Here is a 144,179-nt window from a genome sequence, read left to right on the forward strand (position 1 = left end):
AAAAGAAGCCAAGAAAAATCATCTCGATGCTTGCGTGGTATGGAAACCTGACCAAGCGACTAGGTTCAACGGCATTACAGTTGCTGGGGATGCTCAAAATACAACGGGATTTGTAGAACGACGAAAGAAAATGCATCTAAGTCGTAGTTTAGAACTAATGGATCGCTTGCATTTGGACATGTGGTTACAAGAAAAGTATTTGCTGAACGGGGTGGATATCCGCTTGAGACTGAATCTCAGCAGTGCCGCTTTCCATTTGATGGCTGCTGATGGTTCCACTTACAAAACCATCATCCAAGAAGCCAAACTCTACGTGCGTCATGTGGAAGTGTTACCTAAAGTGGGAAACGACATCAGTCAGACGTTGAGCAGAACGACCGCCAAGTATCCGATACGTCGCGTGGAAGTGAAAGCCTTCACAATTCCTACTAGACAGCGATCCATGATCGAAGATCATCTGTTCCAAGGACAGTTACCCAAGCGTTTGATTGTTGGTATCGTCAAGAATTCAGCCTTCAACGAAGCCTACAACGAAAATCCTTTTGAGTTTAAGCATTACAATGTGTCTAAGATCGAGGTCAGTCGTGATGGCAAGACCTTGTGTACCCGACCTTTCGAGCCTAACTTTGCCCAGAAGAATTACTTGAGATCGTACTTGTCCCTGTACGAAGCCACCAGACAGTTAGGAACCAACACCAGTCACGGTATTACGTACGATGATTATGAAGGAGGCTATGCTTTGTGGGCTTTCGATTTCACTCCTGACCAAGGCAGCGACGAGGGACATTTCCACCCTATAAAATCTGGCCAGATTCGTGTGGAAATTCAGTTTGCTAGTGCACTGCCCCCAGAGAACACAGTGAACGTCATCCTGTATGCAGAATTTGACAATACCATAGAAATCAACAGTTTGAGAGAAGTCATTCTAGACTATTAGAAGCCATGGAAGACTGTTATCCCTCTTTACCTAGTGGAGAAACTTTAAAGATGGATTGTGAGGAAACTGTGGAAGAAGAATTCCAAGACAAAGACGAAGAAGATATCATGATGAAGTCAAGATGGCCAGAACAAGAAGTCCATTTAGTCTGCTGTTTTGCCAAACACTTGGTCGAAAAAATGACGGAATTGATCAAGAAAAATTGCTATGGATGTCAAAACGATCATCCCAGTCAAATTCAACACGATAAATGCCTGATGTTGAGTCAAGAAGAAAAATTGGACGAGTATCTGGACGAAGCTTGGAGTCTCATCTCGGACGAAGACGTGTGGCACCAGTGGTATAAAGACTTGCGTGAACATTCTTGTCCACCATTAACCACTCAAGAGATCCATAGTATCGAAGCTCTCCTGAATCAGAGTGAGGAGACGAAACGAAAAAGCGGTTATTTGTCAGACATTTTCAAACAAAAAGTCAGGATCGAATTGATGACTTATTATTACCTGTGAAGAAGAAAAATAAAAACAACACACAAATGGATACCTGGGAACTTTATTACCTTTTGAACCACAGTTCGTATACGGCTTCTTAGAATCCTGTCGTCTGTGCTAAAGATGAACTCCCTCATCGCAAACCTCAAGACCATCAAGCTTATGTGATCAACACGGACGACAGTCATCTCCCAGGAACCCACTGGGTAGCCGTCTACTTTCCTCAAGAAGGATGTGAGGAATATTTCGATTCGTACGGATTGCCCCCTTTGGAAGACGATATCATTGACTTTATGGGAAGAAATGCTCAAACCACCCGATTCAATAATGTGAAATTACAAGGCACAGATTCCTTGGTGTGTGGACAATATTGTGTGTATTTTCTGCATCAACGCAGCCTGGGCTATTCCTTAGAACATTTAGTGACTCATTTTGATCCTCGTTCTTCTTCTAGAAACGATGTGAAAGTAGATCGATGGTTCTGTGACCATTATGCTTATCTTTTGTCTCAAGCTAGGAAACGTAGTGTCCATCAATGGCCTAATGACTTCCAACAGTGGAAATCACAATTTCATTCACAACGTTGTCAGCCCTGTTTAAAGTAGACTGTAAATTGAAAACAATGTTTGTCATTTGAAGAAAAATGTTTGATGTTATAATGTTGGATTATTGTTATAAATGTTAGAGTTGTTGTTGGTTAGTGTTAAGTGATTATTGAATAAAAAATGTTGTGTTTTGAAAAAAAATGCCTTTGTCTTTTGTTTAGCTATAAGAATGTTTGATTGATGCTCTTTAATTTCTTACTATCCCTCTCATGTCACTTATTGAACGTTGCGGCTCGAAAACCGTGTGGGGGATGTTTTCCTTCACGTCCGCGCTTTGACTTTAAGAACCGGGTTGTTTCCAGTCTAACCATCCATTGTCGACTCATCCTCCTACGAAGATGTGCTCCAAACTAGCTAAGCTAAACGAAGCCTACGTGAATTTGCATAGGGTCAGACACAGTCTGATACCGAAGCCAGAAGAAATAGAGAATGTGAGAATGTTAAAAGTCACTGAAGACCTGATAGAAGAGCTCTTCAGAGAAGAAGTGAACAGGGAGAAAGAAGAATGGACAGAGAAGTACAGACTTCAGAGACAGCAGCAACAGCAGCAACAACAACAACAGCAGCAGCAGCAGCAGCAGCAACCTGAACCTGACAGAGGCTTTGTCGATTGTCGTATCGACACCAAAGAGTTCTTCTTCTCTTTCCGAAGAAGCAGACCTATCGCCAGAAAGTCTATCCTCAGAGGACATCGCATTCTTAGAAACTAAAAGATTGCCATAGCAAACAAAAAAACAAAAAAAAAAACAGCCCTTTTCAGGGCTACCCAATACTCAAGAAAAGAAATATCCATCAATTTTCCAATGTGTGTAGGTAGAGTAGTGTGAATATAAACACTAACTCTTTTTTTTAATAGTGTGAGTGTATGTGTTTGTGTATAATATTGTGTGTTTGTAAGTGCTCACGTACGTTGGTATGGATAGTAGATTAAAATGATGGTTTGTTTTGCTGTTTGAGGTGTGGGGAGAGTAGATTTGGGGGTTTGATTGGATTGCTTTGCGTATGTGAATAGTCTATTGAAGTGATTAATGAAAAAATTTTTAGAATAGGAATGGGAATTGTAAAAAAAGTGAGTGAGTGTTTCTTTTAGGTCCGCACGTTGTTTTTTTTTTTTGGTCATGATCTAGGTAAGATCAATTTTATGTTTTTTTAGGGGGATGTTTTCCTTCACGTCCGCACTTTTAGTATAAATTGAAACTCGTTCGGCAGTCCAGCTACCCTTGTTGATTGATCAACACCAGAATGAACACGAGACTGGCGAAACTGTTGGAACTTCATGTGCATCTGGAATATGCCAGGCGCCTGTAGAACGAACTGGCCGCGGAGGCCATTGTGGAAGAGGGAAGGAGGAGAGAGGAGGAGGAGAGAAGAAACAAAGAAGAGGAGGAGAGAAGATACAAAGAAGAGGAGGAGGAGGAGAGAAGAAACAAAGAAGAGGAGGAAAAGGAGAGAAGAAGAAGAAATTTCAGAATCGCAGAGACCGAAAATTGGGATTCTGAAGCTATTTATCCTGCCTCTGCTCTCTCCCCCAAAAAAGTAAAAAGCAACTGGGGAACAAGATGTGTATGTGGCGCCAGACCTAGAAGGTGCCACCATTAACCAGGTATCCATGAAGTTCCAAAAAAACAGCCCTTTTCAGGGCTACCCAATACTCTAGAAAAGAAATAACCATCAATTTGCCAATGTGTGTGTAGGCAGAGTAGTGTGAATATAAACATTAACTCTTTATTCATAGTGCGAGTGTATGTGTTTGTGTGTTAGTGTTTGTGTTTGTAACCGTTCACGTAAGTTTGTGTGAATAGTAGATTATGGGTTTCTTTATTGTTTCTTAGCGTATGTGGAGAGTATAGTTTGGGTTATGTAAAAGCTCAAGTACGATTGTGTGGATAGTAGATTATGGATTTGGTTTTAATGATTTGCGTGTGTAAATAGTAGAATTGGGGATTGTTTATTGATGGTTCACGTATGTGGATAGTAGATCATATGAAATGAGAAAAGTAGGGGATATTTGCCTTCACGTCCGCGGGTTGTTTGGTCATGATCTAGGTAAGATCAATTTTATGATTTAGGGGGATGTTTTCCTTCACGTCCGCGCTTTCACTATAAGAACCCACAGTATTCGTCGTTCAAACCATTCTACAAAGAATAAAAAAAGATGGAAGTGTCCGAACTGTTCAATGATTTAAGGCATGTTTATTTTTGGATGGTGGATGGTGAATATGGAGTTGAAAGGATTGAAAGAGATTGGAGGTTCAGAACCAGTGTGCACTACGTGAACGAACTAAAATTAGCCAGGGAGATGATAGAAGGATTAATTGAAGAAGAAGTGAAGAGACTGAGAGGGCTAATAAATCCCCCTTATGTCAGAGTGGGAACATTAAAAGAGGCCCTGGAGAAGGTAGAAGAAGTAAGAAGGTTTATAGAAGAGATAGAAAAAAGGTTAGAGTGGCCCTTTGTCAAAAGGACTGTTGAAAGATTGAAAAAAGGGGAAGAAAAGATGAGAAAGGTGATAGATGAAGAAGTGGAGAAAATAAAGGACAGGTGGGCAAAAGATAGAAAAGAAGAAGAAAATAGAAAGAAAAAGGAAGAACTAGAGAAACTGAATGCTAACTGGATAAAAATCCAAGAGAAGTTCCGAGCCATGGGTCACCCGGACTGGATACCGGAAACAGAAAAGAAGAAGAAGAAAGGAATGATGGAAAAAATAAGAGGATGGTGGAAGAAGTTAAGGAGTTAGAAGAAGAAGAAAAAACCCAAAGGCCCTTTTCAGGGCCACCCACATTTCTCTAAAAGAGAATGACTTTCCATTGCCTACCCCTTTTTTTTTTAAAAATATTTTTTTTTTAAAAAAATAAACAGAAATCCCATGTTCAATTCCCCTTGTCCCTAGACAAGCCCAAACTCTATTACTCATATTAATTTCCCTTGTCCCTAGACAGACCCACACTATAGTTCCATGTTAAATTCCCCTTCTCGCTAGAGTGACCCAACAATTTTCCCCATGTTAATTTCCCTTGTCGCTAGAGTGGCCCAGGGTTTTTCAGTAATGTTAAATTTCCCTTGTCGCTAGAGTGGTCCGGGGGTGGGGGTCTGTAATGCTAATTCTCATTGTCGCTAGGGTGGCCCACTTAGCTACTTATATATATATATATATATATATATATATATATATATATATATATATATATATATATATATGCATACTAGTTATGCCTGTATTTAAGAAAATAAATATCATCATGTTACAGTAATACCTGTAAATTAGATATACGATAATACTTGGTTGATAGCTTTCATCTGGTAAAGTTCATACATATTGCCAATTTTGAAGTTTTGTACGCGAGGTGAGCGATATCAAGCCTTACCCTTTAGAAACATAACCTCTATGAAAGTTATTGGACACGATGAACTGAACCTTCAGATTAGTTCTCCTTTTAGTATTCGTTGTAATAATCTTAATGACATGCTTACAGGTTACGGCATAAATATGGGAAAATATGAACGAGTTTTGTCTGAGTAAAACTTCTGCGCCATCGAGAGTGAATTATTACTTTTTTTAAAAACAACGAGTACATATTTTCCCATACAAATGCAGTAACTTTTTATTATATACTCATTTTGTTTTTCCACCTAAGGCTTAATAATAAAGGAATACACTACAACAAACAAAGCAAGTGAATTTATCCTGTATTTCAAACGAAATGCATAACCGTAGATTCGTGAATACACTGTAACAATATTAATGCGCACACAGCACCGCCCAGAGACCTTTTAACTTTTGCCTCGCACTCGACATTAGTTTTTAAAAGGTTATCGTATTGGTCAACCTAAACTTGCAATGTATAGTCCTATTTTGAATGGATGAGCATTGAAACAGCGTTTGCAGTTTGTTCTGGAATAGATGGATCTTGTTTCCCTGTCGATCCAACTCAAGTCTGCTATTTTTTCTTATGATGGACTGGATTTATTAGGTCAATTCAGTGCAATAAGGAGACTGATTTCAGTTGGAAATGTAGTAGAAATCACATTATAATTTCGACGTGTATCAAGTTTTCCACGACATCGGTGATATCATTCAGATTGCAGAACTAAGACAGTTTATTTTGAGGAAATTCAAATTGCATAAATATAAGTTTATTCGTTACCATTCTTATTACCAGCTAAAGAAAGCATATGCATGCCACTTGCAAGTTCACTGCAGGAGGGACCCTTGCTATGATCTGTATCATAACGTGTACATCTAACGAACTTAAAATTGTATCAAAATAGTTAAACCAGGAAAATTGCAAGGCAGCTGTTGTGCGACAGTCCAATTAGCAAGCCGAAAATATCAAGAAAATGTCATTTGTGAGTCAGTAAACTAATTCACATCGTTCACCTTATCATCTCTACTTTTAAAACGACGAAGCAGATTTATTTTCTCTACAAGCAAATCTACTAAAATTAAACATAAGGCATCTGCTACATGTGTTCATGGTTTGTTTACAAAGTAGTTCCTAACACTACGCTATTTTTAGATGCATGTGTCGTGAAGCATGGGTGTTCAGGATTGTAAAATACTTCAAGATTCTGACAATGTGAAGATAACACAAAATAATAAGTATATAATAATAACCATTAATTGACCCATGCTTATCAGGAAGGTTTTATACATAAAATAGATTGAAAGACAATAGTAAGCACTCGCTTGTGTGTGCACAGTTGATTTGTGTTAGTAAAGCTTTTACACCTGTACTGAATATATGCGTTTATTACCTCTGTATTACCTTTAAAGTCCCCAATTACAATAAAAAATGTCACCCGACTCACTCCCATGAAATGGCCAGTCCCAAATGTGCTGCAAATTTCACTTTCTGTAGAGTCAAGCATATATCATGATCCAAATGCATCAGATACAGTTCTGACAATGCTAACGTTAAATTCAATACCAACACGACTCTGACCAGGATTCATCCAGATAATCCAGTAGCGAAGTTTGAACACCAGTACCATCCAGTCTCTAGTGAAACGTTTGAACACCAGTACAATCCAGTCTCTAGTGAGAGCAACAATAAACACTAATGACACTTGCATTACCCTCAAACTCCCTACTGAATTATCGAAAGTAGCAAAGACTGCACCTAATTAAGCCTATATATTGCCATCCAATGGACATAAAGACAGAAACATAGTGTGTGTTTTTATTTAATGTCAGTGTGGTTGTGATTATGTGTTTGCACACATGTGTATGTGTATGGTGATGATATCTGACAGTACTAAGTCCACCAACTATTTTTTGTCAGTGGATTAAATGCTTTGAACAAGATAGACAAGTCATTTTCTTTTATTCCGATTTTAATTGCCAAGTAATTTATATTGGCTTAGATGAAAAATTAGCCTATTCTCAACCGGACAACATCGCATTGTTTAGTATCACCTCTCTCAATGCTGCTTGGGAATATGGCAAGCATGGAGAGTGGAAACGTGGAGTCCTGTCAGCGAGATTAAAAATATTCCTAAGAAACATGATCAAACCAGGGCTTGATCCCAGAACCTCCGTAACTCTAGACGGGTGTCCAACCATTTAATCAACCAGAGTTGACCTGCCCAGTTCTTCCCATTATACATCACATAGCACGGGAGGTGGCTTGTGGATGCGCTAGGGAATAAACTCACAAAGTACATTCTAGTTTATGACTGATTTATTCAGATGTTGCATAAACATAAACAAAATCAAAATACTGACTCTCTGTTTCAACAAAATGTATTGCATAGAAATTTGCTATGGCTATCTTTCCACATTTTCTATCATATTAAACAAATTGTGTTCCACAGAAATTCGCCATGGCTACCTTCTACATTTACTAATATATTAAACCCTTTCATATCCACTTTATACAAACAAAGACTTCATTCATGATCATCACTTAAACAATAGTCCAATCTAAGCTCACTCACTACTAATCCATGTACAGACCTAACAAGCCATTAGATTAACATCACTCTAACAAAACTCACTAAGTGCTTAATTAATTGGTCCGATATCACTTAGATCAAACTTTATATTCATGGTTACATAGTGACATTCACTGATTAACAGATTACACTTCTGGCTATAATTAAACATTTTATACCAGTCAACTCAACACATGTCAGGAGATGTTATGCTTCCTAATTATGAGTGCCATGTGTTCCATAACGTCTGTACACGATTCAGGTAGCTTGACTTCTAGGAGCTTTGTGATAATATGATTGGCCAAACTGCTTCTCCATTTAAACTGATCAACTTCCAGCCTAGTACAGGCCTATACAATGACAAATGGCAGAGGATATGGTATACATGTGACAACTTGTGATCTAACAGTTTCAGCAGATATATGCATTGTTATAAACAAATGTACATTCTTTACCATGATTCTTTAAAAATGTGGAAGAAAATCATCATTTCAAAGTTTACTGCCCACTTTAACTGCCTTATCTATTAAAGACTCATTTTTTGAAGTTATCACATGCTCACATGCATCAAAACAATATCAGGCAAAGTAATTAAACATTCCTATTGATTCAGCCTAACAAGGGGAATTATTTTGCATAATCAAATGTCAATCAGGACATTGAACACAATCACTGATATAGTGTACATACCAGTAACACACAACAGCACATAACAAGTTCAAGTCCCTCTCTTAAGCTTATCAAATTGGCTACTAATGATGGAATATTTAATAAAGTGGCTTTTGAAATAAAGCAGCTGAACTGGAGATCTTGCATTCTAAATCCAATTTTTTTCTCATGCCCACAAACAGTTCTTATAAATATACTGACCACATTTCCTTCTCCTAAACTGAACCTTTTCAACTGTAATTCCACTATGTGTTATTCACAATAACAACATTGTTTTCATAGCAATAACACGATTTATAAATTAGCAGATGAGACAACCATACTGAATATAACATTATACAAAGTTACATTTAGGACCAACAAGACATCACTGGAAGTCTTCTAGCTAAACCCAATATCAATATGGCTTTCCCAGGAAGAAGATAAGTGGCATTTTCAAATTTACAAGATGGCTGCTGTGGTGGCAATAGTGAATATCAGTACAATTTTCATGTAGGATCAACTAGACATCATTAGAAGTAATGACGATTTTCAAAATATCTGTTGTGGTGACCATAACGGATGTCACATTGGCAGAATTTTTATTCAGGAGAGCTAGACATCATAATAAGTCTCTCAGTGAAAACCCAATGTTACTATGACCATCCAGTCCTAAGTAGAGATTATCATAATCCCGTAGAGGTAAAACAAAGATTATATATCAATTTATAGCCACTCTTTCATTTTATTTTGGAAATACATGTACATGTAGCTCAGATTCACTCTTATTTTGATGGGGAGATTTTTTTCTGTACACCCTTGAACTGTGTTGACATGATAGCAGAAGGCTATTTGTAACTCATGAGACTCAAAGGGTGATCTGATGTCCTTCGACGATCAAATAAGCCACAACACAAGTACATAGGCCAAGTTACTGTTCTGATGATGTTTTTACTATCTACCCATATCAATGTTTTCATAAAAAATAACTTTTTTATATTGCTACTGGTCTTCTTTCACCCAGATTTAACCTTCCTACTCACATACAGCCATTTCCCATTACGATTTTTAGGCAATGTCATCTTTGACAGCATGAAAGGAATCTAAATTTGGATCAGATGCACATCTGATGGCTTCAAATCAGTCTTGGAGACAAAGGCTATGTAATGATGTGCATGTGATGCTTTCTAATCAGTCTTGGAGACAAAGGCCCTGTAATGATGTGCATATGATGCTTTCTAATCAGTCTTGGAGGCAAAGGCTATGAAATGATGTGCATGTGATGCTTTCTAATCAGTCTTGGAGACAAAGGCCATGAAATGGTTTCTAATCAGTCTTGGAGACAAAGGCCATGTAATGGTTTCTAATCAGTCTTGGAGACAAAGGCTATGTAATGATGTGCATGTGATGGCTTCCAATCAGTCTTGGAGACAAAAGCCATGCAATGATGTGCATGTGATCAGTCTTGGAGACAAAGGCTATGTAATGATGTACATCTGATGGTTTCTAATCAATCTTGTAGACAAAAGCCATGTAATGATGTGATGGGATGGTTTCTAATCAGTCTTGGAGACAAAGCCATGTAATGATGTGCATTTGATACTTTCTAATCAGTCTTGGAGACAAAGGCCATGTAGTGATGTACATTTGATGGCTTCTAATCAGTCTTGGAGACAAAAGCTATGTAATAATGTGCAAGTGATGGTTTCTAATCATTCTTGGAGACAAAGGCTATGTAATGGTGTGCAAGTGATGGCTTCTAATCAGTCTTGGAGACAAAGGCTATGTAATGGTGTGCATGTGATGGTTTCTAATCAGTCTTGGAGGCAAAGGCCATGTAATGATGTGCATGTGATGCTTTCTATTCAGTCTTGGAGCCAAAAGCTATGTAATGATGGTTATATAATAAGCAGTAATGTACCTAAGTAGAGTATACAGCAACATACCCATGTACAGTATACAGTAATATACTCAGACACATTATGCAGGCATAGGAGCCACCCATTTAGCATGTACGCAAAAATCTGGTAAAACTTGACCCCTCCTCCCATCCACAAGCATACTTTTTTATAACCCCCACCTGACTACGTACACTTGATGCACCCCGCCCCAATTCTAAAGAACGGCCTATATTTAATCCATACAGAAACGATCAAGCATTAATAATGTTAACGTGTTTAATTAAACAGATAGTCCATCAATGTTGAATGTCTGCCTGTATTAAAGAAATAAGCTGCGTAACTTTAAAATGTTTGTTTAGTGTCCGCTAAAATTTAAATTGCGACTATACCCATTCGAACAGGTTATGTATCAGAGAAACTATTATCCAGGTTTCACACCCCCATTTCCTATGCATATGTACATTATCAGTAGCACCCCCACCCCTTTCACAATCTTATGCATTTGGGTTACCCCTCCCCCTCCATGCATACGTACTAAATGGATGGCTCCATACCACGCAATTACAGTGTACAGTAATATGCACAGGTACACCATACAGCAATATACCCAAACAGAGTTTAAATGAATATCCCCATGTACAGTATATGGTAATATCCCAAATGCATTACACTGTAGCATCCTCAAGTACAATATACAACAATATCCACAGTTATGGTAAATAGTATCCTAAAGAACAAGAATATCTCCAATTACAGTATACAATAGTATCCTCTACTGCAGCATACTTTCATATCCCCAAGAATATAGTATACAGTAATATCCCCAAGCCCATAAGCACAACATACAGAAATAACCTCATATACTGTACAACAATTGTTTTATTTAAAGCAAACAGAGATATTGTTTTGCCTGATTCAAGTATGATACATTGTACTGGGTCAAACTAAAATGTAAAAATTAAAATTTACACCACGCATACATTCATAATGGGGTACATACCAGTATTCGGTTCCAAATGGTTTACATAAGTTATTGAAACTGACAACTGTAAATTGCAAGACATTGTAATCTTTAATGTCCGTTATTGTAGATAAATAAATTAATGCAAACAGCAGAATATACAGAAAACATTTCTGTACACAGACAATTCTGTAATGTAAAAGGATGTTCATGACACAATGTAGATGCAGTTTATCTACATGCAGTTCACAAACACAAGTTGAATAGCTATAATTTTACTCAGCGCTATACACTGAGCAAGCCCACTGACATTGCCCCACGTCAATGTACCCATGCTCCCATAAATGTAACAAATCCCATATCTTAACCATTATTAATTGAGACACATAATCTGTTAATGTATGCAATGGTACAAAAAGTTATACTGTCTTCATGCACAATTTTGTTAAAAATAACATTTAATGAATGTTTATGTAAGAATATGGGTAATAATAAATGTTTTCATGTTAAAAATATAATAAAAAACTCACAACTAATAATATTTTCTGCTAAAGATTAAAAAATGTCATGCATCTTTTTGTAATATACACAAGCAAAGACCATATCTAACCAAGTTGTGTTCACTAAAAATTGTGTTTCTATTACCACAAACATTTCTTATTTATATGACTGGTTTTATTATGCATCAGTTACTCAGAGTGGTGTACCAACCAACCAAGCATCGCCACCTGCTGGATGGTGGCCTAGTAGGGGCCCAAAATTCCCATAAAAAAGTTATTTTTTTGAGAGGGGCCACAAAATTATGTTATTTGGGGCCAAGAATTTTTTGCTACTCCACTTATAACTCATTAGCATATTATGCCACTAACATACAGAATTTACTGTATTTGTTAAAGTTTAATGATATCAAAATTATTATTTAAATTAAGTGAAGGCCTTGCACAGACATACAATACACTGGCAGCTGAGGCAATATAAGATAAGGCCTTGTATAGGCATACAATACAGTGGCTGCTAAGGCAATATGAGTTAAGGCCTTTCATAGACATACAATGAACAGGCAGCTGAGGCAATATAAGTTAAGGCCTTGTAAAGGCATACAATACAGTGGCTGCTAAGGAAATACGAGTTAAGGCCTTGCATAGACATACAATAAACAAGCAGCTGTCAAATACCATACAGGCTGACCTGGCAGAATTCAATCCACTACCAAATGGTTGTGAGTCTAAGCTTAGTCGTTAAGACACAAACACAGGAAATATATAAAATTGGGTTAAGGATACTGAGGTTGTAACAAAGAATAGTTAAAAATACGAATTAAGTACGATACTTATTCTCCTTTAAATGCATACAAATAATAATTGTCATGAATGCTGGAGAAATAATGTCCTGCATATTGAGGGTGTAATGAAAACATTGATGAAATATGTAAGTCAGTGAAGCCTAAAGATTGAGTGTCAGTGACCTAGAATGGTAACTGAAAAATCAGAAACAAAGAAGCATGAAAATGATGTCACACTGATCTGATTTTGTTATGGATGTATTTGGCGGCTAAAAATTCATTTACATGCCAACTTACTTGTGCAGGTAAAAATGTTAAAAACATGTTGTTCACAAGTATTCAGGTTTAAAAATTGGATCACAGTGACTTTAATCTTCTTGAGATTTATCCAGATATCACTTTTTAAAATTGTAGTTGAAAGACATTATTTAGCAATCATGATTTGTACAGTATGTAGTATTATGAATTAGGTGATAAAAAAAGTTTGGTCTTTACATTTATGTCACATTGGTTTAGTGGTTTCTGCTGCATCATGTTAAATCCTCTACTTAAAATGAAAAAGATTCTAAAGAAACTAACAGTAGATTGTTTTGAGAGGAGAGAAACAATATAACACTAGTTATGATAATGAAAACATGTTACAATCAAAGATTAATCATCAAGATAAACTACACAAATTTTAAGAGGAGTATTTTGGTCCTCCCCATTGTGGTCTTAAGGGGCAGCGCATTTTACACTCATAAAAACCTGCTCAAGGATTAATTTATGGTCATAAAATAAACCAAAATAATCATATGAAAAACTAAGAAACTACCCAAAAATGTTCAACTTGAGTTCAACTATTTCGCATTATTTATAGTCACATGAATTTGTTTTCCAATACTATTGATGCTGACATTATTTCATGTGCATGTCAGTGTTCACACTGTAATTAAGTCACAATAATTTCTCAGTTTTTGCATCAAATACAGTATACTTCTCTCTTTTCATAACAAATCTGTAAAATAAGCAACCATGTACATCAATTATATACAAATAATGCCATACATTCACTTGTCTTTTTCTCCAATGGGCTACTGATATGCCAGTTGAGCTCTTTTTGCAGCTTTAGCAAAGATTTCTTTAGCCTTCCTTTTTGTCACCAATGACATTTTTGGCTCAATGTGCAGTTGTTTCTTTTCCTTCTCAATGAGAGCCTCTTTCATTTCAAGCTGGTGCTTGGTGACACGCAGTGCGCATATTCTGACAGAGGGCTACATATATTCTTTCATACAAGAAATATTTTCTTCCTGTATAAATTAACTGCACTTTTTCCAGATGCCTTCTGAGCTTCAATATTTTCATATGCAGCTTCTTTTGTATATGCAGTTGCAAATTCTTCCAACCGCAATTACCGTAATTCAGATCTTTTTTGCAGAGATCACAAAATGCGTCCTCTATTGTTTAGTTTTCTTAAAAACTGACCCACTAAATTTTTACCAACGTTTTGCTGCAGCCATTCCCATTTCCTAACATATTTTAAAACTTATCTAAACTTTCCGTGTCATGGTCTCTCTCAACACCTCCGGATGACACGTTTTGCAAGCATGCGTCTTCTTTCCATTGTCATCAGTTTCCATTACACCAAGATTCTTTGGATGAATTAAAACCTTTGACCAATCAGATTACTCTTTACGAGAGTTGTGTGCTAACTAATAAATGGAATGGAAAATTTACAAGAGTCGTTGCCAAATGGGAGCAGACAGACCATTTTTTTAAAACTGGATCGGAGATGATACAAAAAACGTACTATATGAAGAAAAATCTGATTCAAGTCAAGAGAAAAGCAGAATTCCACTTTAAAACGGAGATAAATCATATCTGTATATAACCAGTGTCACTGTAAAACATATTGTGTGATGCAGGGTTTGTGAAAAAGACAACTAATTAGAAACACTAGTGGCTGAGTGGTCTAAAGCGCTCACCATTTCCGATCACTGCTATCTCACCTCTGTATACGTGGGTTTGAGTCTCGGGCTCGTCCAATGTGGATACATGAGAAAGCTTGCCAGTAGCTTCTCATGGGTCTGTGGTTCTTCCCAGGGTCATCCTCCACCATTTATACTGGCCGACATGTATTGCATATCGTATGCTGATAATGGTGTTAAACCCAATAGCAACAACAACAGCAGACAGATATAGATATTTAAGGAACTGTCATTAGAACAAGCCACTGAATTGTTTCTACGTTTCAAAACTTCAATAAAAACTGACAGTCCAAAAGAGTGATAATGATCTTTGAAGTCATGTGGATGTAAAGTTCAGGTTACTCACATGTAACTTTAAAGATCACTGGTTTGAATGGATGTACTCTGCAGTTTGAAGACACAACAATCTCTGCTCTGATGTATGTCCTATTGGGGTTCATTTAAAGTAGTATATAAACGTTTACAACTGCCATTTTTTAATGAAGGTTTTAGAAACTAAATTAAAAAATAAATGTCTTGTTTAAGTGGCAGTTGATTAAGTATTTTTACATGGTGGATATTTGTAATTACAATACTGTAATCAATGTACAAATAACAGTTAACATTAATTCCAATATCTAGTTTATGCTGTGCTCTTTTGAAGTCACATGACCAACATACATTGCATACTTCTTGCCATCCAAACATTCGTTCAAATACGGATACACTTTATATTAATACGATACACGTTTAGAAAAAGTGTAGGCGATTTGGATTTTTAACATAGCAATTTTTTTATCACATCGCTACAACATCTGTAGTGTAGCAGTTTATAGTGATGTCTAGCACTTGGGCGTCATGTCACAGACAAGGAGCATGATGTCCCACACAGTCATATTATCCTGACACCAGGCCGACCAGTCCTAACACTAACCTCTTAATACTGAGCGCCTAGTGAGGTCTTTACAAAATGTGTTTACAAAAATTTGCATACTACACTGAAACTTCTAATTAAAGAGAAAGTGTTGCTTGCAACCTCTGTTAAATGCTAATATGCATAGCAAGAAATACTTCAGAGGACATTTCATTATTATTGTTTTTTATGGGCTTTTGAATGTTAAACTGTTCAGTTAAAAATATTGCAATAATTTTAAATTGTGAATTTTCATACTATTTATATACAACATTGATCTTAATATTATGCCCCACTGCATTATGTTTACAGTATATATATTTCAAAAGATTCAAAATACGGTTATTTTCCTGAAACATGAAAATGATTCTCTTTCTGAAAACCATGATATCAAGAAAAAAATACTTTTCCTAAAGAAAAGAAAAAAAAAAGTTACAGAACTTGTAAAAAATCAAAATGCCTATTAAAATGAATTACTTTTGCAACAGAATTTGATCTTTCACAACTAAATATACCTAGTCCTTAGTTAACTCATTACCACCTGCACATATAAAACGGCAGACAAAAAAAAAATGCGTTCAGCAGGAAAATGTACACAGGAGTACCAAATTTCCTAGCAATAGCTTTAACAATAAAAACGTTAAAACATTCTGAAAGAAAAACCCAGTAAACTATTGGTTTTAGGTCTGTCATCAAGCAAAACAAACTGCATTATACAAGTCTACAAATTTTGAAAATGACTTTATTTTTGTCATCTTAAAGTTACTGTAACTTTCATTCAATTTAAGGAAATACTGATAATTTTAACAAAGAGCTGGAAAAAATTTCATTAATATGTAACATCTTTTACTGGTTTTGCTTATATATATATATATATATATATATATATATATATATATATATATATATATATATATATATATACTTTCTTTCCTCACTCCAACTTGCATTTATTCTGACCAAAAGGAAAAGTCACTTATCTATAAAATTCCAGTTGAGATTGAATCATAGACAAGAACATATTGATACATTAGTAGGTGATACGCCATTAAGGCTACCTTTGGGAGGCCTGTGATTTAAAAAAAATTGCACTATATAGGTAATGACAATTTTCCATTGGTATTCTCTGCATTTGAGTGTTATAAAAATAAGAAAGATGTTGTAGATATACATGTTTGTTCAACAGACAGCAAATGTTTCTTTATCTATAATACGCATAAATCATTCATAGATTCAAGTGTCTGCTACATGCTTAGATTATAGGAAATGTCTCAAAGTGCCAATAGCAACTGCAGTGTTTCCCTTTACACACATGTATGCATTAGGGACGCACGCTGGAGAAAACTGACACACACATTTTGTTGCCGTGCGTTTTTTTAAGCATAGGATTTACATAATGTGATCATTATTTAATATCAAATGCATTGGACGAGGGATGGCATCGTGTATACTTTGAGCATAGGCACTGACTTGTTCCCCGCTTTGTTTACTCCCTGTGTTGCGCTCCTCTATTCATATAGCGGAGTGCAACGTAAGGAACATACGAAATAAGGAAACAGACTACTAGCATAGGCAATGTTATGACGGAGTAGCTTTCCCTAATCTCGTGAGCCCTCACACGATTTCCATCAAGCTCAGCAAGCTGTCATCTTGATGTCTAGCCTCAACGCTTGTTGCATTAGAAAGTAATCTCCAGATTAAAATGTCGTGCACTAAGAATCATTAGCGAAGAAAGAGAAAGATTCAGAACACAAAAGAGTAACTGTGGATCTAACTTTAATGAAAAATGGAGAAAATAATTCCCTTGACAGGAATATGGCACATCCATTAGGATTACCGGTGTGACTTCTGATTGCGAAGACTGCAAAGGTGAATAATCCTTTCATAGCAGGGTTAAAGAATTTTTACAAATCTGTCCTCGCTTGCCACAAGATGTCTGGAGAAAACATTATAACCCAAGACATTCTTTCACAACAAAGAAGTCAGTAAACTTGCCGAGACAAATGCATTTATTTGGATGACACAGTCAGAGTGTCATTGCAGAAATGTGTTGTTTTTTTTAACTTTGCTGCAATAAAAGATCATCAAGTTCAAGTGCAACTTATTAGAAACAAGATGAATCATTAGCCTCCTTGATTTTTGGATAAATTTGTTCTAGGATGAAGTACAATGAAATCGATGATAGTACACATTTTTTTACAGGCAGGAAATTATCTGCCATTTGGTTAAAAATATTTATTATGCTTTTTGTATTGGCCTGTACGAATGTGTTGGTCTACAAAATTGCTTCAAAACAATTATAAGGAGAGTACGACTTGAAAAGAAAAATGAATAAAATTATTATTTGAATGGACAATGCATTTGCTTGTTAGTTTATTTGTATGTTTGGAGAGAGAGAGAGAGAGAGAGAGAGAGAGAGAGAGAGAGAGAGAGAATGTTGTGGAAGTTGCAATATCCCATTTCAATCTGAAAAAGTACAAGTCAGATGAAAATTTGTCAGTACATTTTTGATCCCCACATTATTTATTTGACCCCCAGTTCTGAGACACCAAGGCTTTTTTTTTACCCTCAGTTTTACACCCCTGGGGGTACACTGCGACTAAGTTTCTAAACTTCATTCAGTAATTTTTACAATGGCTTTTTCTATTAAGCATACATGGAACCCATGGAAGACGCAATATATACTGGGATACTCAGATTACTCAAAGAGTTCATATGAAAATTATATAAAATTCTAAATTCATCTACAGGCGATAAATCTACACTAAAACTGCTTTCCATGGTCCCCAGTATACTGGAACAGCCATTGAAATAAACATTATAAAAAAAATTTAATTTGCTTTTCTAGGAATTTTAATAGTCTATTTATAAATATGTGGCTCATCAAATCCCTCTTTTATAAGTAGGTCAAAGATATCCTTAAAACCCCAGAATTGCGTAAATGATAATAAATTTACTGCATCTTCAGACGATGGATCCCACTGATTTGTGTCCTTCAGATGTTGTATTGCTTTCCCAGCAAATTCCACTGATCCCATAAATAATGGACCAATAACACATTTCATTGTTAGTGAGACTCCCTCTTGGATCAGAAGGTCAATCACATCACACCTCTGAAGACAGTATGCTATTTCTAATGATTCACTTGCAGCATCACTCTTTGGATTCCAATTACCACTGTCTTTCAAATGTCGTATTGCTTCTACAGCAGAACCCATAGATCCCCTGAACAACATATGATGAAAAATATTCAGTGTTAATGACACTCCTTCTTGGATTAGAGTATCATACACATCACGCCTCCCAAAACGATAAGCTGTTTCTAATGCTTCACTTGCATGATGACACTTTGGATTCCAATTGCCAGAGTTTTTTAAATGTTGTATTGTTTTGTAATTGACTCTAGTGATCCCAGTGTCATACTACAAAGGCTCTCCATTGTTAGTAAGACTCCTTCCTGGATCAGTAGATCACACACATCGTACTTCTGTCTCCAGTAAGCTTCACCCAATGCTACTGATGCAACATTGCACTTTGGATTCCATTCACCAGTATTTTTCATATGCTGTATTGCTTTTATAACATACTCCAGTTTCCATAGTATAACATCATGCAGATTATTCATTGTTAATGAGATCTCCTCCTGTATCAGCAGATCAAGCACATCATACTTCTGAAGACGGTAAGCAATTTTAAATGCATCAAATGCATGCTCATACTTTGGATTCCAATTTCCAGTGTCTTTTAAATGTTGTATTGTTTTTTCAATTGACTCCAATGATCCCAGTGTCATCAGTGATGTACTACAAAGGCTCGCCATTGTTAGCGAGACTTCTTCCTGGATCAGCATATCACAAACATCAAACTTCTGTCTCCAATAAACTTCTTCCAATAATTCCAATGCTTCATCACACTTTGGATTCCAATTACCAGTGTCTTTCAAATGCTGTACTATTTTCGTAACAGGCACCAATGATCCCCACAATAACATACCATGAATATCCTACATTGTTAAAGACACTCCATCATGAATCAGTGCATCACATACATCATACTTCTGTACAATATATGCAGTTCCTAATGCTTCCGATGCATCAGTGCAATTAGCATCCCATGTATCAGTGTCTTTCAAATGCTTTATCACTATGGCAACAGCCTGCTGAGAAGTATGTGTGTATGCCAACACAGAGGCAAGCATGTACATTGATACTTTTACTCCATTCTTCATAAGATAATCAGCTATATCTAACTTTCCATTACAATAAGATAAATACAGAGCTATGGAAAATGGAATTTTGTCTTTTCCAATCAAATGATAATCAGAAGGATGTAGTTTCATTTCAAGCGAATGTGCACAAGGATGGTTGAAATATACATGTATATTTGTCCCATATTCTTTCAAATGGGAATCCCATTTACTATGGTCTATCAGATGTTCTACCACCTTAATTAAAGCATTTATACCTCCCTGCTGTACAACATCTACTACATGCCTGCTATAAAGTGTGATCCCTTCTTTCAATAAGAGCTCTATCAAGCTATGGTTTCCTGATATATAGGCTCTAAATAGTGCTTCTTTTGCCTCGTAACTGTCTGGATTGAAAACCTCACTCCTCTTTAAGGTCTCCATGATAGTCTAAACTCTTCTGAGGTCACCATGTCTGGCAGCATTACAAAGGCTTGCATGTGTATAACAGGCATTCTTGGCAATTACTTTGTCTGCAATCTGAAAATGTCCAAAGTAGACAGCTAATTCCAAGAGATTCTGCTTCTCTTCACATTTCCAACAGTCAGAACTTTTATTATTATGTGTGCATTCCAAGAATTCCAAGAAATGACCAAAAACTAATGTGACAACATCTTCATTATCTTGTAATATGTATTGCAAGAATGTGATACATTCTCCTTCTGATAAATCCTGGTGAATGAACACATGCCTTGAGTTTGAATAATAAAACGTCTGTGGAGGATATGGATTATCCATGAAAAAATCCTTGATCCTATTACCTTTGTACAACTCGTCTTTCAGTTTCATCAAAAACTGGTTGTGCTTGAAAGCGGAATGTTTCACAACATTCTTTGCAAGCTTTTTCTCTACAACATCATTAATGATCCTCTTTGCCAGAAGCCCATACACAGACACAGGTAAAGATACATTCTGACAAGTTTTGTCTCTGGCTTTTGCAATGAAGGTTCTCTGCAATAAATATTCGAGGTTGCAGTGTTTTACAACCAACTCTACACAACGATCCCCAAGGACTTGTCCAACAGCTTCATATACTGTAGCATGAGAGAATTCAAAACAGTGCTCTTTAATGGACTTCAAATGAGGGACTTCATCTGAAATGGACTTCACAACGTACAATCCCATAAAATTGTTAAAAGAGTCTCTCAGTAATGTAGCAGTTGCCATCTTCTTGGAAATGTGGAGATAGGAAGAAATTTCAATCAATAAACATTTGCTGTGCTCAGGCATAGTTTCAAGTGATAAATGTTCTTCAAGTATAGCACCACTGCAAAAAAGAAAAGCAAGAGAGAGAAATCTTGTCTTCTCTAAATTATTCATATTCAAAACGAATAATTTCTCAGGAGATTTGAAGAACTCTGGGCCACAATCAAACAAGGCACTATCACCTGCAAATAATGAACAGCACTGGGGAAAGCCAATCAAGCCACTAAAATTAGCTATGCATTTTTCTTTTTCTTCTTCGTTCATGTTTATTTTCTGCCTTTCAAGTTCTCTATTCAAAATACCCATCTTCCCAGAGTTGTTTAGATTTTCTGATGACAAAATTATTGACGAATCACCAGAAAAGAACTTCACTGCTCCTATCTTGGAAGAAGCCTTTGATAGTATATCGATTCTTGTGGTAATGATGGCCTGTAATTTTCCTGCATCAATGTGTTCCTGTATGGTAGGTAGATAAACCATCCATTCCTGCAGAAGGCTAGGATCAAGGTCAAACTGCCCAAATATGTCATCCAACACAACAATATCTATCCAGTCTGTGTCCACTGTCTCCCACTGTCTTGGACAATGAACCACCACACGTCTATCTCTATACATTTCATCATCTATCAGGTGAAGGGCTGTAATTGTCTTGCCTTCCCCTGGGTTACCTTTGATGAAAATATGTCTTTTCTTTTCTAAAAGTATCTTAGCTTTCTCTGCCTGTGTTCTTGGAATGCACTGTAGCTTTCTAATTGTATCAAGCCTGTCCTCTGTCTGACCTTGTAGAAGAAATAAATAACATTCAGTAAATGGCAAAATATCATGCTGAGGAAATGCAAGCCAAGTGCCATTTCCCAAAGCAGCTGACCGGGTAAGTGTTGAACCTGCAACTCTTGGAACATTTGTCTGTGACTAGAAAACATTCCATGGCTTTCCTTGGCAAAGCCCTATACTTTTATTATTATTGGCTTCCCTTCTCCCTTCCAAACCATTATCCTGAGGTGAAGTTGTAACCCAAAGTCTGTTAATATACTGCATTGTGTCATATAATTGCAGGTACAACGTTTGGTCAAAAAAGTTTTAAAAACGCTGGCCAATGCCTCTATGTTGAGTTTTTTTTTTCTTTAGAAAATTGGTGTTTTACACATCAAAATGTATCCATATACTAAGTAACATAACTCTGTGGTCCAACATAACTGGTAAACTGATTGCATTAAAAACTTTAGCACTTAGATTAATCCAGTATGTGGATGGATGTATGATGTATGTACACACTTGATTATGCATATGGACGTCAACACCAAAATTATCACTATGGCAAGTTTCAGCCAAGGCAATCAGGACTAAAATTGCCAAGGGAATTGCAATTCTGTGTATCAGAACTTTTACCCTCCTCCTCCTCCAAAAAGGACAAGTTCCAAAATCATATCCCTCTTACATATGGCCACCAATAGGATCTAAATAATTTATAGATTGCAGAGTCTTGTCTGGTAATTGTTAAAAATTATCATAAACTCAGATAACATTGACAGACAGGTTGACATGGGATCTAAATTAAACTGCCTATTAGCAAACATCCTGAGACATGTGACTTGACAATGAAGAAAACAAATCCAATTTGGTAGCAGACAATAACTGAAATTTACATGTCTAATTCTGAATTACATGAAAATTCACTGAAATGAAATCGAGGCTTAATAACTGAAGGTAATATAGGTACATTAATGTCTTTCAAATCATAAACCTACTATACACAAATGCTTACTGTCAACTGAGATTTTAATATAAGGTGATAAATGTAAAAAATACATTAGAGATATGCAGTATGACCGGTTTAATGGCTTACTATGGTATTCTTTCCAGTGGTATGTACTGTAACTTTTTCACTGTAACAGTACTATTGTAGTTTCCATCAGTAAAGACTGTATGGAAACTCACAAGTTCTGATTTCTTGAGTGTTTTGTTTACTGGGCCCTTCTGATATCTTACTCTGGTGTTGACATCCCACTCACAATGTCCCTTTTGATTATATGAATTACATAGCCAGTAAATTGTAGGCTTCATTATGTACATTTCCTGTTTTTATCAACAAACTCTCTAATGTCAGCACAATGTCTTACTGGTTATCACAGCTATTATATAAGCTCAATCAAGTCACTTTGGTTAATCAATCAGTTTATACTTCATCTTAAAGGAGAGTTCATTAAAAAATATTGAGAACAAGATAGAAAGAGAGCAGTTGAATAATTTCGCCCAAATGTATTCCATGGCTTTGGAAAAACGGTTTCAAATTGCAATTGTTGATAGACCACAAGCATAAAATGCATGACAGATGCAGCGCCATGACACAAGCTAATTTGGCTTTTTTTCCAGGCAAGCTAATAACAGTTAATTGTAACAATGCATAGTTCACAAGGAACAATCCCCTTTAGGCACCTTGATGACAGAAACAATCCAAATCATTGGTACAACTGCATAAGGCCAATACTAGTGTACTTCATAAGATTATTTAATAAGTATACTGCATGTAAATATATGTATGTATGCCATATTTACCTTTCAGCTGTCTCAGTGCATCACTCTCTGGTCTTTTTTGTGACTTTGCTGAAAATATAAATTTGCTACAATTAGAAATGTCATTCTTTAAATGTCTTGTTATGACTCTATGGTCTTAAAATAAGTAACTGAAAGAAACAAAAACTTTTTTGCCAAATTCAATAAATACTTTATTTCCAAGAATACTAAGTGAAAATTTAAAAAGAACTTACAATATTGTGACATAGATCCTAAACACCTCAAAAGGTCTTATGACAAGATCCAATGAGTAAAGTTCCAATTAAATTCAAGTGGTGTTCCAAATACAAACTTCATCTCTGAATGTGTTGATTGCATGTAGTGGCCATCAATGTTGTGAGGTGACATCAGTTTTTTTGTTGTATCATAACATTATAATCCAAGATGTCCTTGTCTGAATTCAATAGTTTAATGTTTGTCCAAGAAAATTACTGAACCCTTTATAGGTCCAACAAAATAATAATTATTACATCAATCCAAATTAAGCCTGATAACAATATAAATGATTCTGCTTTTAATGTTATAGCGTGAGTGAGTAATTTCTCAATAAACAAGATTATATATATTTAAAAAATAAGAAGCAAATGAGAAACAGAATGAAGGTCAAAAGTTAATTTCTAGAAAATTTAAATTTGTCAAAAGATGATAGAACTTGTTACTAAAATTATAATAAAAATGTGGTAAACATCAAGTACAACCGGTCCATCCATGTGAGAATACCAATGTTCTTAAGATAATGAATTAAGATAATTAAGATAATGATCCTAATGTATAACCTACAATCACAGAGAAGAATAAGCCATGTATTATGTCGTTTACATAATGTCAGGTACAAAATGAACTTGATTGTGAACAAACTCAGGTTACACATTACAATTATACACTTCATAAATATTCAAATTAAAATTAAAATTGTAAAAAGTAAACACAGGTGTACTGCCAATGTTACATGATATTCATATTCTTATAATATTTATGTTATCAAGGAGAAATTGGATTCCAGGTGTACACAGTGGACGTCCGGAATCCACGTGTATACAGAGAAGTCAAGACAACATTATTGATATCTGTAAGAATAAGGAATCCATCTGTACCAAGAGGAACTCATGACAACCTATGTTATCCTGGAGAACAGGGAGTCCAGATGTACACAGTGGAAGTCAAGATAATATTTCTGCTATACAGGAGAACAGGGAGTCCAGGTGTACACCGTGAAAGTCAAGATAATATTTTGTGGGAGAACATACAGCCGAAGTGCACCAGTACACAGTGCAAGCTAAAACAATATTTATATTATCCAAGTAACTGGAGTCGAAGTGTACACCGTGGAAGTCTAGTCCATATTTCTGTTATCTAGGATAACAGGGAATCCAGGTGTACGCAGTGAAAGTCAGTACAATATTAGTTATCCATGAGAATCAGGAATCCATGTGTATACAGAGGAAATCAAGACAATATTAGTGTTATGTCTGAAAATAAGGAATCCAGGTATACAAAGAGGAAGTCATGACACTATGTGTTTCCCATAGAATAAAGAACCCAGGTGTTCACAAAGTCAAAATAATTTTTATGATATCCACGAGAATAAGGAATTGAACTGTACACTGAGATAGTGGGGCCCCAAGTGGCCGAGTGGTCTAAAGCACTCTCCATTATGGATCACTGCCATCTCTGTTTGTGTGGGTTCGAGTCGAGGATTCGGCCAATGTGGATATGTGAGAAAGCTTGGTAGTAGCTTCTCGTGGGTTGGTGGTTCTTCATGGGGTCTTCCTCTACCATTGATACTGGCCGCCATGCATAGCCTATCATGAGCTGAAAAATGGCGTTAAACCCAACAACAACAACACTGAGGTAGTCTAGACTACATTACCGTTGTTCTTGAGAAGAAGTAATTCAAATTAACCCAAAATAATTCAAGGTATTAAATCAGACATTGAAGAATCTAGCTGTATCTGAAGGAAGTGAAGACAATACTATTGTGATCCAGAAGAATAAGTAATCCAGGTGCACACTGAGAAAGAATTTCGCCACTGCCAGTCCCAAGCCTGTGTGTAAAAGGAGGAGGGTTGGGTGTGGGACTAGCAACCCAACCATGTAAAACCCAACTTGCTACAAAAACACCAACATAAGAAAAACCAGAAACTGAAAGCCTGAGGGAGGAAGGGTCTTCTTCTGGAAGATTTATGATGCATGTGGTGAAAGCCGCGAGCCCGCGGAAACCATAAACAGACCACCCTTGTATCAAACAGAATTAACATTGCAAAATGGAATGTGAGGACAATGTATGTGGCAGGAAAAACAGCACAAGTATCAGCAGAGACCAGGAACTACAATCTATCCCTACTGGACATTAGTGAGACAAGATGGACTCAATCCGGACAAAGAAGACTGATGACAGGAGAGATGCTACTGTATTCAGGACATGAGGAAGAAAGGCGCCTCATACATTGGGGATGGGGCTCTTGCTGTCAAAGCAAGCATATAATGCACTGATAGGATGGGAACCACATGGGCCCAGAATCCTCACGGCAACGTTTAGAACCAAGAAGGAGAAAATAAAGATGATTGTCATATAGTGCTACGCTCCAACAAATGACGGTGAAGAAAAAGATAAGGACCAGTTTTACATCAGACTACATAATATAGTAGAGAACTCCCCAGGCAAAGACATCAACATCTTCATTGGTGACTTCAATGCCAAAGTTGGGTCAGACAACATAGGGTATGAACAAGCCATGGGGATCCACGGCCTGGGCGAGATGAACGAAAATGCAGAGAGATTCACATACCTTTGTGCACAGAACAACCTGTTCATCTGGGGCACCATCTTTCCCCACAAGAGAATCCACAAGACACATGGATATCACCAGACCATTTGACAGAAAATCAGACTGACCACATCTGCATAGCCAAGAAGTTCAGAAGATCCCTGCCAGATGTGAGGGTGAAGAGGGGAGCAGATGTGGCATCTGACAACCACGTAGTTGTTGCAAGGCTGAAACTTAAGCTGGAGAAGAAAAGAACGTATAACATCAGCCTGTTGAAAGATGCAAAAATTAAAGAATTCAGACTGACGCTTAACAACAAGTACAGAATACTACAAGGGCTTCTTGAAGATGAGGTAGACAATGCAAACAACAGATGGCAGAAAGTTAAAGAGGCAATAAAATCAACATGCCAAGAAGTACTAGGCCCCATGAAGCAACAGCAGAAAGAATGGATTTCAGCCGAAGCATTGCGCAAAATCCTGGAGCATAAACAGAAAAACGCAGCAGTAAATAGCAGTAGAACAAGAACTAAAAAGTAAAGGAACAAAACGAATACACCTATCAGTATCAGGGAAAGTGTTCAACCAGGTCCTGTTGGAGAGGATGAAGGAGGCCGTTGACCCACAGTTACGAGATGAGCAAGCTTGCTTCCGGCAGAACAGATCATGTACAGACCAAATAGCTACTCTTCACTCTACATCAACTTTGTCGATTATGAGAAGGCATTTGATAGCATGGACCGAGAGACACTGTGGAAACTTCTTTGCCACTACGGCATCCCAAAAAAGCTTGTGAACCTGATCTAGAATACTTACAATGGAATGTGATGCAGAGTCATTCATGCAGGATAGCACACAGACAGCTTCCTAGTGCAGACTTGCGTGAGGCAAGGCTGCTTGCTGTCGCCATTTCTCTTCCTTCTTGCCATCGATTGCATTATGATGACGTCCACCAATGGGCAGAGAAATGGGATCCAGTGGAAATTGTGGTGTCAACTTGAGGACCTTGACTTTGCCGATGACCTAGCACTCTTATATCATAGCCAGCAGCAAATGCAGGACAAGACCGACGTACTGGCAGCCACATCAGCACAGGTTGGTCTCAACATCCACAAAGACAAGACCAAGAACAAGAAACACCTGATGACACAACCCTGAAGCGGACATCACTAAGATGGGTCACACCTAGAGTCAGGTTGAGGGGATGGCCCAGGACAGAAGCCTATGTTGATCTTTTGTGGGCGGCCTATACCCCAGAAGGGATGACGGGCAAAATTGATTGACACTGAGAAAGTCAATAGATGGAATGTTTGACGGTGATAACCATATCATTAATACTCACTATGGTTGAATCGGATTCAGATGTGTCAGAAATAGCATTGCAGTTATGTGCACCAGTTCTTATTAAATTTTATTCAAATTTCCGAGTGAGACAGGCATGGCTTAAGCCAAAATAACAGTTAAATTAAACCTTCCAGTGATCTTGATTTTTATGTTAAGGATTTTGTATGGTATATACCATCTACATCTACAAACTTGTACAATACATTTTTTGTATTCATCCATAGTAAAGCTTTACTGTCATTTTCATTCAGACTTTAAATCAGTTTTTACATATATGTGCACTTAATATTTATAGTATTTCCCTACATGTACTTTCTTTACTTTCATAAATGTTGTGTTTTCCTCCACAATGTTATTTAAACATATATGCTTGAATTCAACATAGGCCTTCTTTGCAGTAGTGGTCAAATTACTTTCACTATAATTTTGGTTGAAACCAGTCTGGTCCATCTCTTTTAAATGCATATCAAAATCTCTGATTCCAAGAAAAGTGTTTATTTGATCCGTGTCAAAATGAATCTAAGATTACCGGCAAGTTTCATTTGAAAGGATGGTTTGTTTGGTGAGAATTTTTTTTATATTTTAGATAATCTTTTCCATGAGCAGAAATATAATCATCCTCTTCAACATCATGAACACAGCAATAGGAATAATTGATCAGAAAATTAACAAAGCTGGGGCAAGTAATCAGAAAATTAACAAAGCTGGGGCAAGTAATCAGACAATTAATAGCAACAGGGGCAAGTAATCAAATAGTTAACAGCAACAGGGGCAAGTCATCAGAAAATTAAAAAAATAGAGGCAACCAATCCGAAAATCAAGGGCAATAGGAACATATTATTCAGAAAGTTAACCATAGGGGAAACTGATCAGATAATTAACTTAGTCAAAGCAAATTTTCATACACAATTTCACCTTGTTGCTGTGTAAAATTTTGGGTTATAGTTTTCACTGGACACATTGAATCATACATCCTTAGCTTGATCTGAACGCCATCACAATGTTAGTGAAAATAGATAATATGTATTTAACCTGCTAACAGACTAGATGAAACAATGGCATGGGCGAAACCTGATCTGGTACTTGCCATTTGCATTACTAGTCACATGACTTCACAAATCTCAAACAACAAAATTTAAAGTCTAATAGTTATTTGATATCAACAACAAACTCGATACTTTTTGCAAAGAACCGCAATCTGGCCAGTCTGATTTATCAAGCAGAGAGCACATGTCAATGTGGTAGTCATGTGATACAACACAACTCGAGAAGTTATTATCGGATTATATAAATATGCAAAATGTTGTGTTCTTTCGTTTTTGTATTTTTATTACAACCAGCATAAAACTTTCATGTAATACTTTTTTATCTTTTTCTCTACAACATTTGAAAATGTGGGTTGTTAGATTTGTGTACTCGTGCAACTAGCAATGCAAATTGCGAGTACCAGGTCACATTTTACCACCGCCGATGTTTTATCTTGTCTTTCAGCAGATTAAAAACATAATGACTGTAATACTCACAAGTTCTGAGAAAATAAGCTATTTTCATATCAATTTCATGCATGTATCCCTCGATCTAGCAACCTTTAAAGTTTACTAAGCCATCCAGTAAGCAGACTAATTTTTTATACCTTCCATGAAAGGAAATATATGAATAATGAGCTGACGTTGAAAATATGTCTACTAGACGAATCTAATCCACTGAGCATTTGGATTTACTCAACATATAAATTTATCACTCACGATCAGTTTAATTACGACTCAGTTACGTACTTGTTTCAGGCGTCAGGTGGTGGCGGAAAATTTACAGGATTTTCCCGTCTTTCATCACTATTTGCAAATTTGTTTTTATCAATTCTCCCGAGTTTTTCCCGATAGCATGGGAACCCAATTTGGAGAACCAAACAGATGCCCGTTTCTTATTGTGGCGGCAACATCAAATAGTTGTATTGCGTGATTGAGGCTGATTTGTTCCCCTGTTTGCTTTGTATGTTTTCATAACAATGGGCGCTTCAAAGTTAATATTTCCTTTGAAATTTCAGTAAACTCTTTTATTTGGGTACATTTAAAACAAAGAAATTGGCTGTCATTGGTCAATGGAGATAGAGTTGCATGTATTTTGGTCTGATGGCAGAGATCACTACACAAAATGTGAGTGTTCTGAAGGATTTAATTCTGAGTGAAAAGAAATTTTACTTACCATCCACATACAAATGTCAATGTAAATATATTAATTATTGGCAAATTGCCAAAAATGGCTCATCCGATTGATCCCTGCTTCCAGAAAAGTGAACACAAAAAAGGAGATATCTCACAACATACAGTACTAAGTTTGCGACTTCTGAATTTCTCCACTCCAAACCTGTTTGGTTGTATATACATATCTAAACAGCCAATAAAAATAAAATATCACTAGATGGTATATTTTTCAGGCAATAAAGAAAAAGATTCCCAATTTGAAACACTGGTGAAGCCCTTCGTGATTTGTGAATAAATATTTTACACTTTATTTTTTGTACATGTAAGAATATATGCATATAAATCTCTTTACTAAAATAAATTTATTCCGAATTAGTTTTTTGGAGGCACATATGCTCTGTGATATGTTTCTTCATTCCTTCTTTTGGTTCTTTCCGGATTTTTCCCCGGGTTCTCCCTCCACCATTAATACTGGTCGACAGGTATAGCCTATCATGTGCTGAAAAATGACGTTAAATCCTACAACAACAACAACATTCCTTCTTTTAATTTAATGATGGTAATCAGTGCTTATATATACTGACAGGTCAAGTTGACTCGTGCAAGTTTCATTAGTGGGAATGGAGATCATAATTTGCTTGTCGAGAGAAAATATACTGCATTTAGTGATCATTCTTGGGATTTAGGAATCAATTCACTAACAAGCATGTAAAGCGTGGCAAAAATAAGTTGACGGAGATGTACTTTGTGAAGCTAGCCATGGGGGGGGGGGGGGGGGGGGCATTGAATTCCTGAATGCATGAAATTGACAGTCGCATTATACATCACTTATCTTACATTGCAAAATATGATCATAGGGTTTTAGTATTAAAATACCATTATCTAAATAAAGTTTCTTACAAAACTATTATTTGGAAAATAATATACATAATATAGATTTGCTTAATACCTGATGTTTCTATTAAAAGAGAGATTCTGTAGGAAAGTAGATATTTTACATTTGATAATGCATTTATTTCAGGTGAAAACAGTTAAACCTATACACTAACGGTGACGCACAATGGAAAGACCATGGAAGTAGTGGAAAACAGTCATGTAATTATTTATTTTGTAATATTATGGCTGCATTGCTTGTTGTCAATAAAGCCATAACCATCCTAACTTTTTTCAATTTTAATTGCCTATTACATTATTAGTCTTGGAAAAATATTCACTACTTATTTTGGCGACATTTTTTTGAAAATTGGCAACAAAATATTGACATTGGCATTTTCTTTTTTTGCGATAACTTTTTTAAAAGCCAGGACCATCCCTGTAATGTGTATGCCGGAAGTTCAACGGCCACATGAGGCCTCATTGGCTGGTTGGCTGCTGTGATTGGGATGAATGTATAAATGGTATTGATAATTTGTTGTGAGCAGACAATCAGTGGTAGTTTACAACAAGCGTGTCAAAAAGTATGTACGTTTAAGAATATACTGTCTTTCAATTAATCCATATCAAATGTTTATTCCTTAATTTCAACTATTTAATTCTGATTTAAAATTCAAGCCATGTCAAGATGAATGTCATGATTAAATTTATATTGAAATTTGTTTATATCGGCACCAATTATTTATGCCGATACCGGTTATTCCAATAATCAGCCCGATTATGAGTATGGCCTATTAATCAGTACAGCTTTATTTTCAAGTGTGTAAAATACTGTAGGTGTACGAAATGGCAGATAATGCAAGGTTGTTCATTGCCAAGGCAGCTGTAGTAAACTGCCCACCCTTTGGACACATCATGGTAGCCATCTCTGGCTGACCCAACGTTACATAATTTGAACCTGCATGTTTCATTTACAAGCCCATCAAGCCAATACTTAAGTCTCTGTAACTCCCTGAATGAAGATAAAACAATGTTAAAGGTATGAAGAGTAAATACATGAACTAAAAACAGAATAAGTCAATCAAGTGTGACAAATAACTTCAGGACCTACGTACCAATCTTCTCACAATTAGTGAAAATAATTGGTTTAGCAGTATCCAGTATCTGTACTTTACAGCTAATCTATCATATACCAACATTCCTTCTCCAGCTGTGTTACCTTTTCTACAATAAATGCTCTCCTCTGTCCTTTCTCTAATATCCTTCTGTAGTTTTGCAACATTTTCCTCAACTGCATCAAGCCTTAGTCCATATGTGGCTATACTTGCTGACATGGTTTTGTTCAACTCTGACAATTGTGAACCAAATGACTGCACAGTCCCTGCAAGTGTGTCACATTGTTCTTCATGTGAGGTTATACTTGCTGACAATTGATTTACAGTTTTATTCATCTCCTGGTGTTTCTTTTCCTGCTGGTGTAACTCGTTTTCAAAGGTGTCCATTCTGGTCTCATGTAACTTCAACTCCTTTTCAAAATCCTCTTGTCTTTTTATTAATTGTTCTCTAATTTGTTTATATTCTTCTTGTAAGGAAACAACAGAGTCTGTTGTTGTTGTCTGATGCAGACCAAGTTCCTTTCTGGTATCTTCTATGGCTGCCCTCAAAGCTGTCATCTCATGGTCCACATTGAAAAACACATCCACAGAGTCAGTATCAATCTGTAAAGAGATAGAGTATCTCAACACATGTAGTTCAATGCTCTTCCCCATTAAAAAGTCAATTATTTTAATTATAACAATGTAAGCTAATGTAAAAATAGATCAACCCATGTCAACTAAATCCATTTATGGTGTGTAATCTTCCTTTAAACTGACTTCAAAAAGGATTCACATGAGATGCAAATATTTATGATAGTGAAATCAGGGTTAGATCATTTTATCGAGGTATATACATGTTCACAATGGCTGATCTGGAGGAATAATATAAATTACCAATGATTTGGGAACGCAAATAACTCAATAAGCTTGTACGTGTCAAGATATTCCTTCCAATGAAATACGTATCTTGAAGACACAAGTAAAGAGCATCACTGTACAGGTCCTTCCAATGCGGCTTACAAAATACAATCCATTGGAAAGAGGCAGAGCTGACATTTTATTCATGACTATTTTAACATTTAAATATTAATCTGCTGTTTTTCATTCAAATATATTAAAAGAATTTTCCTGTAATTGAGACAACCTGCTTCCTTGTTTCGTATCTGTTATAATATCATTTAATTCACATCTAATATTGTGAACCCTCCATGAGACCGATGCTTAAGTTAAACTTCTAGTAATTCAAGAAAATAATCTATTTTGTCCCTTTATTATTTTTGACACCAAGTACTACTGATATACTCTGAAAAGTACCGTACCAAATTTGGAAACATAAATATTTTATTTCTTTGTTAACATGTTCGCAAGATACTTGTAAAGTATGTTTTACATCTATGTTGTGTTTTTAACATTTGATCCATGACTACAGATTGCACTGAGCTATATAAATAGCTTATTTGAGACTGTGTTCAATAAAATTAACTTGTTTGGGGTAATTTCCCATTGGATGATTAAGCTAGGCTGGTTATGCTGTGACATAAGTGGGTTTATGTTGTGACACAAGCCACAAGGGATGCATTGTGACAAAAATAGCATATGAAAATGGAGGTTCAGGACCACTTTATCACTACATGATAAATAGTGCTCAAGAGAGCCCCCACTGATGTATACTACTGTGGTGTGGGGGTCCTGGACCCCTTTAGAGAAATCGGGGTACTGGCCCACTTTTCTGTTAAGCTCACTCATGCTGGAACTGCTGGACCACTTGGGGTTGCCTCATGATGCGATGTTTGTGTGTGTTTGATACATAACTGTGATTATCAGGGAGTTTTGGATCGGTAGTGTCTGTGTGCAAGTGTGTGAATGCCATTGGTAGAGTAACACTTATCATCAAATGGGCATAGTCCTTTTTTTGTATATAATTTGTGCTGTTGTGATCGGGAAGTTTTCACAGAGTAGCAATTCATGTCTAAGTGCAGTGCATGTGTGCAATGCTGGAGGGTGGCTATCTCAGTGCTGACAGATTTTTGGTGATGCAGTACATTTTAGCTCGAAGTCCAATGAATTCTGTGATGGGTATCCCACGAGTTTCATCTTTGAACTTTCCAAGTGCCTTTTTATTATCATCGCAGTGGAATGGGTTGGACAATCATTGAGACCGAACAGTTCTCGGTGTTGATACAAATCCACATAGACATTGTCGGTGTGAATTGCATACAAGAGTTAGTCGATCGGTCATGATCTTGTCGTGACCTTGTCTCTGAACAGTAAAACACGTCACTGTCATGAGCGACCTCTGCTATGAGCGACCATTGTCATTTCCAACCACAATCGTAATGCACGGACCGATTTTACTATAGAAACGCTGTTATGAACAACCACCTGCTTAACGAGACCAGCGACCGCGATTTCTTGGCAAAATATGCATTTTGACACTGCTAAGAACGACCGTATCGCCAACAAAAAAACAACCACTGACTTTAACTTAATCCTTTGTAAACACTAGAGCTCAGGATAAATGTAGTATGCAAACAAAGTGCACATTAAATAACACTATAGTTGAACAACCATATATCGAGATAAACACCTCTAACCATCATTTAATCCTTTGTAACAAAGACTGCATAAATAGTAAAGATTGCTCTAATAAAGTATTAAAAAAAAACTCTGTCTTGCTACAGTACCAGTTTTGTGAAATTTACAACTCCAGCGTATGGTGTCATTTGTAAACTGCAGTAAACCAGACTAAAGTACATGTCACTAACCGCCATTGTAGTGCTAAAGTCATGTGAATAGCCAGTAAGAGTAACATCAAAGGGAGTAAAGATGGATATACGCAGTCAATTTAGAGGTTTGTATTTTTTCTTTATCTTTATGAAAACTCACAAAACGCCGGTAGTCCTTATGTCCCATTAAGAAATCGTATGAAAGGGCTTCAGTGTAGGTTTGAGTACATCGTTTGTCTTTCCAGTTAATCCATAATGCCTGGAGGGTGAATGAGCTCATTGTCTTTAATACTAGTAAGTGAGAATCATTTCCGGATTTTTTTTAAAATTATTTTTTTTTTCTTCTTTTGTTAGTGTTTCACCAAGCCAACATCTGTTTACCTGGGTGCAGATGGTCACAACCTTTGTTTATCGAGCTATAACCCTGTTGATTTAAACTTCGTCTCATAATAAATGTATTATTTCTTCATGAGTTAATTATGTCTTTTGGTTTCATTCATTGGTACATAATATATATTTCTTCCACATTTCCCCAAAAATTGATCAAAACCGATAGTCTTTATAACGTCAATGCTAATAACAATAGTCGAACAAAAAAAGAAAGATTTTAACACTGGAAGAAAGGATTAATGTCATTGAAAGAAATTAAAACGGGGAGACCGCTCAAAAATAGCAGTCATCTTAAGCGTCGGTAAAACCCAAGTTCAAAATGTAATCAAAGACAAGGAGCCCATTAGAAACAAATGGCGGAAAGGTGCACAAGCACAGGGGAAATATGCCACGGCACGACGGACAGTTTACGGAGATCTGAACGAGCGAGTATGGGAGTAGTTATGTGTTGCAAGGAGTAAAAACATACCAGTAAGTGGAAAGTTGATTCAGGAAAAGGCAATAACTGAGATACATGTTCAGACCAAACAGCTGAGTAAAACATGTCAACAAAGAAGTATAATGGATTTCTTAAAAAACAAGTGAATATGTGTAGATGTATATCTTTATTATATAAAGATATTTTGAGAGGAATGCATTCAATATTTAACAAGATTTATGAATAAAGGATATGATATATGTACAGCGAGTATGGGTGTTATTTATTTTTCAACAATGCTAACTATTGACCCTGAAAACCAGTCCATTTTCACACACCTCTTATGAGAGACCACCTGTCTTGAGAGACCGCTTTTGGTTGGAAGAAGGGGCAGTCTCTCATAACAGGTTTTACTGTATTTGTTTTTGACGAAGTTGTAGTGAAACTCGAGCATGAGCATCTTGGAGGGATCGAGAACAAGTGCACCGACATCGATGGGTTTATCAAACTTGAGACTGGTTTTTCTGAATTCGATCGTGACCAATTCTTTGTATAAAAAAATTAATTTGCAGAAAGGCATCGTTGGCAATAAGCTCATCTTGTCACTGAACATCATCGACAATTTTAATAATCTTTGTATGCCTAATATTTGATATGGTTTTTCAGAACATGCTATATTGTTCATGAGTTTGAAGAAGTCTTTGTCAAATACCATGGTGGCACCTGCTTGTTGTGTCGTGTTGAAGTTTATGTAGTGTTTCATCCAATGATTCACTAAAAATCTTCCACAGGAAGAGGTTTTGACATTACCCAACCGTAGAATTAGTCTGTGTCGAAGTAGATGTACATGGGCAGCTTTGTTGGGTCATAGTTTTCATGTATGTGTTGTTGGCAATGGCATGTTTTTAACTGATGAACATGTCTGGATAGGAAAAGAGTTATAAGATCACTCTGGATTGCTTGAGGAGGGCATCCCAGGAGAGTCCTGGCGTGGAAAAATACATGAGTGGATCGAGTTTGTAATGGTCCATGCATGCGTGTCTGAAAATGTCTGAGAGCAGGAGCACATCTGTTCGAGATAGACATTGTGACAATCGCCAAGGGGGGGGGGGGGCTTTACAATCAAACTCATCCCATATCTTGCTTGCATATTGATATTTATTGTCAGTGATTTCTGAGAGAAGGAAGGGGGAACATCATCTTTGGGTGGCAGCAAAGTCTCGTCAAATCGTGATGGGGCATCGATGCATTTGATATGTTTCCATTCAGCTGCAATTTGCTCAAAGAACCATGGTCTTCAAGCCTCGTCATGACGCTGAAGATACGGCAAATACAAATTTTCATTGGTGGAAGAGCATGTTTTATAGCTGATTGCGCACAGGGCGTGCATTTGTTCCACTAAGGGAAAAAATGGTCTCAATCAGGTGATGGTCCTTCCACTTTTCCAAGTCACACTTTCAATATGAAATGCCTGTATATAATTTTTTGTAGTGGTGGTTGAAATGTATTGTTCCACAGCGTGGCATCTGAATCATCTGTAGTTCGTGACAGTATCCAGATGTGACATGATAATGCAGTTTTTGCTGCTGATGGAAGCATTGTAAACAATGATAGCATAAATATCCATGATTCTTATGTTGTGTGTACTGAAAGTGACATGACCAACTGAGGTCTTTGATGTACACAAAATACTTTTGTGAATAAAGCAGATTGATGCTGTGTTGTCAGGCTGTTTTGATCAACATGGGATAGACAATGAACTGCTTATCTCCAGCTTTCATTTCAGCTAGCCCAAACATGTTGATGGGGAGTACATCTTTGAGTGCTTCCAGGTTGGTAACATCTTTGACCGCTGTGGGAAAGGTGATTCCGGTGATGTTGAGGGTATTCAAATATGGCTTGCAGTTGGAGATATGATCAACATGGTCTTCAGTGGGACGTTTCACAGACAGGATCGCCCATAATAGAAGTCATCGTTGTTTCTGACATTGATGCAAGCTTTTGTCTTAATGATTTACTTGGGAAGGGGTACGTGCTTACTTACTTAGAATACACTGCAGGAGTTATTTTAGTCTCCTTGCTGAAACACATGCTGGTGATCGTAAATAAATCCTTTGTTGGCGCCTACATATGCATTTTTGGTTTGTCATGGTAGATGCAGTACAATGGACAACTTTGTGGATGTCTGCATGATTTTATCATGTCTCTGAATGGCTTGTGGATCGATTTTGTGTATTCATTTGATTGATGTTGGCTCATCATGACTGACTCATAATCTCACGTTGAAATCAAAAGAGTTTTGAGAGATTATCTGTTTTTCTAGCGAGGACTTTGTACTAGTCTCAGAGCTTCTTCATGTACTACTGCGATGTGATGATTTCTTGTCAAGTCAGCGTTTTGTACTCGTCATTGAGCTTATGACGTGTAGCGCTTCTTTGCATCGCTTTTAGGGCTCACCTGACTTGTTTGGTCAACTCATGCAGAGAGGCATTCGATCTTGGATAGGGCAATTAAGTATTGCTCACGAGATGACGACCAATATCCTGGATCTGTCAGTAATTTGTGCATTATGTTATGCTCCATTTGTCTTGCTTACCTATCCTTGATCTAATAGGTATATATATATATATATATATATATATATATATAATGTCTTCAACTGTTTCTTTACTTGGTTATTTTTGCTTGTCAGAGACAAATTTATTTATATCATATTGTGTGGTTTATTGGGTTGCTCATGCTTCATGGAATTTTAAGACACTACCATAGGTAGTGTGGTTTATTGAGATACTCATACTACATGGGAATTTTAAGACAATAGTACAGGTAGTGGTAGTGTGGTTTACTGAGGTGCTCATACTACATGTAACTTAAAGAATGTATTACAGTCAGTGTGGTTTATTTGCTTACTCAAGTTACATGGAATTTTCAGATCCTATCACAGGTAGCATGGTTTATTGGGTTACTCATGTTACATGGAATTTTCAGACCTTACTATAAGTAGTGTAGTTTATTGCGTTATTCATGCTGCATGGAATTTTCAGGCCCTATTACAGGTAGTGTGGTTTACTGTGTTAATAATGTTACATTAAATTTGAAGACCCTACTAAAGGTGAGGTATTTTATTGGGTTACTCATGTTACATGGAATTTTAAGATCCTACTACAGGTAGTTTGGTTTATTGGGTTACATGTGTTACATTGAATTTTAAGACCACCCTAAAGATAATGTGGTTTATTGCATTACTCATGTTACACGGAGTTTTAAGACCCTGCTACAGATAGCGTTGCTTTTAGTGTTACTCATGTTATATGGAATTTTAACACCCTACTGCAGTTTATTGGGTGACTCATGTTACATGGAATTTAGAGACCCTAGTGCAGGTAGTGTGGTTTACCAAGGTACTGATACTACATGGAAATTTAGGACCCTACAAAAGGTAGTGTGGTTTATTGCATTACTCATGTTACATGGAATTTTGAGACCCTATTACAGGTAGTGTGGTTTATTGGGTTACTCATGTTACATGGAGTTTTAAGGCCATATTAGAGGTAGTGTGGTTCATTAAGGTACTCATACTACACAGTATTTTAAGATACCATAAAAGGTGGTGTGGTTTATTGGGTTACACAAGTTAAATGGAATTTTAAGACCACACAAAACGTAGTGTGGTTTATTATATTATCATGTTACATGGAAGTTAAAGACCCTATTACATGTAGTGTGGTTTACTGAGTTACTCATTTGACAGGGAGTTTTGAGACCCTATTACAGGTTACTCTGGTTACATGGAATTGCAAAACCATACCAAAGGTATTTTGGTTTACTGCATTACTCATCTTACATGGAGTTTTAAGACCCTATTAAAGGTAGTGTGGTTTATTGGGGTAATCTTGCTACATGGAATTTTAAGACCCTACTAAAGGTAGTGTGATTTATTGGGGTACTTATGTTACATGCTACATGGAATTTTAAGACCCCATTACAGGTAGTGTGGTATATTGAGGTACTCATGCTACATGGAATTTTAAAACAATAGTAAAAGTAGTGTGTTTTATTGGGTTACCCATGTTACATGAAATTACACATTTAAGATTCTATTACAGGTAGTGTGGGTTACTGAGGTACTCATACTACATGAAATTTTAAGACTGTATTACAGGTAGTGTGGTTCATTGGGTTACTGATGTTACATGGAACTTTAAGACCCTACTGCAGGTAGTCTGGTTTATTGGGTTGCAAATGTTACAAGGTATCTAAAGACACTACTAAAGGTAGTGTGGTTTATTGCATTACTCATGTTACATGGAATTTTAAGACCATGTTACAGGTAGTGTAGTTTATTTAGGTACTCATACTACATGGAATTTTAAGATCCCACAAAAGGTAGTGTGGTTTATTGGGTTACTAATGTTACATGGAATTGTATGACCCTCCTACATGTACTGTGGTTTATTGAGGTATTCATGCTACAAGGGATTTTAATACCCTATTACAGGTAGTGTGGTGTATTGAGGTACTAATGCTACATGGATAAAACGTGAACATCTATCGCTATTTCCTTACTACATGGATATGGCCATTATATTAATCATTATATACATGATCCATGCCTGCAATACAGACAAAGAAAACACAAAACACCACAATGAATGTAATGTACATGTAAAGTTTAATCAAAATATTATCAGAAATGAGTATGTGATCCTTACTGTGGAAACAAGTTCTGCCAATCAAATGCAAAATCACATACTTATTAAAATACATTTTGCCGGTGGACTGTTACTAATTCAATGTTGCTTGCTGGATAAGGATGATTTACGATATATGCAGGGACATACCTCAACCTTATTCACTTTGGCTATGTGAGCTAAACATGAAGAAAAGTGCAATAAGAAATAAATTGTAAGATTAAGGAAATATCTAAGAAAGAATCAAGTCAAAGTCTAATTAAAACCACTGGATTATGAATTTCTTGTGTTTCTATGATTTCTCTTGATCACATCCTATAAATCTGTCCTCTATGTGGTATTGCCACAATAAATCATATTTACATAGTTACACAGACCTCTCAAGCATACAACACATGTACCTTGCGGATTGTGTCAACAGCAGCTTTACAGTCCTTCATCGACATCAGACTGACAGGATCTTCTCACAACTGTATGATTTGTTGTATGAAACTCATTCTGTCTGCATCAGAAACTTTCATTTCACCATTATGAATGACCTCATTTCGTACAGTAGAAATCTGAAATTATCAATAAAATATAGAACAAAATATGTATTCATTACTTTGCTTATAATGTTTAGCAGCTAAGTGTGCCTCTTATAAAAAGACACAAATGGAAGTCTTAGTTTTCCTTTGTTCTGGAAATTCAGTATATTCTACAATGGATCTGTGAAAATGGTACAAGAGGTGGTTATATTGAAAACATGGGTGAATGTATACCTTTTGGTTTATTTACGCTTCTGATATGCATGATCTTGAACAAATTGGCTGGCAACATACGGCTTTAATGACAATACATTTTTCTATGGTAAGGAAATTAAAATCAATAATAAATTTTATTCTGATGAACAATATTTTAAATGTAATGCACATAAAGACGATAGCTCTTTAAAATGACTTTACATTAGACCTAATTATTTCAACATCACTGCAATGTTTGGTTATTCACTCAAAGAGTATTCTTCCCCGCTATAAAATCTGTGTCAACTTCAAAGATTATCTGGACATTAATCTGGTAGTTCGTTATAGCTGGACAGCATTATAGTATGTCACACGACCGTAACCAGGTACTTTTTTTATATATGTGAGAGAGTTATGTTACCTAGTGGTGGATGTAAACTAGATAGCTCTGTATGTGACCCAGTTATGTTATATCTTTGGACTGAACCATGTGAGCTTTTATTGGATGCTTAACTTACTGTACGTGTAAGTGTCTGGCCTGGTGAAGAAAGTTTATGATGAAAGTATGTACAGTTGGCTAACAATACTAATAATGCCTGGGCATCACACTCAGCAGGTCCTGCATTGGAAGGAGGCTGTCCCCTTGGCATGAAAATTTTGGCACATTCCCATGGCTTGAAAGGCTATGAAGGAACATGACTGTTATGCCAGTATATTTTCTCTGACGTAGCACAGGTGTGGAGTTTCAAAAGTTCATGAAGCCAAACATCACAGTATGAGCAGCATTGCTTTGGGAATGCCCAAACTCCAGTGTATTTGTTTCTTTTCACACGTTTAGCATCACATATAGTACAAGGTGGTAGTGGCACTGTTTGACCTCCATATATTTGTTGTACTAATGACTGATGTAGATGATCAATCTCACTCTGTATGAAGGTGTGCAGTCCCAATTTCATATAATATAGGGCCAAGGTCACCTTCAGCCAATTAGAGTATTCTTTGTCCTTGACCTTATCCATGGGGGATGATGCTGCCATTTCAACTCTGTTTTTTTTGGTGTATGGTCACGACATAAGCGCTAATCTATCAGCAAACCTATAACAGAAACAAAAGTTGAAGATATACATGCTAAGTATCGGGCATGTCCACATTTTAACTGATCACATATTAACTTGCAGCATATTGTAATAAGCCAATTTTCTTTAACTGTCTAACTATTACGGTATGAAGTACGATGGTTTAAATTTAAAAACAAATTATCCATGCCCTTTTAGAACTGATCCTGTAGACAATGTGGAATTGTACATTCTTTTCAATAATTATTTTTTTTATGACAACTGAGGTGGTTTCATAGTTTTCATCTCATTGTCTTCAGCAACCACATACATGCAAGGTAAATAAAAAACAGTATTCACATGCGATTGAAAACAGAATACAACAAAATACTTTGACTGGATTGAAGCACAATAGCTTCCGAGTCTTAAAATAAAATATACAAGCATTTTACAGGACTCATGGTACTAATTCAACTCCCATAGTAAACATATGGAAACACCATGATATTCAAAATTCAATAACTTAAAATTTCTGGGTGCTGATGATCAAGCCTATATTATCCATGCACAAGTCTCCTTGGTGCAAGCTTCTGTGTGGAGAACACCATACAAGCCAGAGCATTTTTTGATCTACATGTACATGAAGAACATGTTATCCATTCTGCACCAAATGAATCAGGTGCTAATTTCATTTCTGAGTACTCCTAAGTCAAGTCTGTAAAAATACTAAAATTGTATCAATATAACTGTCCATTTTTTAAACAATTATAAATCGGATAAGCTGCCAGAAGAGTTTTACTAAAATTTTACTTTTCATTATTAACCAATTATGGGGCACCAAACCCGTGTATACTCTATTTTATGTTCACCCATTTCTACACTGGTTCACATTTTTTCCATGTAATTGGTACTGTGTCCCATTACAAGATCTATTTTTTTATAGAAAAAACATTAATTTTACTCATTGATAATGCTGCATAATTTTGTAAGAATGAATTGTCCATGCTTGTGAAAAAATTAAAAAATAACAGTGTAATGGTGTTTTATGTGATACCACTGTATACACTAAATTGCATTCATGTTACTCATTACTGTATTGTACTGTACATATCAGAGGTTTACCCTTGCTATTAAAATAATTGCTTCCTGCATTTGTTTCTTCATGTTATTTTTCTATGGCACACATGCTACACAAAAGAAACACAAACATACTGACATCACAGGGTATCAAATTACATGACACCTCGTATTTTCATCTGTCACTGGCTATAAGACAAGTTTTAAAAGTTATAAATTTCAAAATTGCATTTTTTTCTTTCTGACTTGCACAGAAATAAGGTACAGTGCATCCCTATTCCCATCATTCAAACCGAACAAATAAGTGTGCTACGTGAGAGATGAAAATGATAGGAGGTCATTGTCCTTCTATGACTAAAACAAATACACACACCTATGAAGCATCAAGAGATGCTGACATTCCAAAATTATATAAAGTATCAACACATGTGATTCATCACATCCAAATCTTAATACAAAAGGAATGAAAGCCCTTAGAAGATCCATAAGTTTTATTCTAATGAAAACTTAAATAAATGCTACTTTTTACACAGCTGCCAACCTTCCAGGCTCACAATTAGTGAAAATAGGGATAAAAAGTCATGAATTTGGACATGAATTCGTGGAAAATACCATGACAATAACTCCATCCACTCTGACCACTCCGACCATCAATACTACACTATATCAAGTTCGCAAAATAAATATAGAACACTACCATATGCAGAAATATTTATTTATCAAGACATTATACTGTGGCAGACTTGAACTTCCTCAACTGTTTGATCGTAAATTTGTTTTCTAAACAGTTCCGACTTATTGCCTGCAGGTTGATCTTGGGGATTAAAATTGCTGACAAATTATCTGTAGCTAAGGAGGCCCTAAAGTCTGTCTTATTTTTCATCACTAAAGAAAATACTGTTACGCTGTCACTGTTGCTGTGAGTAATGCACAGGAACTGCAGCATTTTTGGTTCTTCCACGGAAAAAAGCGATTTTCGAGTCCGGGAACATTTGTCAGAACATATGTTTGGCATGGTCTCCAGCTGATAAAGGTAGATTGCATTCGACAAGAAAACTCACAAATAATGCTTCAGCGTTGGTAGCCTGCAGGTCTTCCGCAAATGGTTTAAAATATTCCAGAGATGAAATCTGCAAATTCTTAATTTTCCCAACTTCCACGTGTTTTTTTGCAACCGACATTCTTCCTCACATCGTCTCTGCGAGCGCAAAAAGCATGAATGAATATCAATGTTTAATGGCAGAATGCACGGCCAATTTTTGATATATTCCAAATTAAACTTCACTTTTTGAGTAATACATTTCTTTTTCCTTGGTGGTGAAGACATTTTCAAAATCTTACATGCGAGGCTGAACGGTAACTCAAATCAGTGTTTTGACGCATGCGCGGAGCAAATTTCCGGTTAAGCACCAGTTTCTCTCAAAAGCATTTGTAAAACTACTCTTATACATATAGATTAAAAGAGGCTAAAATACTTGCTACCGGGCCAACTGTACTAATCGGCTGTGGATCTACTAATATCGTGACCAGCAGTATCGGACCGTTTCGGCAACTGCGAATATCACGACTAGCGCTTAACAGGAAATCGGTTATTTTATTAAAGATTTAAAATAATTGAGGATTGGAAAATTCGTGAATTTTTGGCTTACGGCGTGAATTCGTGAATTGCTAAAAGAAGTTGTGAAAGAGGGTTGGCAGCTATGTTTTTAGTATAAAACAAGGAAAAAGGACAAGGAAGCGTGTGTGATTTGTGATGTGATTTGGATTTTTAACGTAGCTTTAACGATTTTTCAGTCATATCGCTACGATGTCTGCAATGTGGCAGTTTATAGTGATGTCTAGCACTGGGGCATCATGCCGCAGACATGTAGCATGATGTCCCACCCAGTCACATTATCCTGACACCGGGCTGACCAGTCCTAACACTAACCTCTTAATGCTGAGCACCAAGCGAGGCAGCTGTTAGTACTATTTTTTAAGTCTTTGGTATGACTCGGCCGGGGATCGAACCATGACCTACCGCATCCGAGGTGGACGCTCTAACCACTAGGCCACCGGAAGCAAAGAACAGAGTTTTTTCTTCAAACCTGGTAATGTTCCCCACAACCAGGGGAAAAAATGTGCATCAACTCAAAAGACAGCCACTTGATGTCTGTTACACAAGGATAACAAGAGTCCAATTTGAAAAAGCTATCCAAAGTCACTATAATGCTGACACTAATGTTGGAGACCAAAAGCCCATGTCCAAACTGCTGCGGCCCATGCCATGAAGAAAGCTGAAGGTGGATAAATATGTAGAAAATTTTACAATGGCAAGGCAAGTCCATGTCTCTATGCAATAATCATATACTTATATAATTTATCACTGCATAGACTAATTGGTAAATTTAAGTAATAGCAATGAATTGCATATTAATGTTGTCTAATACATAAATCTATACCTACATGAACCCAAAACTCATTTTTTTTATATAAAAAAAACAAAATCATTATTGGGGCAATTTTCCACTTCAAGCACTGTTAAATTACTTACTTTCAAAGATAAACCTGAATAAAATGCATACATTATTGAAAAATAGAGAAACAAAGCAAGACTTGTACTCACTCAATTACAGTCTAAGGGAGGTAATACACCTTGATTTTGCATACCATGTACCAAGCTCTAATTTACATCAAAATGAGTCTATACTACCATTTGAGAGTAAGCGCAGACAATGTTGCCTTTCTAAACAGCTATTGTTTCACATCTGAACACACATTTCTGACAAGGAGCATGTTTTCATCTATTCATATCAACAGATCTGGTGAAGACATAACATATCGCAGGAAAAATGCTGAGACGTGAAATACTGTGTTCTGAAAGCACCAGTTTTAATACCCCGGCTGTCAAGGTTTTCTATCATGGGGCTGAAAACATGAAGAGAAAAGAAGACTGTGTGGCGGGAGTGTGTTGTTGTTGTTGTTGTAGGATTTAACGCCATTTTTCAGTACACGATAGGCTAAACATGGCGGCCAGTATAAATGGTGTTGAAAGAACCCAGGAAAACCCCAGAAAGAACCACCGACCCACGAGAAGCTACTGGCAAGCCTTCTCACATACCCATGTTAGCCGAATCCGAGACTCGAACCAATGCTGACAGAGGTGAGATGGCAGTGTGGTGGGAGAGATCAATATGTTCGTCATGCAGTTAGAGATGTCAGATTTTCAGAAATTTCTACCAGGCACCCATCAATCATAACAATCAGTTACCTGGGTACCCAACCAAAGGGAAATTGGATTAAATGCACATCTGAACTGCTTTGTTGTAAGTTCAGACATGCCACCCCCAAGAGAGGTATAAGTATAATTTATAACTAATATAAGTGGCGAAAAAAGCGTAATCCGAGCATAAAAAAGCAATCTATATATTACATGCCATACTTACAGAAAACTATGAAAGACGTACATATTTATTTTATTTAATGTACATTTATTTTTGCTACTTATTGAATCTGCAGTTAAAATTTTTGTCACAACTCGGCTAAATCAATGTGGATTAGTATTTAATACAAGAATATAGACATAAAAGAAATGGATACATTATTTATGCATAGCACATTTTAACTATTCTACATGTCTACAGTGACGTTCACAAATAGTCATAAAGTCCACAAATGATGACTGTTGTAGTATCCTCAACCTGCCATGGTTTGTCCCATAACAATGGTCCGGTGCAACATGTTTTTAAGTTTAACAAATTCGCACTCATCTAACATTTTTCATTCATATGACATCCAACAGTCACATCAATACAACCCATTCTTTAATATCTGGCGACATTTTTTAAAAAATTATTTTGCTCTGCTACTTATGATGTATCAAAATAGAATGAATCTATAACAAGTACTTTCACATTCAAGAATCCCGTCTGTTTTCAAGCAAAATTAATGCAAAAGTTATCATATTTACACACGTGGTTAATTTGTATTAGACTTGTTTTTAGTGTTATTAAATAACAATGATTTCCCTTAATTAAATATTTCAGTGAAAATTTGTATTATCTATAGCTGTCCATTTGATTGATTTTTTCCTAATATGGTATAAGAAGTGCATCCTACGGTAACCAAGTTTATGTGTTGCTTTTGCCGTACCAAAAATATCTGCCTTGATTTTCACACTAATAAAAAAAAAAAAAAAAAAAAGTCCAGGAAACAAACATGTCAACATCGGCCCTGACTTGAACAGCTAATACTTGCTCCTCAGCCACAAATTTAGGCAAAAACAGCTTTAGTTAAACCAGACAATTATATTGTGCTTTTTTTACTTGAAATGCAGTACGTATTTAAATTTTATTTTGTAGAATATTTCAGTACTTACTGTCGCTGTTGATGAAAGGTACTGACTAAGTTAATATCAGGATCTCAAAACAAGTGCATTCAAGTCGCAAGGAAAATGACACAAGAACAGTGGACAGACACAAAGTTAGGTTGGGTTGGGTCGGCATGACGTCACAAGCTTAGCGACCTACTTTCCGCCATATTGCAGAGGTGAAAACAATTGCTTAGTAACAGTATGGTAGCATTAGTTATTTTGCAAACTGGTTTAGTTTACCTATATTTTGTTTAATATGTATGTGTTCTGTTCAGAAGTGCTGCATCGTCTTCCGTACAAGCAGGTTATATACCCACAAAAGTGTCTGTCGAATATTGTTATAGACGTAATATATTTTAAGTTGATAAGGGTGGCATTGGCGTGTATGTGTCATGTACATGTGTACACGACAATATACACCAATTAGTGTCAAGGCAGTTTCAAGGCTGTGCTTGTTATATAGGTTGTATACTGTACAATTTTCATTTATAAAATGACGAATATAAATGCAATGGTCATAAGATGGCCATTCTTGCAAAGTCTTGTGTTTACAGAGAGACGCTGGATAGCGATGCTAATGCACAATATTTACAGAAACTTAAAGTTGTGGAAATTAGTGATTGTCTTTATAAATTTCCAGCACATATTTGGGTAAATAACCCAACAAAATGGCCTGAAGCGACATGGCCTGATGTTTGCAACTATCTTACATATACACCTGGTAAGTTTGTTTTTCTTAACAAAATATTCTGTTGAAGTAGTTACACTTTTTTCTCAAACCCATTTTTTTTTAATTAACCCTTTACCTCATAGAGCATAGTTACAAAGTGCAGCGCACTATAAATAGGACACCTTTTACCTAGTCAACTCTATAAGCATACGGTTGCCTGTGAACTGTTAAGCAATGTAGTGTATGTTACGTTTAACAGCAATTTTAACCATTTTACATTTTCTGTTCACATATATTATATGTGGAAAAATTTAAGAGTAAAGTCCGATTGTTATAGCTGTGTAATTATTTATCATGGAAGAATTTTGTATGTGCTTTAAAATCTGGAGAGAATTCGTTTACCGTCATGTCAGTGAGGCCGTGTGACCAACCATTGCTGTCATTTCTCATACTCGAAATTTACAAGTTTTTCCTCTGCGTCTACATCATCTGAATTTAATAATTTATAAAAACTAATTGATGCCTACATCAATATCAGAGCCTTTACCTAGGTTATTGAATCTGTCATAGCTGTGATTCTAATCGTGAAAACTTCAAAGTACTGAATGAAATCCGCGACTGCCATATTGGAGAGTGGAGATTACGACCCAGTCACTTTAAATAGCAGATATCGACCAGTGCATAAACAGTGACCACGTGATCTGAAGTAATTGTCATTCGCAGAAATGAATGTAGTATCTAATAAGGGGTTTTCCCCGAAGGTGGCGCTATGAAAACCGGCTAAAAAGGGCTGATGTTTACAGCCGACGTCAAAAGGCGCTTTCATGCGACTTTTGTAGAGGCGTCAAAAAGGTGCTTCCATACGAATGGTGTAGAGGCGTCCAAAGACGGTTGCATGAGGTAAAGGGTTAAACTATATCAAAATCTGAAATTTTCAGTCGGTATTACCTGTGATCCTAATTATTTTTTTAAAGTTCTCATTAATTTATATTTTTCCATGATTATTATTCTTTAATTGTCCTATTAAACCTTGATTAATAAGGACAATAAGTTGTGTACTTTTCAACCTATGTACATTTATCCACACTGTGTTTTTAATAATAATTGCAAATCGTTGGCATATCTTAAAATATTGTATAAATGTCACCCAATTGTTATTGAAGTCACTAGAACAATAGCTGTCGTTTTCACCTTGGCGGTCGTAACTAGGTATGCACGGAAATTGCCCGGATACGAAAAAGTGCTCGGATTCCCGACCAACCAATGGTCTAGCTTTAAATATCAGCGTTGATTATTAAATAGGTCGTGCGAGAAAGGAGACAAGTATCCTCCCTTATATTAGTATATAGCACATTTATGACAAGTACATTGCAAGCAGCCTGAGTCATACGAGCCCCTGTGATAATGAAATATGCGCACATGTCATGAGCCTAGAACTGTAATCGTTATTCAGTGTCTCAATCTGGACTTGGACTACTTTTTTTAATGGGTACCCAGCTGCTCATTTTATTAAACGGATTCTCATTAATGGGCGGGTACCTATGTACCCAGGTACCCATTGGCATCTTTACATGCAGCTATATATCAAGAATGTTACACCTGTATGAAGAGATGCCAAAGATGGGGGTGGATGAAAAACTGTCTGTAAATAGCTCAATACAGGTAAGACTTTTGCAGATTTCTTTTGGAAACGAAGGGTTGAAAACTATTATCTTAAGTGTGAATGTCCCTGGTCCCTCAATGAAAGGGATGCAGAAAAGTTCCAATACTGTTTGCCAAAACATTGAACGTACCAACATGAGAGACATTGGCTGAAATCAGAAAAGGTGTCAAGGAGTGTAATATTTGACAGCAAATAAAACAGATATCATTGATATTCAATGTGACACAACACATAATAATGCGATTTATGGTGGCATAGGTAGGATATCCTTTCAACCAACAACCAAGTGCACACACATTCAAGCTGAACACAATACTCCTGAGAAAAAGGTCATACATATAACCACAAAGAATAAACTATGCACACTGGGTAAAGTGCACATATTAGATGACGAAGCCAAATTGTGTCACTGCTCAGCAAAAATAAGTTTGTAAACAAATATTGGAGATGAATTCTCATTTTGTGAGGAATGGCTTATACATTTTAAGAAAATAGATAATCTTGAGGTATGTAATATTACAATTGATCCAGACACTGCTACTTATCGGGCTTGCCTGGACCTTAGGAGGGAAGGAATACCATAAACTGTACCTGTAAATCATATTGACACATGCCATCTGGGTAAAAGTCATAGAAGGTTTATTAAAGGTCAGAGCAAATCATTTGATTTTATGCCAGAAAGAACTAAAAAACTGAGGGAAAAGATGGGGGAAAACTTTGCACTTGAATCGAATGAGAGGTGAAAGGCTGAGTTTGAAAAATCATTCCATAAATGTGATAAATGTAGACCAAAATTAATAAGTCATTTACCATATGCAGCAGATGCAATAGTTAAGTGTTATCAAGGTTATCACAGTCCATGTCATAAGCAGTCTAATGTGTGCTGAGTAGCTGGTACAAGCTGGACAGACAAAAGTACATTCTTGCCAAGTGATTTCAAACTGAAAATATCCTGTGCGAGTGAGGAGTATACCTTATGCATGAATGTTGAGTACTGGTTAGGTAAATCTAGTGCTAAAAGCAAAATTAAACAAGAACACTTAGAAAGTGGAATCGATGAATTAAAGGATAAAACACAGCTTACCAAAGAATATAAACTTTAAGAGTAACTTCCATGGTAGAGTTTTAAGTGCTGTCCATGGACCTGGATAATCTCTGGTGAAGCAGTGTCAATATATCAGTGGTCCGATTTCAGCTTGCAGTTCTGTGGCACAACATCTGAAAAACAAGATATACATAGATAAAATGTATAAAGCAAGTAGAGCAAATAAGAGAAAAAAATCTGAGAAAAGGGCATTTCCTTACAAACTCTATCTGAAATATCAAGAAGAAAAGAATTATAAATTTATAGCAAAGGCAAATTATTGTGTGCTATGGCTAAAACAATAAAAGGAAAATATGAATATTCTTGCCATAAGCCACCTCCAATTTAGTACATTTCTATGGGTTGAGGAAATGTGGCATGTGCAGTTATGTACAGTCTCGATTTTTACAATGCTCTCTAAAATCACATGCAAACGTTTGTAAAAAAGACTCCATTGTGATTGTCATATGCAAAAGCCACCAAAATGATACCCTGGATGCATGTGATAACCATGGAAACAACAGGCTCCGATTATGGTACAAGTCCCGTAAGTTCCAAAAAAGTTGAGCCTTTTGGCAACATGTCACATTAAGTTAATTTATATCTAGATCTTATTTTGTATTTTTTATGATTTTTTTTTAAATATATGGTACACATGGCTAAAAATGTATGTTCTGACTAGATAACTCTTAACCCCATCTAGTTCCAGGAGAGTTATCTCTCTTAAATGCAACGTAGTACCTGGTTTTCTTGTCAAATTGACAATCTAACATTGTTCTCTATGACAGGGTGCGACATGCATGCTGAGGTAAGATAGAAAGTATATTTATTTCAGAAAACTTTAGCATTGAGGTCTATGGAAAAACAATTGGTACTGTGATACATATAGGGAAGAACAGCCTCACATTGTATCCATAGAAATGCATACGTGTGGGTGGCATTTATGTACTCTACTAGTTTGATTTAGGAAAACACATGGATGCTGAACACTTCTGGTCAAATATTGACTGTCTTTTAAGTAAAAACTGTATAAAATCTTCAGAAAATAGCACATGTTGGCTTTGGATGGGGGCTTTTGTAACTATAACTATGACTGACATAGACTGATGTCTTTATATCTGGGTAGTCAGCTTCAAGATTGGCATACATGCAACAAAATAAGTTATGTAAAGATAATATAGTTGATTTGGGTCAAATATTGACTATTTTACCTGCAAAAGATGAAAAATCATGTATAAAAGAAACAACTATCTTGTTCTTGTAAGGCATATCTTTGGAATTTCCATATTAGATTCAACATTACTGAGTGACAACCATTTTAGTCACATATTGCCTATTCCTTGCACTCAATTCCACACTGTTCTTCAAACTTTGCATTCCATCGCAACAATCCATATTGGCATGGGATCATATCTGCATGGTTATGGAGGGCTGCACTCCAAGTCCTGGCATTGTAGAGAACATGAACTATGCGATAAAAAGAAACTGCACCTAATCTCAGAAAAACAAAATTTCATCACTCTTGAGGTCTCCACTACATATAGAAGTCTGAATGTTAGGTTCTCACCTTATCAATAATGTATTTTTGGATAATTTAATTGCATTGAAGTTAATATGTCATTCATGAACTCGTCTATATTACATGGATAATATATTAAAGGAAATAAAAATACCACACCTTCTGTATATCATTCATCTCCCTTACAATAGACATAATATTTCAAGAAATAAACACTTATTTTCTTTGATTGGTTATGGAAATAAAGAGGAGATTTGTGAAGTATTATATTAGCCCTTAATTTTGATGTAATGTAAGTAGAATCAATTTAATAATTTCTTATAGTAAAGTTTACAAGTTTAAAAACTGATAAAGTATGTTTTGTTTGGTTTAGGTATTTATCTCCCTAAATTAAGCTCATTATTGTTAATTTCTTATGTAGAAACAAATATACATTATATGTATCTATATTATCTAAATTATTCACCCTTTTATATTTGATGGAAATGAACACAACTTCACATGAAATCTGGGTGCCTGTAAGGGATGTTATAGCAAAGTTGCTTTCAGACTGTCCTTGGACCTATGAGGCCCTGCCCCATATATTTGTCTAAAGTAAAGTCAACAAACTTTCAGTTCACATTTTTCTTATTGTGCTTTTTGTCTCTTTTAATTCCTTTATCATAAGCTACATCTCCCTTTTAGATACACTTTCCTCCTGTTTTTAACTCCATTTGACACGCTATACTTATTGTTTAAATCTGGCATTTCTTTGTATTTTATTCCCCAAATTTCACCCCCAATCCAACACAAACACTAAGAAGCTGTGATCTACTATATCTGGTGCCTGACTGGCTTACTGCATCAATTTTATTCACAACACAAAGGAGGGAAGCTTTCTATTTGCTACAAAGAGGATGGTTACATAGACCTTTGTGTGAGGACTGGGGGTTAGTGACCTCATGAATCTGCAGACAGTGTAAAGTGTTCGAAGCTTATACTTTATAATAAGATTGGGTCATGTCCACCTGTCTCTGACGTTAAGCTCTGCATCTAACATACAAATATAAAGTCCATTATTTTAGGTGAATTATACATTTCGAAGTAGGAGAGGTACACAAACCTTTGACCTAGTTATTACATAATGATATAATGTGATTTATCCCATATCACCCATGTGAAGTTCAATAAGTGCTGTAATGAATAAAATACATTTCATTGTTAAAACGCTTCATTTTATTCCCAATATGTAGTTTGGTGGTAAATGCACAAATAAGAAAACAGCAGCTGATGTAGTTCAAGGACCATTACATAAACATTAATATAAGACACAGCTTGGTGCCTGATACAATTGTTTTTGACAAGTGAGACTAAGTAGACTTGTTACTTGTACAGTCCTCAACTATTTCACAGATCATTGGAAAAATTAAGGTTAGCTATAGGCATAATGTACCAATTGAACAAACCCATGCGGGCTGAGCTTAAGGTGTAGGGGAACACTGTATTCAGAAATAAACAACAACACTAGCTGTGATTGGTGCATTATATAAGAGTTGTCCTTTCTGTAAGACTTAGAAAAAAGTTGAGCCTCTTGGCAACATGTGAGATTATGTTAATTCCTATCTAGATAATATTTTTTTATTTTTCTATGATTTTTTTTAAAAGGTGGTACACATGGCTGAAAATGTATGTTGTGACTAGATAACTCTTAACCCTATCTCGTTCCAGCAGAGTTATCTCTCTTAAATGCAAAGGAGTACCTGGTTTTCTCCTTGTCAAATTCACAATCTAACTTTGTTCTTTAGAACAGTGTGTGACATGGATGCTGAGGTAAGATATAAAGTATATATATTTCACTAAACATTAGCATTGAGGTCTGTGGAGATAAAAACAATTGGTACCGTGATTCCTGTAGGAAAGAGTTACTTAACAGTAATTCAAATTATATAACAATACGTTTTCCTAAATCATTCTACAATTCAAATGACTAAACAAAATTCGTGTATATTCACATATTCTGCCTATGTTACCTAAATAAGTCCCTTACCGATTTAGGCAAATCCTCTATTTTTGGCGGCAAAATGATTTTAAACATGGGCGTGCTCGATTGGTCGGGTTCAATTAAAAAACGCAAAGACAGCGCAAAGACGCGGAAAGAAGGGCACACGCACAGCAAAGACGACCCATTTACATTTTAAACTGACAGTAATTGAAAATACTGAATATTGATTTAAATTTTATAAAAAGAGAAGTATCGATATTGTTCATATGATTTTCAGTTGGTTATTTATGCATATGTGCACTCAGAGCTCTACTGAATTTATTGTGAATATTAAAAAATTTCTTTTGTCAAAAATGGTACTCTTGTTATCATTATTTGTAGCATATTTTATCTCATTTAATAAGTAATTTAGTGCAACAAAGTCTGTTGGGTCATATGTTTTAATATACCTATGGTATGTACTGGGAAAAGAGAAGCTCGTCAAATTTAAAACATTACTCAACTGAAATTTTTCTTCTGTTGATATATGTTTCATATAAGGAAATATAATAAATATGTACATCATCCGCGTATTTAAAGACACGTCAAATACGTCACGCAGACGTTTTAAACTGATAATAATGGTAAATACTGAATGTTGATTCGAATGTAAAAAAAAAATTAAAAATGTTTATATTGTCCATATAAAGTTGTCTTTCAAATGTATGTTTATATTACGAGTTGTAGTGAATTATCGTAAATATTCAGACATGTAGTTTGTTAACAAAGACATAAATTTCTTATCTTTATTTGCAAACATTTCATATAATTTGATAATGATGCTGTAAATTCCGCGAGGGTATATATTTTTATATACATATATAAGAATTGAAGAGAAGAAAAGAACGAAAATACATTAAAAAATATACTTATACATTGCATATACGCGCAAAGACAGGCATTGACAGGACAAAAATGGGGCAAAGATATCCAAAGAGAAGAAGACACACAAATGCAGTTGAGAAACGTTCATGACACCTCTTGTTTTCGTATTATCACACGCAATCGTTGAAATATTCGTTTTTCTTACTTGAACATCGTTTTTTAAACATTTTTTCTCGATTTTCAACACGATGAAAACGTTTATCTTTTTCCCAGGATAGCTCCGGTTGGCCTAGTGGTTAGAGCGTCCGCTTCGGATGCGGTAGGTCTTGTGTTTGAACCTCGACTGAGTCATATAACTTCCTTATAAAAATGGTACTGACAGCTGCCTCGCTTGTCTCACAGTATTACGAGGTTAGTGTTAGGAATGGGCGGCCTGCTGTCATGATAATGTGAATGGGTGGGACATCATGCTTCATGTCCGTGGCATGATGTCCCAGTGCTAGACATCACTATAAACTGCCACATTGCAGACATCGTAGCGATATGACTACAGAATTGTTACAGCTATGTTAAAAATCCAAATCACACACACACACACACAAACACACACACACACACACAAACACACACACACCTTTCTCTCAGGAGGTACTGTTCCTAGAGGGGTATATTCTCCAGCCATAATATAATGTCCACTGGCAACGACGGATCACCACACCCAATCAAGCGTATTTTGATGTCATGCATGGTTTCTTCTTCACTGTTTTCCAGTTCTTAATTGACTGGCACATTCGAATTCACGGATAAGGAACATTCATTCAGTTGATACGATTCTGTATTTTTCGTGTTTTAAGCAAATGGTACTGCGGGAGTACATGTTGTTTGCTATAACCATTATTGATGATTTATTAGTGTATTTATCATTTCACTTTCCCGTCCATGGTTGTTCGTTTTATAGGTGTATTTGTTTCTGATTGTAAAAGAAGGGAATCTGTTTTGTGTTTTCATTTACTCCGATCAATGAAATAATATGATTTTGTATCAAATGTTTGTTGCAATGGATTCCATTTTGTCCACATGAGCGCGTTATATAGTCTTGTTATTTTGACTGACAAGGCATTTCGCACAGAAGATGCCGGGCTCTTTAATACAGGCGAACACGGTAGAAAGTCTTTTGAGTAGGTCTGTTTTGTGTAGCGGTCTTTATTCATAAGCATTTGCATGCACGTGCGGACTTTGAGTTCTTTAGCAATATGGCTGTCTCCACATAATACTACTGGCGACGCATTAAAGAGACTCTTTCCGTGACCTGTTATCACATTGGCCGAAAATCCAACTAAACATCGGTACTTTCCATGTACGTGCGAGAGATGAAGTCAATGCGTACGTTTGATCTGTTGAAAAAAGTTCCGTTCAAACTTTTACTTTCATTTTGCAAGAATCTCTCTCTCTCTCTCTCTCTCTCTCATGACCTCTACATATCGTTTTGTTAAGCCAATATAACCAAAGCGTAATCAGTAACTCAAATGAAGTTTAAGTATATATATCCACATTTATCATAACATTCATGCATGCATGCACGTATAAATATGCTTTAAGAGTAACAAGTCATTTAAAAAAGAGCATGGTCTGCTTTAATACACTTTAAATTTGACATTATAAAGCAAATAACTGATAACTGGGAATGCAGTAAAAAATAAAGGGGAAAATCCTAAAGAGACGAGGCAGCTCCTGGTACCATTTGTTATAAGTCTTTCGTATGACTCGACCGGGGTTCTAACTCGCGACCTCCCGCATTCTTTGCGGACGTTCTAACTACTTAGGAGCGGTCACATACACAGAGAGAGAGAGAGAGAGAGAGAGAGAGAGCAGAAGTAACAATTAATGATGAAGAACATTCGATTTCCATATGTAAAAGTATTTAATAGTATAAAATAAGAACGAGTAACACATATATAATGCAAATATTTCTTATTTCCATTATTGTAGCTTTTCTAATTCATATATATTTATCTATATTAATGTGGTATCGACCGTAACTTTTTCCAGTATTGAAAGTATATAACGTCTCTGCACTGTTTGTGCAGTTCCCTTTTTCCAGTAATATGTACATATAAGACACTCACGAGGAACATACTGCATCTGTTTTACTTAAGATAATATATTCTTCAATTAATGATGAGAAGATATATATATATATATATATATATATATATATATATATATATATATATATATATATATATATATATTATCAACAGTGTATAGTTTCCACTAATGTCACTTTACAATGTCTATGTGCTCTTTTTGCCATGTTTTGCCCGTGTTTGCAGTACTTAGTAGGACCGGATTATTTAGTGTCGAATACATTATTTACGTAATCCTACTTTTCCTTCCAATCGAATGGACGTAGCATTTTGTGCTAATTACATGACTTAGATCGCAATTATTTTCCTATATTGTATCAACATCTATTTCTTTGTACTGAACTGTATACTCTATTCAAACCTTAATACATCACATGTTAATCTAAAATACCTTCAACGATAAACTGGGGGTGGTGGTGGTGGTGGTGGGTTATTTTCAAGGTTATCCGTCATTTTATTTGAGATGCTGGACTGCAAACAAAGCACCGAGCAAAGGGTCACATATTTCACTTCCGGATCAGCATCATTTCCTTGTTTTCTCACTGTTCACTGTCGCCGAAATACACAGGCTGGAACGCAGAGAGAGAGAGAGAGAGAGAGAGAGAGAGAGAGATAGAGAGGAGAGAGAGAGAGAGATCTACTACAACGTCTTGAACTTTTATTTTAATATACTGCTTTTTACACAGAACTATAGATGCACGAATGTCACTTGCACATATTTATAAATGCCAGTCTGATCATACTCGTATATAAATAGATTAGGTATAAGTGACAGGGGCATTGAACAAAATATATTTTTATTGGGAATTACTTACAAATATATGTATTTTGCTACTTTCTTATTCGTTTTTCTCTGGATATATACGATGGATTGAAATTTATCTTCCACCACTTTTAAATGATGTTATAAATATATGAAGTATGTGTGAGCATTAATTTTAAAAAAATATCACCTAAGTAGCCATGACTAACTTTTACCGTGTGTGTGTGTGTGTGTGTGTGTGTGTGAGCGAGAACGTCAACTTTTAGAAAGAGAATTTTTTAATTTTTTGTAGGTTCATGGGAATGTACATAGCAAGTAAATTAATTTTATTTAATGATTTATTCATTTCTTTATCGATTAAATCATGATAATTGATATAGTTTTAATGACAAGAACAACCGTACCAAAATTGCTTTAAAAATAATATTGAAGTTCTGTAATACTTCATCAGTTCAATTTTCGAACCTAAACATATCTTATATCCCAATACCATTTTCAGAGTTTAAAAAGCGTTCGTAGAACCGCCTATGCCATCTGTAAATTATAACAGATAGCTGCTGCACCATTTGCAAATAGTTGAAAATTGCATTTTCTTGTACCTTCTACTTAATGCTTATTCAACGGTAAGCATGTATGGTATACGTTTTCTTTACAGTATTGTGAATCAGGCATCTTATTTTCTTATACAAAAATGTTATTGTTTTTATTTTAATAATTATCATCATTGTTTAATTTGTCAACATGAAAACAAATGTCACCCACCCATTCCTAACTCGGTCCTATGAATAACGGAGAACTCGCCCCATGTCATGGAGAACTCGCCCCATGAAAAACTCGCCCTGGGAGAACTCATTCCAGGTGTCAGAGGAGAAGTCGCCCCATGGTGGTCGGAGAAGTCGCCCCACTTTGCCTGAAGAAGCCGCCCAATGATCATGTATAGTAATTCTGAGATGTCGCAAAATGGTTAAGGCTTTATTTATTGTTGTTTTTCTTCAACTTAATAACATTAAATCTATAAAATTTGCAATTTTTCAACTTTTCCATTTGATCAACTCCGCTTCTGTACTTAACGAAAAATAAGTGTTGTCTGTCCCTTTTGCTCTGCTCTTCAAATCATTAGATGCATTTTATTTGGAAAAATAGAGAGGGTGTAAACATGATGTGATGCCAGTAGTTTTATATATGAAAGGGTTCCAACCTAATAACCTAAGTCATCCTGAGATGACTTTATTTTATGAGTTTTGGGTAATATGTAGAACTGAGGTGTACATATGTTAAGAGGGAAAGTATAAATTCTTCATATACGGAATTATTTTTAGCGATCTCATTAATGCATGTTGAAATTTTTTATTTAATTTCTCTTGATGGGTCTTTGATAATATGTTTGTAGTATTTTTAATCATTTAATTGATGTTAAACTTCTTTAACATAATCATCTTGATTCATAATAATAATAGTGTTTGACTTATCGTCCTTTTTAATCACTATACTGTCGTCATTCATTAGAGTATATACAGACTTAATTTCATCCTTAGAAATATTACTATGATATTGCTTTTTATGATTACCAGTTAATATCTCATTTGTGATTGCATATATATAAAAATCTAAATATGAATCACGTAATAGATGATTTAATTCTGTTATAAAAAGGTTGTCATATGTGACAAGTTTTGGGGTGACTTCTCCAACCACTCTGGGGCGAGTTCTCCAGATACGATGGAGCGAGTTCTCCCAGGGCGAGTTCTCCGCATACCGGTCCTATTACTGACATTACCTTTACACCATCTATCACACACACACACACACACACATGCACGCATGCGCGTGCACACACGTTTTGGATTATGTACAATAATATAGTGTGGAAGTGATTATCATTTTCCTTATGATATTAACACAATGTCAGATCTTCATTTAAAAATTAAAAATGGGAAAGGTCAAATTTTAAAATTGCGTTCTAGCAAGACGCTACTATAGCTAAGTTTGATTTGACACGTTGCTTACACCACAGGGGCTCATATTGTTGTTTACAGTTGACCTTTCATACATGTACTATATAATAACTATTATATAGTACGTGTATGACAGATCAATTGTAAATGACTATTATATAATGCATGTATGACAGGCCAGTTGTAAACAACGATACGAGCCCCTGTGTGGATGGTAAGTAAAATCCCTCTTCTTTGCACTTGTACCATTAAATCCTTCAGAACACTCACATTTTCTATATTAATCCCTGTTCAAACATAACACCTATACATCCATTGACAGTTCACCCTTTTCTCAAACTGTTGACACATGCCTAGAAGGCAGCATCAACTCATGGCAAGAGTTACACTTTTACTGTGTCTGGGGAGAACTATATCAGTAGGAATATATCAGTATTCATGTATAATAAAGCTATTAAGTCTTGACTCTAGATTTTTGTCAGTGCATCGTCTTAATTGTCAGACCACATATAAGCAGGGACTTCGGGGGTGGGGGGGATGCCCCCCCCCCCGAATTTGCATGTGCTGTAAAATTGCTGTAGCCTATATACAAAACTTAACAAACCCGTCAAGTTCCCCCCCAAAAAAAAAACATTGAAATGACATCAATGCATATTAGCTGTGTATCTTAGATGACCCAATAACGTATGCAATAATGTGCATATTTCTTTTTAAATATCTGCTTTGAGAAATACATGTACATGGATTGCCATTCCATCCAGACATTATGGATGAAGAAACTGAGACAGTTTCTTTGCAACAGGGGCATCTGTGAAGAAAATGGGAGAGGATAAGGATTGTCATTTTATATATCCTATCGTACATGATGGAGAAGAAAAATAATATGAAGAATTCATAGCAGCAACACATTTGATGCAGAGATTCTACAGATGTACCCCATTCTCATGAACAAAATTTTGCAGATTGTGTATATGTTTGGAGATGTCACAGTATACACACAGTTATATTCGTAAGGTGCTATGTGTTCACATAGATTTTCACCAGGGTATGCAAATTTAGTGAGGTTGGTACAAATCATTTTCTGTATTTTCTTTATGCCCCACTGATGACAGCAAGAGCATGTTAATTTTGTCATGTCCATTTGAATATCCGACTGTGCATCTGAATATCTGTCTACAGTTCTGTCTGTCCATCCTGAGGAGTTTGTCAGTAAGATTGTCCAAAAACGAAAACATAGTTTGATAATTTGTATCCATATGTAGATGAGCTCTTTAGATTTTCAGGCTGTCACTCTTTGTTTTGTTCTGTCATCACTACTTGCAATGGTGGCTTCTTTGTGTGTCCAGTCTGTTCGTGCTTTCATTTGTCTTCCGAAGAAGCTAAAATTTTAGTAAGGTTGTGTAAAAATCTTAGGCTATATCAAATTAAATCCAGCTAGCATATTTAATGATGTGATAAGATGTTGGGACTGTTACCAGTATGTGAATTATGTTCTCTTCTTTTTTGCAAAACTTTCAACTTTTAAGGAATTACAATTTTTTGCATTGTCAAAAACTTCATGAGGAAGATTAAGCAAAGGTCAAGCAAAGCCATTTGCGATCGGCAAACTAATTTTGGTTGGGTTATTTGTCATTGACTTATATGTAGATGATCGGATTATTTTGTCGGCTATTACTGGATTTTGCATTGTATGTCCCAGTGTTTTTAAGAATATGTCATTAAATTAGACCTGTCTTTTCCTTCCATCTTTGCATTGACCCATATTTTCATCTGTTCATCAGTCCCAGTTTCTAATTTAAATGCACTACTGGAAAAAATGTGTATATTTGTATTTAACAAAGATCATAATGATAACATTCAGCAAGCTCAGGGTTTGCCCACAGGGATAAATGTTGGATTTGCATTCAGTTTAATACAGTATATTTAATATTTCATGGAGCTAAACTGAAGGAGACAGTAATATCAGAGACATTTTTGGGCTAAAGATGAAAGTTGTATCAAGTGTCAGTGATCTTAAGTACTTAGAAAAAGACAGTAATAAACTTGCAGTTGATGGTGGTAGGTGTCTTTTTCACCTTTATTGTAATTTGATTATACTTCAAAATGTGTCCTTTCTGTTTTTAATTGCTTGAGACAATTGACTTTCTTTCGAAAATCTTTTACAATGAACAGTAAACGCTCTCTTATGTGCAGCAACATCTTTTATATTTATGGATTGTCTTGGAACAATCCAAACATGCAGCACACTGAGAACATTTTCAGCTAATAAAGAGGTTGGATGTTAAGGTAACGGGTATGAAATGTTTACACATAAATATGCTGTTGTTGTCAACACAGAGTTGTCTGACTTGAAGCAAAAGTTTGCATGGAAGACAGAACAAGCACAAATAGGCTGTAGGTAAATACTGTGGAAAGGGCCTATATATACAAGTTGGTACAAGTGAGGTTATCTTCTGTTTCCACACATTGGTTATACTAACTTATGAGTTTCTGGAAGTGAAGCTAACTTGCATTTCCTCAGATTATATTTGTATTATAATTGTATTTATGAGTTTTGAGAAGTTATGCTGTCTTGCATTTCCATACATAGGTTATTTTTAGACTTGTGATAAGTTATGTTATCTTGCATTTCCATTCATTGGTTACATTTATGAGGTTTGAGGAGTGAGGTTGTATTATGTTTACATACCAAAGTTACATTTTGGGTTTTGAGAAGCTATGTTAGTGTTAGGCTTTACACTCCAAAGTATATATACAATGTACCAATATATTACAGAACAAAACCAATATAGAACAGCTTTAATGATTTTGGATTTTTTAATTTTTTTCTTTATTGTGCATTATTTTCAAAGGTTTGTAGTTGGCTATATCTTCTGTTTCTATTCAGCATTTATCATGTTTTGGGGCATAAGTTTACCATGGGGATTAGGGATGAATGGGAATATGGACCTTACTGAGGTTCAGATTCAAAATATCAAATTCAAACAGATCTATATGAAAATCAGAACGATATATTAAACAATTTAAGAAGCCCATATTCATTGAAAATGGTATTCATCTTCTACACACTTACTACTTATTTTAAAGACATAGTTTGCAAACTCTGTTTTATTATGTCTTCCTCTTTCAGTGCTTAAGCTGTGCTTAGAACATTGAAAATAATGCAAGTATATCTTCTGAAAATGAAAGGCACTTTTGATTTGAAACAGTTTTGAATTTCCAGTAATGACTTGTCCTGTTTATAATATCTATCCATGCATAGCCATGCCATGAGAAAATAAGACATTTTTAACCTTATTGACTCCTGTGATTTTGCTGACATCATTCAAATTCTTTAACATAATGTAACTTTGGAAAGGATATCTACTTGTATACATATTTATAATTTTAGTCCAGTACTTTACATATTTGAACATATAAAGTGTACTCATTGGGTGTCGGCTACATTCACCAACACTGACATTATTCACAGAGATATCTTTTACAAAATCTTTCAAACTCATATATACTGTTCATTTTCTTATACTACTTTAAGTTGGAAATATCTTAATGAAATGTGTTAGATGAATCCTTCAGTGGATAAATGTACAAATCTAATGTCTAGTCAGAAGATAAGTCCTTATTACAAGTGTTTCAAAGTTTTTGTGTTTTGGTTCTAAATTGAGAAATCAGCTCTTGTAAAGTATTGATATCAACATATAGACAAGTATATTTTACACTACTGTTATGATGCACACTGTGTTTATTAAAATTGATTTATTTTGTATTATGGGATGGAGGACTTCTTTCTTTTCTTGTTGAAGTAAATACAATATTCAAAGCACCATTTTGCAAGTAATTTATACATGTGTAGTTATTGTAAAAATAGTCTGTATGTAAATGTTCCATTTTCTGGTGTGAATAAAATGATAACTTGGGTTCTTGGACTGGAACCTGTACACTTAAATTTGATAATGTTACATTATTTTAAATTCATAAATTTTAAAATATATTAAGGAATTATAGGGACTAACTTGCAGTGTAATTTTAATCAGAAGTAATTATCAGCCTTGTGAAATGTTAGTTCTTTAATGTAATCATGTTTAATTTCTTATCTTTGCTATATGTCACTATGATGTATATTTAGTTTAAATTGTGTGCTTGACCTTTGTCCTTGATTGAGAGTAGAGTAGGTTTTGCTTACCTGATTATCGTCTTATTTGTTTAAACGATTTTTACTTAAAATTGAATTTAAGGCTTAATCTCTTTTTACAAACTTAGAATACTCTGTAAGAGAACTTGTGAGCTTCATCCAGGTCATTTTATTGTGTCTTAGGTCAAGTGAAATTATATAAGTTTGTGGTAAACTAAATTGTTCATTCCTGTTTTAAGTTCCCATTGTGGAATCATTACATTTTGTGTTCAGTATAATTTGGAAGAATCATTTATTTAAATTATTCATTGGAATTACAATGTGTTCGATGACTTTGGGCTAAAACACTATATTGTGATTATTGTAAATTCTGTTACGACTCTGGTCTTAATTTAAGGAACAGAAAAGAGTGAGAAAAAAAAAACATTTTTTTGTGAAATTAAACAAATAGTTTATTTCCATTAAATACGAAGTAAAAATTTAAAAAGAACTTAGTTTTGTGAATTAATTCCCAAATAGTCCTGAAATTTTTTAACATAAGTCCAAAGGTATTGAGTATTCCAAAAAAATTCCAGTGGTGTTCTGAATGAATTCATTTTTAAAGTGCTGATATGCCAGTATCGAATGTGCTAATGTGCCAACAGTTCTGATGTATCATAACAATATAATCAAAATTGTCCTTGAATGAATTAACAGCAATTCCGAAACCGTGATTTAGTCCAAAAATCAAAGAGCACGTTGTAATTTCAGTGAATAATTTAAATGAATAAATCCTCTCAAATTAAAAACTGAACACAACAATAAGGCTGACTTCATTTTGGATGTTACGGTATGAATAAGTAATTTTGAAGAAAACAACATCATTAGCAAAAGCTATGACATGATAAACTTCGCAACAAATTCATAAATGACTTGCTTCTAGAACATTCTTCATTTCTATTTAAACTATTTGAAAAATAGACCTTAAACTCAATGTATGCAACAATGTTTACCTTCAATTAATAATGCTCTTAATGTATAATCTAAAATCATAGATAAATATTAACTGTGTAATATGTGGTATCCAGAATATCAAGACAACAAAACTCAATCCCTGATCAAGGTCAATCACACAAATGATGTACATAGCATGTAATCTTGGAGAAATGTTAGCATACAATACAAATTAAATATACATAACAATTCATTGAAATCCGTTCTGGATTATATCATTAAGACATAGTTCATAAACCTATTCAGCACTTTTGGTACATCAGCATATTCAGTATTCGATTTCATTCAGAACACTATATACTTTTGGACTTGTGTTAGAACTTTTAGAATTATTTGATATTTAATTCACAATACTATCAGTTCCTCTTGAATTTACACTTAGTAACTTATTGAAATAGATTCATCTGTTGGTAACTTAGAGAAATAAATTTATTTCTTGATTTTTATTTGTTGCTTCTTTCCATTAGTTTAAAACCATAGAGTTGTATCTTCACTTACAGAGCTTTTGTTTTTCAGCTTGACAGGTACGTTATTGAGGTTGCAGATGACACGACACTGACCAAATATCTGCCCCATATAGGTGACAGGTGACAGGGTTGCTGTTAAAGAATTTTGCAAATCTATCACAGCATCCAAAGGAGACTTGTTTGCTAAAGAAACAAGAAAAAACCAAATACTCAACTCCTTGAGGAAAAAAACTACTATTCAGGAGAGCAATCCATACTTAAGAAGGGTCAGATTCAGATGGGGAAAGTTCATTAATCACTAGAGTCAGGAGAGGTATTTTAACTGGTAATAAAAATGCACAAAAAGGAAGCAGGAGGTTAGAAATAGGATGGTTGCATTTTGATACCAGTACCCAGATGTACCGACAGGTGTGAAAGAAACGTGGGGGAAGCACCCGTAGAGTAGATATATGTAAAGGGTCCACTATTAAAGAAGTTGAAGAGGTGGCAAAGTCCTTATTTTTCCCTAACGGAACTTACCCAAATGGATCGATAGAGGACTTTGATTTTGAAATCAGAGATTTTTCTGAGGAAAAGACAGAATGCAAAGAAACTGTCAGCGAGATGTATGACAGGACAGGGATGAATATACTTAGGTTTTATCTTGCATCAAAGCAAAAGAATCCTCCACCACAATATAAAAGCATCAAACGGATGTGGCAAATACCTACTCTGGCTGAAACTGTAGATAAACCACACAGAGTTTGACAAAACACAAGGACTCAGAATGCAAGAAAAGAATGAGACTGAACCCTTGACAAATATTCAAGATGATGATTTTGGCCATTCTATATCTTCTTTTCTAGATGATTCAGAAACTGAGATTTTCTTTAAGAATACCAGTTCACCAAATATTGCTCATGATATCGATGATACTCGGCCATATATTCCTCCACTCATTCCTGCTGAACCCTTACAAATAGATATTCACAGAGGTGCCTTTGCATTTCAAGAACTGTGTAATTACTTTAAAGATCCCAGTATTTTAAATAGACATCTTATCATCACCTGCATTTTGGCAAATGGAGAGAAAGAAAGAGCAGAAGATACAGGGGGTGTTTTGAGGGATTTGTTTACTGAATTTTGGACAGAGTTTTATTGTAAGTGCACCGTTGGCAGAGATGTGAAGGTTCCAAGTCTGCGGCATGATTTTGGAATGGAAGAATGGAAGGCAATTGGGCATTTGCTTGCATATGGATAGCAAAATGTTGGATACTGGCCAATAAAACTTGCAAAGACATTCATGAAGCACTGTCTCTTTTTGGATACTGACGTTACCAATAATGAGTTTTTAGAGGATTTTTATCAGTTTATCTCACTGCCAGATAGAGATGTTTTCGAGAAGGGATTCGCTGACTTCTCTTCATTTGGTCTTGAAGACTTCTTGAATGCTCTGGATGCCCATGAATGCCGGATTAAGGTCAGTGGGGAAAATGTTAAGGCTATCCTTTTGGAAATAGCACATAAGGAGATGATTCAAATGCCTGTGTATGTATGTGACTGCTGGCGAGACATCCTGAAGGTACTCTGCATCAGCACTGATAATCTCAATGATGTATACTTGACCCTGATTCTGAGTAACAGAAAAGTTGTACAGATGCTTCAGATTCCAGAATCTCTGAATGCCCAAACTAATGAAGTTTCAAAATATCTGAAGAGATATGTCAGAGAACTTAATTTGAAGGCTTGGTGTCTTTTCCTTCGCTTCTGCACAGGGTCTGGCCTCATTACAGTGCCCAGAATAGCTGTAGAATTTGTCAATATGACTGGCATACTGGCAAGGGCATACTTGCGGTTGTGTCCTTCAAATTGTGATTATTATGATACTTTTATGGAATTTAGATCTGAATTTGACAGTGTCCTAGAAAGCAACATCTGGATCATGGAATAATTTAAGTTTTGTCACAATCATTGATCAGAATATTACGTTTGTCATTCTGACTAGTTTTGTCACACTAGGAGTGGGTTTCATTTGTCATTCTGACCAGTCTTATCACACTAGGAGTGGGTTTCATTTGTCATTCTGACTAGTCTTATCACACTAGGAGTGGGTTTCATTTGTCATTCTGACTAGTCTTATCACACAAGAAGTGGGTTTCATTTGTCATTCTGACCAGTCTTATCACACTAGGAGTGGGTTTCATTTGTCATTCTGACCAGTCTTATCACACTAGGAGTGCGTTTCATAGCCTTTGCCCCCATCGGGTGGTGTTATGGAAGCTACTTTCTACACACATGTATAATAATAGATGGACATTGTTTGTAAAGATTTTGCATGCAGTTCTGACAACATTTTTCGATATTGTTTATGGAGTCATGTAACTTGAAGAGTGTAAGAGTGGATCCATCTTGACAAGCACTACACACACCTTTCAAAATTAGGACACTGTGTGTCACACATAACATTTCACAGATTTTGGTCAAAGGTATTGTTGGAAGTTCATTTCTAAAGTTCAGCTAATGTTAGAATCATGAGACAATATGATAGTATGCATTTCTGATAGTACCAAACCCAAACTACTAAAGAAGGCCAATGTGTCCTTTATTTCACATGTTACTTGCATAGTTCAAGAATTTTGCATTTAAAGTCAACTCGTGACCACATAGCTTTTTACCTTCTGCATTCATACTGTCACACCTTTAAAAATGAAACATTCTGAGATGATGCATCTTGATGAGTATTACACCCTTATAACATAAGGTAGGTCACTGCAATCCATATTGAATGATTCACAGACTTTGGTTCAGTTTTCCCATTTAACTGGTTTAAAAATGAAATTTTATGGCGAGCTCATTATTGTATTGGGTTTTTCTGTTTTTTCATGCTACATGCATAGTGTTCTATTCAAATTCAATACAGTTGATGACTGGGTGCATCTTGTTAAATAAATAATACATACTTGTTGCAAACAGGTCTTCTGTAACAAATATTTCATGCTTTAGTGATGGTTTTGAAATTTTGTGTTTCAAGTTCATTTTGTGTTTCTAGTTCATTTTGTATTTCTAGTTCCTTTTGTGAAATTTGGTGCTTCAAGTTCATTTATTGGATGCTGTTTATGATAAGATCATGAAACATTATAATTGCATGCTTCTCTGTTAGAAGTTTACCTTTATCATCAAAGATCACTGTGACCTTCATTTTATGCTTTAATGATGTGTTAAATATTTATATCTTGGTTATGAATACATGAGCTTTTTCTATGCTATGTACATCTTAGCCTGCACAGAGGGCCCTTTCTGATCATCCTCTTTAAATTAGTGATAAATATGTTTATTCATTGGTAAACTATCCACATGCCTGATTAAAATTCATGTATTATGATGGGTTAGGCCCAACAGGTTAACTGTGTATTGCTTATGAATATAACAATTAGATTATTAGACTGCATGCAGGTAGCATGATTTCTATGTAAGGTCTCAACAGTAGTGGGTTTTTCAAGGTAATTGCAGATGCATGAATAATGTTTGTACTTTTAGCAGTAACCCAGAGCACCTGACTTTTACCCAGTAAAGTCTGAACTCTATGGGTGGGTAGTAAACAGTAATTGAAAAAACAGGCAAACAAAAGCACGGTGGCATTACTCTCAGGTTGTTATCTACTCATTATAGTACCTGTATTTTCATTTACCCATTTTTTTATTTTTTATATTTGTTTTTTTTTTTGGGTTCTTGTATGCCCAGTAGTTATGTAGGTAGATCTATGGTTTATGGGCATATCAGCACGATACTAAAGAGAAAAACAATAGAAAAGTAATCAACATTTTATTATCATGATTACTCTAGTTTTCCACCAGATAGTTAATGTTCATAGTGGAGATTATTAAACCTTGGTAGAGGCAATTGATGATCGAACTCAGGTTGATCCACTGCAATGATATCAGTACAGGTACTTTTAGAAAACTGGGTGATATCTTATTGGTTCATGAGCAATGAAAATTCTCCTTCCTTTTGGATTGCTATCTGTGATTATTCATGGGAACTTCCAACTTCACATTTAGGATGTTGTCAGGAAAGTAAAAGAAAATACTTGACCAAAATTTGAAACATAAATTGGATTAAATATGGGACACCTGGAAGGACTCTAGTTTCCTGGATTCCAGGGATGATCATTCTTATAGTGTTTTAAATTGACCTATACTTCAATACTTTAATTACCATATTACCATTGCATTAATGTTATTATTACCATTCGGCATGCACCAGACTCTTACAGTTTTCACTGCTAGAAATATCAAGACAGATATTATGTGTTTTAGTTGTTGGTATTGAATAATGTCAGTTGTTCAATTCAAGTGATTATTTTACCAATTCTTTTATTAAATCATCAGTGTCAACAAAGTATTGGGGTGACAGTAAGCTCAAAAGAGAGCTAATTCTTTATTTTGTTTAATATTTATTTTCATGTCAGTTCTTTATATCCCTCAAGCCTCTTGTCTACACCAAACTTGTCATGGACATTATGACATTTATGTGCAAGAGCATGAAGAAATACATTGGCAATGCATTTGTATCACTCACACATGTACTGTTGAGAACTAGTTTAAGAAATGGTTCTACAATAATCATGGATTCTGTCAGTGATCTAGAACATAAGATTTTGGTTGAAAGTTTAAAAGTTTTGATAACATGTAGTTGTGCTAGTTGTTGCAATGATGATGCACTGAGAATATTTCTTTGAGAGGACGAATAAGGGAATAAAAGATATTTAAATCATATTGTCATTTTGCTTTAATTCTTATCCATGGACATACATTGGGTACATGTTTTTTTGTTCAAAGTGTGCTTAAATGGTGATTGTAACTGTAACGTCGCCTTCTTAGTAAGAGGGGTGGTTAATTGGATTTGGCTGGCATTATCTAGAGAATGACGTCCCTCGATGTTATAGCCCGGTGGGAGTGAAAAAAGAATAGAATTTCAACAGAGAACTGAGCAAGAATACTGGGAGGAAATAAAGTGATACGAGCCCCCTTAGTCAAGAAAAATAACACATTTAATCAAAACAAATTATATGTGGCAATTCCAATTCAATCTAAATTATGTCAACATAATTTAATAGCAGTATCCAATTTGGATTTATTTCATCATAATAACGAGTGGTGAAAACAGCTCAATGCCCATGACCGATTTTCATAACCTTCCTCCCTTGACCGTGCGTGTATCAACGTCTTCCTATTTCCTGGACTTCCTATTCTTTACCTTTCATTCCTTCCTGGACTTCCTAGTCCTTTATGCTGACCTCGTCCTTTTTTCCTCGCGGACTTCAGACGTCGTACTGACCTGTATCTCTCCCAGAAAGCTGTTCCTTAAAGGAAAACAATACCCGTAAAATTCCCTCTCTTCATTACTCAGAAGCATACTAGCTATCCACACACTGCGTAAATTCTGACTTAGTACGGTAGAACATTACCCTCGCTTCACAGGACAGGAGAAAAGAAGAAAGGTCGAAGTGACCCTTCACAGATCCTTCATTTTAATGCTCAATGCATTCAACTTTAAGGTTCAATACAATTCAAAATTCGACACTAAACAGTAACACAAGTTTAAATACCATGGTTTTAAACTACTGTTGACAAGTCTTGAGGCTTGAAGTGTTCTACATTGTCATGTTAACAGGAAAATGTGGATCAGAAATCATGGTTAGGCCACTTTTGAGCATTTGGTTGTACCAACATGAACAATCCGGGACAAACTAATGCACGAAGTGATAGTTTTAAACACTTGATGCAAAAGAAAGCTGAGAATACATGCACACAGATCTCTCGGTTATTCGTTAAAGGCACAAAAATTCCACTTTTTCGAAAAAGTGCGAAGAGCATATACAGATTATCATGTATGTCTGTCCATCCATAGACAGTGTGTATCTACAACAATACTTGAGTTTACTGTTGTTTTTGTGTGTTTTGTTTAAACCTTAAACTTCCTTTACCCATGCATAAAGGCAAGAGCCCATTGATTTGATGGATGCTAGGTCGAAGGTCAAAGTTTGAATATAGGATATAAAGGGGCAGATCAAGTTTTATTGGCCCATCTTTGTCAACCTTCATATTTTATTTTCATTTATTTTTATGTCAAATAGAAAACTCGTTTAAAATTTCATTTGTTGAAAATAAAATTAAAAATAACTTGTATTTAGGTTATATATATATATATATATATATATATATATATATATGAGAGAGAGAGAGAGAGGCAGGCCAATAATATGTTTCAGTTGAATGATGTTCTTCTAAACTTACAGTGCGAAAACGAAATTTATTTTGCAATTGCAAACTTTTAAAGTCACAGAATAACAACTCAGTCGAATTTTGTGTCCCATTATATAATGAAAATTCTGCGGTTTTCGACATAGATTCCCAAAATTTTTTTGCTGCGAAAGCTTCAAAATGTCATTTATGACATTCGTTACCAAATTTTACTTCACGTTCTATTAAAAAGTTTGTAGCTGTCGTCCTAAACACACTTTGTCATTTTTCTCTCTGTTTGTATTAAGGGGAAACAAGAAACGAAAACTTAGACATTTTTTATTGGAATAAAGAAGTATATTAGCAAAGTATACTTGGATAAGTAGAGATATAGCGAAGTCTCATTTGAAGATCATTTAGTGTTAATCAGCTGAAGGAAATAATATTTCTCATCATAGAATCACAGCAATATTAAAGCCTTTATCGTAACAAATCCACAAGTAACATGTTTCGTACATTACAATACAATTGCAAAGCGTCGTCGATATTTTTAGGCGATGTCCATCCCTTTTCTTCCATGTAGAGAGAACAGATATTAAATACATCTCTGTCACGTGGATATTCATCTCAAAATACACATTATTCTCGACAGATTTCTATTTGGTCTTCGTCCACTGACTGGAGGTAGCTCCGGGTTCCATAAGTCATTGGTAATTTGTACATCACAACAGGTCGGCCATTTGGGCAAGTTTGGTTTTTGGTTGGTCTTATACGATGCACATTTCAGACCTGGAAAATGCTATCGATGTCATTCTGCAAAGAAATCGGTTGTTAATTTCATTTCTTTAGTGGAAAATACCCATTCCCATTTTAAGAAGAAAAAAGACTATTTCAAACATCATAATTTCTCTGGCTTGATATTTATTGTCAACTTTCCCGCTTGTTGCCTGGACTCTCTCGATCGATCGATCGATCGATCGATCGAAAACCTTTTCAACGTTTACATTCATTTGATTGCTTGTATCTGATAGATAATCATCAAATAAAACATGTTTTTACTTTTATAAATTAAAACAAAATAGAAGGACGATACGCTTTTTTCTGTTTGTGATCACCATTTTCTGACCGTATACTACACAAACATCATTTTTACTTTAAAATTAACGTGCAAGCTATATATTGGAATATTAGAGGCTTGCCGGAATGTTCGACTATAACGTCATACGCAACAGACGGTCGTTCGCATCTTCGAGGTAAATCCTACGGATTAGTCCTACAATGTAAGACATTGCACATGTTTTTGATTTTGTGATATGTGTTACTATCCAAATAACGGCCTTGTATAGCCTGTTCCTATGTCGGTAAATGCAGGCCAACGAAACTTGAAAACAGATCCATTTCTTTTGTGAGAATTTGAATTTATTAGAGTAAAGACATCTGGGTCAGTAAAGTCTGGCAAAAACATTATAACTTTACTTTGTAGAAAAGCATCGTTATTGATTGTGTCTGATACTCCTGAAAATTTGACTTTCGTTACACTGTTAGTCGACATAAAAACTCGCTACATAGCGCCGTTAGTTAGGCCGTAAGACCCATCACCCAAGAACAAAAAATTTGGGTGATGTGTCTTACGGTGTAGGACTGTCCTACCGATCACACCATGATTGTAGGTCGATAGCTACCATGCTTAAGTGGCAGAGGATAGTTTCGTAAAATGGCTCCAGTGAAATTTCTTAACATAAGGCTATGGTGTGACTTTTTCAGCTATCATTGTTTAATAATGAAAGACATGGATATACTTGTGAATTAGGCATTTGGTGCTGGTGTTGTTTTTGAAACTGATTTAAGGCATGTATGCCTCCCATAGTTACTCTGCAGCATGTAGATAGTGAAGTACCAAGAGTCGGCCGGGAAGAAGAGCTAGCCATATAGCAGTAGACATATTAGTTCAAGGCATGTAGAATATTTCAAAATCGGCATGGGTGGCAACTATTTTGCACCGTGAGAAATACATGGTGTCAAAAATGACTTTCGGACACTAAAAATGCAGGTATAAATTTGGGGTTGGAGCAGCAGAGAGGGTGAACAGACCACTTAATCCGTCACGTACGTATTTTAGACAAACAAAATAGTGACCCTTCATAGAGGTAACTACCATACCGCGTCATTGATTGACCCAGACAAACAAGGGATGCGGTCCACACCCTCTCTGCTGCTATTAATTAAAAAATTGTTATATTAAAAATAATGGTACATCCAGAATCTCATACTGCAAGAATAACACGAGAGAGACTAGAAGTAATTAAAAAATTTCTTCCCGTGCGAGATTCATTCAGAAAAAATCTACAAGCGCAGCAAGAAGCACAAGTTGAGCACGAAGAAGACACTAAAAAACTGTTTAAACCCGTCACTGCAGCTACTGAAAAAGTTACAACTGTCATCAAAGAAGATCTTCTTCCGGTATCAAAACAAACAGCAGACCAAACTGAAAAAATAGCAAAAGAACTAAACAAAGAAGATTTTACGAGATCTTCCAACTGATAAAGCTGCGGCCCAACCTCCACCTGTTGGTGAAGAAATACTTGAAAGTATTGAAAAACTTCGTACTGAAGTCGCCGACGTGAGAAAAGAACATACACCTGAACCTTAACCAGTAAGAGAACATATAAAATTAATTGCAAGATTTAAGGAAGGGTTTGCGGAAGATATTAGAAATACTCAAAGAGAAAAATTACCTGAAAAAATATTATATTGTATAATTAACAAATCTTATATTTTAAACCCCCCTCATGAAAGGACAAATGATAATAAACTTATTAAAAGGATATATCGCACATATGTAAACAAAAGACAGGTTAGAAGTAATGATTTAGAATATAGAAATCTATATGAAGAAGTAAAAGTACTTCATGGAGAGAGTGACAACTTTCCCAGTATCAACTTCCTTCAACTCTGCAACGAACAGAAAAAAACAACATTTTTCACCGCTGTCGAAAATTAAAAATATATTTGACATGACACCATCTAAGAAATCAGAAGAAGGAGCAACGGGAAGTGGTCTGGGAAATAATTTTGTTTGTCCTGATAATATTATTAATGATGTGTCACGGTTAGAAGTTCTCACAGGAGGAAAACGTGCCGGAAATAATTCACCAGAAATAATTAATGAAGCAGCTGATATTTGTCGGCGATTATTTCATGGTGGTATCATGGATATCGGAGTTTACCGAGAACTTATCGATGAACTTATTGATGATTATAGTGACTAATTGTTAGATAAATGGTAAATACAATAAGATGATAGTACACAATAATCATCGTAAATCCGCACATGTCAGAGCGGTAAACTCACGATTACCAATCTACAGAGCTATTTACGGAGATGGATTTGGTGATGTTATTCAGGGATTATTTACAAGGATGGCTCTAAAGGTAACACCTGTTGCAAAACAATTATCGATGAAAGATATTGATACTGTTCGTGAAAAAGCTCCTGGAGCAATTGTCAATGTTGCTGGTAAGGCGTTCTCGGCGATCAAAGATAGACTAGCACGATTAATGCGACGAAAACAACAACCACCAGTGAAACTGGCAAGTACTGAAGTGATGCCCGCAGACGTAAGTAAAATAATAAATCAGGATGCAAATCAAAAACTAGCGGAATTATCTGAAGAAGCAGAAAGAAATATAACATCAAATTTAATAGCAGGAAGCGGTCTTCGTCGACGTTGATTTAGATCACCATTTGGAAAAATGGTAACTGTAATAAAGTGTTTAAACGTATGTCCGACTCAACATTTCATATGGATGAACCGGTCATCAAAAATGAATCGGTACGTGATTATCAATTTTATTCCTATGACGCAAGACAACCAAATCAGCGGGGGAGAATCGAATTACAGGTTCATGATACAAGTAAATATTTCTTGCCCGCTGAGGCGTTTATTGAAGTAGAAGGTAGACTTGTAACGAATGTTTTAGCTAATACGCCATATGGTGCCAATTTGCGTGTTGGTTTTGTCAAGAATGGGATTATGGCACTGTTTAGTAGCGCCACATACATGATTGATGGAAAAAATATCGAATCGATTCAGAATGATGTTGATGTTGCTACAACAATAATTGGTCTAGCGAGATATTCTGATGATTACACAAGATCAGCCGGTCCAACAATGATGTTTGCCAAGGATACTACTGACAACGCTGATCATGTTCAATATACTAAATTAGGGACACCAAGAGATACTTCAGTTGTTAATCAACCAGATGATTTTGAGCATCAAGCTAGACCACCAGGTGAATTTGATATTATAAAAGGTGTTAATACGAGATACAACTTGGGATTTGCAACACGCCGAGCAGCGTTGTCAGGAAATGATAGAAATTTCTCACGTGCAATTCCATTATCTCACATCTTTGGATTTTGCAGAAATGTTAGAAAGGTCATCTTTGGAGCTAAACACACAGTTGTGCTCGTAAGAAAAGGTGATGATAATGATGCAATCTGGCAAGATGCTGGTGTTGCTGATGGTAAAGTAAATATATCAAAGCTTTCATTGTGGATGCCAGTAATGATTCCATCTATTACTGAAGAATAAAAATTACTCTCTTTTACGGATCAAGGCGGTACATCATTGCTATCATGGTTAACAGTAACCACAGATGCTACTTAAAGTTCTGTTAATGGTTTATTTACATGGCATATAATAATCGGACGAATAATCAACAACGTTCACATATGATATTTGACGACCTTGGAGTTAATGAAGTTTCCTTGCAGATAAATGGATATCAAGAACCAGCTGAAGATATATTGTTAAATTTTGATCAAAATCACGTAGGGCGTGCATATCATCGTTGAATGTCATTCATGGAACGTGATCAAAATGTGGATACCGGTTTGCAAATATCACATTTAGATTTTACAAATTTATATCCGATTTATTATTTTTCACTGGAACATCTTGATTTGTCCAAACAATCTGTCGATGATATACACTTTCGAGCTCGTGTTACTAACCCTCCTCCTGATATACCTGGTCTACCCCTTATTCACGGCACCTACAGAGCAATCGCGGTTATACTCAGCGATAAAGCCATGTTACTTGAAGGTGGTAGTGGTCGAATGAGAGTCGTTGATGCACCAGTAGAAAATCTTTGATCATGTTATTTAGAAAAATATATTTATATAAAAAATGTCGTATAGTTATGTTAATGTTACTCTGACCTCCGGTCAGGTCAAAAAGCTTCAATCAAAAAACGCCAACAAATGCGGAACTAAATTATCACTAAAACGAGATCAGATTGGTGGTGGTCCAAACAAATTATCGTTGACAAATTATCAGATTAAACATTTCAATAAAGCCATAGAATCAAAAACCAGAGTTCAATTCCATCTTTCTCCGAGCGCCATCAAGGACATGGTTAAAACAAGTGGTATATTTCCACTTCTCGCGGATATTCCAGCGTTAATAGCTGCTGCCGCTCCAGCCGTAGCAAAAGCAGCCGCATTAGGTGCTGTTGGAACAGCTGCCGGAATGGCTGTAAAGAAAGTAACAGGAAATGGATACAAAAAAGGGACGCGGCCTAAGATTACCGGGATCTCGTTGGGGAAGAGGTCTGAGGCTTCCACGTTAGATGTTCCAGCATCAAATTTTGATTTACTTGATGATGCTAAACGATTAAAAATAAAAAACTTTAGAGGTGTTTTTATGCGAGATCAATTACCAAAACAACCAAACAAACTCGAAACAGGTATTATTAATCTCGACTCGAATTCAGGACCTGGTACTCATTGGATATCATACACGGTTGATCCACGTGGAATCGTTTATTTTGATTCGTACGGGTTAGCTCCACCGCTTGAATTTATCAAGTATGTCGGACCACTTCACACATAAGTTTGGTATTCAACGCTACCCACACAAACAATGACAGATCCGCCAATATGCGGCCGTGAAGTAATTAATGTACTTAACGCTATATCAAAATCATCCAAACCGCCACATAAAGTCGTGCATGATTATACAGGCAACCGATTCGTTTTAAACAGATCTTAAAATATAATGGTTGATATTTACGGAAGAAGATCTTCTTCACGCGTTGAGAACAAGTCCGGCGACGTTGATCTGTCAAAATACGCGACAAAACATGAACTTGCTGATGTCATGAACCTGGCTGGAGTTGACCCAGATGAGGTTGTTTTTTTTCAAGATCGATACTGAAAACTAAAAGCTAGCAATATCAAATGGAATGATATAGTTCGACGAGTACTCGGTGCGGTCACGGATAATATCCCTGTGTTTACTGACAGCGGCAAAATCAGGGATTCAAGTATGTCACTTAAAACCATCAGAGATGAAATTGCAAAAAGTGTTGCTAATCGTGTGAAAAATACCGGTGACACAATGACAGGTGAACTAAGCATGAACGGGAATAAGATAGTAGTGTTAAGAGATCCAACATCCGACGAAGACACGGGAACAAAAAATACGTTGATGTCAACTACAACACCGTAGATGGTAAATTATCCACGTTGCGGGCCGAGTATGACATTCACGTGGGCGCTTTTGGAAGATTTCGAAGAAATTTTCAAAAAACCGATGAATCCATAGATAAATTCTTCGGCACTCCGCACTCCGTTGACATAAATCTCGTTGATATCAAGACGAACCTCGACACAATCAAACATACACAGCAAGACATCGTAGCGGGGATTCCTGAGATCGTTAATAAAACCAATTTGATTAAAATTCCAGCCGGAATAACTCGTGGGCATATCACAAACATCGTATGCACAGTATCATCGGGATTCGCAACATGGTCGCAGCAAAATAAAACTATCAAATATACTGCAACAGTCACTGGCGTGTACAGGCTGTCTGTGTTCAGTGCTGCAAAATTTGAAATATTTACAACGTATCCATGGCGTCATTCGACTGATAAGTTTTCCGGGGTTGTATCTGTTATATTAAATAGCGGAACCGAAGAAATTTTTATTCTGGAAGCAGCTGATAAGAAATTAACCGCAACATCTTACTGGTGGTGTTTGGAATTTGTAGCTGAAACACCTCAATTGGTTACTGCATAAAAATATATGGACGGTGCACAATACAGGTACAATCAAGCGCGTGAATGGCAGGCAACATTAAAAGATCGAGTCGAACAGTATACAGTAAAAGTAAAGAAATATCGATGACGATTAGTTATCGTTGATGTGATTGTTTATTCAGTATCCGCTGTTGTTGCTGGAACAGGTGTTATATTATTAGCGGTGACAATGATGGCACCAGTAGACGTAACTATTTGTATTTCAGCAGCAACAACGATTGCAGGTGTGCTCAATATCATTGCAAAAAAAAATATGTACTTGCACGAATGAAAAGTTACCCGATCACATGATAAGATTACATACAGCGACGGTAGCATACTCGAAGTTATCTTCCTTGTTATCAGCGACTCTCAGTGATGGAATTATATCTGATTTTGAGTTTTCAATGATGACTAAAATATATCACGAATGTATCGGTATTAAAGATACAAGTACTAATAATGACAGAATTACTCCAGCAGATCGTGACTAATACAACTCCACCAAAGATAAAGATGATCTCGGTAAGTTCAACTAATCCTGAATTTAGTATTAACTTTCCTACTGCAATTTCAGTAAAGGAAATAGCACTGGCTCAATTACGGGTATAATACAGCTGGCCAAATATCAGATCAAATTCATTTAATGGTACACCAGCAAATAATTCACTTGTATTTGCTGACAAGAACAAACCAGATGGTACTCCTGACTGGATTGTTGTCGGAATACTCACTGATAGTTATGAGATTAAGCAAATTAATGAGGAATTTCAATGTAGAATAAAATCAATAACCGGAAAAGAAGCGAAAATATCAATTAACGACAACGAACCGACGCTGTCCTCGACGGTTGAGATACATTCTCCTGATTATGCCGTTGATATTTATCAGTCCATGATAAGATCCGTACTAGGTTTTCCGGATGTTGCCCCAGTGTATGAAGGACCACCAGAACCAAAAAATCTGATTATGTCACAGATAGACAATGATATCATGAAATTAATCCATCATACAAAGATCATTTGCTAGAAATAGTAAGCGCAACATTAGGCAGTAGATTTACATTCAGTAATGAGGACCATATGCAGTGGGATTTTATTTATGAACAAAAAGACCGAGGAAGCACATAATCTTATGTCATTCACCTGATTGAACTAAAAAGATATTTTCAGATCATTAATCAAGAACATGGGATATATTTAGAAAAACTACAACAAGCTTTCCAGGAACATTTACTTAATCTGTCATCACCGGGAAATGGAACCCCCCATAAAAATAGATTATCAAACACCTAGAAATATTAAATCAGCTGGTAATCGATATGGAATATCTTCACCTGCGAGTAATTCAGGCAACAATTAATTATGTTGATGATGACATAAATCAACATAAACACAAATTTTTAACCACATACAATATAAAACAAGCTGACCTAGTGAATTTTAAATTTCCTGGTTATAATGTGCTCCAGCTAAAAGTATTCACCAATGATCTCATCGATAAATTCTTTCCTAAAATACTCGATGCCTGGAGAAAACTAGCCCCACCTCCAACTGTTCTCAGATACAATAACGATCTACACGGCGGCGGCAGACAAGTATCTCCGGGAATCGTTAATATAACCAGCACGATCGTGGTCAATTTGGTTTGTGACGTAATTGATGGTAGCTATCAAATAGATCTCGGAAAATCAAATCAGGCTGGCTCAACAAGGATATATTTTATACACATTTACACCACAAGTATCCCCTGGCAATTTAATCGTGCAAGAACCAACTATTCCTGTGTATTTGCGGTGTCACAATAATGAGTTAACACGAATAAATTTTAAGCTCACAGACCACCTTAATCGCTTAATTGATCTACGTGGAGAAGAGCTTGTAATAAATCTGTATGTGAAATCTTAATTAGTCAAGTAAATATTATATAATGTACCAGCACGTGTGGTTTTTATATATGACAAAGAAGTACTTGAAAACGCCATCAGAACAGCGTTTCACAACCTCCAACATAGAGCAATTTAACGTTAATTTAGTTATTGATGAATACGGAAACGAGGATTTCTTATTAACACAAGAGCAGTTCGATGAGCTCCGTCGAGAGCATATTATCGAGATCATTTGTAACAGAGATCAGAGTCTAAATTATGCACACTCCTGTATTAAACTCGATCAATTTAAAAAAATATTTCTAAATAAATAAATAAATAAAAATATTTTTTTCATTGTTTATGCAGATTAATCAGATTGTATGTCTGATGGGGTTAATTAGCACTGATGGGGTAAATTATACAAATCAATCAGTTTTTGTATAATCTGAAACAATTTATTATTATTCTGAAATATTTTATTTTTTATGAATTCGACTCTGATGGGCAAATTAATCAGCTTTGCAAAAAAAATTATTCTGAAGTATTTTATTTATTTATACAAATCAATCAGTTTGCTAATTCTGATGGGGTAATTGGTACTAAAAATTATACAAATCAATCAGTTTGCTAATTATGATGGGGTGATTGGTACTCAAAATTATGCAAATCAATCAGTTTTCCAAAAATACTACAAAAAATATCTTATTATTATTCTGAAATATGTTTTTATTCAGAAACATTTTATTTTTTGATACAAATCAATTCAATTTATTAATTCTGATGGGGTAATTCGTACTCAAAATTATGCCAATTAATCAGTTTTTTAATTCTGACGGGATGGTTGATACTCAAATTTGTGTAAATCGATCAATTTATTAATTCTGATATGGTGGTTGGTACTCAAATTTGTGTAAATTAATCAGTTTTCCAAAAAATACTACAACAAATATTTTATTATTATTCTGAAATATTTTTTTTTATACAAATCAATCAGATTTGTAATTCTGATTGGGGAATTGGTACTCAAATTTGTGTAAATCAATCAATTTGTTAATTCTGATGGGGTAATTGATATTCAAAATTATGCCAATTAATCAGTTTGCTAATTCTGACGGGGTGGTTAATACTGAAATTTGTATAAATCAATCAATTTATTAATTCTGATATGGTGGTTGGTACACAAATTTGTGTAAATCAATCAGTTTCCAAAAAATACTACAAAAAATATTTTATTATTATTCTGAAATATTTTATTATTATTCTGAAATATTTTTCTTTTTAATACAAATCAATCAGATTTGTAATTCTGATGGGGTAATTGGTACTCAAAATTATACAAATCAATCAATTTATTAATTCTGTTGGGGTAATTGGTACTCAAAATGATACAAATCAATCAATTTATTAATTCTGATATGGTGATTGGTACTTAAAATTATACAAATCAATCAATTTTTTAATTCTGATGGTATGATTGGTACTTAAAGGCATACAAATCAATCACTTTTCCAAAAAAATACTACAAAAAATATTGTATTATTATTCTGAAATATGTTTTTATTCAAAAATATATTTTTATATGCAAATCAATTCAATTAATTAATTCTGATGGGGTGGTTGGTACTTAAAATTATGCAAATGAATCAGTTTTATAATTCTAATAGGGTGGTTGGTACTTAAAACTATGCCAATCAATCAGTTTTCAAAAAAAAACTACAAAAAAATATTTTATTATTATTCTGAAATATTTTGTTATTATTCTGAAAGGGTGATTTGGTACCAATCGATCAGATTTGTAATTCTGATAGGGTGGTTGGTACTCAAATTTATGTAAATTAATCAGATTTCTAATTTCGATAGGGTGGTTGGTACTCAAATTTATGTAAATCAATCAGTTTTGTAATTCTGATATGGTGGTTGGTACTCAAATTTTTGTAAATCAATCAGTTTTGTAATTCTGATAGGGTGGTACCAATTAATCAGATTTTATATTTCAGAATATTACTACTCAGGGTTGCTTTGGTAACTTGTAACCTCGTTAGCCGCTGACATAATTGTTCTTAAGTATCTTATGCCGGTACTGATTGTTTTCTTCGTTTCGTACTCGTAGGATGATCCCGATCTGACCTTTTCTACTGCAACAGAAAGAGGAATAAATTCATTTACTTGATCATCGTTCACCATAGCTAGTGACTGGAACATAGCTGCCTGAATCCGCTTTATGATCTTATATTGAGATGATAGAACATACCTATTTTCATTTTTAACGTTTCAAAATCAGAAATTATTTTTTCAGGATTTAGTTGATCAGATATATTAATTCCGTTTTCTTCTAGTTTTTTAATAGCAGAAATAATGTCTTTAATATTTTCATGGTTCATTATATAATATATAACTATGTAAGATAAAAAATATATCCCTATGGAACCCCTATCGAGTGTTTTAACGAGTTCGGAGGGATGTTTCAAGGACGGCACAACATATATTATGAATGACGAGCCCCTAATCGAGTGTTTTAGCGAGCTCAGATTATATATGCAATGAATGACGAGCCCCTAATCGAGTGTTTTAGTGAGCTCAGATTATAATGAAGGACGGTACAAACATATAGCTTAATTAAGGACGGTACAAACATCCAATGAATGACGAGCCCCTAATCGAGTGTTTTAGCTAGCTCAGATTATATATACAATGAATGAGTATATACAATGAATGAATAAATGCAATGAAATGAATATATACAATGAATGATTATATGCAATGAATGAGTATATACAATGAATGAAGAACAGTAAAAACATACAATAAATGAAGGACAGTACAAACATACAATGAATGAATGACGATACAAACATATACGCTCAGCAGAACACCCCCCAATAATCAGCCCATGGGTGATACAAAACATGCATCAACCACCAGTTGATGTGTGGTTGGAGGGTTCTGCTGAGCAGGGGGGGTTTGGCATAGCCCCCCCCCAATTATTATATAATCGCAATTATGCGCACCACCGACAGTTGTCAGCCATGGGGATTCGATCCTGGACCGCGAGCGTCACAGTCCAATACGTTACCGACTGAGCTATCGAACCTTCTTACAAACATATGTTTTAGAAATTAATATATAGTTACGGTACATATTTCTACATTAAAACAACGGTTTCTACATTAAAATAGCAGTTTCTGTATTATTACAACTGTTTCTGTATTAAAACAGCGGTTTCTGTATTAAAACAGCGCATTCTGAATGGACTGTACATATATAAACAGCGTGTTTTTCGTAACAAATTGTAAATATCTCACTCAAACAGCGTGTTCTGTCTATATACAACCACTGCATTATTATTACCTACAGATCGATTTGTATTATAACAGAGGTCAATAAACAGATTGTAAATATCTGCATTAAAACTGCGTGTTCTGCCTCGATTTCTCGTAACAGATCTAAAAATAACTCCGCTATGTTGTATGATGGGAAATACGTTTATATATTTATTTTGTGAGCTAAAAACCATAAATAGAGTTCTAAGAGTAATTAATTACGACGTAAATGGTTAAAACTGACTAATTACGACCATAAAAATCAGAAATCTACGAATAAATATATACATACTGAAGTAATCTCCCTTTCGTATGAGTCAAAAAATAAGTAGTATATGGGAGAAATACTGTGACCCAAATTAAAAAAATAGTTGATAAATATAATTCGAGGTAGTGATGACAGTTTATCTCATTAACAATACTCGAAGGTGATTCTTTGTTTATTTTTTTTTTGAGAAAGCAGATATGGTTATATTTTCCGCCACAAAATATACAGAATGTGGATTAATGTCAAAATATTTCGCAGCCGCGTTCATTGATTGAAATATAATCTTTTCGCCAGTTTCCATGTTTATAGATTTTACCGCCCTCTTTCCGGTTGTTTTACATCTTCCAGTATTACCACGTGCAGAGTTTTCACTCTGTGTGACAACTCGAAGGTTGGATGAACTATTATTTTGAGGATTCCCGTCAGTATGATCGATTACAAGACCGTCTTTGATTAATCCCTTGTGACACTCGTATATGAAACGATGACAATGATAATGTTTCTTCTTAACAGCAAACGTTAGATAACCAGTATTAGTAACAAAACCAACTGGTACTTTTTTCAGACAATTTCTGATCACACCATCAATATTTGATTCGTAGTTTGTTATTGAAGGATGTGGGACAAATTTATTTTGCTCCATTATATAATAATATTATTTGTTTAAATCATTGTTTGTCTGAAATCTTGATATATAATCCTCCACGGATTTTATAGCGTTTTCACTGTTATTTATTTTTTGTCATAATATCTCTTAAGTTCTCTGAACCGTTTTGCATCGCAACTTGCACATAATCCTGTTTTTTCTCGCACTCCAACACCACATCGCAGACACGGTATTGGTCCTAGACTTCCACGCCGTATACTTTGTAAGTGCATCCAACAAAATTCACCTCTACAGGATTTGTTGCAGCGATTTACTGAGCCGATCATAAGCCAAATACACTGATTCATCATGTATATATAATATTCCTTATTTAAATACTTGTTCTAATTATGAACGAATTCGAGAAATTATCCCAAACTACGCCTTCTAAATATAAATTTAATCTCGACAGATTATCTCCTGACTTACTAGTACGAGATTCGGTTGATCCGAAAAATTAAAGTTTCATCTCGAAAATTCATGACGCCAAGAAAGAATTTTACACAGATGGTGCATCTCATGTATGGTCAACTTTCAAGATTATTCGCAATGCTGTCAAGGACAGGGTTGTTGATGCCACAATGAATGACAAACGAGCGGCAACTATTATTAACTACATCACTGAGTACGAGGGTGATCAAAATATTTCTTCAGAGTAAAATTTATTGTGTTGACAGAAACAGATAGTTGGATTATCCGTGACAAATATGATCCTGTCCTTGGTAATAATAAAACTGTCATATTAAGTAAAAAATCCAGACTGGGTCTATTGACTGGTATTGATAAACCGTATTATGAGCGAGCGTACCCTGTAACAGCAGTTATTTATGGAATCTATGAGATAAGTGAAAAACCTAGCGTTGATAAACTGGCACCAATGAAATTTTCAAGGTTAAATTGTGTAGCCGAACGAGTAATAGAACACTTTACAAAGGCGATGCGTGGAAACGGATTAACTGATTTAAGACGTGAAAAAATAAACTCGTGGGCTGATTCAGTTAAGGATACTGGTGCTACAATAAAAGATGTTGCTGAATTAGGAAAAATATTAAAATTTCCAATAATAGTATCAACGATAACCGGAGAAATATTATACGAATCAAAACATAAATCGAAAGGAGCTCCAATAAATATTATTGATCATAATGCGCATGCATGGACTAGCGCAGTAACAATATTTCCACGTGATCGAACTGTTAGATTTTACCCCTCAGATATTTCGGGGGGGGAGATGTTTGATTTTATTAATAAAATAAGTAAAAACGATTCTGTATCGGTATGGTTATTTAAAAGTGACGAGGAAGGTGAATTTGATCAGTTTGTTAAACCGAACTGTGAAATATATCGAACAGAATTTCTCCACGACGAGATGAAAAATCTCGCTGAGAAGTTTTTCAAGTACAAGCATGCGGAAAATACTAACAAATTACTAACTAATTGTTTCACCATTCCATCTGTTGCGGCTCATTTTGCTAGAGAAAAAAATTATGGAAACCAACACGATTTGATTTACTCGAGGATGTACGCGCAAGTTGCGTCGAATATGGACACGGTGGATTATGTAATACCAAGTATAATTAAAATGATGTTATTTCAGTTGACATGGTTGCATGCCATCCGGGAAGTTTTCTAGGATACGGAGATTGTTCTGTGTACTTTAAAAGATTTGATCACCCTACAAACGAGATGACGCGAGTGGCAATTAATGGACCATTACCTGATTTTGATCTGACTGGATTCGCTTGTGTTGAGTCATTTGAATTTAACGAAAATCTCCACCAAATTTGTTATGTTTGGTTTGGTAGACATTTTTGTGAAAAACGTTGGGCGCCTATAGTTTTATTACGATATATGCTAGATTGTGCGATACTGACATCTTTGGTTGAAAGTGAGGCAATTATATCATATCACGCGCAGACCGAAGTTTGGTTGCCCATGCCAGATTATATCAGTCTCGATAAAGTCATTAAGGAATTTAAGGAAAAATGTCCTGGTGTTTCCGAAGATGATATTATCAAAGAAGCTCCTTAAATTCTCGAAATTAAACTTAAAAATAACGAAAAAACCGCAAAAGATCTCGATAGAAGAATCATAGGTAAATTTACTCAGGGTGGTGCATATGATCATAAAAGACATTACGTACGATTAATTCTAGATGATGCCGAATACGATTTTATAATTGCTGATACAACAGCGAGATATATATTTGTAAATCGACAAAGTGTTTATTTATCCGACGGAACAAAATTGGGTACGATCGTTAGTTACATAAATGATGTCTCCCCACAATATACTCATCTAAGATCTTCTATGTTGGCTTATGTTTCTATAAATTTATTATCGATGATTGATAGATTTCCTGAGACCGCAGACAGAGTCGCAACAGATTCGTTTTATATTTCGAGTAGATATTTAGTGTCTATTATGAAATTTACAAGTAATGATGAACGATGGAGTTCATGGAGAATAAAAAAGGAAATGTTACACAATTATACAGAATCAGCAGATCTTCCGATGAGAGATTTTTATCGTAAGTGTAATACAATATCAGAAATGTCGAAAGCGCCGTCAGTGACTGATCCAATAACTAGATATAAGACAGTATATCTTAATGGACCTGGTGGATGCGGCAAGACGACTCAAGTATTTAATGTTTTTAGAAATTCAGATATGATCGTGCTGACACCCATACATAGACTTGCACGAGAGATGAAACAACGGCAAGTACAATCGTGCACTTATGATGGTTTCTTTCGGTGGCGCGGGGATACATGGATTCATGAACGAATGGGAGAAAAATATATACCTAAACTAATTATTTGGGACGAGATATGTACGGTGTCATTGGATACATTAAAAAAGTTTCTTGATTGGTTGTTGACGAAAAATACCGCTATAATAATGTGTGGCAATCATGGTCAACCACCGCCTTTTGTTGGACCATCTTCACATGATTGGTTAAAAAATTTCGTTGATTATTACGAAGAAATAGATTATGATCATAGAGCTCTCGATGCAAATTTAAAGGAATTTAAAAAATTAATCAGATTTCAATCAAACAAAATTCAGTATGAAATAATACGTGATCTCAGAGACCTCAATGAACGATTTTTTGAATTTATGGAGACCCAACGATTTAATAGTATCAAGCAGAAAAATAATCAGAGACGCTTTACAACAACAGTTATTTCAGCTGCATAAAGAAAAATACTCAGAATTGCCCGTACCGTTTTGTTATAAACGATCAGAAACACGAAAACAGAATATTAATGTTGATAGTCCAGGGCAGACTTAGAAACAAAATATCGTATTAAATGATATTGTCGCTGTTGATATCAGTGTTGTTGAAGATGCATTACGCGTTGACAAATCTCCGTGGGTGTTGGGATACGCTATAACGATCCACTCGTCTCAGGGATTAACTATTTCTGATACACAAGTTTGGATTTTAGACGATCGTATTGAGTGGTCAAATTAAGTTCATTTAGCGGTATCAAGGGTTAGAAAAATATCTCAGTTACGGAGAATTATAATTCCTGAAATCGTTAATAAAAACCTTATCATCATCGACAGTGATATAATAAGAAAAAAATTAACAGGATACAAGCAATCTGATAAAAAATAAATGCGACTTTGATCTTGATGTTGAATTTATTATTGAGTTAAAACAGCAGCAGAATAATAATTGCGCAAGTTGTAATTGTATAATGCTATGGTGGTACTCGAATAATGATTCAAGACAATTTACCGTAGACAGAAAAGATAATACTCGCGGTCATACACGAGAAAATGTGATGTTGACCTGTCTCGAGTGTAATCGGCGTCGCGGTGCTAGTTAAGTGATCGCGGTGGTAATTGTGTATCCTCGGGAATTACTTGTAATTGTTCACGTACAAATCCACGTTGAGGAGCAGTTGAATCTAGTCTGTAGATTGCGGGTCTACCTGAGGATCTTGTCACGGTGGATATTTTGTGTCTGGTAACACTCCAAATAGGATCAGTCGCTTTATTTTTTACCGCCTTAGAGTTCACGGGCTCGTATAAATACCTGACAGTGATATTACCTAGCACTGGCTGTGTTATATCACGTCGTTGCATTGTTATATTTTTTTTTTGTAATTGCATTAATGGGTTTCATGTTTGTCGTTCGAGTGATCTCGTTATTTAACGCTGCTATCACGCTTGGTAATCTTGCAACCCATTCACGAGATCTCGTATCCTGAATAAATTCCTTTGCGTATTGATATCCAAATAACCGCTCAGCGAGTGTTCGATTAAATCGTTCAACAATTGCCTGATCACGATGAATTGCAGTATGCCTTCGTCGTATTTTGGTATTATGTTGCTTCATCAACGATGATACTGGACCAAGAAATTCCTTGCCAGGATCAACTTGTAATAGATTTGGCCATCGTAATGGTCCTCGTTGATAAATTCGTTCAAACGCATCAGCTACTTCAGGTGTTTTCGTTAATAGCGGTTCTGCATCTTTATATCTACTTGGAACATCAAGAACAGTTAACACGTACTTGTACGTTTTTCTAAGTCCAGTATCATGTGATAAAAATAAAATATCTGCTTGATGAACTTCATTAGGAACATTAACATCGAAATACGCGTACTGAATTTTCTTAGGACGCGGTAGATAAATTTGCCATATTGCTTGTTTGGATAACCACGCTTTAGCAGTAGAATGTTTAACCGCTGCTGCATCAGCAAGTTTACTAATTGCTGCTTTACCTTTCCAGTATCCTTTTGGACTATAATAAATTGATTCCATTATATATTACCAGACCCTAATACGAGTTTACCTTTCGTCGCAGATCTTACTAACCAATTAGCTAATTTTTCTTTGATATTTTTACTTTTTATGGAATCTAGCGCGTGAATTAATTTCACATCTGCAATATGCCTGTCTTGTAGATTTTTACGCTTTTACGCAACACCATGAGCGTGACAAGCTTTATCAATAGTGTTTACTGGTTCCTCGCCTGGTTTTGGTTGATCCTCATTATCAAGTCTGATATCAATTCTGGTACCAGGACCGCAATAATTATATCCTGGTAGATGTTTTTCCCCTGGGTATTTAGCCCATGGAGCACCTGGAAACTTTGACATCAAATTAGCAATATCACCACCGCGCTTATTAGGTAAAAACGAAAATTTCTTTCTACCGCATACAGAATATTTTCCACCATATGCTATTTTTTATTTTTTGTTGTAACCGTAGCTAAATCAGTAGTTGGAGTTTTAGATCTACAACGTAAACAATATAGATTCATGATATAAAATATATGGATATAATTGATTTCTCGGCAACTCGGCGACGAGAGCCAGTTAAACACCACCCTGCGTTACCAAATTCCATCAGAATGATTATCATAGGACCATCTGGATCGGGTAAGACGCAATTACTACTTAATTTGATAATGAGATGGTTGAAATGGGACAAGTTATATTTGGTAGCACAATCCGTTGATGATCAGAGGTGTTATGAAGTATTAAAAGATTTTAACGAAAATGCAAGATTAATAAATGACGGAGAAAATATTATTAATTTTATAACAGATATCGAAGAAGCACCGTCCGTAGATGATCTTGATGGTTTTATTAATAATTTAGTTTTGTATCATGATGTGATGCTAGACAAACAATCCAATCCAGCCAGAATATTTTCTCGTGGAAGACATCAAAATACAGATGTCATTTATGTTACTCAACGATACACACAAATTCCAAAAGTGATCAGAGATAACTGTAATATTTTAGTTGTGTTTAATGGCATAGACACACAAACGCTGCGAAATATTCATCAAACTTAGTGTGGTGGTGACATGGATTATAATAAATTCAGAAATTTCTTTTCACGAGCTCAAGTTGCACATGGATTTATAACGATAAATTTACAGGATCCAAGAACAAGATATCGTGTGGGTCTTAATAAAATATTTGGATAAATTAATAAATTTAATTAAACAGATATCATTAATAAATGCACAATTGTAGGTGGTTGATTCAAGGAACAACATATAAATGCAACAAAAGGTGCCATGGAGAATATTGCAGGAGACACAATTATATTTTATCAAAATGCTATCATGCTGGTTCACGACATTGTGTTGAATGTAACAACGGCGTTAGCGGATTATATCAGATTTGCAAAAATTGCGGTGGAGATCGATACAGAAGTCTGATGGCGTATTACAGAAAAAGAAAAAGAATAAACCCAAAAGTAGAAAAACCACCAACAGAGATAGAGTATTATTTAAAATTTAAAGATCCTCAAGATTACTCTGATAATTTCCAGGATTATTCAGAATAATATAGCAGCAGAGAGGGTGTGGACCGCATCCCTTGTTTGTCTGGGTCAATCAATGACCTCTATGAAGGGTCACTATTTTTTTTTGTCTAAAAAACGTACGTGACGGATTAAGTGGTCTGTTCATCCTCTCTGCTGCTATTGGAGTGCATAAACTTCTTTTGCTATGAACTTCCACTGACTTCTCTGGTCAAGTGAATAATATTCATATGCTATGTTTTAATATAGCTATCCAAAAATATGGACCTTTTTGACGTCTCTTGTATAAATTTTTAAACATTTTTTTATATTAGGCAGGAAGATGCGACATTCAATTTATACATAAACACTGTCTCCTCTTGCACCCTTACCACTTCGAATGTATCATTTGTAACACCTCATACAGTCAGACCAGTAGCAAAAAGATCCGAGACCATCTGAATAGACTGGATTTCTTCTTTTGCGAAGAAATTTCAGGCGAATTTTTGGTAAATTACTTCGGCTACTTACACCCAAGGCATAATTTGTTTTGCAGAGATATTAGCGGTGGTTCTGAATGACAGGGGGGTGGGGGAAGGCAATACAGTCGGTAGTTGTGAGCTGTACCTTGTTATTAATTTTATGGCGAATTTCGTGAATTTTGGGCGCAGGAATGTTTACAGGAGAAATGGATTTTGAGTCTTACATAACTTTCTACAACAAAACTGAAATGTTTACATTTTTAAAATTTCCTCCATATTTAACCTTTAATTATTCATTGTATTTATTTGCTTAGATTAATTTTTCAGGAGCCGTTGTAATTAATTTACTTCAAATTTGCAATACCCATTCCTATAAATATGAATCAAATTCTTCACAACTGCCAGTACATGCATTCAAAAAACCATCACTATTTATTGTCACGCATAAAAAAGAATATAAAAGGGGCAACTCCATCTCTCTCTTTAACCCGTTCAAACGTTTGTGCGTCACTGTGATTGTAATATTTGTTGTTTAATTGTCAACGTGATACAATCCGAGATCTTCAAATTGTAATTTGACTTCTCTAATCCTTCCAAACCTCCACTCGGAGAAAAGAGACATGAAGAAAATTATTTTACTTCCTTTTCTTTTAAAATCAGTTTTAACGAGACAGAAAGAATGAAGTTTTAGATCATTTTCTTTAAGATTACATCAAAGGGACAAAATTGCAGTTGTTTAAAAAAAATTCTTTTTTTCCTAAAGGATGGGACTAAATTGATTCAACTTGTAGTTTGCACACTTTCTGCTGTTTAAAAAAGGAGAAATAATGCTTTTTCGAAAAGTGTCAAAATTATGTGGGTATGAAAATAATGATTCTATTCACTTTTCAGAGGAACATTGAGGCAAAACAAATTTATATTTAAATGTACCTGAAGCAGGCCCATAAAGCAAAACTGAATCAAGCTGATAGTTATGAAATCCCTTGTGAACTAGTCGATTTCCTTCAACATTCCCAATGTGTCAATCCAGAACTGGCAACATTGCCTCCGCAGAAAATTCCAAAACATTTCTATTCGTTGATTGGCTATGCCTCTTCCATAAATGAAACTTTCCTTTCCCGTCATAAAATCTTGCATCTGAGCAACATGGCCGTTTTCTGTGCCACGATCACCTCTCATTAAGGCCTGACATCCGTGACGCATCTGCACTGCTTCCACATAATAGCCGGCGATTACTTTTGGATTGCTGCTTGTTATGTAAACATTAATCCAAATAACCTGCCTTGAAAAACCATCAATGCATCCGTTTATACAGAGTCCATATTGTTTGAGTTTATCGTAAGAATCGACATGCCAAATGTAATCCGGTCCTTGTCCAAATTATTGTCGTCTCCTAAGACGTCTCCTTAGTCGCAGTTGTATACCAACAGGGTCGGTAATTGCATAAGTATCCCCACGGTATCCCTTGATACTATTATTCCGTATTGAAGACATCGTAAATGCATCCAACGATAGCCTTGTTGATTAGTGGAATTACTAATACTCTTTTCGATAAACTGGGCTACCTCTAATACATCAGAATGAAACCTTCTTCTAAAGAGACACAGCGTGCGCAGTATTCGTTTCAGAGTTCTCATACTAATGCATAATCCATTTATCTGGGCTAGAAAACTAAGAATGTCTGAGTAACTCAATCCCAAGAGAAAAAAAAACTGCATAACCTTGCACGACCCATTCAAAATGACATAAAGGTCCCGCAAGTCAAAGACACTGTAAGTCGTAATTACGAGATAGCTAACTCGTAATTACGAGATAGTAAGTCGTAATTACGAGATAGTCAGTCGTAATTACGAGACAGTTACTCGTAATTACGAGATAGCTAAGTCGTAATTACGAGATAGTTGTAATTACGAGACAGCTAACTCGTAATTACGAGATAGTAAGTCGTAATTACGAGATAAAAAATTGATTTCAACGTGGCACTAACCGGCTTCCGTAGTAGACTAATGTGTACACTCACCAATTATTAATTAATTAGTTTACCCCGGTATCAAGTGCCTGAGCAGGACTCACGGTACTAATTCACCTCCAATGGAAAACATATGGAAACACTATCATATTCAAAATTCAATAACTTAAAATTTCTGGGTGCTGATAATGACACCTATAATTCTTCATGCACATCTAACCTTGGTGCAAGCTTATGTGTGGAGAACACCATATGATCCGCGGCACTTTGTTTACATACATGTTCATGAAACACGTGTTATTGATTCTGCACGAACTGAATCAGGTGCTACTTTCAGTATTGAGTACTCCTGAGTCAAGCCTGTAAAAATGCTAAAATTGCATCAGTAGAAATTTGTCAATATTTTTTTTTTACATTACATATAGGATAAGCTCTCAAAAGATATTTTTCCTAAAATTTTAATTATGAACCAATTATGGACCACCAAACCTGTAAATACTCTATTATTTCTTCACCCATTTCTAGACTGGTTCACAGTTCTTCCGTATAATTAGTACCGTGTGTCCAGCAGCAGAGGGGGCGAACCCTACAAACTTTAGAAGGATCCAAATGCCGAAATAAGCCTTTAAAAAAAAAATGGGTTTTCAGCCAGAAATAACGTGGACGAACTTAAGAAAATCTCTTAGAGAGAGGGACTCTCGGGAATCCTCCTAAGTTAGACCACGTTATTTTTGGCTGAAAACTCATCAATGCAAAAAAACAAGCAACTTGTTGTCTCGCCTTCCCTGCTGCTATAAATTAAAAAATTATCAAGACCGACTCGGTATCCTGTTCTGGGATTGTGTAAATGTATTGTTTTAAATCCGTGTGGGGTTGACTGAACCTGACTAAATAAATTTCTAAACTTAATTATGTCCATATCACCGCTATACCAAGCCTGATGAATATTTCGCAACGTGTGAGCATCAACTCCGTTAAACACAGCAAAAAATAGTACAATATTCCCTGATCACTTTTGGTATTTGTTTATACCACTGGGTTACATAAATCACATCAGTGTTTTTGTGCCTGCCTCTGGAAGAAATCCTAGCATGATTGGACTGTCTATCAAGCATATCATCATCGTAAACAACTAAATTATTAATAAACCCATCAATATCTTCCAAAGATGGTTCCTCATCAATATCAGTGATGAATTCAACAACATCATCATCGCGCTCATTCAACGATTTTGCACTTTCATTAAAATCATTGATTACATCGTAGCATCACTGAGCGTCTACAGACGGAACAATCAGATATACTTTATCCCACTTCACCCATTTCATTATCAAATTAAGTAACAACTGCGTCTTACCACTTCCAGATGGACCTATAATAATCATACGAACAGAATTTGGTAGCGTTGCATGATGCTTAACTGGTTCTCGTTTCCTTGTTGCAGAAAAGTCAATGAGTTCCATTAGATATAATATAAAAAGAATATGGATCTATATTGAGCGAAATGAAGGACGCGTTCCCCAACAGGTGATCTAACAACTATCACAATGAAGAATAACAGATAAGCGCTTAAAGGTAATTGTGAACGATGCGGTACAAAAACAATTAAATATTTTCCCGCTGAAAAATCAGTGCAGTCGGATTTTAAAAAAGAAAACAAACGAGGGGGTGATATTGCAGCAAAATTAGGAATGTTACCCGGAACTCCGTGGGCTAAATATCCAGGAGAAAAACATCTTCCAGGATATAATTACTGCGGCCCTGGAACCCGACTTGATATCAGACTTGACAACCAAGACCAACCAAAACCAGGCGAGGTACCAATAAACGCTATTGATAAAGCGTGTCATGCTCATGATGTAGCTTATAAAAGTAAGGATCTGCAGCACAGGCACATAGCGATGTAAAATTAATTCATGCGCTAAATTCTATTACAAATAAATCTTTCAAGGAATCATTAGCTAATTGGTTAGTAAGATCTGTAATAAAAGGTAAATTAGCGCTAGGTGCTGGTAATTGCTTATAAATGGGATGGATTTATTATTTTTCAAGATGATATTGGAAAGGTAGCGCAGCGATTAGTAAACTCACCGGTACGGCAAGAGTTTCACGTGCCACTGCTAAAAAATGGTTATCCCGACAGGCAATATGGCAAATTTATCAACCACCGCCTAAACAAATTCATTTTGCACATTTTGATGTTAGTGTTCCTAATTAAGTTCATCAGGCTGATATTTTATTTTTACCACATGATACTGTACGTCAAATAACATACAAGTACGCGTTAACTGTAGTTGATGTTGAAAGTAGATACAAAGATGCAGAACTGTTGTTGACAAAGACAGCTGCTGAAGCTGCTTCTGCGTTTGAACGAATTTATCAACGAGGGCCTTTACGATGGCCACAGCTGTTACAAGTTGATCCTGGCAAGGAATTTTAGGGTATAGTATCATCGCTGATGAAGCAACATAAAGTCACCATGTGACGAGGATATACTGCAATTCACTGCGATCAGGCAATTGTTGAGCGATTTAATCGAACACTTGCTGAGCGGTTATTTGGATATCAATACACGAAGGAATTAATTCAGAACAAGAGATCCCGCGAATGGGTTCCAAGATTACCAAGCGTGATAACTGCATTAAATAATAAAATGACTCGAACAACCAACATGAAACCTATTAACATATACCACAACAACGTGATTTTTCAAAGCAGTCAGAGCTGGGTAATGACACTGTGAGATATTTATATGAACCAGGTGAACATGAAGGTGGTAAAAAAAGAGCAACTGATCCTATCTGGAGCATCAATACACACAAGATATCTAGTATAACTAGATCTACTGGTAGACCAGCAATCTACAGACTGGATTCAACTGCTCCTCAGGTTGGATTTACACGTGAGCAATTACAAGTAATTCACGAAGACACACAATTACCGCCAAGATCACTTAACTAGCACCCCGAACTCGATTACATTCAAGACAGGTCAGCATAACTTTTTCTCGTGTATGACCTAGACGGCTATATTTTCTGTACACGGTAAATTGTCTTGCATTATTACTCGACTACTGCCAGAACATTACACAATTACAGCTCGCACAGTGATTATTCTGCTGTTGTTTCAGCATATTAATAAATTCAACATCAAGATCAAAATCGGGATTATTTTTTATCAGTTTGTTTATAACCAGCTAATTTTTTTTCTTATTATGTCATCGTTAATATCACTATCATTGATTGCTGACTCGTCCAAGACAATCCTTCGCAGTTGCGATATGCTCCTGACTCTGGACACTGCAAGATAAACTAAGTTTGACCATTCGATACGATCATCAACAATCCAAACGACTGTATCAGTAATAGTCAGTCCTCGTGATGAGTGAATTGTCAGTGCGTATCCTAGCGTCCACGGGGATTTGTCAGGGAGTAGAGCATCTTCAACAACATTGACATCAACTGCGACAATATCATTTAATACTAAATTCTGTTTCTCGGTCTGTGCAGGTATATCAACGTCAATATTCTGTAACCGCGAATCAGCTGGTCTATAAGACAACGGTACACCTAACGCTGGAAATTTCTTTTTGTGTAACTGAAATAACTGCTGCTGAAGTGCGTCTCTGACTTTCTTTCTACTTGCCACTATCAAATCGTTTGGTTTCCACGTTTCCCAAAAGTAGTTCAAGGAAGTTTCTGAAATCACCTCCCGCATTATTTCACATTGAATATTATTCGGTTGTAACCTGATTAATTTTTTTAATTCCTTTAATTCTGCATCAAGAGATCTGTGATCATCAGTTATCTCCGAGTAATAATCAACACAATTCTTCAACCCATCGTGTGGAGATGGCCCAACAAACGGTGGTGGTTGACCGTGATCGCCTCACATTATCACCACAGTATTTTTTGTTAATAGCCAATCAAGAAATAATGTTTTTAATGTGCACACTTCATCCCAAATAATGATCTTTGGAATCTATTTCTCTCCCATTCGGTCAGGAGTCTACACACCGCCGCTGTATTTGAAAAAGCTGTGATAAGTACAAGAATTGGCTCCTCGTTGTTTCATCTCCCTGGCGATTCTGTGTGTTGGTGTTAGCACAATAATATCTGAATTCTGTCGAAATAATTCGATCACTCGAGTTGTCTTACCAGAACCCGGCCCGTTCAAATAAACGGTTTTGTGTCTGGATACTTGATAATACACAGAGGGCGCCAACGACAATTTTGATAATTCTGATTTGCAAAAATTATCTTTAAACCAAACATCAGCGGTTTCACAATAGCAATATAACATTTCTTGTTTGTGTGAGTTTTCTCATTTCTTCATGTAGAGATTCTTGACGGTACAAATTGCCGTTAGGTCGAACAAATTGATCATACTCGCCATCTTCGGAACTTTTAAACAACCACACTGACACGGGATCGTTTTTACTTATCTGGTTGATAGCATCTAACATTCCACCTCCAGTGTTCTCTGTGGAGTAAAATCTCACAACACGATCTCGTGGAAACATTGTTACTGCGCTGGTCCAAGCGTGAGCGTTATGATCAATGATATTCATTGGAGCTCCGTTCCGATTATATTTCCATTCGTACAGTACTTTTCCTGTTATCGTTGCTACGGTTATTGGAAATCTTAATATTTTTTCTAACTCAGCAACATCATTTATTGTAGCTCCGGTATCCTTGACCTGATCAGCCCACGTGGTTATTTTTTCACGTCGCAAATCAGTCAAACCATTTCCAACATTCTCGTTTTTAAAATGTTCCATTACTCACTCGGCTACACAATTCAGCTTTGAAAATCTCATTGGGGCATTGTTAGGTCTATAATTTAGTTGATAAATTCCATAAACAACCGCGGTCACAGGATACGCTCGAGCGTAATATGGTTTGTCAATCCCAGTTAACATTCCTGGTTTGGAATCTTCACTTAACACAGCAGTTTTTCCATTAGCAAGGATAGGATCACGTTTGTCACGGATAATCTACGTATCGGAATCTGTTTGCACAATAAACTTTATTCTGAAAAGATATTTCTCATCGGGGTAATCGAAAATCGCTTTCGCTCGTGTATCGTTCATTGTAACATCAGTGACAGAGTCGTCGCGTATAATTTTGAATGTAGACCACACATGAGATGGTCCATCATCACGAAATTCTTTTTTGGCATCTCTGATAATAATAATCAGATCAGTCAGAGCTCGTCTCAGCAAGTCAGGGGTTAGTCGGTCAAGATCGAATCTAGAAGCTTTCCAAAGCTTGATTGCAGATAAGCTCTGAAAGTCATCCATATATAATTAAGAAAAACATTTAAATAAAAAATATTATATATACAATGTCTCAAACAAGAAATAAGTGTAAATGGCTTATTGTAGGATCTGCATCCCATGTGGCAAATCCTGCGTAAACGAATTCTGCGGGCAGCATTCACAATTTGTTAGTAATGGTAGTTTAGGACCAATACCGTGTCTGCGATGTGGTGTCGGAGCATGGGGGAAGGCACAGTTATGTGCTCGTTGTGGTGGTAAGCGATACAGAGAACTTAAAAGATATTATGATAAAAAATAATGACCCTGACTCTGTCAGGGGCAGGGGCAGATTGATAAAGTGTGAAGAGGATTATCTAGTTTTCAGACAAATTATAAATTAGACAAAAACATTATTATGTAAATGAACCAATAATTTGTCAGACATCCTATCATTAAAAATTATGAAGCGTCTCGTGATGGTACAGTTATGCTTTGTAGATTAAAAAAACGGTGTTGTTGATAATGCTGGTTATCTTAGATTTACTGTTGGAGAAAAAAGGGGTATCTCTGTCATCGATTCGTATTCGGATGTTTCTTTGGAGAGATCAAAGACGGTATTGTGATCGATCATATTGACGAAAATCCTCGGAACAATTCTCTTCAAAATTTACAGACTATCACGCAGAGCGAAAATTCTGCACGAGGAAGAACTGGTCGGTTTAAGAGCATTGCGAAGAGAGCGTTTAAATATTTTAATGTCGATACCGGTGAAAAGAGAATTTTTCCGTCGATGAACGCGGCCGGCAAGTATTTTGGTATATGCATGCCTTCAGTACAAATAGTCGCAGATAAAGTGACCAACTCAGCTTTTTCATACCGGTTTGGATGTTGGATTTCGTTTTATTATGTAGATGCAGATAACGGAGTTAACTATGCAGCGATTGTGCAAAAGTTAATTATGGAATTCCCTCCCTTGAAATTGGGCAACCCACGTCATTACCTTTACAGGTAATAAATTGTCCAGAAAAAGTAAAACTAAATTCAGGTTCTATTGCAGTCTGTTCCGTGTGGCGAACCGTCTATTTCATATACACTACAGGTAAACAATTCTCCGTCCTACCTGTACGATTATAACACGGAAGTAAAACATCTCCAATTACTTTCCCGTAGATTTTATTAAGGATTGTCAGTACAAGAAGACGTTTACAATAAATATTCACAGACAATATATTTGTTTTTTTTTTGGGTATATATATTATCAAATCTGACTTAACGGGTACAAACTTGAATTTGTGTATTCAGAATTAAAATTCAGAATTAAAATGCAGCTGCAAATTGTTAACTGTCTGTAAACGGTTAACTACATAATAATTTGTGAAACTTATATCAGGAGATTAGAACAATGGCGCAGTGGTTGCGTTGCTGATTCTAGTTCCTTGACTCTGTCAAGGGGTCAGCGGTTCGATTCTCGTAACGGGCATATTGTCGACGGTACCGATTTATAGGATTTTCCGATATAATTGGGGGCGCTGCAGCAGCCCCATGTACACCTCCCTCAACACGTCATGAAAACATTTTACTCACCTCGGGGTTTGATCCTGGGGAGGGTGTACATGAAAAGTGCACAGGCAGCTTTCTGAATATTCTAACATTTCGTTTCGCTAGGGATATGTATTTAACGCCCCCAAAATAAACAGTAGCGTGGATGCATAAGCTCTGAATCACTTGGGTTCTCCACAGAAAAACATTTAGAAAGAATGTGGCCAAAAGAAACAGTCATGCCGAGAAGACCATAAGATAGGTCTCAATAAGACAAATTTCTCAGCAAAAGATCTCCATATATCATTAAGACAAACATTGATGACTCCATGAAAGACACACAGGCCAGTGGGAACCCATGACTGATAACCGCTCATGCTACTGTTTATTTTTGTTCTAAAATATTTTTCTTTCAAATATATAATATCGGTATATATTATATACTAAATAATGAATTACGAAAATATCAAGGATGTAATTGTTGCTATTAAAAAATTAGAACATAACGGTATAAATGTATCTGATGAATGAAATCCTGAAAAAAAATTTCTGATTTTGAAACACTGCAGGAAACAAAAGAATATGGATCATACACGCTGCCGGCTGAGTACATATTTATAAATAAAATTCAGACGGAGTTTTATCAATCACTGGCTGCAGTAGAAGAAACGCGATTAAAGGAGTTTGTCTTATTGTCTTGTGCAATCGAACAAATTAGATAGGGATAATCTCATGAATACGAAGCAAAAAAAGAAAGATTTATACTCGCGTAAGGCAACTAAGAAAAATTATGTCAGATCCGATCGAAAACGAAAGTTAGACTCCCTTGATGAAATCAAGGATTTAAGTACGTGGAAATGAAACCATGTACATGGAAATGAAATCGAAAGCAAAAAATGAATTTCTGATACTTACAGATTATATTTTGTTTTTGTTTTCACTGACAGATCTCAGTAAAATATTGTATTTTTGGGTTTTTTTTCATTGAAATGTTGCACGATTTTTGCTAGTAAACACCCTATCAGAATTAGCAAATCAGTCGATGTGCATGATTTTAACTACCTAAATACCCTTCAACGTTGAGAAATCAGTCGATTTACACGATTTTTAGCGGTAAATATCAGAATTAGCAAATCAGTCGATGTACACAAAATATATATAAGTAATTTTATTTTTACTGTTGCCCGTGCACAAAAATAAAATTATTATACTTGCTTGTGAAATCCGTCGATGCGCACGATTTTTGCTAGTAAATGTCTTATCAGAATTAGCAAATCAGTCGATGCGCACGATTTTGACTAGTAATTACCCTATCCGAATTAGCAAATCAGTCGATGCGCACGAATTTTACTAGTAATTACCACTTCAGAATTAACAAATCAGTCGATGCGCATGGTTTTGACGACCTATTACCCCTTCAGAATTAACAAATCAGTCGATGCTAAGTAAAAAAATTCTTATAATATTTTTGTGCACTTGCAGATTTCAATAAAATATTATATTTTTTATTTTCGTTGAAAATCAGTCGATGCGCACGATTCTGACTAGTAATTACCCTTTCAGAATTAAAAATCAGTCGAAGCGCATGGTTTTGACGACCTATTACCCCTTCACAATTAACAAGTTAGTCGATGCGCATGGTTTTGACGACCTATTACCCCATCAGAATTAACAAATCAGTCGATGCGCAGTGAAAAAGTAAATTTCTTATAATATTATTGTGCACTTGCAGATTTCAATAAAATATTATTTTTTAAAATATTTTTTGTTGCTTTCACTGAAAAACGTTGAATTTGCATGGTTTTGACGACTAATTACCCCTTCAGAATCAACAAAACAGTCAACGCGCATGGTTTTGACTAGTAATTACCCCTACATAATTAACAAATCAGTCGATGCACATGGTTTTGACGACATACTACTTCAGAATTGTGCAAAATATAACATCCGCCTGAGAAAATCTAAGATGAGATGTTAAGATTTCACAAGAAAATTAATATTAACTGTCTTATTCCTCAAATCCAGCAAGTGGCCGGACTGGTCTGTAAGTTTGAAATGTATTCTTGACAACAGCGGATTATGACATCGTAGATAGACCGGATTGATCGGCTCTTGCACAATCAGAAATCCTGGTGGTTCTTTTGGTGTGAATGAATAAAGAACAAATCCTTGCTAGGCTTGATTTGATACTGTCGTGTTCGTGCTAAAGCTGCCATCGATTACATCACACACAAGATTGACGGCGACCATCTGGGTTATATTCACGATTTCCGGAGATAAATGTCGCCCTTAACCTTGTGGGTCGTTGTTGTGTCTGAGGATAGCTGCCGGTGGTAGTGTTTTATTTTTTGTATTGCACAAGTATGTCAGGAAAGAACTGATCGATGAGGTCACTTACTGATTTTTTAGTTCATCTGCGATATACCAAGGAAATTTAAAATTCGGCAGTGTAGCTTCTGTTATCTTGTTTTTGTCTAAAAATCATTGTTTATAGCGATTAAACTCGTGGTCGGTGTGATCAGTTGTTGCCTGGACTACTCGCTGGTTAATATATTCCATGTAAGATACAAGCTGATTTAATATTTCTATGTGTTTTATGGTCTCTCTGCGTAAAGTTATATCAAAATGATGTTCTTGGAAGCGCTGCCGTAGTTGCTGTAGTTGTGTTTTATGTTCTTGAGTAATGATTTTAAAATGTTCAATAGTTTGATCTAGTCGTATACCTACACCTGCTAATCTGGCTCATGATTAAAATACCACAAAGAGTTATTAATATATAAAAAATCACTGCCTAACGTTGCATTTATTATATCAAGCAGATGTTGTTTGTATGATGATTCAATTTGGTGGTATGATTGTTTGTCCGTGACATAATCAGACATTTTAGGTTCTGGTGGTATCGGCGGTGTTGGTATTTGGATTTCAGGCCATCCTAAAACTGTTCTGATCGAACTATTAGATATGTCCACGGCGTGGTCAGGAGTACTTAGCTCAATTGCGGAAGACAGTGTTGGTTCATAAGCGGTTATTGCTATCTTGGATTCCTTTCCTGTGACATTTTTTATTCGACGCTGTAATTCCTCATTGATTTATTCGATATGATAGCTTCCAGTTGGTATCCCAATGACGTTCCAGTCGGGGTGCCATCTGGTTTATTTTTCCACGCTAACACAAATGAATTATTTGCCGTAATCCACCAAATGACTTTGATCTGATATTTGGCCAGCAATGGTATACTCGCAATTGTGCCAGCGCGATCTCACTTGCGGAAATCGATGTTGGAAAATTAATACTGAATTCAGGCTTGGTTGAGCTTACTGTTAAAATCGTGGTCCATGCCGGAGTCGTAATTTAGGCTATCTGCTGAAGTAACTTTGTCATTATTTAACTGTTGAAGTTCTAAATTGTTTGCGCGCTTACCAAGGACTTCATTGCATGTCTTAACCATTAGCGTGAATTCGGAATCTGATATGTTTTCATCGCTGAGGCTTGATGATATCTATGACGATAATATAGAATATGCTGCTGTGGCTGTGTTTAATTGTGTAACATAATCATGCAATTTTGTGCTCGTGCACTGGATATCTTTTTTGCTATGATATTAAAAACACCTGCGATTGCAGATGATGATGAAACACATATTGTTACTGTTGCTACTGATATTACTGGTGTCAGCACTGATAATACTTTCCCAGTGGACGCAACTACCGCAGATACCGAATAAACTATAGCATCCAGATTACACGCCGCTTGTATATTTTTTTTAATTTTAACGAATACTGGTTAATGATGGTTTTTAACTCTGATTGCCATTCACGTACCTGATCGTATATATATTGTTGTGCAGCTAATGTTGTTGTTGACGCTGTCATTGACTTAGACGTCAGTGACTTCGTCAAGAAGGCCATTATTGTTTTACGCAGTAACCAAATGAGGTGTTTCAGCTACAAATTCTATACACCACAAGTAAGATGTTGCGGTTAATTTCTTGTCGGCGGCTTCCAGTATAAATGTTTCTTCGGTTCCGCTAATTAAGATAACAGACACAAACCCGGAAAACCTATCGGTGGAGTGCTTGCAAGCATATGTTTTAAATATCTCAAATTTTGCAGCACTGAACACAGACAGTCTATACACACCAGTAACTGTTGCGGTATATTTGATAGTATCATTTTGTTTTGATCATGTTGCAAATCCGAATGATACGGTGTATACTGTGTTGGTAATATGCCCCGGAGTTACTTCGGCTGAAATTTTAATCAGATTAATTTTGTTAACGATATCAGGAATTCCACTTACGATGTCTTCTTGTGTTTTTTGATCGTGTCGATGTTCGTCTTGATATCAGATAGAGTTATATTGGGGGTAATCGGATCACTCAAAAATTAATCCGTAATTTCATTAAATTTTTGGAAGTTTCTACGAAGTTTTGTAAACGAGTTTACATGAACATCATACTCGGCCCGCAGCGTAGATAATTTACCGTCTATGGTGTTGTAGTTAACGTCAACATATCTTTTCGTCGCGGCATCTTCGTCGGATGTTGGATCTCTTAACACTGCTATTTTGTTTCCGTTCATGCTGAGTTCACCTGTCATTGTCCCACCGGTATTTTTAAGCGATCGGCAACACTTTTTCCGATTTCATTTCTGATGGTTATAAAAGATATATTTGAATCTCTGATTCTGCCGCTGTCAGTAAACACAGGAATATTGTCCGTGGTAGCTCCAAGAACCATGCCAATTATGTCATTGTACCTGATATTACTAGTTTTTAGTTTGCCATGTCGATCATGAAAAATAACAACCTCATCTGGGTCTATCCCGGACAGCGTTAAAAGATTATCGACGTCATCTTTGGTCGCGTATTTTGATAAATCAACAGCCTATTTTTTTTTTGTCTTCCGTAAATATCAACCATTATTCTTTAGGGATTGTTTAAAATGGTGGTATACTCATGCACGGTTTTGTGAGGTGGTTTGGTTGATTTTGATACTGCGTCAATAACATTTAATGCTAAACGTCCACATATTGGTGGATCGGAAAGTGTGTGATAGTAGCATTGAGTACCAAACTGGAGTGCTTTGCACTGGAGTACTTTGTACTCTACCGCCATATTTAAAAATTCAAATGGCGGTGCTAACCCGTACGAATCGAAATAAATATTTCCACGTGGGTCAATCACGTAAGCAACCCAGTGAGTTCCAGGACCGTTTTTGTCATCGAGATTGATAATTCCTGTTTCTTTGGTATTTGGTCGGCTCGGTAAAAACACCTCTGAAATTTTTTTTTATATTTAAGTCCTTAGCAGCATGGAATAAATCAAAATTTGACATCGGTGTGAGACGCGCTGCGTCTAAAACCGTTTTCGCTACCATGAGGGAGGAGTTCCTGGAGTCTTAGACCGTTTCCGTGAACGGATCGTCCTTTTTTTAATCCGCGTCAAGTTGCTTTCTTTAAGACCATTCCAGCAGCGGTTCTAATAGCTCCTAATGCAGCGGCTTTTGCGACAGACGGGGCAGTAGCGGCAATCAATGATGGTATTGCTGCCAGAAGTGGAAATATACCGCCTGTTTTAATCATGTATTTGATGACAGTTGGAGAGAGATCAAATTGAACTCCTGTTTTTGCTAGCTGAGCTTTATTGAAATGTTTTAGTTGAGTTTTCGTCAGCGATAACTTGTTTGGGCCACCACTTGCAATTTGATGATTTTTTAATGTTATTGTTGCCCCACATACGCTTGTGTCTTTTTTATTGTAATTTTGTTTATCTGACCGGGACTCAGAGTGATATTAACGTGAGTGTATGACATTTGTGTTAATTCACTTTTGATCTGAGTGTTACATGTTTTCCACCGGCGCATCAATAACTCTCATTCGCCTACCAACACCTTCAAGTAACATAGCTTTATCGATGAGGATAACTGCGATTGCTCTGTAATCTCTAGAAATAATTGGTGGACCAGCTGCATCAACAGGAGAAGCTGTTACATTAGCTCGAAAGTGTATATCAACGACATATTGTCTAACTAAATCAAGATGTTCCAGTGAAAAGTAATAGATCGGATAATATGTTTTAAAATCTAATTGTGATATTTGCACAGCAGTATCTATATTTAGATCACGTCCTAGATTTTCGTCAAACGATGATATACACGTGCAACATGATTAGTATTAAAATCTAACAGTATATTCTCAGATGGTTCTTGATGTCCGTTTATCAAATATCATATGACTCCGTGTTTGTGAGTTTAATCGCGCAATATCTTGAAAAGCAACAAAAATATGTCGTGGTGCAGAAACTCCCGGCTGCAATGCTATATGCCATGTGAATAAACCATTAATTCTACTTTGAACACTATCTATGGTTACTGTAAACCATGATAACAACGATTTAACCCCTTGATTCATAAAAGAAAGTAATCGCTGTTCTTCAGCAATTGCCGGAGTCATTACCGGCATCCACAACGAATGTTTTGTTATATTTACTATACCAGCATCAACAACACCAGCCCCTCGCTAGATTGCATTATTATCATCAACTTTTCTAAAAAGCACAACTATATGTCTTGCTCCAAAGATTACTTTTCTAACATCTCTACAAAATCCAAATATGTGTGACAGCGGAATTGCACATGAAAATCTTCTACGATCACCACTCAACATTAATGTAAGAGTTGTAAATCCTAAATTAAATTCTGCATTAGCACCGTGAACCACCGACGCCACATCAGCATCATCGTTGGGAGCACTATGCTTTTTGGGTGGTCTTATACTGTATTGATCATTGTTAGGAAAATCAGAAATGTCTTTAGCAAACATAATTGACGGACCAGCTGATCTTGTATAGTCATCAGAATATCTCGCTAGACCTATTATTGTTGTGGCTACATCAACATTACTTTATATTGATTCAATTTTTTCCGACAATCATACACGTAGCACTATAAAACAAGGCCATAATTCCATTATTAACAGAACCGACTTTAACATCACCTCCGTATTCTGTATCATCTCTTTTTATAATTTCACCTTTTACTTCAATAAATGATTCAGAAGGTAATAAATATCTACTTGTATCTTGAACCTGTAATTCAATTCATCCTTGCTGATTTGGATCTCGTGCGTCATAAGAATAATACTGAAAATCACGCACTGATTCAGTTTTAAGAACCGGTTCGTCTATGTCAAACGCATGGCTAGATTCACGCTTAAAGATTTTATTATAATTTGTTATCGTCTAAAACGAAGACTTAAATTTTTTTGTTCAGCTTGATTTATCAGCGCTGCTAGTTTTTGATTTGCTGCTTGATTTATTACTTTACTAACAATTGCAGTCATCACTTCAGTACTAGGTAATTTCACCGGTTGTGGTTGGACCACCTTTGGTCTGCCCATTAATCGTTCTAGTCTGTCATGAATGCCAAGAACGCTTTACTGGCAACGTTACCCATATCACCAGGAGTTTTATCACGAATAACATAAATAGCTTTCATCGATAATTGTTTTGCAATTGGTCCTGCTTTAGGAGCTATTCTTGTGAATAAACCCTTAACAACACAAACAAGTCCGTTTCCATAAGTCATCCTGTATACCGGTAATCGTGAATTTACCACCCTGACCATAATTGGTCTACGATGAGAATTGTGTACGATCATGTTTTTTTAATTATTTATTTATATAATCGCGATGACAATTAGTCACTATGATAATCATCAACGAGCTCATCAGAAAGATCTCGGTAAACACCAATATCCATGACGCGACATTGAAATAATTGCCGACAGATATCAGATGCTTCATTAATTATTTCTGGTGAGTTATTTCCGGCACGTTTTCCTCCTATGAGAACCTCTATTCGTTGAGGATATTATCAGGACAAATAATATTACTTCCCAAACCACTACCAGTAGCACCAGGAGCATCGTAAAATTCTTCTTTTGGAATATAAGTGTATTGTAAGGTATTTATCCTTCTTCTTCTGGATAATACATCTCTTTCTCCGTTTGATGCAATCAAGGAGGAATTGATAGGAAGGATCTTGCTGATGTTTTTGTTTTTGTTTCCCTTTCTTTTTTTTTTTTTTTTTTTTGTTGTTCTTTTTGTTTCTCTTTCTTTTTTTTGTTCCGTTTCTTTTTGTTTTTCTTCCCTTTCTTTTTGTTGCTGTTCTCGTTTTTGTTCTTGTTGTTCTAGCATCATTTCATCATATTTATTTATGCATGATAAACATGTCCTATATAATATTTCTCATTTGTATATTCGACCAATATTTCGGTTTATTTTAAACACCCAATCAATTCACTTATCACGACTTACACCTTTAACATGTTCGGGTTTTAACAAATTTGTCTTTGAGACATAGCTTTCAGCAGCAAACGCACCAAAAATGATTATTTCATTAGATTTTATTGGTTGAAATTTTTGAATTACTTCTATACCCTCCTTAGTAAATTTGTCCCTAAAATCAGTTCCTTTTTTGGGGTTTTCACCGTCATCTTCAGGTTGAGGCTGTGGTTGTATCTGAGCTGCATATATTTTTTTAAGTCTGTTTTAGTACATGAAGAAGACTCTTTTCATTTTCCCCTGGCTCTTTTTCAGGTCCCATACTAGCAGTTAGGACAATTCCAGTAACGCAGTGACTGGCTTAAATAACTGTTCCGTTTCCGCTGCGTACTCAACTTGTGTATCTTGTTGCGCTTGTAAGTTTGTTTCTCAATTCATCTCTAACAGGAACACATTTTTTGATTGCTTCTAGTCGCTCTCTATCTAATCTAGCTGTGTAAGATTACGGATGTACCATATTATGATATTAATATTGTTTAATTAATAGCAGCAGGGAGGGCGCGACAACAAGTTAGTTCATTTTTTGCATTGATTAGTTTTCAGCCAGAAATGAATTGGACTAACTTAGGAGGATTCCCGAGACCCGAGAGTCCCTCTCTCTAAGAGTTCTTCTTAAGCTAGTCCACGTTATTTCTGGCTGAAAACCCTATTTTTAGAAAGGCTTATTTCGGCATATGGAACCTTCTAAAGTTTGTAAGGTTGGCCCCCTCTACTGCTGCCTGTGAGAAATGGATCTTGTTAAAATTAAGTACACAATTGATACATTAAATGCGGAATATCAAGCGTATCTCTCACCACTAAGCATATGAGTATTTTTTTCTCATTAAATAGATTCCTCTTGAACCACGCAGTCATATGAACAACACTAACATGGAAGTATATATTCGCATGGCAGCCGTGTGGCTACTGTTGAAGGCTCTTCACACGGCCGCCTGCGACCATAACAAAAGAGACTGCACGGCGATAAGTAAATGCACTAGGGCCGAGGAATCCTAAAAATTGCGATTCCTATCGTATTGCTAGTCTGGTTCCAGGTCCCTGAATATATACTGCTCACTCTTATGTATACATAGGACAGGACAAAAAGCAATCTTCCGTATCAAAATCGATTGCCCGCCTGAAGTTGAGATGAACAAGAAAAGGAAAAAAATAATCCATACCCCACATCCCCAGCTAGCAGCAGAGAGGGTTAACAGACCTTTTGCTAGAGTGTCATTTTTGAAAAAATAAGGCCTCCTACGAAAACGAAAGAACAAAAACAAAGGTCATTAACGCCAAACTGAAGTCTCTAACTTACCGAGAGTTTTTCTAATTGTTTGTTTTTGTTTCTTTATCGTTGTCGTTTGTGTTTTTTCTAAATTTGTATGTGCGTTTTGTCTACCCGCCCGACGTTTCATTGAGCTCGCACCCTCTCTGCTGCTATAAATGTACGAGTAATTATATTAATCTCTCAACCAAATATTTCATCAACACCTATACGATATCGTGATCGAGGATCATGTAAATTTATTGTTATAAATCCGTGTGGAGCTGAGTTTGCTTCTGAAAAGAAGTTTTTGAACCTAATCATATCCATTTCCCCCTGTAACAAATTCTGATGAATGTTTCGCAGAGTATGTGTATCAACTCCATTAAACACAACTAAAATATTACAATTATCTCTGATCACTTTGGGTTTTGGTGTATATCGCTGAGTAACATAAATCACATTGTGTGTTTACGCCTGCTTCGAGAAAATATTCTAGCTAGATTTGATTGTTTGTCCAGCATTACATCATCATATACCAAGAGATTATTGATAAATCCATCGAGGTCATATACAGATGGGACTTCATCAATATTGGTGATAAAATCAGTCATATCAGTACCATCTTCGTCCAACAATTTTGCATTTTCATTAAAATCTTTGAGCACTTCGTAGCATCGCTGATCATCAACTGACGGAGCTACTACATACAAGTTATCCCATTTGAGCCATCTCATTATCAGATTAAGTAATAATTGCATCTTACCAGACCCAGATAGACCTATGATAATTGCTCTGATATAATTTTGTAGCGCTTGATGATGCTTGACTGGCTCTTGTTTTCGGGTTGCTGAGAAATTAATGACATCCATGTTGTACAAATATAATAAATAATATGAATGTATACTGTGTTAATGTAAAGCATCCACCCCCACAACAATAACAACACAAAAATGAAAAGCTTGCACTTACAGGCAAGCGTGTTAAATGTGGTACAAATAAATATGTTGTTGTTGTTGTTGTTGCTGTTGTTGTAGGGTTTAACGCCATTTTTCAGCACACGATAGGCTATGCATGGCGGCCAGTATTAATGGTGGAGGAAGAACCCGGGAAATCCACGAAAAGAACCATCGACCCTCGAGAAGCTACTGGCAAGCTTTCTCACATACCCAAAATTAGCCAAATCCGAGGCTAGAACCATCGCAGACAGAGATGAGATGGCAGTGATCCGTAACGGAGAGCAAATAATTATAAATGTATTTCTAATAATAAAATGGGCAGTTGAGAGTATCCAATAAATGCAATTGATCAAGCATATCATGTTCATGATGTACCTTATAAAAATCCACATCTGCAACAACGACATATTGCAGATGTGAAGTTGATTCATTCGCTAAATTCCATAAAAAATAATTTTTTTAGAGAATCATTAGTTAATTGGTTTGTAAGATTTGCTATGAAAAGTAAACTAGTATTAGAAGACAGTAATTAATCAACCGATTATTATACCATAATATAATCGATTTATTATTGCCCAAGAGGATATTAGAGGGGTATTACAGCAATTAGTAAACTCGCTGATGCAGCAAATTGTACACGTTCTGTTGCTGAAAAATGGAAAGTGAATATGGCAAATGTATCTTCCATCACCTAAAAACATTCAGCATGCACATTTTGATATCAGCACTTCTAATGACGTTCATCAACATATATTTTATTAGTACCACACGATACTATTAAAATTGGTAGACCTCAATCAAGTACATACAAATACGCGTAAACTGTCGTTGATGTTGCAAGTAGATATAAGGAGGCAGAGCCGTTATCAACTTGAACAACATTTGACGTTTCTTCTGCGTTTGAACGAATTTATCAGCGAGACCCTGTCGATGGTCACAGCTACTACGGGTTGATCCTGGTAAGGAATTTCTAGGCGCAGTATCATCTCTGATGAAAACACATAACGTCAAATCAGACGATGATATACCCCAATTCATTGTGATCAGGCAATTGTTGAATGATTTAATAAAACAATTGCTGAGCGGTTATTTGGATATCAATATGCGAAGGAAATAATTCAGAAAGATATAAGATCTCGCCAATGGGTTACAAGATTACCAAGTGTGATAGCTGTGTTAAAAAATTAAATTACTCGAACAACTGCCATGAAACCTATCAATGAAAGCATAAAAACCTACACCAATACAACGACACCAATTATCAAAACAACCACTATTAGGTAATGTGACAATAATATATTTATATGAACCCCGGTGAACTTGAAAGTGGTAAAAAGAGCGACTGATTCTATTTGGAGTATTACGACACATACAATTCCTCGCATGGTAATATCCATGGGAAGATCGGCAATATATATATTAGATTCAACTGCTCCTCAACGTGGAATTGTACGCGAGCAATTAGTTAGTAATACCTCACTTTTGTAAACTAGCACATCGACGTCGATTACATTTAAGCCAGGTCAGAATCACATTTTCGTGTGTATGACCAAACTTAATATTTATTCTGTCTACGGAGAATTGTTTTGGATTAGTTTTTGAATATTAAGACAACATTACTGTGTTACAGCTCGCACAATGATTATTCTGTCGTTGTTTCAGTGTCATGATACATTCTGCACCGAGATCAAGGTTGCGTTTATTTCTATTGTCATATTGTGTATAATTAATATTTTTCTTACTATATCATCGCCATTGCCAGCAATAGTTTCCTGGATTTTAGTTTTATTTTCTGTGATGTCCATGACAATTCTCCGGAGCTGATAGATTCTTCTGACTCGAGACACTTCGAGATAAACTAAATTTGACAATTCGATACGATCATCGACGATCCAGATATTTGTATCAGAGATGGTTAATCCTTGTGATGAATGAATTGTCATTGCTTATTCTAGCGTCCATGGATTTTTTTTCCATAGTTAACACGGTCTCAACATCACCGACAGGAACTAACGCAATATCATTTAATACATGCTTTCTTTTTTTTGTGACGATCCTGGTATATCAACTTCAATATTTTATCGTCGCGTATCTGCTGTTCGATAACATAATGGTACGGGTAGATTAAACAACGTTTCTTTGTGTAACATAAATAATTGTTATTGAAGTGTATCACGAACTATTCTTCTGCTTGTCACTATCAAATCATTTGGTCTCCATAAATTCCAAAAATTGTTAATAGGAGGTTCTGAAATTATTTCACGCATTATTTCACATTGAAGTTTATTCGGTTGTAGTCTGATTCATTTATTAACTCTCTTAATTCTGGATCAAGTGCTCTATGATGATCAGTTATTTCTTTATAACAATCTACAAAATTCCTCAGCCATTTATGTGGAGGCAATCCATCAAAAGACCATGGTTGACCATGATCTTCAAACATTCTTTTAGTAGTATTTTTTGGTCAATAACCAATCAAAAAATATTTTTAACGTCTCAAATGAAACAGTTCATATTTCATCCCAAACAATAATTCTTGGAATATATTTCTATCCCATTCGTTCAGGAGTCCATTTATCTCCCTTCCATCGAAAGAATTTGTGACAAGTGCATGATTTAATATTTCTCTCTTTCATTTCTCTTGCGAGTCTGTGTGTAGGTGCTAATACAACTATTTCTAAACAACTGTTCAAGAATACTTTAATCACATGAGATGTTTTACCACAAAGACCAAGCCCATTAAGATAAACTGTTTTATGTATAGCTACAGGATCTAATACAGATGGTCTTGATGACAATTGTGATATTTTACATTTTGGGGTAATACATATCCTCAATTTCAACGTCGGCGGATTCAGAATAATTATGTATATTTTATTCTCCTTTCACCCCATGATTAATAAGTGCCGATATGTTGTTGTTCTAGCAATCCTGTAGTTTTGCATTGATATAAAACGAATGCTTAGCAACTCTGACAGCAAAGACAGCAAACACAGAAACTCTAGTTATCATCGATAACATATTTATGGAAAAGTACGCAAGCATTGAAGATCTTAAATGAGTAAACTACGGTGACTCACCGTCACAATAACTCACAATTGCACCTAATTTAGTTCCGTCTGATAAATTAATATTACTTCGACTTATAAATGTGTTAATATTCGTTGTATCAGTAATCATAAAATCTAGTTCAGCATCATCTATAAATAATCTTGCACAGTGTCGTTTATGTAAATATCATCCTTGTTGGGTAAATGTATCAATTATTTTCCTGCCAAGATCTTATGCGATTTTATTCTCAAAATCAATTATACCAGTATTTTCATCCTCAGAATGTTTCTTTTGTTGAGATAACCACATTTCTTTCTGCTGACAGTATGATATAATTGCTTCATTTACTGTCAAGAATAATAGTAATTTTGCATAAACTTATATCGTAATAATAATGTTGGTGCCCACATCTTTTTCTGAAAAATGTTTGCCAAACCAGATACAACAAATCTCATGATGTTTTTCAGCAAACTTAAATGACTCGAAACAAACGAATCCAGTCAAGTCAAAATCAGGGAATGGTCTTTTTTTTTTTTTTTGATACGCTGGTCATTTCGTGTGTTGGATGTCCAAATCGCTCAAAATAATCAGAACACTTTCACATACCAAGAAACTTCCAGGATAACATGCAACCATATCATCCGAATAACATCCTTATAATCGTATTGACTATTCCATAATCCTGCGTGTCCGTTTTCGACAGAACTGCATTTTTTCTGCAAGAATATCCAATCGTTTTGCTTTCCAAGAATTTTTTCTCTCTAGCAAATACCATCGGTGTTGCGCATGATTTTGAACGTTGGCCACACATAAGATGCGCCATCTTTACTCAATTCTTTCTTGGCGCTATGAATAGCATTAATCAAAGTTTTATTCGTCGGATCAACTAGAGCTCACTTCGTAAGTCAGGGGATATTCTGTCAAGATTAAATCTATCTTTAGAATGTTTATTTTTAATCGTGGATAGTATCTCGTCCATAATTAGAACAAATACGTATTTAAATTGAATTATTATTATTGTTATTATATATATATATATATATATATATATATATATATATATATATATATATATATATATATATATATATATATATATATATATATATATATATATATAATGATTTAAACAATGAATAAATGAAAATGGTTTATGATAGGCTTTTCAACTCCTTGTGACTAAGCTTGTGTAAACGAATTCATCGGATATCATTTACAAAATGTACGGACAGGGAGTTTAGGACCTAACCTGTGTTTGATATGTGGTGTTTGGGTTAGCGGAAAACCATAGTTGTGTGTGCAATGTGGTGGTAAAATATAAAGAGAACAGAAAAGATATTATGATGAAAAAATTATTACCGATAACAATGACAAAGTTATCACAAATGCAGAAAATGGTCTAGTTAGATTTTCAAAATAGTTATTCAGAAAAATAATCCTCTAAACAAATAATATTATATATAAATGGAACAATATTAATTTGTGAGACATCCTATTATTAAGAATTTTTAAGCATCCCGTGATGGTGTAATCAGGCGCTGTCGACTAAAAAGACCCCAATCGGTGCTGTTACTAAAACTGGTAATGTCAGATTTTCTGCTGGAGGGAAGACATATTGTTTCCGTCATATGTTTGTCTGCGAATGTTTTCGGAAGGTACTCGAAGTCGGCCTTGTGATTGATCGTATTAATAACCAAAAACTCGATAAATACACAGCTAATATTCCCTCTCCAGAAGCCAGAAAACTTGTAAAGGACAAAACAGCCCATTCTGGCCATCCTTCTCCACTGTAGTGAAGAACAATCCTAAAACATACAAGGACGCCCAAACACAGACATATCTACCCGATTCAACACCAAGCTCTAATACCCCCTTTACCAAGCACAGAAAAATACGGCATCTACTCAAACTACTTTCAATAACACCCAACGACAAATCGGCTGGTCACGCTGAGCCCTATTAGGTCTTTATTTACTAACTCATTTTCTTTCTCTTTCTCTTTGTATTTCTGTTGATACCAGCATTGCCCGTACATTATATCCCTTTAAATTGTTCCTTCCCCAAGTCTTTGAAGACTTCCTAGAAGGCGGTGGCTTAATGGGTCAATCAGGAGGTAAATTTACCAACTGAGTATATCTTACAGGATGAATCAGGATGTGATTTTGCCTACTGAGCATAACATCTGTGTATCCATGGCACTTGAAAAGAGTCCCCTGTCTGAGCTCCTTGATATGCGTGGAGTACGGGCGCTGAGTTTTACCAGACAAACATGGAGAATTAAAACAAAAGAAATTAAAACAAACGAACGAAGACTGGATCTGACTCAGATGATGAACCATGTAGTGTAGAGTAATTCCCAAGCTTCATGGTTATACAATCTAAATATGCCTAAAACCGACTGCTGCACTCACTTCCTTTGTGACTGAAAAGCGAATAAGGGGATTAATCGGCAAACCAAAAAGTGTTAAAAAATTAAAATCGGTCTGCCATCTTATTGAGTGTGGGCGACGAGGTCAAACAGCAAATATCAAGAAATGAAAACTTTCTTTGATTTTCAATTTACCTCATTCACTCACACAACACTCAGTACGTCCAAAGGCGTGATCCTCTGTCTTGGCTGTAGTCAGCGACACATATATCATTGAAGGAATGAAAAACGTAGGTGTCACTGCAGTCCGTAGAATACGTATTAAACGTAAGAACAATCTGCAGGCACCAATGCCATTGAACTCACCTTCAGGTGGCGCTCTACAGTTCCGTATTTTGCATAGGGGTAGAATTTTAAAGAAAAAGATTTTCCCGGCTTACCTCACTGGTTATACTGGCTTTTTAAGAAAGACCTTGATATCTTAGGTATAGTTTAAATGACCTTTAATTCCCTTTATTTTGTTGTAGGTCTGACGGGTGTAATATGAGTTATAAAGTATACAGCTTGGCCTTACTCCAGATGTGCTAGCTCCACTTGGTCATTTTCACTTCCTGAAATTCAGAGGTTAATTGTATAAAAAAGCCGATAACTTTTTTTACATTTGATATATTTGCTAATTCATTCATTGCACTTTCAGAAGCTGATATTGTCTAGTCTGGCAAAATTAATTTTCCCTATTCTAATAGCTGCTATGGATAGTGTACTTTAGACTAATTCAGGCTGTTTTTTTAGCACAACGGAGCAGTCGTTTTGGTTATGTGCTTAAATCATGTACAGTTTCCAAACGTACAGTATCCGAAGAAATATTACCCACATTACATTAATGCAGCATAGAGGTATGCCAACATTTTTTTCATTGTGCATGTTTTAAATGCAAACAACTTCACCTTACATACGTCACTCTCTCAAACGTATATAATAACTGGTAAGCGCCCCTTCAACAAACAAACATTACCCAGAGTAGTCAAAGTTGGCTTTTTGCAAGTGAAGGTTGAGGTATACATTCCGAACCCCCTTCGGTGCAATAAGTGTCAGAAATATGGCCATAATAAAGACGGATGCTCAAAAAGCGAAACATGTGGCCGATGCGGAGACCATTCTCATCAGGAGTCTGAGTGTAGAGCAAGTCCGCATTGTGTCTAATGTAGAAAGTAGCACCACACCAGTTCTAAGGATTGTGATACTTGGAAACAGGAGAAGGAAATACAGAGGGTAAATTACACTTTTTACATTTCCTATCCAGTGGCCAGAAAGCTTGTACAGGCTAAAACATCCCTTTCTGGCCCAGCCTTCTCCATTAGAGTGAAAAACAATCACAAAGCAACGAAGGACTCTCATACTCGGATCCATCCTATTCACCATCAAGCTCTAACACCCCCACTACTAAGCATAGAAAAGCAAGGCATGTACTGAAACAGCTTTCAATCCTACCCCACCACCGAAGTCACCAAAGAGTAAAACGAAATCTCAAAGAGATAGGCACCAAAAGGGGTCAGATGACCCCATTACACTCTATCATAGGTTTGAAGACATACAGAACGTGAATGCAGAAGAAACTGCTCCATGTGCTCAAGATGGCTCCAGCCCTACCACGAAATATTGAAATCCCACAACTTCCTCCAGAGAAATTGTCACAGATTGTCCCCCGCAAAAGGTCTAACCCTAGCTCCACAATCTTCACTTTAAACTTACAATGAAGAACACCATTATACAATGGAATTGTCGAGGACATAAAGCCAACTACATTGGTATTCTTCTGCTTTTAAACGAACACAATCCTGCAGTACTATGCCTGCAGGACACATTTTTGAAAGATACGTATAACATCACACTTAAAAATTACTCTATTTGTAACATCTACTTTTATAATTTTAACAGAGCCTTAGGAGAAGTTTCTGTTGTTGTGAACAATATTGCCCCTCATAGCATCATCCCTTGAAATATAAATTTGCAAGTCGTAGCTGTAAACGTCACTCTACATCGAGTGATTTCCTTTTCTATTATTTACATACCAATAAACACCAGCCTAGTACAAAATGTACTGGACAAACATGTTCAACAACTGCCTGCGCCATTTGTTTTACTCGGGAAATTTAATGCCCATAACATTTTATGTGAGCAAACCGTATAAGTGACAGGCCAAACAGTAGAAGACATCATTTGCAGACAGGATTTGTGTCTATATAACACCAAATCTCCGATGTACTTACATCTAGGAAATGGTACATACACTTGTATCGATTTTGACAATTTGTTCTCCTTCGCTATTTTTCGACTAAGATTGGACGGTCGCTGATGACCTTCACAGCAGTGATCACCTTCCAATCTCCCTTAAAAAATATTGACTCTACAATGGATGACGCAATCCCATAGTGGAATATTAATAAGGCCAACTGGGCCAAGTTTGAAACACTCTGTAAAACTAGGCTGAATGAGCATACCCTTTTCAAAGTTAATGACTCTATTCAGCATTTTACTTCTATTTTAATCGAGATTGCAGAAAAATCAATTCCGAAGTCCTCACCGAACTCTAAAAGAAACCCAAAATATTGGATCACTAGAGAATGAAAGAGGCTATTAGACTACGCCGAGAAGCACAGAAAGTGTAACAATCGTCCGACGCCCAAACATTTAAATAGGTACCGTATTCTCCGGGCCATAGCTCGCTGCAAAATCAATCAAAGCAAACGAGCATCGTGGAAGAAATATGTTTCTTCTTTAAACTCTCGTCCCTCTATTAAGAAAGTTTGGGACACTATCCGCAAAAAATGGAAAGAGAAAACACAATTATTTTCCACATCTGAAATTGAACAATAAGAATTTAAGTTCAATACGACAGATAGCATATATTCTTGCTGACAGTTTCTCGAAAAATTCCTCATCATCTAAGTTTTCAGAAGCCTTCCTAAGATTAAAAAATTAAAACGAAAAGTCACGTATAGAATTCACATCCAAGAAATCGCAAAGTTATAACCAACTGTTCTCACTATTGGAGCTTATGGATGCTGTATACAAGGCCCATGATACATCCGTTGGGCCTGACGAAATACATTACCAGTTTTTGAAATACCTTCCAGAACCATCATTAATATATCTCTTGAAAATCTTCAATGATTTATGTATCACTGGTAATGTGCCTAAGATTTGGAAAGAAACAGCAGTAATACCAGTTTGCAAACCTGGTAAAAATTACATTAATCCTACTAACTATCGCCCCATTGCACTGATGACTTGTATGTGTAAAAGAATGGAACGAATGATCTATTCTCAGATTGTATGGTTCTTGGAGACTGATAATTTAATATCTCCCTTTCAAAGTGGCTTTCGATATGGACGTAGTACTAATAACCATCTGGTTAGACTGGAAACATGTATTCGCGACGCTTTTATTAAGAAGAAACATTTTTTTAGCGGTTTTCTTTGCGTCAGAAAAGGCCTATTACACGAATAAATGCCCTGTACGATCTGGGTATAAAAGACAGTCTGCCCTCTTTTATATCAATCTTTCTTCAAAAAGGGAATTCAAGGTATTATTGGGCTCTACCCTCTCAGATCTACACAAGCAAGTTATGGGTGTTCCCCAGGACAGTATTTAATCTGTGACGCTTTTCAACATCAAAATTAATAGCATCGCCAAGCGTTTGTCTCCTGGTGTGGAGTGTTCTCTATACGTTCACGATTTCTTAATATGCTATTGATCTATGCACATGCATACAATTGAAAGACACCTACAACAAAATATAAACAAAATAAAAAATTGGGCCAATACCAACGGTTTAAAATGTGCAATGTCAAAAACAGTATGCATGAAATGTTGTCAGTTAAGAAGACACCATGACGAACCTAAACTCACGTTCTAGGTATTAACTTCGACAAAACAAATGACCTTCATTCCACACATAAAAAACTTGAAAGATAAATGCTTGAAATCCCTAGATTTACTAAAAGTGATAGCGCACACTGACTGGGGTGCTGATCTAAAAACCATCCTCAATTTTGTATACAAAGTTTATTCGCTCCATACTTGTCTATGGTTGGTTGTTCATGGCTAGACAAGAAAGTCCAAAACCTGAACTGGGAGCACTTAAGACATCCCCATTTGAAAGTCTTCACGCAGAAGCGGACGAACCACCTTTATCACATCACAGAAGAATGCTTTCCGCACAGCATGCTCTCAAATTAAGATCAAACCCTCTGACCCCTGCTTTTCCGGCTGTTTTTTTAACCCAAATAAGAACCTTATACGAAAATATACCAAATGCCATACCTTCCTTTGGCATCAAAATATCTTCCAGCCTTGACAATATAAAGTTAGATCTTTTAAAAATTATGAAAACATCCATTTTCGAAACACCTCCCTGGCTACTTAAACAAACAAATGTACTTTATACGCTACGTGATGGAAAAAATCCGATAAAATAAACCTCCCCTCCTTCCATTCTGTGTACCTCCCACAATATAGCATACTGCTGGTTATCCTGCCACATTGGTAATTAAAGTAATGAAAAAGCAGATGGAGCTGCTACAACGCCGTATCACTCGAACCATCTGATTTTAAAATAACATTCACAGATTTTGCTTCGTAAGTGACAGGCATCATGGAATCATACAATAAATAACAAACTTCATGCAGTCAAGTCATTCCTAGGAAAATGGCACTTTCCTACATAATCATCCATCGGAACGAGGTAGTAATTACAAAAATCAACACTGGTCATACATTTATAAAACACACCTACTTGCTCAAAAGCGAAATCCCACATTAGTGCATCTCTTCAAATGAACCATTTACCGTTAAGTGCTTTATGACAGATTTTCTAGATCTCCAACCTGCGTGGTATCGTTACTACAATGTTCATCACACGAAGGAACGTTCTGATATAATAAACGTCTAAACGTTCTGATACAATAAACGTCTACTGCATTTTAAAACTTCCTGAAAGAAGTAAATATTAACTCTAACATGTAACTTTCATTCTGTCATCCTGAATATTTTTTACAGTCATTCATCCTAAGTACACTTTTGTTTAAATATTCTTTGACACACACCATTTATATACCCCGTCGATCGGGAACCTGTATATAATACCTTCACGAACTCGTCGTCTCGATCTTAACATTTTGATCTTATTATCATTGGTCGATAATAAACCTTGTATAAGCTGTAAATAACCTGACATATTCGTTGGTTCTAAATAGCCTTACTGTGCTGGTGCACCGTAAAACTACGATCATTCATTGAGAAGTAATAAAACTAAAACCATTGTAAATGCTTTGATGAAATATTTTCTACACAGCTGGGGCTCCCTTAATCTACCAAGTCTAATCCAGTGCAAAATGTTATGTGTGGAATGCTTGCTTCTTGATGCTACGTACATAGTCGTAACAATGCATGCCATATTATTCCAAACATCTGCCCATTTCAGTATGTTTTGCATGCTTTGTGCTAATAGGTATGATATTCGTTGTTTTAATTACACTGACCCCTGATGTCAAAATTTTATAATTCAATATAAATGCTTGTATCCAGAAAAAACTAGAATGCAGTTCACTTTCACCTTGGTTATCAATAACCCCACATAACACGGCAGCGTATTTTCGATCTGCCCATTAAATCCATGGTGATGAAGCACATATCGCACCGGTGATTTTTCCTACGTCATTCGGTCGTCTGAATAAATATAAGACATGAAGAAATAACATATTTTCTGATGCACATAATAGGATAAACATATCATCTATTCAGCTGATATGTAGTGACGGTATATATTTTACATTCCTGGATAAACGTTCATATTGATCAAGTTAACACTCGTTGATTAATAAGGAAAGTGGTGGCATCAATCACAATATTCTGGATAGCAGAACCCATAGATCGCTTGTACGTTCATGCGTGCTTTGAAATCCCTCTATTGAGATGGCATTGTATACCCATCAACACATGTCGCTGTTAAAAGTCTTTATTAAATAAAAGAGTATTAAGGTCGTTGTTCTCAACAAGGTGCACTAAATGTATTGAATGAACATAGTCCAATTAAAATGGAGAAGGTTCTTTTTGGATTATTTTATAAAACAAAACAGTAATTTCTCTACTGCATCCAGTGTTCCTGTTTCAGACCAAGATTTGCACTTTGCCTGAATCGTTCGCATTTACTTCTTTTCTTGAAAATTCCCTTTCCAGCGAAGTTGAAACCATTTCGATGTATTAGCCAATTACATGCCACAAATCGTTAATATGAATTGCTTGTCAGAGCCTATTTCAAATTGTACATTAATCATTTATACACTACTGGTTTTATAAACTGTACTGATGTGGAAATGGAAGTTGAGGGTGAATACCGGTATTAAACTGACTTATGATATGTAGTATGCATGTGACAATGACGAAGATTAACACTTAGCATTAAGATTCAGGCTGATAAAGTTCTTAGAGTAGAAATTGTTTTAAGTCTTCGTTAGAGTAGAACACTACTTACTTTATACATGAAGTGAACATTTGTTCAACTTTTAATTTTCAATTAAATATCCAATGTGTAGATATGTATATAAGTATTAGAATGTTGTCGTCCTTATAAAATTTCTTCGGATTGGAAAGATGTATCTTACTTGACTGAAATTCATGGGAATAAACGGGTAACACAAATGCAAGTGTATAGACATGTTATGTTCTTGCTCATATTGGTCAGTGGACTATAAATGACATAACCTTTCAAACATTACGCTATATTAGTTTACCTTAAAATGTAATGTATGACAGGGGCTATTTTAAACTGTACATACTCATTTAGACCGTATCATTTCTTTTAGCTACATGCATTTGGATAGGGGTAAGGATCGATGAGATAATAACGGTATTGAGTTGTAAATTAATATATAACGTAAAGGACGAACCTTAATAAGGAATAATATGCAAGTTTAGGCAGATATCATCAGCAGAAAGAATTGTTCTAGGCCTTCTTTAGAATAGAAACCTGTTTTATGGACACATGAAGCCAAATACATGGTCAACTTAAATTTATCAAATAAATAGCCACTGAGTAGATTAGTATATGTACATGACAGTGCTGTCATCTTAATGAAACGTCTTAGGAACGGAAAGACATATTTTACTTCAATGCAATTTATAGGAATACGCGGACAACAGAGATGCAAGTGTGTAGAACTAGTGTGTTATTTTATCATTTTGATCCGTAGATTATAACAGACCCTTTAAGACGTCATGTGACATCATTTTTCTCATATCACTAATTCATGATCATGGTATGGTAGTGGTCAATATGCTGGACAGGCAAATCAGAATGATACATATCAAATCATGCAAAACAATATTCATGCTCAAAGCAACAGCGTGTCCCTTGAAAGGCACATTGCTCTAATAAATTTGGTTAGATAGTCTCTATTACGTGTTTAAACATTTTCCTTAAGAGTATATTGTGTCAAACAGTATATTTTAATGATATTGGAAATGTAATTGCTAAGCATGACCATAGACATAGTCAAATCATCTTCAGACAGATACGAGCTATTAATCATATCAACAAAATAAAATACGTGCTTGTTTGGTCTAATGCATTCGAGGTCATACTATGATGCATAGCTTGCCCTCATTTGAACCTTGTAATCTTTGTAATCATAAGTTAGAATTGACTATGGCGTCCTTACCCAAACCTGAAACATCTTTCTAACCTTAATGCCAAAGATTTCAAGTAAGGTCCTAATGAATATGAAGCTGCTTATCTGATTACCTTCCAATGGGTATATTGTAGACAATATTGGGTGTATTAGTCTCTATTCTACTCTCTCTCTCTCTCTCTCTCTCTCTCTCTCTCTCTGTGGAGACAACAAAAACAACGTAATTCCTAAACTGAATATTATGTTTCAATCACACGTATCATTCACTCAGGTTTTCCTATCTGTGCGTGGGTAATACAGAGATGGTTTAAACCATCGTTGTATTATGTTTTTGTGTTATCGTGAAATGACGATATGGTGGAGATTTATAATATTATTTTTGTTTGCTCAATATGCCATAAATCCTAAGTAGCTAATTCACAAGATGGCCTCTCTCTTAAGTATTCTGCTGAACGTTAAATCTATTAGGTCAATGTGGTAAAAATAAAAGCGTACAACACTGCTGGGATTTGTTATGTATGTGTCGCCACCCACTGGCGATTGTTGTGTGTTGAATTGACGAGAATTTTCTCCCCAACATGAATTTGCAACTAACCCGTACATCATGCTCATATTAACCAATTATCAAGAGATCTATCCGGATAATTGCATGAAGAGCATTCATGAAACATACAGGTCAATATTAACAATGATATTCATTCAGGAGAGCCATAATCATTGCACACATTACCGCTAAGAATGAAGTAGCATTTGCGAAATCTTAAGCTGAAAATTAATCAAATGGTTATATTGTCAATCCATGGTAAATAACACTTTCAATATCCATCATGTAAAAAATTAATGTAGATGTACATACTTACTGGTGTATATATGGTACTATATATTACCTGTATACGAACTATGATTTGACTATTTTATATAGCTATTACTCTGAGGAGTGACGATACTCTGTTTGATGCCTTTACATTATTTATGTAGTCAATTGGCCACCAGTGACATCATCTGCCTTTGCTACATTCGAACTACTCATCTTTGGGGTGCATATCCATTGAATAGTCAATCTATGCATCGTCACTCCTGTCTGGGATAAGGAAGAGCAAATAATTTCTTTGATTGGAAGGTAGAAATATACCAGCGATAATGACAAATAACCCAAAGTAATTGGACTTTTTTGTCACTAGCATCATGTACTCATTGTGTGATCGACGCAGACTGCTAGAATTTATCCATGAATGTGAAAAGTTTAATTTAGCTGCGATGTCAGCTTATTTTTGTAACATCGACATCACTCCAGTCCAGGGGAGATAACGCATACTTATATCAAAGGTTCGTACATTCAAGTTGTCTTCCTTAAATTGTGAATTTTACAATGTGACGTCAAATGTGCGATTACTATTGTATTCCTTGATTAGTCTCTTTGCTTAATTTTCCTAACATATTTTTTCTGTAATCAATGCCCGACAGTTACAACCGCCCCAGTGGTTGAGAATTTTGGTACCACTATTTCTTGATGTAGTTATATTATGTAGAGAAAGTACGAAAGTTCAATAATGTTTGCATCAAAGCTTAATTTTTATATTAGCACATAAAGACACTCATGTAATATTTTTAGATAATAAACCTTACAGAAGCCTTGAAAATTATTTCTGACTGCTTTGAAGTGTCAGGTGCATTTATAATAATAAACTGTGTCTGTCACCTCCTTTTGCGGAAAGAAATTTGTATCAGGAATGAACAAGTATTGTATACCTCATTATATAATATCTTTGATTCAAGCCGTATTATGCGTATACACCAAAAGTTAAAGAGGCATTAGATTTTATGTACTTATCCAAATGCATGATATTTCCGTATTGCCATTAATAAAATAAAAGTGTCAGACAAGCCAGAAGAAAACGTGCAGTATTGTTTGAACAATTATCATAACAGATCATGCAAACGGATTTTTGTCTTGTCATTAGGTATGCGTATCAAATCTTTGCTAAGCAATATATTATATATACAATATACTTTAATAGCGAATGACAAACATATTTTGATTCACAAAGAAGGAATTTTACCAAAAGAGTCTAAAGATTAAAGTGTCTTGTTATCAGTGTCATATCTGTTGGGTGATCTTTTACGCCGCATTGAATGTTATGAGCTTAACGTTGTACTGGCATATTTCTAAGTGAGCTCTCAGTAGGGGAGTCTTTTAAATCAGTTTTTAAATTATGTATTTTAGGATTCGAATGATAGACGAACACTGAAAACAATAATACATTTTTTTTTATATCTTCACCGTGTTCCATACAGGAAGTTTCATTTCTTTGAAACTTCCTTTCAGTGAGCAAATAAGACAATAGACTATCGATGAAAGATCAGATATATTGTATTCATCAACAAATTCTATTATTGTCTAGAGGAAGGACCTTCTCAACCCTATCACCCCCTCCCGAGCTTTGGAAGAAGCACAGTGAGAGGGAAGTACATGGCACAGTTGTATACGCTTTCCTTACAGCGGAGTGTATAATATTAGGACACTGTTTGATCTTCTATCTCTCCATCTGTCTGATATATTTTTTATTACATTTCCTGTTTCGGTACGATAACTTTTGTGCCCTTTCCACTGGTACCGATTGCGTTTTCCATAATGACCCTTCCTAGCGTTGAATTTGAAATGTTATCTGTTGGACTTCATACCTGTTCAGTCAAAGATATCTGCACCTCTGTATTTCATGGCTTTTCTTCCTCGGTTACGATCTCTTACAATGCCTGTCTCTCTTGCTTGAATATTGCTGTATGTATGTGCTCAGGGATCAAAACAACTTCCCATCCCCACTAGCCAAAGAAGGAGGGTACTGGCGAACCCTTCAGGCATATATTTCTGCCGATGCAAACAGATTACTATGCCTACAGCAGGCATATTAATAATGCATTGTATTATTTGATATTAGTATTTAACAACAATTTCAAAATAATGTAAAAGTTAATTTTCGCCATACTGAAACAGTCATGTTTCATTTAATTTAAAAAATGTTTAGTAACTTCAAAGACAATATAAGGTTTCGTTTATAACAAATACGTAATATGGGTAATTTAGTATGATGTTATACATGTGGTGAATAATATATATGTCATCCATAGTCTAGTTGCAGGAAATGTTCATTTCAATAATGTTCACATATAACGGTTTCGCAAAAATGAATGAGATAAAGATAGGGATAACTCCGCAAAGGCTTGTTTTACCACAACCAGCAGGCCCATTGAGATAAACTGTTTCATGTCTAGCTATTGGATCGTATACCGACAGTTTGATATTTGATTTTTTTGGTAATAAATACCCTTAATTTCATCGTCGGCGAATTCAGAATAATTGATTATATTGTCTAGTTTTTTTTTTCTCCATTCACCACATGATGCATAAGTGCCAATATGTAGTTGTTCTAGCAATCCTGCATCATTTTATTGATATAAAACGAATCCGTAGCGACTCTGACAGGAAACAGAAATTCTTGTTATCATCGATAATAGATTTATCGGTTTTTATATCATGAACACATTATTTATAATTTCTCGGTATAAATTCCATAAATAACCGCGGATATAGGATACGTTCTTTCATTATACGGTTTGTCAATATCAGTCAACATTCCTGGTTTGGGATTTTTATTTAATATGGCGATATTTTTATTATGACCGTCAGGGTCACGTTGGTCACTGATAATCCAAGTATCATCTGCTTCTTTAATAAACTTTACTCTGAAGAAATATCCTTGATTGTCGAGATAATTCATAATAATCGTTGGTCGTTCATTGTAGCATCGACATCATCGATGTTGCGTATAATTTAAATGTTGACCAAACATGAGTTGCGCTATTTATACGAAATTCTTTTCTTTAGTATTGCGAATGCTTAGTATTGCGAATACGTTTAGTTTCCGTCGGATCAACCAGAGCTCGTCTTTGTGGGTCAGGGGTTCAGGATCGAATCTATATTCAGAAGGTTTCATCTTTATCGCGGACAATAACTCATCGATATTATAATTAAGACAAATATATATTTAAATTGTATTATATATATATATATATATATATATATATATATATATATATATATATATATATATATATATATATATATATATATATATATATATATATATAATATTTCAAACAAAAAATGTATTCAAAAGGCTTATTATATGTTTTACAATTCTTTGTGACAAAGCTTGTGGAAACGAATTTTGTGGACTTCATTTAAAAAGAGGGAGTTGAGAACCTAAACCGTGTTTGAAATGTGATGTTGGGGTTAGAGTAAAACGCAGTTGTGTGTGCAATGTGGTGGTAACAAATGCATAGAGCTCGAAAGACATGATAATAAAAAACAACATTGAGAATAAGGTTAAAGTCATTAGAAATGCAGAAGATTATATCGCTAGATCTTCAAAAAAATGATTTAGACAAATAATATTATAGATATATGGAGCAAAAATAATTTGTGACGCATCCTTTCATCAAGAATTCCGAGGCATGTCGTGATGGCATCATAAGGGACTGTAGACAAAAATGATCTTTATCCGGCGTTGTTAATAATTTTGGTTATCTAAGATTTAGTGATGGGAAGAAAAAATATTTGTCATAAATTTTTTTAAGAGTGTTATCACGAGGTAATCGAAGACGGTTTTGTGCTCGATAATATTGATTAAAATAAGAAAAATGATGATTTGCTTAAATTGCGAGCTATTAAACCAAGTCTAAATTGTAAATTTGGAAATACTGTCTGTAATGATAAAAGCACAAAAGTTGTAAATCTGTAAATGTAGGGACAGTTGAAGAAAATAATATTTCCGTCGACATATGCAGCTGCTTATTATTTCGATATTCATCCTGCTTCAATACATTCTTTCGGAAATAAAATATACATATCTGCTGTCTCTAAGAAATATAAACCAAAGATAAATTTTCATTATTGTTGAATGGAAAATAAATCTATCAAGTTAAGACCTCTCGAGTTGATTTGTTCAATTTTATAAGTATATGTTGGAGTTATGACAACTTGTCATTCAATAGTTCCATCATCTTTTTTTTATTTGTAAATACAAGTGAATTATATGCTAATAATCCACCGAATGAGTTTTGTCTGATATTTACAGAGCTGTACTATACACGTAATTGTACTAGAGCTATTTCTTTCGCTGGAATTGCAGTTGGAAGGTTAACATTAAATTCAGGATTAGTCGAACTAACCGATATCATCGTTGTTTTTAAACGGGATTGAGTTAACGACCATATGTTGTAGTAATTGGTTCGGCGTTGACATTATCATTACTATTATTTTTATTTATTTAAAAATCAGGCTTGGATTCTATCACAGTCATTGCTTATTTGTAGATTTTAATCATATCCGTGAAGTCAAAATCTGATATTTTTCCATCACTAAGGCTTGTTGATAATAACGATGACAATTTGGAGTATGCTAACGTCGCTATATGTTATTTTATTATATAATCATACAATCTTGCATTTGTGCATATACATATTTTATTCTGGCGATGATATTAAGAAGGCCAGCAATTGTTGTTGCAGCTGAATCACAAATTTGTACAACTGCTGGTGATGTCATTGATATTGTTGATAATAATGCGCCGGTTCCATGAATAACAGCAGACGCCGAATATACAATTATGTCAACATAAACTACACGTCTGCGATATTTTTTACTTTCACTTTATATTTTTTAGTTTTATTTGGCATTCACAAGCTTGATTGAATCTAAAACGTTGACCACTGATTTGTGAACTCATTCCAGCATAAACGTTCTTTCGTCTTCTTTATTTAGCACAATAGACACGGTTGCAGAAAAACTATCGAATGAATGACGATAGGGATATGTGGTAAATATACTAGATTTTCCACCGCTGAACAAGGACAGCCTATGCAGACCGGTGACATCTGTTATATGTTTGATAGTGTTATTTTACTCTAACCATGTTTATAATTTTGATGACACTGTGTATACCACGTTGATAATCTGCTTGTGGGGAATTTTAATCAGATTAATTTTTTTGACGATATCAGGAATTCCACTTATAACGTCTTCTAGTTTTTTTATACAATATCATCAATATTAATCAGTGCTATCGTGATTAGCTCCAAAAATGATGTAGGATCTATGATAGCACCTACTTGTGTATTAATCGTTTCAATGTCTGACATAGCTGTTTTAATATTGCTGTGTTTTACATCAACAAGCAACGGACTTCCCCAGAAATAATCTGCGATTTTATTGAGTTTTTGAAAGTTTCTATGAAGATTTAAAGACCTATTTCCGTGCGCGTCATACTTAGCTCGCAGCGTGGTTAATATAGTATCTACTGTAGTATAGTTACAGCATACATATTTTTTTTGCGTCATCTACATCTGATGTTGGATCTCTTAAAACAACTAATTTATTTCCATTCATGCTGAGATCATTTGTTATTGTATCACCGGTAGATCGCAAACGATTTTCAATTTCATTTATATTAGTTGCCTTTGATATATTTGAGTCTCTGATTCTACTTTCGTCAATAAATACTGGAATGTTATCCGTAGTAGCACCGAGAACTCTACGAACTATGTCATTCAGTTTTATATAACTCATCTTTCAAACACCGTATTTATCTTGAAAAAAACAACAAATTCATCTGGGTCAACTCCTGAGCGGTTCATATTATCGGCAAGTTCATCTTTAATCGCGTAGCTTGACAAATCAATATCATCTTTCTATTTTCTTGTCTTTGATAGAAGAACATCTTCCGTAGATATCTACCATTATCTTTTAAGATCTGATCAAAAAGATTAATGGCTACTTGTATACTGGTGCACGACTTTATGAGGTGCTAATGTTGATAAAGATATATCGTCGATTAAAGAAATTGCATCACGCCCGCATATTGGCGGGTCGGTTATTGTTTGTATTGGTAATGTTGAACACCAGACTGTAGGTTTTACTGTATTTACATAATTTAAAATTTCTTTTGGTGGACCCAGGTCATACGAATGAAAATAAATAATTCGACGTTGATTAATCGCGTATGCAACCCAACGATTACCAGGACCATGACTATTGTCGAGAATAATGATACCGGTTTCAATATTGGTTGGTTGTTTTGGAAATTGATCATGCATAAAAACACCTCTAAGCTGACGTTCTGACATTGATATTTTATTTTGACCACCTGTGATTTGATTTTGTTTTAGTGATGTTTTCATGCCGCAGTTCTTTGCTGAATTTGATTGAGGCTTTTTAATCTGAGCAGGAGTCAAACTGAAACTCACATGATGTTATGACATTATAAGTATCGTGAACGATTTAATTACATGTTTTCTACTGGAGGATCAATAACTCTTATTCGTCCGAAAGTGCCTTCAAGTAGCATTGCTTTATCGCTGAGTATAAATGCAATTGCTATATAATTATCACTACCAGCTGGGTTAACGCGGGCTTTAAAATGATTACCAATGACAGATTGTTTGAATAATTCTTATGCTTCACTGATAAATAATAGATCGAATACAGATTTCTAAAATCTAACTGTGATATTTATAAACCAGTATCTATATTTTTATCACGCCCCATAAATGTCATTAAACGATGATACGTACGTCGTATAGTTTTGTTTCTCAAAATTGAACGTTATATCTTCGGATGGTTCCTGATGTAAATTTACCCGTAAAGAAACTTCACTAACATTAAATTTGTTAAATATCATACGATTACGTCCTTAACTATTAAGTTATTCATCATATTATATTTTATATAATTTAATATTATGTAATATATCATATATTTTATCGTAAAGCGATAAATATATGTCTTGGCGCAGAAACTCATTGTTGTGATGCAATACGCCATGTAAATAACCCAGCACTAATACTTTGAGTGCTATTTGTAGTTATTGTCAGCCATGATAATAATGATTTTCCGCCTGAATGCATACAACTAATTAATCTTTCTTCCTCACCAATTGTTGGAGTCATTCCTGGCTTCCACAGTGAAAGTTTGAATAATATTACTTTACCAGTAGCAACATCAACGTCTTTTTGAATTATTTCAATATTTTTCCGTCAATCATGTACGTAGTGCTATCAAACACAGCGATAATAACATTGTTAACAAAACCAACTATATCATCGACTGCATATGCTGTATTAAGACGGACGTCTGTTACAAGCTCTCTATCTACTTCAATAAATGCTTCAGCAGGCAAAACATATCTGCTTGTATCTTGAACTTGTAGTTATTTTCGACCACGCTGATTTGGTATACGTGCGTCATTAGAATAATATTGATAATCGCGTATCGATTCATCTTTGAAAATTGGTGCGTCCATATCAAATGCTGGATCGGATATACGCTTGAAAATGTTATTATAACTATCTTCGTCTAACACAAAGACCACTTCCTGAAATAAAATTAGTATTTGTCGGCATAATTTCATTAGACAAATTTGCTAATTTCCCATTAGTCAACTTTGCTTATTTTTCATTATCAACAAAACCTGCTAGTTTTTCATTATTATCCAACTCTGCTGGCTTTTGGTTTGCAGCTCGAGTTACTTTTAATTGATATTTACAGGCATATTTTCGGTACAGAGTAATTTTACTGGCTGTGGGTTTATTCGTACTAATCAAGCTAACCTTTCTTTGATTGATAAAAATACTTTACCAGCAAGATTCACAACATTGCTCAATGCTTTATCTGGAATAGTTTCAATAGCTTTCATCCCTAATTGTTTTCAATCGTATTGCTTTCGGAGCCATCCTTCTGAATAAACCCATAGCGACATCACCGATTCCGTATCTGTAAATTGTTTTGTACGTTGGTTATCGCGAATTTACTACCCTAACTATTACAGGCCCACGTTGGGCATTGTATATGAACATTTTTTTAAATAACATGTTGATTGAATAATTATTTTTTTGTCGCTGTAAAATTGAACTATATAAGGAAATGTTACGATCCATAACACCGCCTGTACATACTCGTCGACAAATAACATATATTTTATTAATAATTTCTGGAGAATTATTTCCTGTGCGTTTTCCTCCGATCAAAATTTATAATCGTTCAACATTGGAAAAAGCGCTGTCAGGGCGAGTACAAAGGCCGCTTCCTTGATTATAAAAAACACTTACAACAAAACCAGGAGGATCTTCTTTTTCGTTTTCTCGTTTTACATAAGCCTTAAATTTATTAAAATATGTGTCATCATCTTTAGTAAGTTTATTAGTAAATATGAAATATACATCTTTAGCCTAATCGTCTTCTTTCCAAGAATCAACATATTCAGGTTTTGCATATTTTTCTGATTGATCGTACCCATGTGCGGCAATATTTACTGCCTCTTTGTATCTTGATTTTACAGTACTGCCTAAACCCTTAGTCGTAAATTTATTCTTCATATTAATTATTTGTCGAGATTGTGGTTGAGAACATTTTGATTTAGGAGATCGTGGTTGTGGTTGTTTTTGAATTTGTTCTGTTTTAAAAATGTGTGGCTCAGAAAGTTTTGGTTGAGGAATTTGTGTATTTTGTGGCTAAGGTTGAGGAATTGTGGTTCAGGTTGAGAATGTTGTTCACGTAAATCCGCATAAAAAATATTGCCTATTTATAATGTATGGCCTATATTTCGAATCATCATTTTTTGTCTGTTTTATTGTTGTTCTATATACAATTTATCCATTTTAGAAAATTATCAACATCTGCACCAGCTTCCTCAGGCTTTAAAAGTTCAGACTTTCGAAGAAATCCCAACGCTGCAGTACTAGGCAATTTTTCCTCCATAATAATTTTTTTTAGTAAGTTCTTCAGTAACACCTTCTTTAAATTTATTAATCAATACACTATGTTCTATTCTTACTTTAGGTTTTGGAGCATGATGTTTATTTAACCAATACCTTCAAGTATTTCTTCTTCTCTACCAGGAGGCTGAGAAGCAGCTATTTCAAATGGAAGATCTTTTAAAATCGTTTTTGTTTGTTTAGTTCTTCTTGCTATCTTTTCAGTTCGCTTAGCCATATGTTTTAATGATTGATTCTAGTCGGCAGAATTAATATTTTCATACAAAATGTCTGGTGTATATTTATAATACTCTATAATTAATTATATATACCTTGATTTATTTCATTGGACTCCTGAATGGATGTGTGGATACATGATAATTAATTACTAGGTCGTCATGCGAGTGTGTCTGCTACATACCAGTACATATAACATCAATTGAGTAACATCAATTTTTGGTAATTATTTGTGAGGTAATATGGGCTCTTGGGTGCAGACAAGACGATGGATGCCGTTTACAAGCGGATCTGGGTTCGAATCTCCGTAAATTACTAATTAAAATATTTATTATGCTTACTATTATCAAGCATTCTTCTTAGGAATCAATGAATAGCGTGTTTAGTTCTGTCTGGTGTATCATTATAATTCTGTATAATTGATTATACATACCTTGATTTCTTTCATAGCAATTCGGAATGTCTGAGTAGATACATGAAAATTAATTATATAACACCGATTGAGGAACGTCACTTTTTGGTGATGTGTGTTTAGTCATGAGGGAATATGGGTTCGTGTGTGCAGGTAGGCGATGGATTCCGTTTACCCGTGGACCTGGGTTCGAGTCTCTGCAGAGTATGAATTAAAATTATCTAACCTGTACGATAGTATTATTTGTATTAAAATATTAATTCTGCCTACTATTATCAAGCATTCTTCTATAGGAATCAAGTGATAGCATTTTCTGATCTGTCTGGTCTATACACACACACACACACACACACACACACATATATATATATATATATATATATATATATATATATATATATATATATATATATATATATATATATATGTATATATATATATATATATATCACACATGCGACAAATGAATCTTGCTGTTTTGTCAAGCTTACTTTTCTTATCTCATACTAGTCAACTCAGACCAGTCCTCTCAATTAAGCTACTTTTAAAAAAAGAAACACCTTGTATTCTGCTGTTGCAGACGTAGTAGTTTAACTATCAAACATAAACGACAACAGAAGCAAATATATAACAATAATATAGTAACTTAAGGTCAATCCATCTTTGAGAACACAATATACAAAAACATTCTTGGAGAGGCAAAGACACACACGTATACGATTTTGAGCTTTTTGGTATTATGCTAGTTCGTTCCACATAGCATGGTCAATTTTGTCCTATATGCAGGCCTTACTCAGTACATATTTAGGTCAGCGCTATTAAATGTAGCTATAGCTATCTAACTAGTTTTAAATACTTCGTGTGAAACAAATTATATTTTGTTAGTTCACTTAATGACGCTGTCCTGAAAATCGACTAGTCAACTGATAGGATAAAATTCTCAATGCTGTGTTAAATGAACTATGACAAAATAGCACTGATCAGTGCACATAAATTATAGACCTATACACTTCAGAGCCTCCCAACTCTCTTAACAACTATGGAAACCTAAGTAACAGCCAGAAATGTATTATTTTAAACATGCTTTATTCTTATCTTGTTCAACATCTCCATTGTACCCCAGCTGAATAAAAAATATACCTACAACATGTAATGACAAATAATGTACTTACCAGCCAGAAGGAATCGGTTATTCGTCAAACATTAATCAATAAACAAATTTCACTGTAGCACTTGTTATATTTCCAATGCAGAATTTTTTTTACAAGGAATCCGCAACGTTGAAAGTTTAGCATATGGTTATCCGCTAGGGTCCGTGTTTGGAGGGGGTTTGTATACATGGAAATAATTTTGCAATGAATATAAAGGACAACACTAGCATGCCACAAACAGTTTCAACTCCTCAAAAGAAAAGGAGAGCTATATATGATATTGACACATATCACTAATTATCCATGAATAATCAATTGCAACATGTTACTGTTCGTTACACCTTGTACTAAGTATATGTACAGTAGAGCTGAGTACCCAGTATCGTTTCAATATTTATAATATAACTTTTCAAAATTGGAACTGATGAAAATGAAACAATATATTGTAATACATGTTAGTTATTTATTGTCAATTTCAAATAACATCTGTATATTAAATGTGACTCATTACTATGCAACGCTTTATGTTGTTATTTCTTTTTTTGCTCACTCGTTTAAATGGTGTACCTCGGATGCACCGGTAAAACCACAGCCCACTTTAACATGTTTATAATACTTTGCTGGATGTAAACATTTGCACGTAAACTATGTGACACTATTGAAGAGTTATTTTTACTTTAAAGATGAATATTGGGTGAGAAATATAATATACGTTAGGGTTTGGGCCGATACAAGGAAATTTCAGTGGCGGGGTTACGTTATGTGTCCCCACGAGGCAAGCCTCGTGGGGAGACAGATAATGTAACCCATTGACTTTGCTTTCCTTGTCCAAACCCTAACATAGATTATATATATATATATATATATATATATATATATATATATATATATATATATATATATATATATATATATATATCCTAACGCGTCGATGTGTAGAATTAATTTTTTGGTCAAGTCCGGATGTCAGTCTATTCATCAAGGTGTGAAAGCATGCTTACACGCATCTGTCTGACAACCGTATTTGGGGCTCTCTTGGTCAGAGAACGGTCCTGCGATCGCGCTGAAATTCGCCACAGTCCTCCGGTAGTAATCGGCTAATCCTAGGAACGATCGTACCCCAGTTTTTTGTAGCGGTATTTCCATTGTTTCGCAGCTGTTCCACCTTAGACCTTTCTGATGACAAATGGGCTTGATTAAACGTACGTCCCAAACACTAAACATGATTTTTGTATGTCCTTGCTCTAAAAAGAGTTCAAATTAAACGAGTCTCTCAGTTTATTAACTATTCTCCTTAGATTTTAACATATGGTATAAACATTTTTGGTACATGTACTAATAACATTTTATGAATTACAATATTCATACAATTACAGCAAGATATTCAGATATATTAAGATATGTATTACACACGTCACCTGCATTTTATCCATATTTTTGTGCAACTGTGTGAAACGTGAATCTTAAGAAAGACAAATAGAGAAAAACAAAAATCTTAGAAATGCCATTATAACAAACTATAATAAGTAGCTATGAAACCAGTGGCGAAAAAAAACGAAAATGTGAACAACAACAATAAACTTCACTGGTTTCCACACGTGAGGTAATTATCAGGATTGGTCATTAAGCACAGTAAAGAGCTAACGAAATGGAGGACTCCAACGCAAGAACTGACTCGGAAACATTAAGGAAGTATAATGATTTTTCAACTAGTTAAAATACCATGGCATATATGTTATAATGTCATAACAACATACACCATTCTTTGAGCAACAATGTCAGTAATAAAAACGGCGATAGAGATGAATATTGTATTACTTTATAATATGACCTTAAATATACAAGTAGCAATGCTTGTTTGAATAACTGTAGAAGAACGATAACAACACTATCAGTATGTTTCGGTAGGAAGCAACTTTTAGTTTAGGTAGACAACAGGTATAGATGTAAAACTACATTATAAATTATGTAATAAGCAATGTAATATATCAACTACTTCAGTCTTCAGAATAATGATACATCAAGACATTGACAACATAAATAGTGTACATCGTACGAAAGAATGTTGAAAATCTTTTATAAGGGATGTAATTATGTACATCACGTACAGCGTAAGTCTTTATAGTTGCTGTCCAGTTAAATTGCAACTTCTCTTCTTGTCTTCTCTTGGATATTATTATATATGCATGTTATAGTTGATAATGAAATATTGAAATATATCACTTGGAGAAAAATGATATCGCTACTGCAGCAATACCACTTTAAATGCTACGGTGGAGATATCACATTTGAAACTAGTTTCGTTCTCCATTTTGAAGTATATGTTCCCCCATGTACGCATGTTACCCTTTATTTCAATATTTATGATTATACTGCAATGTCCTCTTTTGTTTCATTCTCCCTCCTTTCATCTCCCTTTCTCTCTTTCTCTCATTTTTTGCCATGATGAAAATATCTTAGCTGTTGTCATGACTGTTGACATTACGTAGACATTTATAGAATTAAGGAGGAAACATCAAGTATTCATAAAAATGAACCGCAAACAGAACATCTTAGGCTTCAAGTGTTTCAAATTTGTTTTTCACGTGCATTATGCAGATGTTCAGAGACTAAACTTGCATGAACTTCAAGTTTTCTATATTCTTTGTCAACCATACAGCCATTCTTATAGCTAATAGACTTAACGATAAACCGTACACATTTCTAGCAAGTCATTTTGATAAAATATAGCATCAGATTTGTTTAGAAAGCGGTTTTAACTCTCATTGCACTCAACTCGTGTCTAAAACAATTCAGAAAGCAATCATTGTTTGATGTTGATTCAACCAGTAACCACATGACAAACAAAACTTTGATAACATCGTATGCTATTTAAATAGATTACAAGTTCTCCAACACAGAATCATTTACATTATAAAGCATACAAATATAGTAACCACACTCATTACGAAGAAACATAACTTCATTAAAATATGTTATTTACCACTCTTAAGCAGGTTCGAATGTTGTTACATGTTTCGAAAGTGCTCACACCACAACAAACTATATCTGTCCCACATGCATTAAACATTCTACAAGGAAAGCAAACGTCTCACATATTTTTTTGGTAACAGTTACTATTTTAAAACATTATTGGCAACAATACAATAAAATGTCGCTCTCCTCAACTTATTTTAGAATATGATAACTTCCTTTTAATGATGTAACACAAGGCGTTGATTGCTTTACATATGATCGCACAAATTAAAGGAATTTGGTTTAAAAATTATAAAACACCAAAATCTAACTTTTGTGATTAGATACAAGGAAATATTTCAGTCATGAAGTTGAAATATTATGTACAATACAATGTTTCAACTTGTGTGACAGCACACTGTTTCCATTTCACTAGTGACACGCCAATGTTCCAACATTACAAGCGAACTATGTCCTTGTATTTACTCCCATAACAAAGATATCCTCTATGTAATTGGTTCATATTCTTCATGAAAATCATTGAATTTTCAAAATGAGCCAACTTATCCAACATATTAATAATATAATAATATGTATAACCGTGCGAATCACTTTTTGGCAATATATTGTCTTCCGATGGGCTGACGGGGTTTAATCTCCATGTATTGATGTGATCATATCACTATAGCTATGTATCACGTAACACCCACTATCTCGGTCCCACATACAACTCAAGCTACTGCACCATATATGAAAGGATGTGAAGCTGAAAAAAGGTGTTGCCCTCTCACCAGTGTTTCCAATGTACCTTGGTCTCGGACGTAAATGTGGTAATTATGCATAAGAAATCTCGTTATATAGAATCTGACAAGACATTCAATTTCATTCACAATGCTGCTCAGTTATATAACCTATCAGCGTATTCTGTCATGGCCGTTGTACCTAGACGGAATGACCAACTTTGAATGGAAAGTGATGTTAACAAGGATGTTTACTTTATGAATAATATGTCCATTCGTCTCCAATAATTTAACACACTGAGTTAGAAGATTTACAGACGGAACAAGCACGCTATTATTATATTTGTGTTGTGTTTCTGTTTCATAATTAATATTAGTTACACGTTTGTTTTATGTCTGCTAAGAACAAAAAAGGTTACTTAAACGTAATGTAGCGTAGACATAGTAAGTAATATACAGTTTGATGAACACACTTTTCCCAAGTGTAAATAACTGTCTTGTTTACAAAGTATTATACACATAATTGTAAAGATCGCTTCGGTTGCAGTCCAATTACAACTACTTTTCTGGCCGATGCATTTATCGTTTCGAAAAATAAAGCATCACTTGAAAGACATGATGCATTTTAAAACCAGCATTCGTCTCAGAGTAAATTTCATTACTCAGTTCGTCTGGTAAAACGTTACTGCTGCGTGTGTTTATTTAGCATATTCAGCCACCATCCATATACAAGTTAGAGTGACATTTCTTATATGCAAGGCATTCTGGAGTAGCAAAGTCTGTAACAAAGATATTAGTAACTTTTTGAGAGGATATCCAGGCCACTGTTGAATGCAATCATATAATTATAAATTTTCAGGATGTGTTGTGAATTTAGAATCCATTGCAGCTAAATAATGTATATCATACATCAAGCGTATGCATTTTGTGTTGTGCACTATCCCATGATCGCTATTGTTTATACTTTACAGCCAGAACTGGTAACTTCCTGAATATGACTTAGTGTGATTAAAAACTTTCATATCTAATGGTAGACATCTATTCATTTCCCCAGCACATTTAGCCATAAAAAATATAGAAACTAAGTGTCTAAAGAATATGGTTAAGATTTTAACCAGTATCCCTTTGCTTGAAGTATTCACTACAAACAAAGGTGTAAATTCTAAGCATTCACTGTGTCTCCATTACCACAACATAATACTTATCTCAAATGTTGAAGTAGAAATCAAATCTCGCATTAGGTTCCCAGGTACTGATTCTAAAACGAACATAATATATTTATGGTGATAACTGAGTAATCAACATACGTATATGTGTGATATTAATAGCAACATTGTTTCTGAGTGTAGACATTTCATTTGTAACCTTTTCTCGGCATGCTGCCATATACTTGTATTGATCAAAAACATCATATTTATGTAAACCAAATAAAATCTAAGTTACAAGTACTTAAGTATGGAAATATACATACTGGCTTAATGATAAATATGCTGATACACCTACATGAAATATTAGACCGCGTAGGGCAGTGTAGATCATAATTACCTTGAAACGCACTAACTGTTTTCATTTAACGGTTCTGTGTTATACTATATTGTTTCATTACGTGTATCATGCACCCTTATTTCCAGCATTAAAAACTTTCACTATTCTTAAGCATGTAGATTTCACATATATTCCATCCAAGACACTGTCGATTACATCATTATTTTATCCGATTTTCACCACTTCATCGATACTAAATATTACCTGTTATTATTGGAATGATTTACTACAAGATTTCAGATATAAGTCCAGGTATTGAACAATACAAACTATAAAAGTTTATAAAATGAATAGCCATACCTTTTTAAGAGCTTGTAGTATACATAAAAAAATTACAACAAGTAAACGACTACCACCCTCAAAATATAAGAAATCATAAACAATTATATTACTAGGATAATAATTTTTAATTTTTATGTTTACTGTCTAGAATATGCCTACTATGCTATGTTCGCTTCGTGTAAATCAAATATTATGATTTCATTCCTCGGAGATTGAGGCTTAAATTAGGCACCATATAATCTATAAAAAATTAATAACAGGGTGCATCAACAAACTTGTGAGTGTTAAGGTGTTAAAGAGTGCTGTTGCACGATAATCACTTCAATCAACTGAAAAACAAACAAAATGAACAACGATCAGTTGAAACTAGGTTTAACATACCGTACTTATTTAACCTAAGAACTTATACAGTGGTATATCATAAACTAAATTTGACACATGCGAGATGCAAAGGAAAAATTGCGTTTATAATACTCTAAATATAGAAGATATTGTGTTCGCAGTCTCAATAGGCGGTCTTGTATGTATTCAAATAACAAGATTTGCTGCAGCTGCATTCACTGTAAATTGATCATATTGAAATTTGTTATTTTCTTTCCACACTCCTATAAGGCTCATACTACAAGGAAATTATATGAGTTGCGCATGATAATCTTCAATAAATATCGATACAAACAACAAAGATCGGGCATCTATCTATCTCTCTTTCTCTCTCTCTCTCTCTCCCACTATATATATATATATATATATATATATATATATATATATATATATATATATATATATATATATATATATATATATATATATATATATATATATATATATACATATATGTGTGTGTGTGTGTGTGTAAAAGTGCACAATTTGTATCGATAAATCAAAATTATATTATTGATTCCAAACAGTTTCTAAATGAATAGATTGCATCAGATTAAACGGTTATTTTATCATAGTTTGGACACCTGCACATACTGTGATTGACAGCTATAATGTCTCATCTATATATGTATACATATACGCATACATGGTATAAGTTCACCAGCAAGCAGTGGCTGCGAAATTGCTACCAATTAGAATTACTTCATTTATTCGGGTACGTATGTAAGGAAAACAAAATCATGATATTAAAATAAGAAAGTAGTAAGTTGTCACGATAGTTATGAAATACATGATGCTACTTGTGTGATGAAGACGGCGTCAGCATCAGACCTATGAACAGGCACACATATTATTTCCTTGTCGACGAGCATGCGACTGATATCACAAATCTGAATGTGTAACTAGCCAACTTTAAAGCATACATATATCTTGATGAATATAACTAGAACGCAGGAATAACTATTGGGATTATTCTACTTACTACAGCCAGTGTAGGTACGTCTCCTGTTTTGTCGGCCCTAATCGCCATTATTATAACGCATTGCATTTATTGGATAGGGAATTTCAACGTTCCACTTGCCGCACAGGAATAACCTTGCATATGTTAGATTTTGTCTCATTATGTTGAATGGATTTTATGTCAAAATATGTAGAAGAGCAGATGTAGAAAAGGAGGAAAGTGGTGGAGGTGATCTAGTTGAGATCTAATTGAGTGGGTCTGTTACATTCAGCATAAAACAAGCATTAAAGTAATTTTTCATGTTGCTAGTGATAATATTGATAGCAATAGTTTACTTATAATTGGTGTACATATCTTATATTATACCAAGTATAGCAATTCGTATATACCATTTAAACGTTTTTCTTTTACAAACTAGTTGGGAATCTCTTTTGATAAGGCATCAACACTATTTTGTATCGGTTACATTTCAGAGCTTTCCAGCAAGTCCGTTATATTCGAAGTGGACGTGAGTGGATGGTTTACCGTATTGATTTAATTGTAAATATTCAGACATGTTTTTTTCTTCTAAAATTCTTCATGCATAGAGCGTCTTTCTTATTGTTCTTTACTACATAATATTTATAGAGTTTATTGATTGAGCAAATGCCACATCATTTGACTTGACAGAGAAAATAACTAGCCATTGTTACCATCAACCAAATACGTACACACACGGTCAGTCCAATATAAACAAAAGTGCATCCAAACGATGACACTATATCTTGAAATATCCATAACTAGTGGGGCTCTATTATAATAGTGCATTGGTAATAGATAATTGTTCATTGAAGGTATTACATCGGCACATTTATTATATAATGACATTTTAGTACTTCTAATGGATTCTTTGACTGTACTTTATTGAAATGTACTATGTATTAACGTAAATTTCCTTTACAGGTTCACATGCTGTCTTTCAGTACTGCTCGTTTGTAATAGAAACTACACCACTGAAGTTGGAATAATTGTTCGATCATGTGTAATATTTATTGGACAAAAAATACAAACAAAACACACACACCCCGAAAAAAACCCAATGCTTTTCCTCAGAAGCGACTCTATTGGTATAAAGCCCCAAACTATGTAAAATCATTACCCAATTCCCAAATTAGTCGTGTATCACAGTAACACAATAGTATCTCCACACCTGATGTATTTACAATACTAAACTGATGATTACCCAAATCCATATAGTACAATCACCCTGTTTTTTAAAGTGACAGTGTGAAAATGATTTTGTAGTCTATACAATCTGATGCGGTAATAATAATTCCTTTTTAATTGGCAACTTTATAGACAATTATTACCATAATTTACAAGATGACAATGTCATACATATTATGTAATCTACGATATCCGATGTTGTAACAATACTATATTCTCCGCTAATTATGTAGAAACATTGCCTTTGCGTCATCGTTGCGACTGAGAATGGTTCGTTTCGAAATGGAAACAGTCAAGTAAAATACGTAT

General features: G+C 35.3%; 1 protein-coding gene and 2 pseudogenes across 2 annotated transcripts; 1 reads left to right on the top strand and 2 right to left on the bottom strand.

The window, feature by feature from the left end:
• Positions 1-17,377: 17,377 nt before the first annotated feature.
• LOC149792212 (uncharacterized) lies at positions 17,378-41,946 on the bottom strand. 2 transcript variants are annotated; one of them, XM_089970724.1, is made up of 5 exons: positions 41,392-41,946; positions 40,553-40,711; positions 32,049-32,547; positions 23,627-23,674; positions 17,378-21,849 (listed from the first exon to the last, which is right to left on the bottom strand). In XM_089970724.1, exons 2-5 carry the CDS (start codon positions 40,595-40,597, stop codon positions 20,255-20,257), a joined length of 2,187 nt encoding a protein of 728 aa, XP_089826850.1. In that variant the 5' UTR covers positions 40,598-40,711; positions 41,392-41,946; the 3' UTR covers positions 17,378-20,254. The 2 variants fall into 2 exon arrangements, with proteins under 2 accessions (XP_089826850.1, XP_089826851.1); XM_089970725.1 differs by lacking the exon at positions 41,392-41,946 and having other exon boundaries at positions 40,553-40,968.
• A 7,670-nt stretch (positions 41,947-49,616) lies between these two features.
• LOC149792213 (uncharacterized) lies at positions 49,617-70,346 on the top strand (annotated as a pseudogene).
• Positions 70,347-72,281: 1,935 nt separating this feature from the next.
• Positions 72,282-92,970, bottom strand: LOC149792214 (uncharacterized; annotated as a pseudogene).
• Positions 92,971-144,179: the final 51,209 nt, after the last annotated feature.

Source organism: Sinohyriopsis cumingii, chromosome 9 (genome assembly GCF_028554795.1).
Source record: "Sinohyriopsis cumingii isolate HCF-2022 chromosome 9, ASM2855479v2, whole genome shotgun sequence".
Lineage (NCBI taxonomy): Eukaryota > Metazoa > Mollusca > Bivalvia > Unionida > Unionidae > Sinohyriopsis > Sinohyriopsis cumingii.

Bases quoted from the DNA above. Each gene is read 5' to 3' on its own strand.
- LOC149792212 (XM_089970724.1), bottom strand. From the start codon at position 40,597: ATGTCGATGAAGGACTGTAAAGCTGCTGTTGACACAATCCGCAAG. The intron at 32,548-40,552 runs GTACATGTGTTG...ATCTCTTTACAG, and splicing joins CTGTTGACACAATCCGCAAG to ATTGATACTGACTCTGTGGA. The intron at 21,850-23,626 runs GTAAATATGGCA...TTCTTCTACAAG, and splicing joins TGCACTGAGACAGCTGAAAG to GTCAGACAGAGGACAGGCTT.